A 127,621-nucleotide genomic window follows, 5' to 3' on the forward strand; every position below is an offset into this window, starting at 1 on the left:
ATTTATCTTAGGTTAAGAATCTAACAGAAAAGGGTTTTCCGTCAAGTTCACATTTCATCATCAATGATAATTGATAAATGAAAATGAGGTCATTGTCAGATGATACATGTCAAACAAATGTGTTTACATAAACAATCGTTCCATACACCAACTATAGTTATTTTATTGTTGATTATAAAGTTTAAAATGTTAGTACTAACAATGAACAATGCCCTGTCCTGGGTTTTAATATATATGTCTTTAATGGTAAGCTTAATACCAAAATAAATGATAAAAGAGATGATTCTTTATTTCCTCTAGTTCATTATTCACTTTTAGAAGGTTACATTTCCTTGTCACAATCTTATGTTGTTTGTTTATCTCAACTTGATCGATTCTTTCGTGTGTGTAACACTGTATCTGATTTTAAACATAAATCAACATCGTCATGCAGGCATCTTATATGTACAGGTATTTCACATAAATTCTTTTATGGTAATATTCTATACAAAATGTCGGCATTTATCTCAAAAATTACCAACCCTTTAAATCTACTTATTTAGAAGGGAAATAGCTACTGTACTGTTGGCATGTTATTAAAGACGGCCAATGTTGGTATTAATATCGATTCCCTCATAATGTGATTTTTAATCTTACTTCATTTTTATGGTTGAAGTTTAGTATGACGTTATACACAGTTTTGTTTAGGGGCCAGCTGATGCCGTTTCCGGTTGTGGAATTTTCGTACTGTGTTGAGGACACATTGGTAGCATTTTTCTGTTTTCTTTTTTTTATCAGGGTTTTGTCTCTTTGACATAGTCCTCATTCCATTCTCAATTTATTTGATAAACAACCCATGGCAATGAAAATGCAGTAGAGGAGATGATACCAGCCAGACAGAATGATTAAATTACAATCATTCCATTAACTATATATAGTTGACCTCTTACTAATAGTATTAGACTAAAGGATCTGAAGAGAGCTGGTGTTGATCACCTAGGTCTATTTGTATATACAACAATTGATTCTCTCGAACATTCAAATGGAAAGAGTTTTTGGACAAAAATTTATTAGTTTGTGGAGCTTGCTTCAACTATGACTATATATATATATTTGTTTTTTTCAAAGTTTCTATTTGTCTAAAATAAATGTAATCATATAAGGCAAAATGCAAAAAAGAATAGGAATTCTCTTTAAACGGCTATAAATCCAACCGATAAGGAGTTGTCGGGAAATTTCCACTTAATGTACATATTGTCTTGCTGATAATTTCGTATTTCAGTTTCTTCCTTTCTTTTATCATTTTGAGGCAAAAAGGGCAATAACTCTAATAAAAAGTGGATTGACGATTTCAACCATGCATACTTATTCGTAGATCTGATCGTGCTAATCTTTTTTGCAAATCAAAGTCTCTCTACATCTGCTATATTTTTCAAGATAAAAGTAAAAAAACAAAAAACAAGAATGTGTCCCCAGTACACGAATGCCCCACTCGCACTATCATTTTCTATGTTCAATGGACCGTGAAATTGGGATTCAAATTAGAAAGATCACATCATAAGGAACATGTGTACTAAGTTTAAAGTTGATGTGGACTTCAACTTTATCAAAAAGTACCTTGATCAAAAACTTTAACCTGATGCGGGACTGACAGACGAACGAACGAACGAATGGACGCACAGACCAGAAATCATAAAAATGGGGCATAAAAATGTACAAATTTGTCATCTAAGGGTTATATTTGCAATTTCTCACATATTATCCTATGTTCTATCATTTGATTTTAAACATATTTTATTCATTAAGATATGAAAAGGATTGAGCAACAGGCACAGCCTATAAAAGCTCTCTCCATATTACATGTTCAATCATTAGTGTTTGATGCACTAACTGATCCTAATGGCTATGTCTACGACGAGGTTTTTAACGACCTTGACTACCCTTGAGGGTCTAACACGGTAGGAGAATGTCTAGAACTCCTGTGAAAAGGGGATATATTTAGCACCTACATCAATAAAACCTAATGTGAATTGTCTAATAAAACATATGTTTTTTTCAAGTTGTGCCATCATTGTAGAAACATGTCTTTTTCTGGAGTTAAATGACTAAATAACATCAATAGTTTGGACACCTAACTGATGTAGCAACCTCTACTGAATAGCCTTCCACTGTTAAATAAAATGATAGCATGTAAACAGTCTAGATCTGTTACTTATGTTCTATCAATACACTTTTTATTTTGACTAGAACAATATTTGTTAAATTAAGAGTGTGTGATAACGATTTCTCAGTAAAGTATCTAGTCTGACAGAGCAAATGGTCATGACCTGTGCAACTACAAGCTTTAAGTAAGGCTAGTTCCAGTAAGATAATTGAATTACCAGTATTTGGTTAATATCAGTCAATCAAGTATATATTTTCTATGCCTTTTAATCTATAAGCTGATTGACTAAGATAACAAAATTTATATCTATTTCATTGACCTTCAGATTACTTTGACAAAATGGAAGTTATATAGAAAATCAAATTTAGATAATAATGAGACTGACTTAATCATGTTTAAATAATGTGATATATACACATTGGGTAAGCATGTATGAAATTGTTTCCTTTTCGTTTGTTAAGACAGTGATTTGGGAACTAATGAAACTTTAATAGATCTAGTAATATTATCAAGAAATGGAGCTAAATGTCAGTCAGAATATAAGTCTTAGATAATAAAATAACTGATATCAAAATTAAGTATTTGGCGTCAAGGCTAACACGGAGAAAATAGTTTTTCCTGAAACAACATTTTATTTTATTTATGGTATATTTGTTACAAGTTTTCTTTTTGTACCATATAACTGCAATTATAATCACTCCTCTCTATGGTGTAGATGGTTAACATTTCTATATCTTCCAATTATTAACCCAGTGATTATAAAGTATACTCACCAATATAATGGATACGATGTGTGTTAATATTATAACATATCTTTTTGTTAACGCTTCTCTTTACTTCATTATAACACAGGAAGACATTGTCCTGAACAAATTAGAATAAAGCTTAACTACATTTTTGGTTTGTTGTTTTTTCTTTCTAACTACTGTTAATTGATGAATTAAATATTTTCATTGGTATCAATTTTTTTAGTTGGTAAAAAGTTTGTTATTTGAGAGAACTATTTTGGGCAGTATTTAACTAATAGGTTTACCTGATTAAAACCCATTCAAATTGGTAACCCACTATATTTCATAGATTAAACCAGATGATAAAATTTAACAGAATTTGTTTGCACTCTCAGGCATGATGTATGAGAGAGTAAATTATTCTTCCGAAAAGGCTTGATAAGGTTATTAGCCTCCGGAGTTAAGAATATCCTTTTCCAATCTTATAATAAAAGCCTTCTTAGCTATCATAAATCTAACGTATATAAATAATTAAGTTATGATATGGTCTGATAGAGGAAGCTGTTGTTAGACATGTCATCATTTCCTCCTCAGCTTCAATCACTAAATCAAGTTACGTATTTTATTTGCAGATATTACCCTAACAGTTATTTATTTATATGGCAGAGTAATGATTTAATATGTTTTTACTAAAATGAGATTAACAATAGAACAAAAAAACCTAATCTGTTTTCTTTCCACGTTCAATGCAAAGATTTTCCCAGATGTATTTAGTGAAATGTAATTTGTTTGTGACATGAATTCATGTAAAACCAGTAGCTTTTGATATGTATCTGCATGATAAATTAACACAACAAATCAGGGCATCATCTGCGCAGGAAATATAAATTCATTATCTATAGCTCTTGGAAACATTATAAAACAATTACTATTACAGATCAGTGCACTAAAAGGTTTGAAGAACCCTATATTGTTCACTTGGCATATAGCATAATATTGATTGTTTCCGTTTTAAAAAGTCATAAGCTGCATGCTGTCAAATCAATGTTTACTGATTTGACTCGAATTCTCATACTTGATTTATAATATACTAAAATGTATATCCAAATTATAAAATGTCTAAAATCAACAATCTAAGAGGCACAGACGACTTGATAATATCTCATCTCTATCTAAAAGGTTCCTTTGAAGTTCACATGAAAAGTGATTTTATGAGGTATTATTCACTTGCAAGGGAATTCTTCATAAGATATGTTTCTCTGCTTATTCTGGCAAAACTGAACCAAGTGTGTTGCTAAAAGCGAATTATTATATCACTATCATTAATGATTGAACAAAAACAAATTCAATTTTTTTTTCTATATCTCGTAAACAATGGCCATTTAAAATTGACTTTCAACCAAAAACTGCTAAAAAAAACATGTTACTTAAATTCATTTCAAAAAAACATTTAGAATTCAATTCAGAAAAGATCTGCTTCCAACATATAATCTTGGTAAATATTCAAAGAATAACGATTCCCAACACCCATTCACAGCAATTGTAATAATCACTCACAGAATAACAATTCCCAATACCCAAGCTAAGTAATCACTCAGAGAATAACGATTCCCAATATTTGAGTTTAGTCATTACTCAGAAAATAACGATATCCAGTACCTAAGCTTTGTAATTATCGAGGTGCACATTTTATGATTCTTTAAAACAGTTAAATAATAGTATCAAAGATTAAAGGGCTCAGGAAGTGTCAGATTGACACATTGGTTAGTCCAGACAGAAAATCATACGTACAAGACGATCATATATGGATATGAAAAGATGTGGTATGAGTGCCAATGAGAAAATTTTCCATCAAAGTCACAATACGTAAATGTAAACCATTGTAGATCAAAGCACGGTCGTCAACTCGCATCATTAACTCACCTCGAACAGTGAGCAATAAAGAACTCTAAACTACACTAGTGTAAAACCATTAAACGAACAAAACAATAGTCAAATCTATATAAACAAGAGTGCACACACTAAAATGTCTCGCCTTCTTCACTAATCATTGATATTATGTTGATAGTCCTAAGTATAAAGCTTTATTACAATTGTCACATAAACTTAACATTAACCAAGATAGCTAAACAAAGACCGTTGAACCATGAAAATGAGGTCAAGGTCAGATGAACAATGCCAGGTAGAAATGTACAGCTAACAATGCTTCCATACAACAAATATAGTTGACCTATTACTTAAAGTTTTAGAAAAATAGACCAAAACACAAACACGTAACACTGTGCAATGAACCGTGAAATTGAGGTCATGGTCAAATAAAACCTGCGGGACTGACATTTAGATCATAATATATTTCAGTTCACCAAATATAGTTGACATTTGGCATATAATATTAGATAAAAAGACCAAAACTTGAAAAAATAACTTTGACCACTGAACCATGAAAATGAGGTCAAGGTCAGATGACATCTGCCCGGTAGACATGTACACCTTAAAATCATTCCATACAACAAATAAAGTAGACCTATTGCATAAAGTATGAGAAAAATATACAAAACACAAAACACCTAACTATAACCACTGAACCATGAAAATGAGGTCAAGGTCAGGTGACACCTGTCAATTGGACATGTACAACTTACAGTCCTTCCATACACCAAATATACTAGCCCTATTGCTTATAGTATCTGAGATATGGACTTGACCGCCAAAACTTAACCTTGTTCACTTATCCATGAAATGAGGTCGAGGTCAAGTGAAAACTATCTGACGGGCATGAGGACCTTGCAAGGTACACACATACCAAATATAGTTATCCTATTACTAATAATAAGAGAGAATTCAACATTACAAAATTCTGAACTTTTTTTCAAGTGGTCACTGAACCATGGAAATGAGGTCAAGGACATTGGACATGTGACTGACGGAAAGTTCGTAACATGAGGCATCTATATACAAAGTATGAAGCATCCAGGTCTTTCACCTTCTAAAATATAAACCTTTTAAGAAGTGAGCTAACACCGCCGCTGCCGCCGTAGCCGCCGCCGCCGGATCACTATCCCTTTGTCGAGCTTTCTGCAACAAAAGTTGCAGGCTCGACAAAAACGAGGAGCACTTATGAACTACATCAATAAACGACAACTGCTGAACGTCAGATTCCTGACTTGTAACAGGTGTAAACAAATGCAGCGGGTTTCAACATTATAATAGGTACCAACCTTTGCCCTTGTCTGAAGCAATAGTGTACCATTACAACACATTTTAAAAAGTCACACTATGAAATATCAATTGAAATCATTATGGCCTTACTCCATCAAAGGACCTTTTAAATAAAAATGAACACTGAACAATAAATTTGATACAACCTTTATACAAAATCAACAAAAAAAGTGGCGAAAAAAGAGAAGCAAAAGTATATCGCTGTGAGATATTTAACAATTTAATACAAATATCAATAACCTTCAAAAAACCACCACATACAAAAATATAGATAAATGAAAAAAGTTTTGTAGTAAGGTATACTGTTTAAATGGAGCCAGGAAATATGTTTTACTAAATTTATATTTTTTGTTTATAGTACGAAGAAGTTGAAATGCATTTCCTTATTTCTATAAATTTATAAATACAGAATGCAGGAAACATTTTACACCCCTCCTTCCGATTTCTTTCTAACAGCTATTGTGAAAAAATATTATTTCAATGGATTATGATTTTTTTTAAATCCTCATCAATCACATGCTACGTTTTAAGTAGAAACGCCCACATACATGTTATTAAATAGCAACTTCAGCAAATTGAACTTCCAAATTAAAAGTTTAAATTAACTGTACTGATTAGATCTTGTATTATATAACAATGACATCCTTTTATAACTAATACCATTACAAATCATAACATTTTAGTATTACGTCTTGTAGATTATTGAACTCATATATAAACTGACATGTTTTCATTAAGCAACGTCACCTGACACAAAAACTATGGAAACAAGGTGATTCCTGTATTACCATAGTGACCGTTTGTGACAATCAAACACAATAGATGGCGGCAACTCTTCAATTTTAGTTGTTATTCCTTGAATCCCTTAGAAAAGTCTCACTGTTTAGTTTCTCATTTTCATTTTAACTTCTCATTGCCTAATTTCATTTACAGGCTGATCCCACTAACATGTTTAAACCCGCCACATTATTTATGTTAGTGCCTGTCACAAGTCAGGAGCCTGTAATTCAGTGGTTGTCGTTTGTTTTTGTGTTACATATTTGTTTTTTGTTAATTTTTTATACAAATAAAGCCGTTCGTTTTCTCGTTATAATTGTTTTACATTGTTATATCGGGGCATTTTATAGCTGACTATGCGGTATGGGCTTTGCTCATTGTTGTAGGCCGTACTGTGACCTACCTACAGTTGTTAATTTCTGTGTCATTTTGGTCTCTTGTGTACAGTTAGTTCAAACAGAATTTATTAATGAAAAAGTACAAGATAAATATTACAATAGTACATAAAGTTCAAATACGGGATTCGGAAACAAGTTTGGAAAAACTTTTATAAATCCGTCTCCTTGTGGACAGTTGTCTCATTGGCAATTATACCACATTTTCTTTTTCATATCAATATATGTCTTGATAAACAGTTATATCAAAGGTAAAAATACGGAACATCAAATTTACCTTCAGGATAAAAAAAAAACACACCACAAAACAAAAATTGAAAGAATGTGCCAGTGTGGGATTGGGAAAATATAAACAATTTGCAAGGTGCTTCTTATTGTACAATTTATGGACAAGGTTTGCCTTATTCAGCTTTTGATTAGAAAAATGCACAAAATCACCCAAAAGAGGGACAGTTAGAAAGTTTGACCATACCATAAAAACTTGGTGATTTTGGAACCTATCAAAAATCATTATGAAGACATTTGTTTCATCTTGCATAAAGACTTTTGAAATAAATCCATTGAAGAAGAAGGTTGTTTCTTTTTTGATATTTTAGGATAAAGTTCAAAGACTTTTTCAGACTAAGTCTAACAAAAATGAAATTTCAATTCCATTTCATTTAATTTTAATAACTTAAACTTTAATTAAATTTAATGTTGAAACAAATTCACAAAAGTGCAATCAAACATGCATTTAAATTAACAATTTATTACTGCTTTTAAACCAGTTATGTCAAGGAAATGGTTTCTTAAAATGAATTTTGTAAATAAACAGAGAATTGTTTTAAAAATTAACTTTACTCTTTGAAAGATTTTACTTTCAAGTTTTCTTTATTTATTATTAATCATACGACTAAAAGAGGGACGAAAGATACCAAATGGACAGTCAAACTCATAAATCTAAAACAAACTGACAACGCCATGGCTAAAAATGAAAAAAACAAACAGAAAAACAATAGTACACATGACACAACATAGAAAACTAAGGAATAAACAACACGAACCCAACCAAAAACTAGGGGTGATCTCAGGTGCTCCGGAAGGGTTAGGGATTTGTTAAAAGACTTAACATTGAATTTGCCCAAGCTTAATTGTCTTTTCAAATTATAGAACCCTTTTTATTAGTTTTTTCCCCCTTTCCTAACACACAGATTTTTGCTTGAGGACTGAAGAACAGTTACATAATACATTTTAAAATGAATACAAGATACAAATATTAACAGTCAGTAAATAAGAGTCACTAACACAATTTTTTTTGTAACTTGAAAATTATAATAATGTTTACAAAGTTTGCTTATTTATAGAACCTTTCGCTATTATTTCATGTGAGAGTGTGTGTGCTTAAAATAAACAATTCTGAATTTACAGTATTTAAATTTAGCAAGCCCACTGTCAGAACCTTCTGTGAAATCTTGTATTTGAATTATAACATACACACACACTGATAGATCTTGCCTTTTAAATATAACACCCCAACCATCAGCCCTTACACTCCCATTGCCATATCTTGTATTTAATATACAACACATCAAATTACTAAAATGGAGAATGGGAATGAGAAATGTATCAAAGAGACAACTACCCGGCTAAAGAGCAGAAAACTGCCGAAGTCCACTAATGACTTTTCAATACAGCGAAACAATCCCGCTAAAAACTGTCTATTTTAAACGTCACATGCTTATTGAAAGCGAGTCAAATATACACGGTGTGTACTTGCTTTTAACCAAAGATATTTCTTGAAGTTGACAAAATGTAAGAAAATGAAAAAATCGCTGTAAAACTGTACACATTCATCTCAAAATCAAATTAGCCTAAAACTTTTCAAATGATTTGACACTAATTTGTCCCTACAAATTGGCTGGAAATAACTGAGTGATAATTTTATTGTAGACTTTTCTTTTCTTCTAAATGTAGCCCTTTATGAAAATGACAATATGAGGGTTGTTTTGATGACACAATTTAATTGCGATGGCAGTGTTCAAGTCACATTATTATGTAAATGTACTCTATGAAAGCAAAGAATAGGGTTATGTCAGCTAGTATTGAGCACAAGTGCATATAAAAAATCATAACAAGCTGAGTAACGTAAAACACATTTTCTGAGTTTATATCTTTTTTAGGCTGCCTTTTTTCTATATTACTTCTTAGCATCTGGTTGTTAAATTGTTACAATTTTTTGCAAGTCTTCTCAATTTATAGATCTTAATAGATTCAAATTAATTATAATTGTAAAAATAAATTGAGAATATTTGAATTGCAATTAATTTTTTAATTGATTTTGACAGTATTTATTTTACATAATCAGGAACAATTATTGAAAATTTCTGCTTGATATGTTACAACTACTAAATGTAAATTTTGCTTACAGGTGCAGCTGTTTTAACTTATTGATATGTTGTCTCGAACATATTAGACCTTGAATGGCATCTAAGCTTACAGTTACTACCAATGGCAGCATGATAGCCTTATCAATTTCTATAAACTAGCTATTCTCTAGGCTTGTTTAGAAATAACATGCACTGCACATAAATATTATGTGGTATAATGATGAATCATGAACGAATTGTTTTAAAAAAATATCAATTACTTTTGTTTCACATTTTTGTACTGATTCTAAAACGACACACCATATTAACATTAGGGTAATAACTTTGAACTTTATAAATCAAGAACGTTCTAAGCATTTTCCTTTGAGGATTTATTTGTTGGCTTGTATTTAAATTCTCCTTATTCTTAAGTTTCACTAGCTTGAACCAAGAAATGATTGGTTTTAACTTCATTAGGTTTTTGAAAGCCATGTTTTAATTTTTCTGTTTTTCCCCAATTTAGTTTTTGAATTAAGGATAGTCTAATTATAAAAGTAAGTGACATCTTAAAATCAATGTAATGAATATAACTCACGGAAAGATTGGAACAACAGTTTGAATAATTCTAAATCATGTTTTGGTATGGTGTGAATAAAACAAAAACATAATCATAGCACTATTGCAGCAATTATAGGTATTTAGAAGAAAATGCACTTTTCTACAGATAAAATGAGCTTAGTTTGCACAACAACATTATTCATACTGCAATTTCACATCTAAACCGAACAATAATCACTGTTACATGTTTCGCCTTTTATGTTTTAGCTTTTTAAACAGAAAATACTACAAATTACATATTCTTCTATAACTTTTTTCAATTTTCTTTAAAGACAAGGGACTAACAGATAGACTTTAAACTAAAATCTATTTTGTCTTATACATTTAATTTGAATAAGTATTAAGTGAGTATTTTGAAATTGAAAACATGAAATATATAGGTATTCTATTTTTCTCCCTTTAGAATTGGTTATTGACTTTGAAAACCAATTTCATCATTATATGAGATAATACAAACTCATCATAGATACCAGATTAAATTGTGTAGGAACGCCAGTCCCGCGTTTCGTCTTCAAAAGACCCATCAGTGACGCTTGAATCCCAAAAAATAAAAAGTCCAAATAAAGTACGTTAAAAATAAAATTAAAAAAATACTGAACTCCGAGAAAAATTCAATCGGAGGTCCCTAATCAAGAAGTTATCGAGTTTTGAGTACCAAAATTCCTCAAGTTTTTTAAAAATGAAAATATAATTTAATATTTTTTAGAAGAAGACAATGTCATTGTCGTTTGTTTATGTGTTACATATTTCATTTTCGTTCAATTTTTTATATATAAATAAGGCCGTTAGATTTCTCGTTTAAATTGATTTACATTGTCATAACTGATTATGCGGTATGGGCTTTGCTCATTGTTGAAGTTTGTACAGTGACATATAGTTGTTAATGTCTGTGTTATTTTGGTCTCTTGTGGACAGTTGTCTCATTGGCAATCATACCACATCTGGTTTTTTATATTGCTTTATTTTCAGTGCAAAAATTAAAATGACTAATATTGTTAAAAATATTTTATGTTTTTTTCTTTTCTTAATTAGTTTGCTTAAGTTTAGAGCTTTAAAATCTTAATTACTGTTTCTACCCAATCACTGATAAGAGTTACGTAGATTATTGATTGATATAGACCTCCCTTCAATATATTTTTTTTAAATCTATCCTTAATCTTATGCATATATTTCAAATATTGTCAGACCAAAAGTAATAAGCAATAAATAAATCTGATAATTTAATTCAATTAACATTTTATATAAACATTTGTATATTCAATAACAAGATCAAGTATCAGTGAATTGGATTTATTACGAAGGGTCTTCTTAGTTATCTAAGACTGAGTCTGATTAGAAATTTGTTCTATATGATTGGCGTTTAATGTAGCGGGACATTCTAATTAAGGCCCCATAGGTGTCATTGATTGTTGGTGAGCATGGCCATTGTTAATCTAATTAGTATTGTATCAATAATCTTAACTTAACTTCGACATACATACTTAATGAACTGCAATAAAGATATAACCTGATAGTTTCAGTGTCATATGTGTATATGAACACAGAAATGAGAGTTATATCTATGAGTTTTACTGTCACTATGGTATCTGTAGCCCATCTTTTTTAAAGAAACTATATTTTAGTGTGAATACATTTTGTAGATTAAAAAGTTAACCTGTGCTACTTTCTTTAAGGGATGTTGGTGCCTAAGAAAAGTATAGGATTCCAAATATTTACAATTCAAACAATAGGAAGAAAAAGGGGTGACTGCAATGAAGTGTACACAATTTGAAGTGGTACTGGATATCAACGGTTTCTTGGATAGGAACAGAAAGTCAGCTTACCAATAGGCCACCTATGTACTCCTCTGTGTACTCATACATTCTGTACATCGAAATGGACACCCTGGCAAGAGTGATACTTCTGGTTGGAAGAACATCACAAGTAGATATAGGAAGATGTGGTGTGAGTGCTGATGAGACAACTCTCCATCCAAATAACAATTTAAAGAAAAGTGAACCATTATGGTTAATATATGGCCTTCAACACGGAGCTTTGGCTCTCACCGAACAACAAGCTATAAAGGGCCCCAAAGTTACTAGTGTAAAACCATTCAAACGGGAAAACCAACGGTGTAATCTATATAAAAACGAGAAACGAGAAACACGTTTATATTTCATAAACAAACGACTGTACATCAGATTCCTGTGAACATATGTCGTTCCCCAGTAACCATTGGGGTCATTGATGGGGTTCGTGTTACTTAGTCTTCAGTTTTCTATGATGTGTCTTGTGTACTATTATTTCTCTGTTTGTCTTTTTCATGTTTAGCCATGGCGTTGTCAGTTTATTTTCGATCTCTGAGTTTGGCTGTCCCTCTGGTATCTCTCGCTTCTTTAACATGTTTGAAGGAACCAACCTCCACATCTTTCAAATCCAAAATGATTTGCATCCCCCCAAATCAGTTGATTGCTTACCATATACCTTTGATTTAAAAGATGTAATATACATTTAAACTCAATACTCAATCTTATTGGAATTAGTTCTTCGCACATGCTATTCCTTGTTTATACGTCGCACGTCCCAATATAAGATATCATGTGTGCACAACTACATAATAAATTAAAATATTTAGAAAAAAGATAATTTGCAATCATAAAACATTGTTAAAAAAAACAAAAAAACCAACAACAAAAAACCATGGATATGAACAAAGTGAAACTTATAGAATTCTTTTCTTTTGATAAGAAGCCTTAATCAGCATTTTAGTTTCCAATATCCTTAAAAAGTAACTGTTGGTTGGGACTAGACAAGGATTAAAGAAAAATCTTTCATTTAAAATAAATAGAAAATAAATTTCATATATTTGATGGACAAAATAGAGAGAGCAGTCTTTAAAAGTCTGTCAAATAATCCATCTTTGTTGTCAACTGACCTCATTTGTCTTATTTCTTTTCATTATTCATGAACATTTTATATTTTCCCACCTAAATTATTCATTGTCTGGCCTTTACGCACTCTCATTTGTAAAACAATAACAAATAGAGGAAATGTCTACAGTATAATGTGAGGTCAACTTCAATGAGACAACCCGGTTTTATTATGGAACAGATTGTGTTCAAATCGCTTGGCAAATGATAGAAACAGAATTCATTGCAAAATATTTACTACTAGTATTGGCGAGCAGAATAACAAATTATATTTACCCAACTAAGCACTCTGGTCCCCAATCTCTACCCTCACCTCAACCCCCTAATTGTATTTGCTTTATTGATATATGCTCATATTAATAATCATTTACAATTTGATTCTATAGAAATTTACATTATCAGAACATGAAAAATGTTGACAAAAGTTTAGGTATTTCCCACCAAATATTAGACCTATTATAAACAACAAATAAACTACTGACAACAACTCTAAAAATGGTACAAAGTAGGTTAATAACAAGCAGAAATAAACCCAAATATCATAAAAACTTTGAAAAAAGTTATGTTCTATTTTGAATATTGTAAAATATTGCAAGTGAGAATAATTATATTTATAGACAAAGTATTATTATGGTTACTACAGAGAAATTACAAGGACTATATACATTCATTTTTGAAGTATTTTAAAACCAGCTGTTTTCCAAAAAGTAAAATGGTCAGACTTTTTAAAATTTATCTGAAGAAAGACCTTTTGGACATCATTTAAGCAATTCATTGTTAGCAACAAATTGATTTTTTGTTCTTACTATCATTTCAGTGTCATCTAGAAGAAAAACGTTTATCAAGAAATTGATATAAAGTGACTACACCTAAAGAGTGCACCATAGCACTGTTTACCTGAACTACTGTTGGTGCCCTAAATCCTAAATTCTGTCAGATGTTATTTATTAAGGATGACCTTACCGCCTTCTGGTGCATAAAAAGTCCTAAATTATGCCCGTTTGTATTTATAAAGGATGACCTGACCTCAAGTGGGTGCCCAAAACGTCCTAAATTCTGTCAGATTGTATCCATCAAGCATGAACTGACCTCATGTGGATGCCAAACAAGTCCTAAATCCTGTCAGATCGTATTCATCCAGGATGACTTGACCTCCTGTGGGTGCCAAAAAAGTCCTTAATTCTATCAAATTGTATTCATCAAGGATAAATTTACCTCCTGTAGGTGCCCAAAAAGTCCTAAATTCTGTCAAATTGTATCCATCAAGAATGGCATGACCTCCTATTGGTGCCCAAAAAGTCCAGAATTCTGTCAGATTGTATCCATCAATGATGACCTGACCTCCTATGGGTTCCCAATAAGTCCTAAGTTCTGTCAGATTGTTTCCATCAAGAATGGCTTGACCTCATATGGGTGCCCAATAAGTCCTTAATAATTTGAATTATTCATACTTTTGCAAGGAGTTCATTTATAAAAATTACTTTATGATAGATATTCAATGTACACCAAAGTGATGACTAACTACAGGATAAAAACTAATACGTAGAACAACCTGAATCAGCACATTAAAATGGCACAGCCGAACAACGTATTCTATGTTAGCCAAAGAGATCAACGCACAAACGTGCCGTCACATTTAAATTTCTAATTTCCAAGCAATAGTATAGGATAGAGTTAATGATCGGTGTTGTGTCTCTGTTGTATCGTAGTTCTCTTTTATTTGATACGTTTCCCTCAGTTTTGGTTTGGAACCCGGATTTGTTTTTTCTTTATCGATTTATGAATTTTGAACAGCGGCATACTACTGTTGCCTTTATTTGTAATATTGATATAACATGTATCAATAACAATGATTACTATGATGACAATGATTACAATTATGTAATCGTTTTCTTAAAAAGCCATACAACAAATATTAATTTATATACACTGATACAATTATGTAATCATACAACTAATACTGATATATGCACTTTATTACAGACAGCATATAAATCTGATGAAGTAATTAATTGACAGGAAAAAATCTCTGGGAAATTTTAATCATTATTTATTTCACATATCAGTTCAAATGGCATAAAGACATATTCGTGATGTAATCAGATAATAAAAGAATCTTTTAAGTTTACAACCTGTACAATATCTACTGAGAATCAGAATTGTGTCAACATTAATGACTTTATCTAATCTTAATTTTGAATGAACACAATATTCATCTTAAATAATTGCTTAAATATGTCTTATGTTATTCGTTCAATCTAATAAATGTTTTAAGTTTCTTAAATACGTCTACGGTTATTCGTTCAATTTAATAAATGTTTTAATTTTCATCAGAAAGTAAGTTGTAATATTTATAGTTTGTTACAAGACTCTTCATAGCATGTATATTCTATAGTTTTTTTTCAAAATCCAAAGTTCATTATATAAAAAATCAATTCCCCCCATCACTTTATCAATACGTCATAATTCACAGTGTCAATTGATTATTTAAACATTATAAACAAGAGTACATATGATGAAATATGTCACATGTTTAACTGATCGTAATTGATTTTATGCTTGAAGTCTTTCAGAAAAAGGTTTTACTACATGCATTACATAAACTTAATACATGAGCTTGTTCACCTTACAAGCATTCCATACACCAAAAAGAGTTGACTATTTTCACGAATATGCCAAAACGGATTAGACTACATGTATTTACCTGGTTTGTAATAATATAAACACCAAGGATGCCACATGTGGAGTTAGAGCTGTTTACCCTTCCGAAGCACCTGATATCACCTGCCGTTTTTTTGTGGGGTTCATTTTGCTATGTCTTTTGTTTTCTTTATTGTGTCTTTTGTACTATCATTTGTCTGCTTGACGTTTTCTTTTTTACTCGTGGCGTTGTCAACTTGTTTTCGATCTATGAAATTGAATGTACCTTTGGTATCTTTTGTCCCCCTTTTAAAAACAGCCTTTACCCGAAAATTTTAACATTTACAAATGAACCATGAAAATCAATTCAAGGTCAATAATACCTGCCATATTGCAAGACATGTACTTCTTGCATTTATTGCATACACCAAATAAAGATGACCTATTACTTATAGTATCTGTGCTACCAAACCATTGGTCATATGAGGTTAATGTCACGTAAACTCTGTGTGAAGGACATCTATGAGTTGCTGAATAATGAAAAGGAGACCAGGGACATCAAAAAGATTATATTTTGAGTCTGATAGTTAATGTTTACTTCTGAATAAAAACACCAAGAAAGCCATATATTTGTGATCCAGGTAAACTGAATTATCTTTCTATATAATCATAAACTTAATTTCTAAATTGAATGGGTTTTTATCTATAATACTGTTCTATCATTACTCCAATTGAATATTATTCATCTAGTTGGATACTGGAAGTTAAGAGTATTGTCAAATTGATAGAAGATACATAATGTCAACAGTAAGAAAGTCATCATCCCTTACACGGTTTCTGTGTAAATAAAAATTGATAAAATATAATTATGTTATGTTTATAATGTATGTACATTTGAGGAACTTGGATTCAAAATATAACACCTCGATATCAGATCTTATTTTTAACAATATAACACGCCCACTGTGAGATCTTGCATCAACATTATGACACTGCCACTGTCAGATCTTTTATTAAGATTTAAGTTGCTATCTGTCAGATCTTTTACTCTAAATTCAGAAATTATTGCGAGTTTCTTTTATCATAACAATAATGCGAATTAATAAGTATCGTAATTACAAGAACTCACATTTTAATATATGTTACCGATATCTGAAAATAATCATCTGTTTCCAGATTTTCCTGAAATCGAACATATTAACATTTGTCTAGTATTCAATAGTAACAATGATATATGCATTTGAATGCTATAACTTCTGAATTTACAGTAATAAGAATATAACATGTCCACTGTCAGAATTTTTTTTAAATGAAACACACAACTGTCTTCTACACAGCCACTAATAGATATTGTGTTCTTTATAAAACTTGCCAGCTGTAAGACTTTGCATTCAAAATATAACACACCAACTGGCACACCTTGTTTTCAAAATATAAAAACCCGAATGACTGTGTTTTAAAATATAACATGCCAAATGACAGTGAATCAAATATACATGATGTCCATAAGCTTTTAACCAAAGATATTCCAAGACGTTCAAAGGCGGTAAGATTTTGGATTTTAGACATCCAGGATCATCAGAGAATCAAATCAGTCTAAAACTTTCCGTTTAAATTGGCTGGAAATAAAATGAATGAATGATACTTCTAGTGTTGGTTTTCCTTACCTTCTCATTGTAACCCTTTATGAAATTGCGTTACAAGCCTGAGTCTTGATAACACATGTTAATTGTGATGTCATTAGAGTGCCACCATAATGACGATTCAAAAAATTTAAAAGCAAAAATGTTGTAATTTTAGCTAAATGTTTCACACAAATGCATAAGAAAAAACTTTTGCAAGTTGATTTTGATATAAACGCATTACCTGCGTTAATATTGTTTGAGAGGGAGCTTGTGTCCTGTGTTATTTCGTAGGTTAAATTGCCAAGAATTTTGGCAAATTCACCATAAATAGAATCATACATATTATTTGGAAAAATTGACATATAATGCTATCAAGGGCCAACTTGTAGTGCTTTGTCCTTTAGTGGGTTCAATTGTTAGTGACAATATGGTAGTGACAATTTTTATTGATTTTGAAATTATATATCTATAACATATCAGGAACATTTCTTCATGTTACCCTACAAATCCTTACCTCAAAGTTTGCTTACGGGTACAGCTGTTTTAATTTAATGATAAGCTGTCTGGAAAATAAACCAAATGGGACCTTGAATGGCATTTTAACTTACAGTTACTGCCAATGGCAGCAGGACAGCCATATCAATTATCTGTTAATTTGTTATTCTTGTTCGAAAAAAACATGCACTGCACATTCTGTGGTCTAATGATGAATCATGAATAAATGGTTTCAAAAATATCAATTTCTTTTGTTTCACATTTTTGTACTGAATCTTCAAATACCCACCATACTACCACCAGGCTTATAACTTTGTACTTTGTAAATTAAGATACTTCTATGCATTTACATGTGAGAATAATTCTTAGGCTGGCATTTAAATTCCTCCATTTTCTTAAGTTTCAGAAATTAACTAGCTTGAACTAAGAAATGATTGGGCTTCATAAGGCTTTTGAAAGACACATTTTAATTTTTCTGTTTTTCACAATTTAGTTTTGAATCAAGGATAGTCTTGTTATAAAATCAATGGAAAGATTGGAACAGTAGAGTAAAAATTTATAAATCATATTTAGGTATGGTGCAGATAAAACAAGAACGTAATCATAGCATTATTGCAGAAAACTACATTAATAATAGGTCTTTAGAAGAATATGAACTTTTCTGTAGATATAATTAACTTAGTTTGCACAATAATCTTGTTTTAATAATATTGCAATTTCAAATCTAAAGAAAAATGTTCTTTTCAACATAAACACCTTGAACTATTCTTTTATTGAAATTGAGATTCATTCTTCATTGCAAAAATTCAAATTACTTACATTATTACAAAAATCTAAACGTGTGAATATTTTTTGAATAGTAGTTGCTTAGGTTAAGAAATCTTACTTACTGTTTCAAGCCAATCACTAATAAGTTATCAATAAATGCAGATGATTCTTGCACAGATTTAACAAATAAATTAAAGACCTACTTTGAATACCCTTTTTATGTTTATTTTTCATATTTTTTTTTCTATTGAAAAAAGATCTTGTTTGTCATTATAATCATTTATCTTAAAGACGTAATTTGCAGAATCATGTTCTGAGGTGTTTATAAAAAATAAGAGGCAATAAATAAATCTATCATTTTTATAGGACTATCTATACATAAGGGTATTCAATAATGCTGCATAGAAGACCTGTTTGTGACGTTCAGCTGTTGTTTTTCCTATGTCGGGTTGTTGTCTCTTTGATACATTCCCCATTTCCATTCTCAATTTTATAATGAAGGATCTGCTAAATCATGAATGAGTTTGATTAGTAATTTTGTCAATATCATTGGCATTTCATGAGGTAGGATATTCTATTTTAGTTCCAACCTGGTCTCCGCTTATTCGGTAATCATGACAGTTTTCCGTCATAATGATATTGTATCATATAGATTTATAGCATAAATGTATAGACGTAGTTTTGAGAATAGAAAATAGTTACAAAATATAGTTATTAAATAAATGATAAAACTAGACAGCAAATCAAACAAACTATAAAGATAAAACTGTTTTTAAGACATTACTAAAATAACTCATCGTTTCATAAGAACCCAGAAATGAAAATTAGAAGGAACTACAAAAAGAAATGTATACTTAGTATTTCAATGTGTATACATTAATAGATTAAGAATTTTTGTGTGCTACTTTCTGTTTGAAAGGCTAGTGCCTTAGTTAAGACTCAGAACAATAGTTCCAAACTTTCCAACAATTGACAAAACAACCAATAGGACGTTCATGTTAAAAGAGAGGCAAAAGATAGCAGAGGGACAGTCAAACTCATAGATCGAAAATAAACTGCCAACATCATGGCTAAAATGAAAAAGACAAACAGACAAAACATAGTACACAAGTCACAATATAGAAAATTAAAGACTAAGCAACACGAACCACGCCAAAAACTGGCGTTGATCGCAGGTGCTCTGGAAGGGTAAGCAGATATTGTTCCATATGTAGCACCCGTCGTGTTGCTTATGTTATTACAAACCCGGTAAATAGTCTAATTCGGTAGGTCACGTTCCAGAAAATAGTGACTGCAATGTAGTGCTGAGTGCAATTTGAAAAGGGACTGGATATTGTTGGTTACTTGGAGAGGGACAGAAATTAAGCCTTACAACAGGCCACATATGTACCAATCAAAACCGTTTCACTTATCTCTCCACAAGACATTGGATTTATCACATGTCCCTTTTCTGACCATAAATATCTGGGATCAATACGTCCTGCACCAACAAATGCGGGTTAAATATGTTTGAAGGCACCAATGCAACCCTCTCTCTACTTCATCTACCAGCATCAGTGGTTTTGTGACCAAGTCAAAATTTAAGGACTCCTTCTTTTTGATAAGTCGTATTCTCTATTTCAGTATACCATACTCTTCAAAAGTAACTTTTGATTAAGAAAAAAAAAGATTTAAGAAAAATCTTTCACCTGAGAAAAAAAAGTGAGAACGAATGTCATATTACTGTCCAGAAAAAAACAAAGAGAGGGCAGGCTTTAAAAGTCGGTCAATTAATCCATTTTTGTTATAAACTGAATTCATTTCTTTAATTTAATTATTCATGATTATTTTCGATATTTTCTCTTAAATTATTCATTGTCTGGCCTTTTCTTTTCTGTGCTTTGTAAATTAATAATAGCACACTTGAGGAAATGTTTACAGTTTAATTTGAAATCAACTTCGACAATCAGGGTTTGTTTGTAGGAACATAGTGTGTTCTCATCGTGTGACAAAGTGATGAAATGGAATTCATTCATTGCAAATTATTTTACTATCACCAGCTTGGTGAGCAGGATAATACAATTTGTTTACCGAACAAAAACAACAACACAATCCGGTCCCCTTACGCGACTGTAAAGTTTCCAACTCTCCCTTGCTAATGTTCCTACTGTTTCTTCAATGCTATCTATGTAGAAGAAAAAAATATCAAGACCTGCTTTAGAAAATAATAAAATATGCATTGACATCTTCCAAAGAAAGCCTAAGAACTATTTAGTCCTTAATTTCGATCTGTCAGATCGTATTCATCAAGGATGACATGACCTGGCCTCCTGTAGATGACTTATTAGTACTCAATCATGTCAGATCATATTGATAATCAAAGACGACCAGACCTCCTTTGGGTGCTAAAGTCCATCTTATATTTATAGTTTAAGACATTATAGTCTCTGAAGGTATCTATCAATGATAATGTCGAATCATCCTTCAGGAAAGACAGAAAGCTTATCAAAATAAAGCGTAGTGACGACGGGTTCCACATGTGGAGAAGCAGTGTATATAAAGTGCGAATCCAGCTAGTTCATTTTTACTGTTATATGCGGGTATGTCTATTGTAGAATAAAGGATCATGGGAAATCTGTATTTGTTAACGTTTTGAAAATATCAAGTTAAGTGATTTGAAGGAAAGTTTTAACATATTTTCATTGTGATATGTCTTTATAATATACAAACATAGCATTAAAGTTCAAATAAGTGTTATAAAAGCATCATAATATAGCATATCGATTATTGAAAGCGATCCATTTTAACTATAGATGCGATGAATTATCACTGTTAGTGCAGTCATTATTACTGTAGAATTTTCAAAGATGCGAGGAATTTTTATTGTAGAATTATGTGATAAATGCACTTGCAACAAATGAAAAAACTTAGTTGATGACTTTAGGATTTATGATAAATGTATTTTCAAATTGAAATACAAACTCCTCATTCATTCTTCATCAAATATATAGCTTTTCAAACTTGTAACAAAAGCGATTCTCAAAATGAAAAATTCTAGATCCGCGAATGGATACTACCGCAGAGGTAAAACCATACACATTTGGGTTATTGTGCACGAAATGCATGCTACAATTCATTTTTGTTGATTTAAGACCCTTTGGAACTCTATGTGGGCTATTTCAGCAAATAGGCAAAAAATCCCCAAACTAGATACACGGTTAGATTCAGCATGTCAACGAATCCCAAATATCTATATTAAAGGACTTTTGTCTATAAATTTGGACCCCACAAAATTGAAAAAGGGACCAAAAATATAAAAAAATGCATGCATCGGATACATTTGTTATTGAAGGCATGACTGTAACAATAGGATGAATACACAAAAATATCTTATTCTGGGGTCTCATTGGGGGGTTCTGATCCCGGATCCTGCTTTCTGTTTTGGCAGATTCCCGTGTTCCGCTTATTGTTTTGTCAGATTCCCGTATCCCGCTTATACTATGCAGTTCTCATTTTTTGTAATTATCCGTGTCCCGCTAGACTTCATTTCTCGTTTTTCACGACACAATCATTTGACTTTCACCTGTCACGCTTGCAAAAAATCGGCAATCCGGCGTCATGCTTATATCCAAATGAGACCCACTATTTTACTCTATTCTGACTCATATTAAGCCCATTATAAATATATTAAAAAAGTAGCGTGGATTTTTTTTATCCCTTTTTATCCAGTCTCGTTTAGTTTTTGAGCCATAAATAGATGTCGTATGTGACAATGAGACAACTCTCCATCCGAGTCACAATTTATAAAAGTAGACTATTATACGTCAAAATATGGTCTTCAACATGGAGTCTTGGAACCTTTTAAACGGTAAAACAAAGGTTCAATCTATATCAAGATGTACGTAATTAGTGGTGAAGTGTCATGGAAATGGATAAAAATAATAAGGATAAAGATCCCTATACGCTTTATAAGAAACTAAATGGAATACATTTGAAATAAATGTTATTTCTATTGAATTTATTAATGTGTTTTAAAACCAAACTTTCCTCCGTAAGTGAAATTTTATCGAATCTTTTGCTCTTACTTTATCTATTGTTTGAGCAAGTCGGCTAAATTAAGGCTTAACAGCTAATTTGCTTATGCATGTGAAGCAAAACTTTGGTTGGCTTGCTTGCTTTGTTTGTTTGTTTAATTGTTTATACAAACTTTGTAAATAAGATTGACATTTTTAAACAATATGAATAGGCATAGTTTAACCTGTATTTTTAATATTTGAATTAAATTGGGTGTTATCATAATGATTATCCAATAAAAGAAAAGCAAGCAAGTCAACTAAAGTCTTGCTCTACATGCTTAAAGAAATGAGCTGTAATAGATAAAAAAAAAAAATTAAAAAAAAATATACAGTGAAAATGCACCGCATATACAATACTAATTATTCGCTCCACAGTGAAAATGAAAGAATAGTATCATTATTCGACAGTAAACATGACTAGCATTACGAAATCATCATAGTGGAATTTAGTTAATTATGAAGAAACTGAATGACAAAACATATTCTACGTTCTACAACTTTATTAATTGTATTAAAATGAATATTTTTTACTGCAACAACATCTAACCTGTTAGTTATAAAGCACCTGCACGATCTGTTCGTGAAATGTCCTAAATATTCACCTATTTTGGTATATATTTCACATCTGGATGGCTTTAGGCGCGATAAAACCCCGCTCGCATCTCTTACTTTGTTTTATTAGTATTATGTATTTCTGAACATATACATTTTAACTCATTTTCTTCATTTTCGTCAAAAATTAAAAAAAGTTCGTCTGTTTATTTATCATTCTACATTAGACATTTATTGCATATACAGTAAAAATGATCTTTTAGGATCCGCACTTTACATACACTGGAGAAGGATCTGCTTTCCCCTTCGGAGCACCTGATATCACCCCCAAGTTTTGGTGGGGTTCGTGATGCTTATTGTTTAGTTTTCTATGTTGTGTCATGTGTACTATTGTTTGTCTTTTTGTCCTTTTTATTTTTAGCCCTGGCGTTTTCAATTTATTTTCGATTTATGAGTTTGACTCCCATATCTTTCGTCCCTCTTCTTTACAATTTCATCTGTAAATTCATCAAATTCCAGATTTAAGGTCCACATGAAATAAACATGCAAATACGTTGAAGAAAAACAAGCTAAACTGTAAGCTAGTGTCCACAAATGATACACCTTTGATACGTATTTCGTTAACAAAAAGATGAAAACTAAGCAATTATTTGCCTCTTTGTAGATCACTAAAGTTACTTAGAGGTGTTACGTTTAAAAAGTTAAAAATAAATAAGTAGACAGTATAAATAATCAAAGAGCTGAAAGCTCTGAAGAAAAATGACGCCACTGTCTCTAATATCGGGATAGTTTTTATGCAAGTCTTGATTTTCACATACCGTAATTAGTTTAACAATGCAACATGTATCGTGAGCATATAATTGATATTCATATATATGTGTGTGTGTGTGTGAAGTGAAGGTGACAACTGGCTGCTATTTTAAGACAAAGGAATAGGTCAAGACTAGCTGAATTGTACAAATAAATACCGTAGAAAGGCTTGTATATTTCTCACTGGTACATAGTCTGAATCCGGGTCCGTTCGCTTCCATTCATGTTTGCGCCCACTCATTTTCACCCCCTTTCACTTTCACACCCTACATGTTCGCACCCAATCTTAATTGGTTTTGTGTTTAATAACTCTGTAAGCAAGTGTTTTCTTATAAGTATAATTGTTGTCATTGTCTCAAAATAAAGTGAGACAGCAATTTTGTTTTTGTGTTGAATAAATCTTAATCATGTTTTGGATAGGGTATTGCTAAAAATAATAATAATCCTTTCTAAATAAAGTGGTATTTTCTGAACGTTTTATTTTGTGTTGAATAACTCTTAATCATGTTTTGGTCAGTTATTGCTATAACTTGTTTCATTGACTTGTTTCAAAATGAAGTGAGATTCTGACTATGTTTGTTTCTGTGTGTTGAATAAATTTTATCTTGTTTTGGTTATATTAGTGGATTGCTATATTTTGGTTTCTATGTTTTATTGTTTCGTTGTTTCAGATCAAAGGGACCAAGCTGTTAAAAACAATTATCTTTTGTGTTTTTTCCTTTAAAATCTTCAATGTTTTACTCATACCAAGCTATAAATACATTCAGTATTTACACCAAAGCAATTTAAAACAACAACCATGATTTTCCAATTATTCAACTTGAATTTGAATTAAAATTGTCAAAGATTTCTAGTCAAACCGGCACCTAGTTAAATTGGCACATGGACAAATCAGCACCTGGTTAAAATCGACACCTGATATAGTCAATTCGTCACCCATGTTAAATATTTATTTTTAACAGTATTTTAAGCAATAGGGTAAAAATAAGAAAGGGGTTGCCAGAATTTTTTTTCAGTATTTAAGCAAAAAGAGTTAAATACTAACTTTCACATTTTGGGGTGTTCATGTACATTTTGTATATATTTATTTTTCTCAACTAAATGACTTTTTTGGTGTATTTTTAATGATATATATATATATGAGTAGTCCAAATAATTATTACGTCTGGCAAGGCTTTTTTAATTTTTATTCTGGAACACCTTCCTATGACCGCAAGGCTATGCTAATTTTTTTCTAGGACGCCTTCCTACGAACGTCGTAGGAAGGCGTCCCAGAAAAATAATAAAATAGCCTTGACAGACGTCATAATTATTTGGACTAATAGATGAGATATTGGGTATTTTTCTGCATTATTTTAACCAGTTGAGCATTTTACAGATTGTTGGTTTAATGCTGTTTAAACTTTACTGAAAAAAAAACACCTTAAATTTGCTAATTATTTGGCATGAAAGTTTGATTTATTGAAAGGGACATATAGTTTTCCATTTTATTTTAATAATTGACTTGTTTTTACAATTAGACAAATTGTCTAATTGTTAAAACAACAGCTTTGGTAAGGGCTTCGTTGTTTACCTTTATACACTTAACATATTCACTTTCGTTTCGTTGTTTACCAAAATACACAACAACATATTCACTATGTACTTGGTAACAGTAATTAATTAATTGAATAGAAAATATTATAACAAATATTATTGGATGCCGAATTGACGTTGAATAGGTGCCGATTTGACTAGATGCCAATTTAACCAGGTGCCGACTTGACTTGTACGTTTCAATTCCTCTGCGATCGTTTGCGGTATTTTCTTGAGAAAACCTATTTTCCATCATCAAAGAGAAGAAGAAACTGCTTTAAAATGATTCTTGAACGCTTCATGATTGTTAAAATAAGTTTAATTCACTCAAAAACAATTTTACAACTTGCGATGTTTAAACAGGAAGTTTCAAAAGCACGTGTAAAAGAAGAAATTAACCGGTGAGAGTGGAAATCCGTATATGACAGATATCCCTATAGTACGACTTTGAAAGTAAAACAGTTCAATCCTTTTGTAAAACAGTCTTTAATATACCTATCACATTAATGTTTGAAGGGTCTTAAGCTTATTCAAACCATATAAGTCGGTATGAAACACCAAAACGGAATGAACAATAACCGATTACGTTTTGTAGTTTACAAATTCTAAAACTGGTTCCCGTCAAACTACAACACTTTGTTCGAGTGAAGTGGAATACAAGCAGAAACCAGTGTAAACTGGGTCCTGGCTGATTTAATACTACACAATGATGTATAATGATAACACAAGCAGATTCCAGTTTGTATGGAAAATAGTAAATACGAAACCAAGCGCGGTAGGCAGAGAAATGTAATGAATTCAGGTCGGCAGTTATGGAACAATGACTGCGTCATTTTCCAAAAACAGTAGTATACCAGTAGTTCAAAAGTCATAAATCTATTGAGAACAAAGCCGGGTTACAACATAAAACAGAGGGAAAAACATCAACTATAATAGAAATAGTTATCAAAGGTACCAGGATTATAATTTAATACGCCAGACGCGCGTTTCGTCTACATAAGACTCATCAGTGACGAAAAACATAGGATCAACAGGAACAAAAGAAACACTGAAATGCAATAAAAACAAAGGCCAACATACATAGAACGAACTATTTGAACACAACTACCATATTTCTGTCTCAAGCCATTGGATTGTGAATAGACATTTATTGCTGTAATGTCCGACTCTTGGAGACAAACTAGTACCATAAGTGTTTTAGAACTTCTACAGCTTTTTATTGATTATAAAGTTCATCTACCGGTTATAAAGAACGAAAAAAGAAACAATTATGTAATCATTGTCCTTAAACGGCCATACAACTTATATTAATTTATATTCACTAATACAGCCATCATATATTCTGATAGTCTTCAACTGACGGGAAATAAAAAAAACAACTACTGGGAACATATTTAATGATTACATAACAGTACAAATGACATCTTGGTGATGTAATCAGATTATAAAGGAATCTTTACAGTTTACCACATGATAGAAATATCTACTGAGTACAAGAACGTCAATATTAATAGTCTCGATAACCCAGACGCATATTTAAATATAGCGTCTGGGGTGATTAACCGGACTGGTCAGATATTTATAGGGGGCGTAACAAATAATTAAATATAGAACATATCTATAAATAGCACTTCCGGTATCCCCATTCTATTTAAAAACAATTAATGCAAACAGTAAACAGTGTAACGTTACATGTATAAAAGTTATGTGATTATTAAAACTGACATTTTGTAGTTGACCCTATTTTGCCCAACTTGCAGATGGGCAAATTTAAAAGAACGATCGAAAACTGTAATTTATAGCGGTGGTCATTTTTCCTGAATTTTGTGTCACATGTAAAAAAAAATAATTAAGAATTAAGACAGAATTTTTTTTCGTGGGAAAAATTTGGTTGATTATATAAAGAAACAATGTAGCATGACTGTAGAGTGCCCTCATTATAACAAGGTCTGGATCAGCCACTGTTTGTGTATAGGGGGTATCACGCTCCGCTATGCGCTAAGAGAGCCCAGGTATCCGTATAGGTGGACCGTTGTACATAAAGCCATACAATATACCCTAATTTTCTGGTGAATTATAGTTTCTCCGACATGTATCCCGAACGGCCTATAATCTAGGACCTCATCTTTATATTTATTGCCATTTTTTCAGTCCTGAACATTTAATACCAATATTTACCACAAGACGATAACCAAGCAACCCAAAATCAATCTATTTTTATATTATAAAACACCACGTTTAATATTCTCTTATCTTCATACTATAAAATGCTCGATAAAATGTCATTTTTCTATATTTGTATTATATAGCATACACTCTCTATTCTATGAAATATTTTCCACTTGACGTTATAAGCAACCAACAATTTATATTGTATCCACATTAGTTTGTATTCTTTATTTTCCCCCCTTTTTTCTTAGTTTTGTCTCGTTATTCTTATTTCTGTAAATCCTTGTTATAATTTATGCTTTCCTTTTTATATAATCTTTCAGATATCTGACGCACTTACCTAACTCGAAAAGCACACATCAAGTTACGTTTATGGAAAGAAAAACAACTCATACAAATACTGAGATTTCAATGTAGAAAATCCTCCATAACAACTTATTACTGGCAGATTAGTGAGATCATACAATGAGCCAACTTTTTATTTACAAAATTAACTGATCTTAAAATTGCAAACGACAGAATAGTCTGAATGTTTCACAATAATCTATATCGCCTAATCCTTTTGGGAAGAAAACATTTAGGGACCAATGTTCACACAATACCACTTTGTCAGTCTCCGTGTCCATGAGGAAATACATAAGTTAACCAGTCATTCATGAAACCCAATTTAATACTCTCTGAATACATGTATAAATCAATCACATGGAAAAGATGGAATGGGATTTGTCCCATACTGCATAACTTGTAAAAAAAATAACTGAAAAGTGTATTCTCCTACTACAAACTATTATGCTGAGTTCACACGTAATATATTATATACGAATTTGATTCCAATATCCATCATGTATTTAAGGGCAGCTTCACAGAAATTCTCCTGTACATGCGAACCTTTACATAAAATAAGTAGATTGGTATGATTGCTGATGAGAACAACCTAGCAAAGTTCAAATGACATGGATGTTCGCAAATATAATCACTGCTGGGCCTTCAATATTAAGAAAACTCCATACCATATAAATAACTGAGAAGGGCCAGACATGTAAATGAGATAAATTCAAACGTGAAAACTGTTAAATTTCTTATATGATTGTTGATTTTCTAAATTTCTCTGACATATCTGACAACAATGTGATTCTTGATTTTTGTTTTATTTACTTAATGACTGTCTGTGTACCTTTTTTTCGCTTTATGGTTGCTGTCAGTATAATGTTTATACTGTGATTATAATGATTGCTGGCAGCTTCAGTATTTCAAAACAAATCTTTGAATATTTTTTTCTTATAAAATTGGAGCTGTTTATGATACAATGAAAATTCAAGTATTATAGATTTTTTTTTAATTCTTCACATTTTACACATAATATCTGTGTCCAGAAATCTTCATTGGTTTGTCTACAAAAGAAAGTAAATGTTAAAATCATATTAATTTTTGGTCACCAGCATAGCATATATGAAAAACAAAATGTTTGGAAAAAACATCATATATAAATAAACATTTTAAAATGTCTTGGTGCAAGCTGAATCCCGCTACGGCATGCAAGATTATCTCGCTGTGTTGATGACACAACCCATTGGTAGCATTGGGTTGTTTCCTGTTCTTTTGTCGGGTTGATGTCTCTTTGACACATTCCCTGTTTGTAATCTCTATCAAAATCATGCATGAACTGTTATCATTATTGAAGGCCATACCGTTGCCTATAAGTGCTCACATCCACCTTGTTTGAACTTGGGGTGGATAACTGTTTCATTGGTATTCAAACCACATCTTCTTATTTTTATAATGTTGACCTTTTGGTACTTTTATTCTCAACTTTTGTTTAAGTCAACAGTATGTCCTCTTAATTATGTTGATGTCTACTTTTGGTAATGTATATCACTGGGATCAGTCATCGGTTGTTGCCTCATTGAGACCTCCTTTCATTGATGCTGGATCTATTGTTTTGCATAAAATCGAATTTTCAGTGTTTTCCTCATGCCATGTTTTTATTTTAAGGTTTAGAAAGCCAATTGGTATATATTCACCGACAACATTGTATGATTTCTTTTATGATTTTTTTTTAGTATGGAAAAAATGCCTTTTAAAAGTGCAAAAAAAGTATTGTCCAGTTGACCAGTCCAGACTTTGTTTACTAACAGTATATTTAAACTACTTTTTATAACAACGTGTCCCACTTCTTCTATGTTTGTTAAAGCTAAATGCATTTGTTTAAAAAAAATCGAGCACAAATCATTTACACCGTTTGGTATATGTTCAAATTGGCATCTTCTAGATATACTTTGTTTGGTTTTCTTCTGCTAATGGTTTTGGATTGCTTTCCCTCTTTTAAATGTGTACAACATTGCGCATCATTCCTCCCCCTTTTTTTTTACACATATCAAAATGCGTACTCCATTATACATTGCAGACAGATACAACAAACTTATCCTGGATGAAGTTCATATTTCATAGCACTTTCAATAAAATTTATAAAGTTAAAGATAATACAAATCAACCACAAAATGTATTTATAGCGTACACACGACTGTTCGAGTGGTCCCAGTCAATACAAAAATTGCCATTTATTATATTATTAACTGCTTGCGTAGCACGGACATACATGAAAGAATATAACTACTCAGTGTTTCAGGTTGTATTAAAATTTATGTAACAGTTTGTGTTGTTATATTATGATTATATCTTACCAAAGTTTGATGTGCTGTTATTTTCCTATGCGGTGATGGAAGCCATGCTGTCTGGTGTTTTCCACGACTTGTATGTCGTCACAGAAAAATATAAATAGCTTTAAACAACAATCGGTACACTCGGGCTTTTCAATAGTATTATCGTAATATAATTTCTTCCGAAGTCAATAACCAACTTCTTGGTTATTCGTCTTGGACATTATCTTTAAATACAAGCTAAAAAATCCGATACTATTCCGAATGTCATAAATTACCATTTTTATATCACTTGTCATCCAGACGCTCTACTTTGAAAAATAAAGCGGCTGGATGATCGAGACTACAATATTAATGACTTTATTTAATCTTAATTTTCAATTTATGCAATCTTCATCTTAAATGATTGCTTAAATATGACTTGTGTTACTAGTATTCGTTCAATTTAAAGAATGTTTTAATTTTCTATCAGAAAGTAAATTGTTGTCTTTATATTCTACTAAAAGACTGTTATGCTAAAAGTCCTTCAGAAAAAAGGTTTTCTTACAAGCATAAAATAAACTAAATAATGAAGTATCAACTATCTTTGCAAATGAAATCAAGGTCAGATAATACCTGCTTGTTCATCTTAGTCACCTTACAATCATTCAATATTATTATTCAAAGTTGACCGTCTAAGAAACAAACAAAACCAGAAAAATTTAACATTGACAAATTAAAACCATGAAAATGAGGTCACGGCCAGATGATAACTGCCATATTGGCACACAAGGACATCTTGCATTTCATACAACAAATATAGTTGACCTATTGCTTAAAGTATCTGATATAAAAATAAAACTTGGGAATCATCAACTAATGAACTGTGGTCATATGGAACCAGTCAGTCGGACATATACACCTTACAATACTGCAATACTTGTACACCAAATAAAGTAGACCTAATGCTTATAGAATCCGAGAAGCTTTAACATTGATCACTGATCCTTGAACTGAGGTTAAGGTTAGGTCAACCCTGTCTGAAGGACATATAGCAGCAGCTAAATCATTAGGAAGAGACCAAAAAAAACTTGTATATTTTATTTTTAGTCTGATAGTGTTTAAAAGAGGGACGAACGATACCAGAGGGACACTCACACTCATAAATCGAAAATGAACAGACAACGCCATGGCTAAAAATGAAAAAGACAAACAGACAAACAATAGTTCACATGACACAATATAGAAAACTAAAGAATAAACAACACAAACCCAACCAAAAACTACGGGTGATCTCAGATGCTCCGGAAGGGTAAGCAGATCCTGCTCCACATGTGGCACTCGTCATGTTGCTTAGGTAGCACTCCACAGTAAGAAAATAAAATAAAAAATGAGCCACAAAATGTTTTATCATCTCCTATTCCTGGATTTCTAATACATTAACCTTACTGTTTGTGTTGTACAGGTGCATATGTATGTAATCAGTATCCTCCATAGATTTCATTTTTCAAAGTTGAAAGGGTGAAAAATAATTCCTTTTATGTGTATCCATGGCAACATTCTGAATTTATTTACAATAAAATATTGCAAAAGGGGGGTAAACATGTCACATATCCCCCAAAAATTTGGATCAAACTAGAATGTCAATGCTTTTGAGTGATACTTTTTTAGAAACTGTTTGCATAGATCTTCCTAATGATCAAATAAAAAATGGGTGTCTTTCGCCTAATTTTTTCGTAAAATCTTATCACAAAGTTCGTGCGACTAAAAGTTGGAAAAAAACATTACAATAATTGCCGGACCAATGTATGGTATGGGCATGCAAATACGGACTGTCATACAGAAAATAGCCTATATTACATGCATTAAATAATCTTGATGTTCATATAAACCCAATACGAAGGCTATTTTAGTACTCAGCTATCCCACACTAGCTCTCATATTTAAAATATCCACAGGGGCCAAAATGCGAAACTACATACCTAACTGTGGAGTGCTACCTTATGTGATAACAAATCCGGTAGGTCATTTTCATGAAAAAAGAAGGGAATTGTAGTTATGACGTAAAGAACATATCCAATATCATTTGTGAAACGATTATTCCATAACGGTCAACCAACTCGTGATGGCGTCCGTAAAATTTACGAAAGGGTGATTTCAACTTCACCATTTTGAACTCTTGATTTAATAGTTTCAACCCTCTATCAAGAAAATCATGATAGGAAATGCAAGCACGGGAATATAGTATCAGTTGGTAGATATATACACCGTGCTGGAATTTTGCTACTTAGAAATGGAAAGTTCACAATTGGAAAGCTGAAATCATCTCTTGTGTCGTTAAGTTTTGTTTTCAATCGACACTCATTGTCAATTTCTAGATGTAAGTCAAGATATGAGGTCGACTTAACTGTATCTGTTGTATCCTTTATGGTTGGACCTTAAATAGAAAGATAGACCATTGCACCTTTTACTTTGGTATCTTTTGACTCTCTTTTTTGTATTTACCACATCTTCTTATTTTTATATAGATACCTAAAGTTAGGAAGTTTTTGTCTGTCATATCATCGTATTAGTGTTGTTGTAACTCCTAACTTTCTAACTGTTAGGAATGGAATATGAGGTTTAGATATGCAACAGCAGGTGCAATGTTCTATCTATCTATTTTAGGTGCAATGGTCTATCTTTTATATTTAATGTTCATTCTTTATCAAAATGAAGATTTGTAATCCAGGTCCAATGGTCAATCTTTCTATATAACTGTGATATTATTTTTACATTGTATGAGTTTTTGTCAGAACTATACTGATCTATCTCAATATTCCCATTGAATTGTTATACCTTATAAATCTGTTTGGCTACTTAAAGTTTAGAGAAAACAGTTTTACAGGAGCCTGTAATTCAGTGGAAGTCGTTTGATTTTGTGTTACATATTTGTGTTTCGTTCATTAAATTTTATATAGATAATGCCCTTAGTTATTTTCGTTTGAATTGTTTTACATTGTTATTTCGGGGCCTTTTATATCTGACTATGCGGTGTAGACTTTGTTCATTATTGAAGGCCGTACAGTGACCTATAGTTGTTAATTTCTCTGTCATTTGGTCTCTTGTGGAGAGTTTTCTCATTGGCAATCAATCATACCACATCTAATTTTTTTTTATATTACAGTTTTGTATTTCCATATATAAAACAATTTTGTCTGTTATATCATTGTATTATTGTTGTTGTAACTCCTAATTTTCTAACTGTTAGGAATTGAATGTGAGGTTTAAATATGCAACATCATATATATTTTCGAAACCCCAGTCAAATATATATTATGTTGCATATTTAAACCTCATATTCAACTCCTAACAGTTAGAAAATTAGGAGTTAAAACAACACTAACACAATGATAAAACAGACAAAAAATGTGGTTAATACAAAAAGAGAGTCAAAAGATACCAGAGGGGATATTATCCAACTAAGTTGAAAAAAAAGCTGATGCCAATAGTACACGGATGCCCCACCTGCACTTTGATATCCTATGTTCAATAAACCGTGAATTTGTGATCAAAACTCTAATTGGCATTATAAATATAAAGACAGCTAGACATGTTCACCTTACAATCATTCGATACGCCAAATATAGTAGACCTATGGCATACAATATGAGAAAAACAGACCAAAACACAAAAGCTTTACAATAATCATTGAACCATGAAATTAAAGTCAAGGTCACATGACACCTGCCAGTTGGAAATATCGACTAAGAGTCCTTCCATACACCAAATATACTAGACCTATTGCTTATAGTATCTGAGATATGGGCTTGACCACCAAAACTTAACCTTCTTCACTGATCCATGAAATGATGTCAAGGTCAAGTTAAAAATTCTAACAGTCATGTGGACTTTGCAAGGTACGTACATACCAAATATAGTTACCATATTACTCATAATAAGAGAGAATTTAAAATTACAAAAAATCTTAACTTTTTTTTCAAGTAGTCACTGAACCATGAAAATGAGGTCAAGAAATTTGGACATGTGACTGACAGAAACCTCGTAACATAAGGCATCTATATACACAGTATGAATCACCTGGGTCCTCTGCCTTCTAAAATATAAAGCTTTTAAGAAGTTAGCTTTCTGCGCAGGCTCGACAAAGAATAACTTTGACCACTTCAAATCAGGACAAGGTCAGAGGACACCTGTAAGTTGGACATGTACACCTTAAAGTCCATTTTGCTCATAGTATTTTAATTATGGACTCAAAACAAAACCTTGCTCACTGATCCATGAAATGATGTCGAAGTCAAGTGAAACTGTCTGATGGGGATGAAGACATGGCACGGTACGCACATACCAAATATAGTTATCGTTTTATTTATAATAAGAAAGAAATTAACATTACAAAAAATGTTAACTATTTTTTTAAGTATTCACTGAACTATGAACATGAGATCAAGGACAATGAACAGACAGAAACTTAATAACAAAAGGCATTTTTATACAAAATATGAAGCATCCAGGTTTTACACCTTTTTAGATATCAAGGTTTTAAGAAGTAAACTAACACCACTGCCGGATCACTATTCATATGTCAAACTTTCTCCGGCAAAAGTAGCAGGCTCGACATAAATTACCTTAACCAAATACTTGAACCTGAAGCAGAACAGACAAACGAACGGACAAGCGGACGTACAAACGGACGCGCATAATGAACCTAAAGGAGCTACAAATTCATTTTTATGGTTGGGGTGGGAGTAAAATGAAATTTAAAAAGAAAGACAGGACAGGAGTTTTGAGCCAAAAAAAAAGGCACGATGAGACAATTTGCAGGAAAAAGGAAAGATGACAGTTAAGTTTAAAAAAGGAAGCATAAACTAATAAAATTAATAGGCAGAAAGAACATATTGAAAAAGCAAATAATGCTGGACAATTTTCTTCATCTTAGACCCCCCCCCCCCCCAACCCCCACCCTCCCAATAAAAAACAAATGGTAGTGGGGCATACAAAAAATAAAAAGACAGTGTAACATTTCTCCACAATGTGAACGAACACTTATTGTTGTAAAGTGCATCTGATACAGATAAATTGGTACCAGTAGTGTATTAGAACTTCTACAGAGATAAATTAGTACCATCAGTGTAATATAACTTCTACAGATTATTAAGGATTATTTAAGTTTATCTACCAGTAAGCAAGAATGAAATGAGCAACACTTATGTTATCATTGCCCTTAAACAGCCATACAACTAATATTAATTCATTTACAGCGATACGATTATGTAACCATTGTATTTAAACAGCCATACAATAAAGATTAATTTATTTTCACTGATACGGTAGGCATATAATCTGAAAAAGTAATCGACTTCCAGGAAATAATCAAAAAAAATCTGGGAACATATAATGTTGGATAAAGAAGTCAAATCAATCGTTTTATATATAAAGGTTTCAAGTTGAACAGAGATCTATCTGATAGAAATATATGCCGAGTACCAGAACGTCAAAATTAACAACTTTATCTTATACAATTTGTGAATGAATACAATCTTCTTCTTAAACGAATGCTTTTATATGTCTTCTGTTATTTGTTGAATTAATGTTTTAATTTCATCATAATTAAATTACTATATATTTATATATTCTGTTCTACGGCTTTTTATAGTTTGCATGTTCTTTAATTTTTCTAAATCTGAAGTTCATTAAATTAAATAAATAAAAAATTCCTCCCACGACACATTATCAATATTTTATAAATCACAATTTCAATAGATTAGGTTGACAATTATATAAACATCAGTGCATATGATTAAATGTGTTACCAGTTTTACCGATAATAATTGGTTTTATGTTTCAAGTTATTCAGAAAATGGTTCTACTGACGCATCACACAAACTTAATACATGCAGATATATGTAATACCAACGATATATACAAATGAAGTCAAGATCAATTGATGTCAAATAATATATGCTTGTTCACCTTACAAACATCCATATACCAAAGTTGACCGTCTTAGAAACAGCCTTAAACAGAAAAATGACATATTGAAATATGAACCATGAAAATGATTTCAAGTTCAGATGATTTCTGCCATATTGGCATACATTTGCATAAAAAAAAAGATGTGGTATGATCGCAAACGAGACAACTCTCCACAAGAGACCAAATGACACAGAAATTAACAACTATAGGTCACTGTACGGCCTTCAATGATGAGCAACGCCCATACCGCATAGTCAGCCAACGCCATGGCAAACATTAAGACAAAGACCAACAAACAACACTACAAGGTCCCACAAAATGTGAAGCATTTGGTTTCCCTACCTATAAAACACAAAGCCTTATACAACAAGTTTATGCCGCATACAGTGGATTACGGAGATATTGTATGTATGCTATTGAAAACCTATCCATGACAAACCAAAGGAAGAAATCTGTCAATAAATAATATGTTTTTAAGAGCTTAGGGTTAGTATCGTATTATATCATGCATTGTTAAAAGTACTGCATAAAATTACATGATCAAAATTTACATGAAACATAAGAAATATTCTGTCAATGATAACGACGTTCATATAGTACAGTTTTGTAATTATATCTTCCTAAAATAAGATATCTATATTTGCATTGACCTTTTTTCTACAGGAAACAAAAATTGATTTGCTCATTAAATCTGTCTTTTGTTTTAGTACAAGGAATAATTGTGTGAATGGAAGAACAAATCTTATAATTGGATTTTTTTAAAATTATATAAATTTGATTGTCAAACCCCTACAGTAGCTGGATTCAGAGTGACTGAAAACCCGATTTCGAATTGTGATAGAATTGGGTTTTTTTCTTCTAAAGATGTAAAAGGTTTTATACAGTATATGTATGATCTTGTTTGTGAGGAAGATGTTATTATAGTTGACATTTCTAAGAAACTTTTGTCTTTTCCATTGCTTTAAGTTCAATTCAGACTCATTGTTCTTTAATCAAATTGCAAAGGAGTAGGACCGATAAGGGCCGATTTTGGCGTCAAATTTCAGGTTCATCTAACGAAAAATTTTGGACACTTTTTAAATATCAATTATTTGGTCATTTTCATAAATTTCCTGTCACAAAACTTGTGAATTTTTGAAAAACGTAGGATTTTCTTATCCCAGAAATATATTACCTTAGCTGTATTTGGCATAACTTTTTTGGAATTTTGGGTCCTCAATGCTCTTCAACTTTGTATTTATTTGGCTTTACAACTATTTGATCTGAGTGTCACTGATGGGTCTTATGTAGACGAAACGCGCGTCTGGTGTATAAAATTATAATCTTGGTACCGTTGATAACTACCGTATAGAGGGTTATTTTCGCGTGTGTAAAATTTCGCGATTTTCATTGAATAAGGTATACGAAAATTTTTGGCGGTTATTATTTTGGCGGATTCAACATTTTTAACATTACCTTTGCATGCACACTTTTAAATTGGCGGAATTTATTTTGGCGATTTTGTTCTATCCGCGAAAAAAAGCGAAAATTTACACCCCGCGAAAATAACCCGCTATACGGTATTTACACCACTGGGCCGATGCCACTGCTGGTGGATGTTTCGTCCCCGAGGTTATCACCAGCCAAGTAGTCAGCACTTCGGTATTGACATGAATATCAATTATGTAGTAATTTTCATAAATTTCCTGTCACAAAACTTGTGAATTTTTGAAAAACTTAGGATTTTCTTATCCCAGGAATAGGATACCATAGCTATATTTGGCACAATTTTTTTGGAATTTTGGGTCCTCCATGTTCTTCAACTTTGTATTTATTTGGCTTTACAAGTTGTCAACTTTTTTTATCTGAGCGTCACTGATGAGTCTTATGTAGACGAAACGCGCGTCTGGCGTATAAAATTATAATCCTGGTACCGTTGATAACTAATTAAACACTTAAGTGTCTATTTCAATTGATTTAATAAACTCTGTGAAAGATTTTAACTGATTTAGTCATTAAAAATGCTCCGATTCAGGCATAAATATAACAAATCTATCAAATATGCAAAAAACGTCACTTTTCAGATGGTTTTTGTCAAAAATGAAAGTGGCCGCATATTGAAAAAAATAATAGGATCTTACATGTGGATCAACTTTGGGAGAATTTGTATAGCTGATAATTTTTGCCACTTTAGAAGAACTTTTATAGCTGATAATTTTTGCCACTTTAGTAGAACTTTTATAGCTGATAATTTTTGCCACTTTAGTAGAACTTTTATAGCTGATAATTTTTGCCACTTTAGTAGAACTTTTATAGCTGATAGTTTTTGCCACTTCAGTAGATCTTTTATAGCTGATCATTTTTGCCACTTTAGTAGAACTTTTATAGCTGATAGTTTTTGCCACTTTAGTAGAACTTTTATAGCTGATAATTTTTGCCACTTTAGTAGAATTTTTATAGCTGATAGTTTTTGCCACTTCAGTAGATCTTTTAGAGCTGATAATTTTTGCCACTTTAGTAGAACTTGTATGTCTAACTCCCACACGAAATGTTACAGACTAGACAAAAATGATACAGTAAGGTCTAATTAGAATAATTTCATTGTATATTCATCTAAATTTGTAATCAGATTGCAACTGCAACCAATGTATGACATGAAATTTGTACATTAGATCTAAAATGTATCACGACTTTAAGCTCCTGTATTAATTTGTCCTTCACAACATATATTTTCATATTTTATTTTTGTGTCAAGAAGGAGAACTCCATTTTGCACTAAATATTTTTTACGAATTATTTCTCAATATTTAAATCTTGCTTGATATTTTTATCAGATTGTCGTAAGTTTTATATATGATCCACAACATGTTCAATGAAATAAGTCTTTTCACATATTTTATCTATAAGTTTTGGATCTGTACCCGTACAGGAAGGTGAACGCAGAGATTGTACTATTACTCCTACAATATTCATTAAGCAAACACGATTGAATTTTAAACTTAATTTACAAACTATGTGAATGTCTGTCATTTGATAACAATAAGGCATGATAATGCAATCAGATTTTGTAATCAAAGCACAGCATATAAATTTGATGTATTTTCAACATCTATTGAAGTGGTTGAATGTAATAAAAGTCTTGGTCATATGACATTTTGCTACCAACATTTGAAGGGTATGTTGCAGCATATATGTTAATATGACTAAAACGAGAGTGAATTAAAACTTTAATGTTGATTAAACGAGATGTATATGCACATTAAAATCGAAAATCCAACTGTTCTATATAAATAAAAAAAATATATACAGAATTTTTGACATTATAGACAAATTACTCATTAACCAAGAGTTGGATATTAGGAAAGAACTTTTATTTCTTGAGCATCTTTCATAAAAATTAGTGCATTTGGTATAATTAGTTATCAAAGGTACCATATAATAAAAAACGCCAGACGCGCGTTTCGTCTACACAAGACTCATCAGTGACGATCAGATAAAAAAAATCAGAAAACCAAACAAGTACAAAGTTGAAGAGCATTGATGACCGAAAAATCCAAAATGTTGTGATCTATGTTAAGACACTGCGTTACTGTTAACCAATCTGTCTCAATTAACATATGATATGGATATCATGCCCATCAAGCTCAACTTACCTTATTGTTAAACTATCGGTATTCAAATCAGTTATTAAAACGTTATTCATCATCTACTTGTATGACATTATTCTGACTGTCATAAAGGTTAGCATACACAGACTCACTTTGAGTATCGTCACTTTCAACACCCCAATCTCCCCCAAATTTAATCTGGTACCATTCCCTCACTTTCACTTGTTACCCCTGAGGTAATGTCCCCCTCCTAATCTTCTACCTCTTGTACTTGTAAATGTGGAGATAGTCTCACAATTCTAAATGATTTAGGTAATTATGTCTCAAAAGTCTCGTAAATGCTCTGTTGAACATACTGTATGAAGCCTTATTACTAATTGATCACAGGTCACATTCTAAAAAAGATCTATATACCTTTAATAATATATTAATTAAAAATTAACCGTATCTACCTATATCTATATAGGGGGGATTCTGGGATAAGTGCCTGTGCCAAAGATATACGGAGTTTGATTGGTACAAATCCCTCAAGACGTATGGACAGCTTTAGTTTGTAATTGTTTCCGTCTAGGACTTGAACTTCTTAATTATTCTCCAGAATTGATGACACCTTTCTAACAGGTGATGTGAATGAAGTTAGTGCGATAGGTTTATGAGCAACATGTCTATAAAGACTAGATAATGTCGAGTATGAAGACAATTTGGCCGTTGGTGTTCTCTCTTGTGTATCCTTTGCTCAGACATTTATATTTAATGAGGTTTGGGGAAAAGATAATATGGCGCGAAAGAAAATATTAAAACCCTGCTGCACTTTTTGTTATTTTTTGGGGAGTAAATTCATTTTGCACTTCATCAATTTCATCGAAAAGTTTTATATTAACGATTCGCTCGTGTATGTAACAACGTATTAGATTTTAGCGAGAGAAATTTATGTATTACTGAAAAATTATTACACCAGTGTTTCGATATCACAAACTAGTTTAAACATTTACTAAATTTTATCATCGGGATAAGGAAATAATTCGTAAATTTAACTCAACATGCAGACATCTTCGGGGAGGTTTGAGATCTCATAAACATATTTTACCCCCGCCGCAATTCTGCGCCTGTCCCAAGTCAGGAGCCTCTGGCCTTTGTTAGTCTTGTATGACGTCCATTATCACTGTACTAGTATACATATTTTTATTATTACGGAGGGCAGCAAACAATTTGAAGTGGCTTAGAAAAACCCAAATTACATCTGCTTACATTCCCTCTTTCTTAATTGAAAAGATCCAGTGTGAATGAGAATCAGAACATGAATTTTTATTTCTCTAATTTTTGTGCTATTTTCTTGACCAGCGTGAAAAACATATTTATCCTCACAAGTGAAATATCTCTCCTCAGCAAATGATTGGTTGTTACGTAGTTAAAACGTGAAATGTTCTTGGTTTCTTCTGCATTTTCCTAATGTGTCGTCATGAAAAAAGGCGACCATGATATGACTGAGGACGTCACAAATATAGAAAACAACTTTCTGCAATTCTTTTCAAAGGGAAGATTAAATCATTAGAGAAACAGATTCCACATCTAAAACGCATGTGTTACGATATTTCTCCACTCTCCACAGTTAAATTTTAATTATTTAAAATGCATAGCAAGCCTCACTCTCGAAAATATTACATGTTATTGTCCCGAATGGAGAATGTCTTAAGAAACTTGTTGCAGTGGTTGAATCTTTATTTATATATAAATATATGTATATACCAAAAATATCACTGCATATAATTCCATCCTTTTTCAATCCATTTTGGATATTAAGTATCCCTGCATATGATTCCATACTTATTCAATCCATTTTGAATATAAAATATCACTGCATATGATTTTATCCCTTCTCAAGCTTTAGGCTAAGATAAAGAGTAACTGTATAACGATCATTCAAGGTATAAATATTATTTTTATTATCAGATATTTATTTATACTGTACATTCATTCACTCAATAATTTCTCATCTTACAGCATTTCACAAAAGAGCTAGAAATTCAGCATCTTTAATGGGTAAGGCGAAATCCCACAAAATTGAAGCAATGAAAGACAAAATTACAAATGATGAAAAATGAGACTCCTCATGAGTTTTTTGATCATGTGATTACTTGAAGTTTTTATAGTGATTATTCTATTACCAGACTAAATATTTCATGACTATATGATAATCTAAAAGACTATTTTTTATCATTTGATTACCATACTGTTTTTAAACATACAGTTTTAAACTACTGAATATGTGATATTGGCCAAACATTTGTGATTATCATAATCACACTACTTCAGAATTATAGGGAGAAGTGACTTCTCTTTTTGAAACTGATAGGGAGAAGTGGTGAGATTTGAAAGAGAAGTGCTCATTCGTGCGGTGCGCTACAATGTTTGGCTTTTACTGTAGTATAAACAGTCATTTGCAAATAATGTTCTTTTTATATTGTTCAATTCATATCTGAGTATTCAATTAAAGTAACATTTCAAATTAAAAATTGTTTAATTTTACTAAGGTCCTTGTGAGAAACTACCAACTAAATGTCTTATTTTTTTTTTAAAAGGTAAAGAATTTATAATATATCAAATACAATTTAATTAAAAACTATCTTGTGTATGAAATCAGTTTTTCTCATCAAAAGATATATAAAGGTAAGCTGGGCCATAATTTATTGATATTAGTGTAATAGTGCAACTTTACAATAGTTTACAACAATCCATATAAATTATAGGGAATTATATACACAAATCAATGATGAGTTTATTTAGATGTAACCAGTCTTTTAATGCGTGTGGAATGCGTAATTTTTCCTTTTGGGATCAGTCACTATTCTTCTTTCAGCTGTTCCATCCGTGCGTCCGTAGTAATTTTTGTAAAAATACGGATTTTGGTCATAGTTGGTCCGTTTCCGACCCGTAGTTTAGAAATCGAACAATGGCGGACGATTGCAAGAAAATTTACAAAAATAAACGATGTTTGACAAGTTATTTTGGAAAGGATCATGACGTTTTTAATGCAATAAATGGATTGAACATTTACTGGGGGCAACTTTTATCAAGTTTAAATGAAGTAACAAACTTATTTTGCAGCCGAAAGTTAGGTTGATGTACGTTTTCGAGTAACAAGCACCGGAACTTTCGAAAGTGCACGAAGTGATAAAAAGTTGTATTTTTATCATACAACTTGCTACACACTGCAAGAACGATGCTTTAACCTCATTTCTTAAGATAATTAATCGTTTATGTCTTAATTTCTTTAATTATCAAGATAAAGTTGATGTTTCATCAACTTTGTAAAAATTGAAAATGTCCGATGACGGAAGCGACTGAAAGCGAGTATCGTAAACATTACTTGGATACCCCCATCCTCATGAGGGGCCTAATGAATGGTATTTCAGTAACATATGTATTATTCAATATTCCACGCTCCCTACAAAGATACTGCAGACAGCATAATGTCAGATCCCATTCAAAATCTATTTGGGGATTCAACAGAAATTACAACGCAGTTTAAGTCAAGAAATTAAATTTAACACTTTTTCCAAAGCTTATGACTTCTTTACATTTAGAGAAATGTTTTTCTATAATTTCTATAAAGTATATCGGTGATAGAGGCATACATCACCCTGTTTAGTAGTGATGGATTCCCAGAATCTGATTAAAAAACTGTATTCTTGTTTTCATGCTCTTTTACAACAAGAAATACCACTATTTAACATATTGATCAAGGCCATAAGCATTCTCTTCTATAAAAATGGCTACCTCATCAGAGCCTGCAGCTTGAAAAATTATTGTAAATTAACATGTGATAAAAAGGTTTCCAAAATATATTGTATAGAAAAATTGAGGTTGTAATCAAGCACATCTTCATTCCTCATCAACTTTACAAAATGAACTGTTTATAATTATCATGAATGGCTCCTTTTGCGTTGTGACAAATTTTACCTCCTAAACTATAAGTTGGAGATGACTTTGAAGAAAAATATTTTGTCTAAACATGTGTATTTCATTTTACTAACTCAGGGGCAGCAACCCAACAACAGGTTGTCCGATTGGTCTAAAAATTTCAGGGCAGACAAATCTAAATCTGATGAACATTTTTGCCACATGTGCTATTTGCTCTAAATGCTAATTAAGTTTCAGAGATATAAGCCAAAAACTGCATGTTACCCTTATGTTGTAATTTAAGCCATGTTGTCCATTTTGGTTGAAGGGCAGGGTCATCAGACACATTTTAAAAACTAGATACCCTAGTGATGATTTTTTAAATTATTTTTAGTTTACAATGTACATTTTCAGTCTTTTAATTCAATTAACTGGACCATCTTATTATGAAGCTCCATTCTTGAGACTTTCCTGCTGAGACTTTCTCTTTAGTTCCTTAATTTCTAATGACATTGACTTTATTTCATCTCGTTGCTGGTTGATTTTTTCAATTAGGTTTGATCTAGTCATGCTTTCATGTTTTATTGTCTTGTGAACAAAATCTGTTAGAGGCGATTTCTGACGCTCTACAGCTCTTTGATGTCTCTTTCTTAACATGAGACGGTCATCCATACATTGTGAACAGCGGTTTCCTTTGACTAACAATGAACAATGAACAGATCTTATTGATGATGTGTATTCACCAGAGCCAGCTGATGTGGCACTGAAGTTACCTTCCCTGAAGCTGCGAATCGTACTGGAGTACTGGGTACTGATTCCACATCCAACTGGCGTAATGTATTGATATTTCTCATCAGGATTTCCAACACAGACAGAAAACCAACTAAGACGTGATAATAACTTTGTTACAGATTCTATGCTATCATATATATTTGGCAGTCCTGTCCAAAAAGAATTGTCTCTTGGAACTTCCTTCCTATGTACATATATATTGGCACAAAATCTACTGTCAATGATAACTGTGAGTTTTATACTAAGGTTCTTGCTACTGATCTGGTACAGTTCAACTATACGAATTTCATTATCTGTACAGGTAAAAATATATGGATCACTAATTCTAATTTGTAGCAAACAGCACAAAGTCTTAAAGGGAGATAGAGAAGGTTCTGCAAGTTCATTCGGTGACTGATACACTGAAAATATCTCTATTTCTTGGATGATCTGTTGCTCTGTGCCTTCCACAGGTGCTACAAAAAAGTCCTCCTGACAATCAAAGTCCTGATTACCTGTATATTCCATCTCAAGTGGCTGTTCTTTTGATGTATATGTGTGGTCTTTATGTTCACCTAATAAAAGTTCCCTTTGGTCTTCATCTGATGCAATAGAAATGTCCTCATTGAGTTCAATCTTGACAATTGCATCATCAGTCTGGTTTGAAACTAAAAAAGAAATCTCCTCCATGATAGGATCAACAGCTGGCAATGGCTTCTTTTTCTTTTTAACCTGTTTTTTTAAGTTACTTCCCTTCTTCCTCTTTGGCATTCTGAAAGAAAAAGAAAAAACAAATAGATTTGAAGAATAATATTGAACTTAAATTGGAGAACCTATAATTATACAACATCGATTCTACTTTTGAACTTTACTTGCTATGTTATCATGATTATATAACATACATGAAATGCTTTAGGTTTAATTTAAATCTCACCAGACACCAAAATCGCCTGCATTGCAGCCCTCCCGCTAGACATATATATATAACATCTTCATGCCTTATATATCATGTACTGTAGTACGCCACTAGATTAAAACTGAAGTGGAAAGGTAACACATGGCCAGCGAAAGCTCTATTATTGTAGAGCCCAGGTGGTCATGTGGTCTAGCGGGACAGCTGCAGTGCAGGCTGCAGTGCAGGCTGTTTGGTGTCACGATATCACAGTAGCATGGGTTCGAATCCCGGCGAGGGAAGAACCAAAAATTTGCGAAAGCAAATTTACAGATCTAACACTGTTGGGTTGAATATAGATATACAACTCCTCTAAACATCAACGTCAGTGACCATTAGTTGGTTAAAAACAGTATAGTGACCACTAGTTGGTTGAAGACAGTATAATGACCATTAGTTGGTTGAAGACAGTATAGTGACTACTAGTTGGTTGAAGACAGTATAGTGACCACTAGTTGGTTGAAGACAGTATAGTGACCACTTGTTGGTTGAAGACAGTGTAGTGACCATTAGTTGGTTGAGACTTTATGACCATTAGTGGGTTGAAGACAGTATAGTAACACTTTTTTGGTTGAAGACAGTATAGTGACCACTAGTTGGTTGATGACAGTAAAGTGAACATTAGTTGGTTAAAAACAGTATAGTGATCACTAGTTGGCTGAAGACAGTATAGTGACCATTAGTTGGTTGAAGACAGTATAGTGACCACTAGTTGGCTGAAGACAGTATAGTGATCATAAGTTGGCTGAAGACAGTATAGTGACCATGAGTTGGTTGAACACAGTATAGTGACCACTAGTTGGTTGAAGACAGTATAGTAACCATGAGTTGGTTGAAGACAGTATAGTGACCACTAGTTGGTTGAAGACAGTATAGTAACCATGAGTTGGTTGAAGACAGTATAGTGACCACTAGTTGGTATAAGACAATACAGTGACCATAGGTTGGTTGAAGACAGTATAGTGACCACTAGTTGGTTTAATAAAGTATCGTGACCATAAGTTGGTTGAAGACAGTATAGTAACCATGAGTTGGTTGAAGACAGTATAGTGACCATAAGTTGGTTGAAGACAGTATAGTAACCATGAGTTGGTTGAAGACAGTATAGTGACCACTAGTTGGTATAAGACAATACAGTGACCATAGGTTGGTTGAAGACAGTATAGTGACCACTAGTTGGTTTAATAAAGTATCGTGACCATAAGTTGGTTGAAGACAGTGTAGCGACCATTAGTTGGTTGAAGACAGTATAGTGACCATTAGTTGGTTAAAGACAGTATAGTGACCACTTGTTGGTTGAAGACAGTGTAGTGACCATAAGTTGGTTTAAGAAAGTATAGTGACTATAAGTTGGTTGAAGACAGTATAGTGACTATAAGTTGGTTTAAGAAAGTATAGTGACTATAAGTTGGTTGAAGACAGTATAGTGACCATAAGTTGGTTGAAGACAGTATAGTAACCATGAGTTGGTTGAAGACAGTATAGTGACCACTAGTTGGTATAAGACAATACAGTGACCATAGGTTGGTTGAAGACAGTATAGTGACAACTAGTTGGTTGATGACAGTATGGTGACCACTAGTTGGTTGAAGACAGTATAGTGACCATAAGTTGGTTTAAGAAAGTATAGTGACTATAAGTTGGTTGAAGACAGTATAGTGACTATAAGTTGGTTTAAGACAGTAAAGTGACTATAAGTTGGTTGATGACAGTATGGTGACCATTAGTTGGTTGATGACAGTATAGTGACCACTAGTTGGTTGATGACAGTATGGTGACCACTAGTTGGTTGAAGACAGTATAGTGACCATCAGTTGGTTTAAGAAAGTATAGTGACTATAAGTTGGTTGAAGACAGTATAGTGACTATAAGTTGGTTTAAGACAATACAGTGACCACTAGTTGGTTGATTACAGTATAGTGACCACTAGTTGGTTGATGACAGTATGGTGACCACTAGTTGGTTGAAGACAGTATAGTGACCATAAGTTGGTTTAAGAAAGTATAGTGACTATAAGTTGGTTGAAGACAGTATAGTGACTATAAGTTGGTTTAAGACAGTATAGTGACTATAAGTTGGTTGATGACAGTATGGTGACCATTAGTTGGTTGAAGAAAGTATAGTGACCACTAGTTGGTATAAGACAATACAGTGACCATAGGTTGGTTGAAGACAGTATAGTGACCACTAGTTGGTTGATGACAGTATGGTGATCACTAGTTGGTTGATTACAGTATAGTGACCACTAGCTGGTTGATGACAGTATGGTGACCACTAGTTGGTTGAAGACAGTATAGTGACCATAAGTTGGTTTAAGACAGTATAGTGACCACTAGTTGGTTAAGACAGTAATGTGACCACTTTTTGGTTGAAGACAGTGTAGTGACCATTAGTTGGTTGAGACATTTTGTGACCATTAGTTGGTTGAAGACAGTATAGTTTCAATTTTTTGGTTGAAGACAGTATAATGACCACTGGTTGGTTGAAGACAGTAAAGTGACCACTAGTTGGTTGATGACAGTATAGTGACCACTAATTGGTTGAAGACAGTGTAGTGACCACTAGTTGGTTAAAAACAGTATAGTGATCACTAGTTGGCTGAAGGCAGTACAGTGACCATTAGTTGGTTAAAAACAGTATAGTGACCACTAGTTGGTTGAAGACATTATAGTGACCACTAATTGGTTGAAGACAGTAGTTACCATTAGTTGGTTGTAGACAGTAAAGTGACCACTAGTTGGTTGAGGACAGTATAGTGACCACTAGTCGGTTGAAGACAGTATAGTGACCACTTGTTGGTTGAAGACAGTGTAGTGACCATTAGTTGGCTGAGACATTTTGTGACCATTAGTGAGTTGAAAACAGTATAGTTACAATTTTTTAGTTGAAGACAGTATAGTGACCACTAGTTGGTTGAAGACAGTAAAGTGACCACTAGTTGGTTGAAGACAGTGTAGTGACCATTAGTTGGTTAAAAACAGTATAGTGACCACTAGTTGGTTGAAGACAGTATAGTGACCATTAGTTGGTTGAAGACAGTATAGTGACTACTAGTTGGTTGAAGACAGTATAGTGACCACTAGTTGGTTGAAGACAGTGTGGTGACCACTTGTTGGTTGAAGACAGTGTGGTGACCACTAGTTGGTTGAAGATAGTGTGGTGACCACTAGTTGGTTGAAGACAGTATAGTGACCACTTGTTGGTTGAAGACAGTGTAGTGACCATTATTTGTTTGAGACATTTTGTGACTATTAGTGGGTTGAAGACAGTATAGTAACAATTTTTTGGTTGAAGACAGTATAGTGACCACTAGTTGGTTGATGACAGTATTGTGACCACTAGTTGGTTGAAGACAGTGTAGCAACCATTAGTTGGTTAAAAACAGTATAGTGACCACTAGTTGGTTGAAGACAGTATAGTGACCATTAGTTGGTTAAAAACAGTATAGTGACCACTAGTTGGTTGAAGACAGTATAGTGACCACTAGTTGGTTGAAGACAGTATAGTGACCACTAGTTGGTTGAAGACAGTATAGTGACTACTAGTTGGTTGAAGACAGTATAGTGACCACTAGTTGGTTGAAGACAGTGTGGTGACCACTTGTTGGTTGAAGACAGTGTGGTGACCACTAGTTGGTTGAAGATAGTGTGGTGACCACTAGTTGGTTGAAGACAGTATAGTGACCACTTGTTGGTTGAAGACAGTGTAGTGACCATTATTTGTTTGAGACATTTTGTGACTATAAGTGGGTTGAAGACAGTATAGTAACAATTTTTTGGTTGAAGACAGTATAGTGACCACTAGTTGGTTGATGACAGTATTGTGACCCCTAGTTGGTTGAAGACAGTGTAGCGACCATTAGTTGGTTAAAAACAGTATAGTGACCACTAGTTGGTTGAAGACAGTATAGTGACCATTAGTTGGTTAAAAACAGTATAGTGACCACTAGTTGGTTGAAGACAGTATAGTGACCATTAGTTGGTTAAAAACAGTATAGTGACCACTAGTTGGTTGAAGACAGTATAGTGACCATTAGTTGGTTAAAAACAGTATAGTGACCACTAGTTGGTTGAAGACAGTATAGTGACCATTAGTTGGTTAAAAACAGTATAGTGACCACTAGTTGGTTGAAGACAGTATAGTGACCATTAGTTGGTTAAAAACAGTATAGTGACCACTAGTTGGTTGAAGACAGTATAGTGACCATTAGTTGGTTAAAAACAGTATAGTGACCACTAGTTGGTTGAAGACAGTATAGTGACCATTAGTTGGTTAAAAACAGTATAGTGACCACTAGTTGGTTGAAGACAGTATAGTGGCCATCAGTTAGTTAAAGACATTACAGAGACCACTAGTTGCTTTCATTCACTTTATCAGTCATTACCAATCATACAACATCCCTTCACATGGGTGTTGGTAAATTAATGTCTAATTGCCAGGGCGTACACGTTGTAACCATAACGCTATACTGTGTGATGTTATTTTATATGCATTAGCTATCATGACGATTAAACATATAGAAAAAACAATGTATTTATCAAGATTCTTCAACAGGCCCCTCTTATTCATTACCAACAGGTACTTTGGCCTGGACCTGCTTGGGCCTTCAGGCCCCTCATCAATGGGTTCAGGTAGTCCAAATAATTATGAGGTCTTCTTCTTCTTTAGGTTTTTAGTAGTCCTTCAATGATCTGAAGATTATTTACTGTTTGTGCGCGCAGCATGGCCTATATATATATTAATTTACAAAATCAAAAAACTAAAATATTTGGAAATAAGGTGCGCAATTTAAATTATTAAAATTGTGATTAAAACTATGTACATAGGCTAATATGAGTTAGATGAATTTGTGGAAAACAGCTAGTGTGAGCTGTTCACCGAAAGTGTCGACTGTGGCAACAGCGACTGTTTGCATCGGCAATAAGTTCCACTGAGTTATGGTATATGGAAAAAATGAGTATTTATATGTATCTTTTTAGGTTGAAAAGTGTCTAACAGTATAATTATGGTTTTTGCGGGTTCTACTGTCTGATGGTATGAGAATAGCAGATGGTATAGTTACAATTTGATGTTCTATTTTGTAGAACATTATTAATCTTGTGCGTGTTCTTCTTGCCTGTAGAGTTGGCCAGTTTAGGGTGTTTATCATATCTGTCGGGCTACTGATGTTATGGTATCTGTTACAGACATATCTGGGAGCTCACCTTTGGACCATCTCGATTTTGGAGGTTTGTTCAACTGTGTGAGGGTCCCATACTGAACATGAATATTCAAGTTTAGGATGGACTAGTGCCAGATATGCCTGAGTTTTGATGTTCTGATATGATGTTTTTAAGTTTCTTTTTAAGTAGCCCAGGGATTTCTTGTCATTAGCTATAATGTTGTCTGTATGTTTTGACCATTTTAAGTTTGCTTGAAGTGTAATGCCCATATATTTAGCTAAAGAGACAGTTCCAGTTTGTGATTGAGGAGGATATAGTCGTTTTTCTTCTGTGAGACTGTAAGGACTGTGCATTTGTCTGAACGGAAAGCCATCAACCAGTCTTGCTCCCACCTAGCAGCTGCATCTAAATCTTACTGTAGAGCATCACAGTCACTTTGAGATTTTATGGTTTTGTAGATGATACTGTAATCGGTAAACAGTCTGAGCTTACTGGATGATAGGTATTCTGGTATGTCATTAATGTAATTACCAAGAATAATACTGGGCCCAGACCTGTGCCTTGAGGGACACCTGATGTGACTGGGGCTAGGTCAGATGCTCTCCATCCAGGACAACTATTTGTGTTCTGTCATTTAAGAAGGCAGAGACCCAGTTTAAAGTTTTATTTTGGATACCGTAATAGTGTAATTTATAGAGTAATCTTTTAAGAGGGACTTTATCAAAGGCTTTGGAAAAGTCCATAAAAATTAAATCTACTAAAATATTTGAGTGTTGTTGTTATTATTTGCTGCAGGTTCTTGGATGAATGAAATGAGTTGCGTTTCACAAGATCTAGACTGACGGAAGCCATGCTGGAGGTCATACAGTATATTGTTCTTTTCAAGATGGTTGATGATGTGTTTAGTGAAGATATGCTCCATAAGTTTACAGGAAATACATGTCAATAATATAGGATGGTAATTTTTTGGTTTATATTTTTCCCCTTTTTTGAATGATGGTGATACATTGGTGTGTTTCCAGTCTGATGGTGTAATGCCAGTTTCAAGTGATGTTTTTTATAAGTGTAAGAATTGGAGCTGTTTGGTCCTTGAGTTCTTTAAGTATTCTGCTGCTGATGTTGTCTGGGCAAGTTTTCTTTTGTGGGTTTATATTGTGTAGGAGTTTATTGACACCAGGTAAAGATATTTCAAGTGGTGTTATCACAGGGTGTGAGCTAGGACCTTTGTCTGGAATGGTGTTATTTGATTCAGTTGTAAACAATGATTGAAATTGTGTATTGAGGATGTCTGCCTTTTGCTTTGTATCAGCTATTAAAACTGTCCTTCTTTTTTCGTGCAGTGGTGCAACAATGGTGTTATCTGTGCACAGTGATTAAATAAAGGAAAATAGCTTTTTAGGTTAAGATTGATTGTTGCACTGTTGGTCGGGTTCAATTATGGGTAGGTCTAATATCATTTTTTTAATATAATATAAAAAAGAAGATGTGGTATGATTGCCAATGAGACAACTACCCATAAAAAGACCAAAATGACACAAACATTAACAACTATAGGTCATCGTACAGCCTTCAACAATGAGCAAGGCCCATACCGCATAGTCAGCTATAAAAGGCCCTGATAAGACAATGTAAAACAATTCAAACAAGAAAACTAATGGCCTTATTTATGTAAAAAAAAAATGAACGAAAAACAAATATGTAACACATAAACTAACGACAACCACTGAATTACAGGCTCCTGACTTGGGACAGGCACATACATAAATGATGTGGCGGGGTTAAACATGTTAGCAGGATCCCAACCCTCCCCTAACCTGGGACAGTGGTATAACAGTACAACATAAGAACGAACTACAAAAATCAGTTGAAAAAGGCTGAACTCATCAGATAGACATAACATACAAGTGGACATGGCAGGGTACTAACCCCAGTATGCTGTTCTTTGTTCTTTTTGTACTTGTTTTTTTCAGATGTCAGTACTTTTCAGCATACTTGATGTCTTGTTTCATTTTATTATATAGCTTGTTTTTTGTATTTAAATTTTCCTTAGATTGTTGTGAATCGAAGGAAGTCTTTTTTTGTATGTTAGGAACTTATGAGGAATGTTGTTTTCCACTTGATTCTGTAAGATTTGTTTTAAATGTGTTCCACATATCATTTACATTTGTTTTGTCCTCTAGGTTTAGGTCTTGAAAGGCTATTATATTTTTTCTTTGATGCCTTACATCAGCCACTGCTTTATATATACATAATATATTAGATAGAATATGATAAGTCAGAGAAATACATACACATGATCTACTGGTGTACAGGTCAAGCCAGAAGGCTGGTTAGTGTTTACAATATCGATATCCAGTTTTGGTTTCCTCAAATTATCATAATGGTACTTTCTTCTTTGGCAAACTGATGGCTTTCTTCTTTTTTTGGGCATTCTGAAAGAATTTAATTAACATCAACAATTGCCTTCAAGACTTTATACTAATAATTGTCTGCACAGAAAACTTTTTTATTTACTCAGGGGTGTGGAAATATTTGTTGTGAGCACTTGTCCCTGGGCAAGTAAAATTAAAAATTTCACTTGTTCGGAAAAAAATTACTTGCCCTGATTAGCTAATATATGATTCTTACTTAGCACTGTTGTGCATTACAAACAAATGAAATCCATTTGTTTATATGTGCCTATTGCGTACAGTATCTAAGAATCTGGCACCAAATCTACAAGTCCTAAATAATGACATTCATTCGACAAACACTAATATAAATAATAACATCCAATTGTAAATTAGCAAAGTGGTTGAAAATATGAAGAAAAAACATCTCTATACACAAATCCAGTATGTCATGATAGGAAAGTAATGCATGTCCTGGGTACAATAATTCTCTGAAGATGGAAAAGTGTTTTAAGTGTAAACGGACAAGGGTCTGTCTTGATATTGAAACAAAACACCATGTCCGACAGCTATAAAAGTATAATACTGATTTTTATTGTAAATTGCATCAAACTGGTTGAGAATATGAAAAAAAAACCTCTATACACAAATCCAGTATGTCATAGGAAGGTATATGTCAACAATCTCCTTGAAGATCTCAAATCACACAGCTTAGGATTTAAAATAGGCACAACATATGTGGGCTGTCCAACATGTGCAGACGATGTAGCCTTCATAATTAGCAACTGTGAACAGGAACTTCAATGTATGCTCTCTGTAACGAATAACCATGCTAACCAATCTAGAGTAACCATAATCCTTCAAAAACAAAGGCAGTCATTTTAATTAAACCTAAAAACATTAACAGATCTGATCTACAATGGAACTTAGGCAAAAACTTAATATATCCATCAGAGGATACTAGTACTACACATCTTGGTCTAATAAGGGTAGAATTAAAGGAAAATGATGTAAACATCGAAGCATGTATCAGTATTGCAAGAAGAACGTTGTACTCCCTGATGAACACTGGCCTGCATGGCACAAATGGCCTCAATCCACAAACTTCTTATAAAATATATCAGAGCTACATCATTCCAAGGCTGTTGTATGGCATGGAGATTCTACCACTTAATCAGAAGCAAATGGACATCTTGTCACGCTTTCATAAGAAAAACTTGAGCAGTTAATGCCCACAAGAATAGCTACTGGTGCTGTATATCTCATCTTCTGCACTCTTACAATTGAGGCTGAAATCCATAAAAGACAACTATCTTTCCTTTATAACATTGTCTCTTACCACAACTCAACATTACTGGATCTGGTAGACAGACTACTAATTATGAATATGGACAATCAACAAAGCTTCCTCTGTAAGGTCCAAGTCGCAGGTACGTTAGCTATGTATGATTTGCCAAGCATTGATTCAGTTTTCAAATGGATCAGTACTCCCTGTTTTGACCAGCCTTTCATCAACAATTTCAGATGTTAAGAAAGAAGCAGTAAAAATTCGTCTCTTAACTGGAACTTACCCTCTTTGAGTCAAATAAACATAAATTTAGTGGTGGAAAAGAGTCTTCCTTGTGCAGATAGTGTGGAACATTAAATGAGGACATAACACACTTCTTACTACTCTGTCCTGCATTACATCAGCAGAGAAAAACATTATTTTATAATCTAAAGGCCTTAGTCATCTCTTTTATTGGCACGTCAGGATGGACTGAAAGATTTAAAAATCTAGTAGATATCGTTAAATTGATTATTGATAGTACACTTATATTACCTGATATTAACAGTCGTACCGAGTGAGACAAAATTCAAAAAATGTCTACCGATATGTGCTATAGGCTGCATACTGAGAGAACTTGTATTCTGCAGAAATTGTGAAAGTCCGATGAACTGTATAGAAAAGTAAAACCATAAATACTGAACATTTGTGATATGAGCTGTTTGTACATATGTGATAAGGTAGAGGCAGGGGTGTCCCCCTTATTTTTACTGTATAAAGCTTAAGTGATTTTGTCCAGTTTTTTAATTTTGTTTTTTATTTACATTTATATTCCAAACCGTAAACTTTGGATTTTTGCGCTCTCCATTGTATAAAGCACCCTTTATTTTTAGATTTTAGTTGTGTACAGTAAATATTAAATATAAATTTTGATAAGGCCTAGATATTTTACCTCTTAACTGCGTAAATTATTTTATCAGTCCTTAAATAGATTTGATTTTATCCGTGTACAGTGATTCTAAAAAAAAATTATGTTATATGTGGAAACTTTTAGTCAATACATTATAAGTTTTAATTAGCTCCCTTCTGAATAATATCTGATGCGGAGGTGTTTCATAATTGGAATTCTAATATGACGTCCTTATTACGCTTTGTAAACAAAGCCGTGTTCTAATGAGAACAAACTAGAGGCTCTTTAGAGCCTGTGTCGGTCACCTTGGTCTATGTGCATATTAAACAAAGGACACAAACGGATTCATGACAAAATTGTATTTTGGTGATGGTGATGTGTTTGAAGTTCTTACTTTACTGAACGTTCTTGCTTCTTACAATTATATCTATAATGAACCTTGCCCATTAGTAACAGAGAAAAATATTTGGTAAAAATTTACATAAATTTACCGAATTAATGAAAATTGTTAAAAATTGACTATAAAGGGCAATAACTCCTTAAGGGGTCAATTGACCATTTAGGTCCTGTTGACTTATTTGTAGATCTTACTTTGCTGAACATTATTGCTGTTTACAGTTTATCTCTATCTATAATAGTATTCAAGATAATAACCAAAAACGGCAAAATTTCTTTAATAATTACCAATTGGAGGGCAGCAAGCCAACAACCGATTGTCCAATTCATCTGAAAATTTCAGGGCAGATAGATATTGACCTGATTAACATTTTATCCCATGTCAAATTTCCTCAAAATGCTTTGGTTTTTGAGTTATAAGCCAAAAACTGCATTTTACCCCTATGTTCTATTTTTAGCCGTGGCGGCCATCTTGGTTGGTTGACCGGGTCACGCCACACATTTTTTAAACTAGATACCCCAAAGATGATTTTGGCCAAGTTTGGATTAATTTGGCTCAGTAGTTTCAGAGGAGAAGATTTTTGTAAAAGATTACTTAGATTTATGAAAAATGGTTAAAAATTGACTATAAAGGGCAATAACTCCTAAAGGGGGTCACATGACCATTTCGGTCATGTTGACTTATTTGTAAATCTAACTTTGCTGAACATTATTACTGTTTACAGTTTATCTCTATCTATAATAATATTCAAGATAATAACCAAAAACAGCAAAATTTCCTCAAAATTACCAATTCAGGGGCAGCAACCCAACAACAGGTTAACCGATTCATCTGAAAATTTCAGGGCAGATAGATCTAGACCTGATAAACATTTTTACCCCATGTCAGATTTCCTCTAAATGCTTTGGTTTTTGAGTTATAAGCCAAAAACTGCATTTTACCCCTATGTTCTATTTTTAGCCGTGGCGGCCATCTTGGTTGGATGACTGGGTCACGCCACACATTTTTTAAACTAGATACCCTAATGATGATTGTAGCCAAGTTTGGTTTGATTTGGCCCAGTAGTTTCAGAGGAGAAGATTTTTGTAAAAAAGCTAACACCGGACGACGACGGACGACGGACGCAGGACGCCAAGTGATGAGAAAAGCTCACTTGGCCCTTTGGGCCAGGTGAGCTAAAAATATGTTTGACACATGCACACAAAGGAATAGGTCCCGTAAGACCCCTTTTTGGCCCCAAAATATGGCAGTTTTACAAAATTGTTAAAATGTAAACTTTAATATATTTATTGGACAGTTGAATGCTTCTGCTACATAAATATGGGCTGTTTTTGATAATACAATGCACATATATCGGGTTGTAGCACCATTAAGTCATGCTAAATTACTGAAATCTTCAAAATTCTATCATTTTGATTAAATTTTAGGCGGTTTCCATGTAAAACGAAAGTGGCCACATTCGTGTTCATCCATAAAATTCAAATGTAAGTTGTATTCTATAATAATACATAACATATATAAAGATTGTGGATGAACACGGATGCGGCCACTTTCATTTTTGACAAATACCATCTGAAAAGTGACATTTTTTGGCATATTTGAGAGATTTTTCATATTTGAGCTTGAATCGGATTCTTTTTAATGACTAAATTAGTTAAAATCTTTCACAAAAACTAATTGAATCAAGTGAAATAGACACTTAAGTGTGATTAAAAAGATGTCAAAATCTTTCGTCAGATGAAACTGAAATTTGAGGCCAAAATGAGTCCTTACCGGACCTACTCCTTTACTGTTTATATTAAAGTTTCCATCGTTATCCTATAAAATTTACACATTCAAGTAGCTTACATAAACTTTTATAATATATATTATATCGAACAACATATATTTCCCCTGCTCGTATTTTTTTTAAACTAAAAAATATGAAATGTAATGTACAGAATCCTCAGGGAGGACAAGGGAACAGCTAAACATTTTTACTGTATTTTCATATGCTTCGACCTATAAAAATACTGTATTTGTCCTATTAGAATCGAAATAATTCCATCTTGTCATGCTCTATGCTCATTTTAACATGGGTAGGTATTATGTTTGACCACATTTTACACCTCGCTAACGCTCAGTGTAAAATATCGACAAATATAATGTCTACCCATGTTAAAATGAGCATAGAGCATGACATGAAGAATTATTTCTTAAGTTTACACAAATAGAAGAAGAAGAAGAAGAAGCTGCACATTTTGGTTTAGATTTCACTGACCACTGTTTCAGTTGCCAATCTCTGTTTATATTTGTCTCTGGATAAGTGTATAGAACATGTGAACCTACTTTATTATAAAATCTAATCAGCTGCTAATAAATCTATGCAGGAGGTTTCTCCATAGACATGATAGAAGAGGGTGGTAAAGGGGGGTACTGAACACGGAAACACGTAAAATAAAAATCGCAAAAACGTAGCACGAAAAATAAAAATCGGGAAAAACGAAGCACGAGAAATAAAATCGTGAATATTAAGAAAATAGCACCAGCAGTTATTACTCAGCCGTTCTTGGAGATCATGTATAGACATTGTTAATGTACATACAGACCTTGTGGTCACCTTTTAGCGTATTCTTCTTACATATATGATTTGAAAAAAATATATAATTTTGATGGCCTTTATTACATGTATAGCATACATAAACTTATACAATAGTAAGTAGAACGGAAACAATATACATCAATTTCTATTATATTACACAAGTTTCAAAAGGTACTATAACGCACTGACTTTGAGTTAGTTCCAATTTACTTTTAATGAAATGCGGAACAATGCAAGAACGAGAAATTAAGAGCACCGACACGGAACACGGAAAATAAATAAGGGGAAATACGAAGCACGCACATCGAACAAAACATGAGAAAACGAGAAATAAAACACCAAAACACGAACACACGTGAAAAAAAAAGGCCGAAAACGTTGCACGAAAATAACCCTTTACCACCCTCATAGAAGGACTAAATCCGCCTGTTCAGGTTTTATTGTCATGTATTGTAATATCAAATAGTTCATCATGTTTAATTTATTACTTTAATGGAAAAATCATCACAATTATTTGTACTTTAATTTAATTTTAATTTAACTGTACTGCTCTCAGTACTGTAGAGCTGCTTTAGTCGAATGTATTATTACAGAATTATATTGATAACAATTTGAATTTCCGATTTCTGTGGTAAAATTCCCAACCTGGGTAAATATATAAATGAATGTATATATATATATATAGGGATACCTTAATTATTGTTGGGAGTAACAAAATATCAAGGACGTAGCCTCAGTCTAAGGTTATCAAGTTGCAGCAGACTCAAACTGACATTAGGTGTTGAAAATGAAAGTTCGTTGTTTCAGGGAAATGCAGGTAAAGGGGAAGGAAACCAATGTTATAATGCTGGGAAGATAAATTGAAGGGTCCTACTAAAATGCGCCCGGGAGCGCCCGGGTGAGGAAAAAGCGCCTGGGGAAAACAAAAAGCGCCCGGGAAATATATAAAATACATTTTGTTGGCAAGAGACAACTTTGTGTCGATGAAATCAGTTATGAACATTGATTTTTTTTTTAATTTTAGACAAGTTATTTGCAAATTCAGATAAAATTAATTCAGAAGAAAATACCGTTTAAATAAAAATAACTTAGCATCTATATTAAATACATCATTTGTACCAACATGTACAATTATATTATTAAAATGGTACCAGGTGAATACCCTGTTTTTTAATTTCCTTAAAAGCATTTCACAACTCAGACCCCCAAAGGCCTGAAGTTGCGTATTCCTCATCTCTGGAAGATACTTTAAAATTGAATCTGATATAACTAAACTGGGTTTACCCCATGCCTTCAAACCTACAATATAATTTAAATTATTAACTAATAAAATTATAACACCAAATAAAAAACAAATATCACAGTCGACACATCATTTTTGACGAGACTTGCAGCTTATCATTTAAACCATATCTAAGATACAATTTATAGGCGTCACTCTTCCAATCCCCTTGTAATTGAATGAGTTCAGAAGATACACCACATTGGAATGCCCAAGTTGCACCTCCTCTTCTGAAGCTATGAGAAGAATATTTTGTTGTATCTAACCCAATTTTCTCCACAATGTTTTTCAAAAAATTCTGTAACATATTGTAGGACACTGGCTTAGTTTTTCTACCAGATAAAACAAGAAAAGCTGGGGAAGATGCTAAAGCAGGAAATTTTGCGCACATGGCCTTAAATGCACTAAAAGCACACAACGGCGAGGATAAATTTTTAACAATTGGTATTTCTAAAACTCTCTCCCCAAATTGTATAGTCTTAGACCAACGAAACTGAACTAGTAAATAATCTTCCAAAACTGAAATATTTTCTCTATGCAAACATTTAGAGCTATCATCTACTGTCCCAACCAAATTGGATTTTCTACAAATCAAATAGAAAGCAAAAAGAAAAATGCACCAATATGTGTAACTATTGATATCATCAAAATTTAATTCCTCCCTTATTTTTAATAAAATACTAGGTGTGATTGGAAGAGCTGCCCGAACTGTGTGAGGATTGCATCGTTTTAATCCCTTCATAAACAATCTAAAATAGAATGACTCAAAATGAATAAAAGGTAAATCAAAAAGTAAATGTAACACCTTAACTCCATTCAGATAATTTCTGATTGAGTCTACACTTTTGAATGATCTACTTAAAAATTGTGCAAACAAGCAAAGTGTATTTAACTCGCAAGGCAATGTCTTTAAATTATAAAAATGACAAAACAGGAAAAAGGCTTTCCACTGTATCTTTAAATTTTTTCTAGTTCCTGAAGCGTGTGCAGATTTCAAAGATTCTTGTGCTTGTGTTTTAAGCATGTGAAGGTCTACAGATAAACTATGTTCACCAATTGTGACAGAATCTGAAAAAATTTGAATCTACATTAACATGTTGAAAATTTCTACCTTCTATTGCTTCATAAAACTGCACAGAGTAACTATCTGACAAACTCCATCTGGACAACATATCTGGTAACCTATTCTCAATACCGTCTATATGAATAGCTCTTAATTCACATTCTTTAATTGCACAAATAAAACATATTTCTCTAAGACAAGCTTGTAAAAAACGACTCCTCGATTTCCCTTGATTGATAACTTGAACTGAAACCATATTGTCACACTGAATACAATCTTTCTGCCTCTTTGTCCCCACAATTTCAAACACACAATAACGGACAATAATTCCAAAGCATTTATATGTAAGCTTTGCTGTACAATGAAATCTGGAAACACACAGTGAAAAAACTGTCCATTTGAAACTCCTCCACAACCTACCAAACATGCATCTGAAGCCATATACTCGTCTGGTTCTGTCCACTCTTGAAGATTTAACAGTGAAACACCATTATATATCTCCAAGAATTCTGACCACCAGAGAAGATCCTGCTTCAATTCCTCGTAAACCTCTAAAATACAATTCTCATTTTTAAACTCCCTAAGAAAATTTAAAATTCTTGATATAAAAATACGACCTGGTCGAACACAACTAGCAATAAAATTCAGTTTTCCTATTAAGGACTGTACTTCTTTTAAAGATGCTGTGTCTTTGTTTAACCAAAATGAAACTAAGTCAAAAATCTCCAATAATCTATCAGGAGTAACTTCCATAGTCATTTTCTCCGTATCAAACCAGACACCTAAAAAACTCATTCTGTAGGAAGGACTACTCGCTTTCTCTACAGATTCTTCCAAACCACAGCTATCTAAAACCCATTTCAATTTTGTATATGAAATATCTGCTTTTTCACTAATTTCAGCACCAGCAAAATCATCTAAATAATTTATCAAAGATATATCATGCTTTTTGGCTATAAATCTGACAGCATTAGTCACTGACTGACAAATAAAAGCACTAGATTTTAAACCCATAGGTAAAACTCTATCAATAAAAAAATGACCTTTCCAGGTAAAACCAATTAAATTATAATCTTTTGGATCTACTGGAATTTGTCTATACGCTCTGCGCAAGTCCCTTTTAAAAATTTTACAGAATTTCCCTTTTTCTTTAATAATTTCAATAAAATTATCCACATTAGGATAATGTAGTTCTATATGTTTACCTAAATAAACATTTTTATCAATTCCATCATTGACAGATTTGCCCTTCGGAAAACTCAAATCCATGATAACTCTCCTTTCTTCCGAGTTTGCCTTTGGCACAGAATTCAAAGGAGATATTACCAAAAGATCATTAAACGGGTTTGATGCAAAAGGACCTAGTACGGCACCATAGCCTACCTCCTTTTTAATATATTTATCAATCTCTTTGGCAAAATTTCTTGCCCCAGTATGATTTTTGACAATTTTACTGTTTCCAAATTCTTCAAATTTTCTATCAAAACCTAAAGGCCAACCAAATTCTAACATATCACAGATTTCTTGATCGTTATAATCAAATAATTCTTGTCTCCAAAACTTAATGCATAATTTAGAATAAACTGGAACTTTAAATAAATCAAAATTATATCCTGGAACGCCAATGAAGGAATTGTGCAAATTCAAAAGAAAATTTTGTTCTGGTAAAATAACTTCAAAAACTGCAATACACAATTTACAATGATCTTTCTTATGTAAACATGCATTTAGTAGTCAGGCTTTTTTATTTGGGCAATTGTCTGAACACTCCGGGTGTGTTTTTTGGATATGTTCTTTTTGCCAACATGAAGCACATATGTGATGCACAGTTCTAGTTATACCTCTAATAACTGTAGTGTGAGTTGAGTTGCTGTGCTCACATTTATTGCGTTGATACTTAACACAAAACCAAATTTGCTCTTTACCATTCTGGTTTTTGGACACTGATCTAAAATTGGCTTGCCGCACTTCTTTTGGCAAACTTTGTCCACTTAACATAACATTTTCCAAAATCTGTGAGTCATCAGACCAAGTTTTTCTACCTAATTCAATTAATCTTAACCAAGCGGCGTAAAATTCTAAAACCGATGCCCAGTTATAAATGGAGCTAAAGTATGCGATTTTCTGTAATAATTTTAAACGTCCTTCTTTTTCCAATTTATTTTTGCAGAAATTATTTATAATTTCAAGTTCACCTGCAACAAGCATTTTAAAATTCAATTGCTTAAACTCCAAATCTTTACTCACATACTCATATTGTAAAAAATTATGTGGAAAAGACTGTGGATTTATAACTTTATCTGCAGATTTTATTTTAAGTCCTGACTTTAACTTTTTACTCTTTTTCCTTGATGATAATTTTGCTGACAATTCATAATCAGATGAATCCTCAGAGCTGGAATTTGAACTTGTTTCAGATTCAGACTCGGTACTACTGTTCCCTCTCAATACAGATTCAGGCAACTGTACTACCTTCTGAGATTTAGAATCCAAATGTTTTTTCTTATGTTGAGTAGTTTTAGAAATAGAACCCTTAGCTAAATTCATTTTTTTTAATTGCTGCAATAACTCTTGTTCATTTGTTACTTTTTCGCTTTTAAATTTCACGTTTTTCTCTTTTGAAGTTTCAGCGAGCTCGGACTTTCCACTAAATTTAGTGTCAAAATCCAAACCTAACCTCTTCAATTCATCATTAACCTCTTTATTTAATTTATCATTAGCTCTTAAATTTGTTAAAGTGATCTCACCCTTTGATTTCTTTGATTTCTTTTTGGGCTTTTCTTCTGATTTTGATAGCCCATCCACTTCCGCCTCTAATTCTTTGATACGTTGGTTGAGCTGCTCCCTCTTGAGTCTTTGTTTCTTTTCTTCTAATAGCTTAACTCTTAATTCCAGCTCTTCATCGGACTCCCGAGGTTTCAACTCTTCACACTCTTTGCTATTTTTCTTGAGGGGCGTGGTGAATATCAATGCTGCGGCCTCATTTATCTTATTATTCTCATCATCTGACATTAGATCAAGCATGTCATCTTCCTCTGCATGCAGTTCTAATTCATCCCGATCTGAGTTATTATCGGCCATTTTCTGAAATACATACTCATATGCCATGTCATCTATACCAGACGTTCCAAAATTATTAAATTTTTTATAGTCTATTATCGCGACTTTTCTCTTAGGACGATTCATAACTAACGAAAAATTAAATACAAATTAAGTAACAAAAGCTGTACAAATCTCAACGACGACAACAAGCGTTGATAAAAATTGAACAAACGACGAAATGCTCAAGTTGAATAAATACTATATATAATTCGCTACATAAACGATGATTCTTTCTGAAGAAATGAACAAACGACGAAAAGCTCAAATCAAATCAAGAATAACTTTTGAAAAAAGAACAAACGACGAAACACAATGTTCTTTAACAAATTGGCTACGCTGATAGAAGTTTCAACGACAAACTAAGACATATTTAAACATAAAAATTCTAAATTATTAAAATGTTGACTACCTGTTTTCTGGTGTTTCTGAAAAGTGAAATTCAAAAGTGAGTTCTACTTTTAAATTGAATTTTTTATCCAATATAAATTACTGTACTGCGTGACCAATAAAAAACGAGTTTAATTTAATTTAGAAAGCAGAGCAACTAAACCTTGACAAGATATGTGCTCACTGTTAAATGAAGTGAGACCAATTGTCCATTTACCAGTTCACTAAATTGTTTTTCTGATTCTTCATTAATTAATCATTTTTAATCAAAAATTTACATAGACATTTGTTATAAAGCACAAAAACAAGTATGAATGTTTCAATTTTAACAATTACATTAAAAGAGTTACACATAATAAATCAGCAAATAACGTAGTACTATACATGTACCGTAGTTAAAACACGGGGATAAAGAGCAGGAGTTTGGTCTGTTGGTGTAAATTTAAAACTTTGCATTTTAAAAAACCCTGATAAGCATAGCCATTGGAACAGTTTAAGCTTGAAAAAAAAGATATAATAAATCTGTATCAGTATAGGAATAAGAAAGTGTTCACCATGCAGTTGCGAAAAAAATATTGTTAAAAATTTTATTCTAATTTTATATTTTTTTCTCTGGGCGCTAATTTCCCTTCTCCGGGCGCTTTTTCTGTTCCCGGGCGCTCTTGGACGCTCCCGGGCGCTTTTAAGTAGGACCGAAATTGAATAATCTATAATTGAGAAAATATAAAACTGAGCTGTTCGAAAATGCCGTTGGTTTCTAGATATTATAGTCATTAACGGCAGTGTTACTTTTTTGTTTAAATTAAGATGTAATCTTGATTTGTTTTAAATTATTTTTTTGTCGTGTTTTATGACTCTTTTTTTTTTTGTGAACGAATTATGATAGTGCGATAGTTTTTCGTGGCATTACTCAGTCTACACGTTTTTCTTGATCGCCAATGTAGCTATGCGAACTGTTTCCCGCACAATTGTATTATTTTTCCAAATGCTTTCTTGTTACACTAGTCCAAAAACTTCCGGCCCAGTTTCTCATAGCCATTCTTCCTCAATGCCAATTTTTCCGGGGGGGGGGGGATTGGATCGATCTAATTACTGTTCCCCCGGAAAAATTGACATGATCCACCTTTTCCCCCTAATAGCACGAAAAGCTAATGTTTCCCATTGATTTATAACGTCGCCGACGTCGGCTCCTAATATCATGGCTAACTGAAAGAAAATAGCAACATTTTTTTTTATTATTTTAGCGGTACGAAACCTTCATTGTATTAATATACAAGTGTTATATAATAATAAATTATTAATTATTTAATACCAAACAGACAACAAAAATAATAATATAAACATGTATATATACAGCATTGAAAGCACACCATAAGAAAAAAGGCAGTGGCTATTTGACCGGCACCGGCAAAATACAGCAAATTTGCTATTTGACCGTCACCGACTCTGATTGAATTATATCTAACTAAAATAAAAATTTAAAAATAATAATTAAATATCAAAATTTTCTATTTTAAAACTTTTGTTTCTGTTGCTCATATAAACACTTAAACTTCTTATCTAAAAAAAACTTTAAAAAAAACTGTGTACACATCGAAAATTTGACAAAAATAAAAATATGGCGAATCTATTATGAATAAAAGCAGAGACATATCAATTATATATCTCTGATAGAAGTGAAATAATAAGATAAATTAAAAAGTAAAATACAAATATGATAATAGTCACTTTGTAGCTATACTACATTCCGGAAACTAGTATACTCTTTTCATTTACGGAACACGCATTGTGATTGTGTTGCCGATGCAATCGCAGAATGGTCTTTCAGTACCATAAGAAGACTTGAGAAATACAATTATAATCAAGCGATTATCTGGCTTGGTGCTTTAAACAAAAACCGTGGAAAAATAAAAATTATTTCATCAGACACACTTTTTTTCTGTATAAGAAGGAAATGTTCCTTGATTTTTAGAATTATATTTGAGAATGAAAAGGTGAAAAAAAGACTAAAACAAAGAGAAATGTAATTGTATTTATTTATGTATTTTCTCGTTTTGAAAAATAGCATGTAAGTTGCACAGACGCTGCTCCTTATTATCCAAGCTAGCTCAACCCAATACACATTAGCAGTTTGTTTATCTCTGATTATTTTTTTCTTCAAATTATTATATGATTTTTATGAGGTCATGTTAAGTTCCAGGAAATTGCGAGAATGCAGAATTCTCTATTAATCACTATTGACACCAGAGCTTTGAGGGACCCCATATATACCCCTCGCCATATGACTTACCCCCGGCTTTGAGTACACATCATTTTGGCCTAGCTACACCCCTGGCTGTTTAGAGCGTATATAAAGAGGAGAAAAAGAACCATATCTACATATATGTTTGTAACATATGCACACGAGATGTAGATTCAAAGGAGGCCAGTGTAATGTGTAGTTCCTGTTTTGAGTGGTAACATTTATCTTGTGCTCGACTAAACAACTTCCAAAGGCAAAGAATTGGTTTGTAACAAATGCAAATGTTAAATCATGTGTCCATTTAAAATTCATAGCAAACAACTGTTATTATTGTTTTTCATATCTGTTTTATGACGTAGTTTTGCATAACACTATTTTTATCACTGGCAGAATATTTAAACCATAGATTTTACACAGATTTGAATTTGAAAATCAGCATTTTGCTACAAATATTTGATGATTGGGTTGGGATTTATCATAAACAAAGAAACATTTTTAATATGTATTGCCACAACAAGTTACAATAGATCAATATTTTAATTAGATTGATGGTTTTTGTGCATCCTATAAAAGTACGTAGATATCAGACTAGATTAGCAAATTTGGAAATAGACAGAATCCATGACATGTTCTATGTACCTAATGGTATTACTTTATTTAGAAAAGGTGGTCGTATTATACAGGAGTGAGCAGAAAATATTGACTTCAATGCTGAAACAATCGATGGTAAAAATACATTTCACCCCATGGCTAGAGTTGTATGATCATGGTTGCCCAAATGTAAAATGGTCTATTCCAGACGTGTTCGAGGATGAATTTTAGTATATGATGCTAACTCTCATGGATCTTTTAGTTAATTTAAAAAAAAAGCATTCTTCAATTGATTTTAAGACGAAAATCGTTATTTAATATTGACCCTAATGTATGTCACAGTTCATATGCTGTCTCTGCTGAAACACCCAAAAGCGCTGAAGGTATCGCATTCCCCCCCCCCCCTCTTATTTTAAACGAACATATGTTGCCATTGTTTGAAGAATTTAGAATACACTCTTGTAAACTATCACCAGCCTTCGCATTTGGATATATGTTTCTTCGTGCAGTTGAGATATTGTTACAGAACATAAGGGCTGAGCGGTATGGGTAGTGGTTTTCACATTTGAAAATGGTAGCTGAAATGTTGCGATGCCTTTTTCATTACCAATCGGACGAACTATGCGAGGTGGACACAAGCCTATATATTGGATATGTTACGGTAAAATCTGTCTTTATGTCAGGTGAGTTGGCAATCAGATATACACATGGAACTTTAAATAGCTATGATATCTGGTGTGATATTGCTACAGTCAGAGAAAACTATTATTAAAGATTCTAAAGGTTGTAGAGGCGTCATATATATATAAATATATATATCCCTTTACTATAGATAATTTAGCTGATCTGTAACAATAACATCTTCATGCCTTATATATCATGTACTGTAGTACGCCGCTAGATTAAAACTGACGTGGAAAGGTAACATATGGCCACCGAAAGCTCTTTTTTTGAGAGCCCAGGTGGTCGTGTGGTCTAGCGGGACGGCTGCAGTGCAGGCGATTTGGTGTCACGATATCACAGTAGCAAGGGTTCGAATCCCGGCGAGGGAAGAACCAAAAATTTGCGAAAGCAAATTTACAGATCTAACATTGTTGGGTTGATGTTTAGACGAGTTGTATATACATTATGTACACAGCTATGTATCACCATCATTGATGGCGATCCGATGGATACATCTGTTGTAGGGTTGTCACTGACTTAGACGTACTTATAAATATAATTATTTTCTGTGACTGTATCTTACATTAATTTGTAGGATCCTTTACTATAGATAATTTAGCTGATCTGTAACAATAACATCTTCATGCCTTATATATCATGTACTGTAGTACGCCGCTAGATTAAAACTGACGTGGAAAGGTAACATATGGCCACCGAAAGCTCTTTTTTTGAGAGCCCAGGTGGTCGTGTGGTCTAGCGGGACGGCTGCAGTGCAGGCGATTTGGTGTCACGATATCACAGTAGCATGGGTTTGAATCCCGGCGAGGGAAGAACCAAAAATTTGCGAAAGCAAATTTACAGATCTAACATTGTTGGGTTGATGTTTAGACGAGTTGTATATTGAGAGCCCAGGTGGTCGTGTGGTCTAGCGGGACGGCTGCAGTGCAGGCGATTTGGTGTCACGATATCACAGTAGCATGGGTTCGAATCCCGGCGAGGGAAGAACCAAAAATTTGCGAAAGCAAATTTACAGATCTAACATTGTTGGGTTGATGTTTAGACGAGTTGTATATATATATTAAAAGTCTATAAAAAGGACCAACCAGCAAATTTACTATGTACCGGATCGTCTAGAATAGGCGATACTATGCAGATAAGGAAAAAATTATATCAGTCTAAAGATTTGCACAACGGTACTGATATAAGGTGTTATTAAACGAAAATGTTGTTATAAAATCGTGTTGACACCTTATATCAGTACCGTTGTGCAAATCTTTAGACTGATATATATATATATATAGGACCGATAAGAAAACAAACTCGTTGTACTTCGATGGATGCTTACAAGACACATCCTTGTGCATTTTAGTTCTGAAATCAGATCAAGATCGGGATTGCCACAGATGCAGAAATTAAACACGAAGAAAACAAGCAAACGGCAATGACATGAGACAAGAAAAATGTCTCTAATTGGATAGGGTATATGCATTCAAATATGACCTATTCAATTAACGTTGCTGATAATCCTTAGCCAATGCTAAATGTTTGTATTTCTACAGAAATGAAAGCCTCAATAAATATTCATGATTCTCTTCATAAATCTCTTGAACGTGACAACCAGATGGTTTTAATCTTTTGTGGACAGCTGATCTAATGAGTCTGAAACCCATTTCTTCTACAGTCCTATGCCGTAGTCTCCTCTCAATAATTTCAATGATACGAACAGGACCTCAAAACTCAAGTGTAAATCAGGTCCAGTAAAAATAGTTTGTCGTGCTTTAGTTCTTGCTAATGTTCGTGAGAATGAGACTGTAGTCAGGATATTGGCATATTCCATTGGACCCATACCTTCAGCTCTGTTCATGATGATGGTACCATGTGGAAATGTTGCAAATGTGATATCGACCTAACCTAGAAAACTAAGCATTGACCAATTAACCAATACAATTATCTCAAGGTCAGATGAAACCTGCAAGTTGGACATATACACCTTACCATCAATCCATACACCAAATATAGTAGACCTATTGCTTATATTATCTGAGATATGGCCTTGACCACCAAAACTTTACCTTGTTCACTGATCCATGAAATGAGGTCGAAGTCGACTGAAAACGGTCTGAAGGGCACGAGGAACTTGCAAGGTATGCACATACCAAATATAGTTATCCTATTTCACATTATTACAAAGAAAATAACGTTACACAAAATGTTAACTTTTTTCAAGTAGTCATTGAAATGTTGAACCATGAAAATGAGGTCAAGGACAATGGACATGTGAAAAACAGAAACTTCGTAACATAAGACATCTATATATATACAAAGTACAAAGCATCCAGGTCTCCCCATTTCTAAAATATTGAGCTTTTTAGAAGTTAGCTAACATCGCCGCCACCAGATTACTATCCTTATGTTGAGCTTTATGTGACAAAAGACACAGGCTTGACAAAATCAGTTTTTTTTTATGTCTACAGATGCATTTAGATATTGATGGAATATGAGTTTTGACATTAAATGGTTGTGAACAATAACAAACACAGATAATGTTTAAGGTCTACCACAATTTAAACTTTTTGCTAACACAAGAAAAGATAATGCTTATTTGAAATGTCTACAGAGAGCTAAAATAACAACCACCAATGCATATGTATATTTGCATTGACTTAAGTGATATAATTTACAAAACAAGAATGTGTCACAAGTACATGGATGCCCCATCAACACTATCATTTTCTATGTTCAGTGGACCTTGAAAATGGAATCAAATCTCTTATTTTGCATTAAATTAGAAAGATTATATCATGGGGGAACATGTTTACTAAGTTTCAATTTGATTGGACTGCAACTTCATCAAAAACTACCACAACCAAAAACTTTAACCTGAAGCGGGACAGACAGACGGACAAACGAAAGAACAGACAGACAAAACAGTTAAAACATAATGCTCAAAAATCGCATTTTAGTCTAAAACAACAAAATCACAATAATAAAGGCATGCAATAATTTTCTTATAAATACCAAATGTGTTCAGAAGAGATAAATAAGCTTGTGACACTCGTGTTACACCTTAATATTTGGATTCAAACCGTCTCTGTTCAAGACAGAATCAGTGATTAGCAAAATTGAAATAATAAAAAAACAGACAGTCAACAATTTTTTAAGACTTTATTTTCATATAAATATACACATAGTTCTAATAAATAAATTTGGAAATGGTTTTCAATAAATCTGTAACAAAGCTAAATTACTACATAAAAGCTCTTTTTTATTTTAAACACAACAGTTACAAGTACACCTGTAGTATCTTTACACATAGAAATAAATCATTGATCTGTAATAGAACATGTACACACATAATAACACTCCACCTAAAGCTCTGTGGAGTGTTACAATGAGTTGAATGGTACTGTTTTAAGAAATTTTTCTTTGTTCTAACTGACTGATAATTTTCTTTCTCAGCACAGTATAGTGATATGCAAAATTATTGATAGAAACTAAGATCACATGTGTCTATTGTCAATGAAACTAACAACGTCATCATAGGTAAAATAGGGATTAACAGATTATCATTTGTCATCTCAACTTTATTGCTTTTCTCAATTTCGCCGTCCTGGCTGAAGCAAGAAAATCAATCTGTTTAGATGATCAACAATAATCTATTAGTAAGGTACTGCTTTCTTTGTCATTTATATTGAATGTGAAACAAGTTATGAGGTAAAATCAGGTTAACAAATGTATGAGCATTATTATCTTTATAATGGGAAGTAAAATCCCTCCAAATATATGATATTGCTCTGAGGTACAATGGTAATTTTTATCAGTTAAAATGTTTAAACATTGAGAAAATTGTATGATTCTCTTAGTATAAATGCCCATATCAACCTTGAACACAAAAATAATCTCATTGCGCTCTGCTCTAGGGATTAAATTGGTTGAGGGTTGATAGTGTGTGTGTGTGATATTGAAAAAGTTATAATATGTACATGTTGTACCAGGGAAAACTTTATTATTGATTTAAACAAATGTTTTTTTTTAAGTAGCCTATGAAACAGTGAGTTATTTTGATTTGATCAGAGACGACTAATACTTATCAATGGTATTGAACATACAATTTAATAGTATTCTATACTAAGCATACTATTAAGGATATTACATTAGGTTAGCTAGTACAAGAATGTCTCGCACTTTAGATTATACTCATTTTGTTTACTAAATCATAATCACAAACACGAATTAATTTGGTTGCATGCTCTAACCATAATTATATATTCAAGCAGAAACAATATATTATCTTCAAAAGTGAGGAAAAATATCATCTAAAAACACTCTCTCTATCTCTCTCTCTCTCTCTCCATATATATAGAACGGATTTCATTTTCTTTGAAAGCAGATAATGAAGTACATTCAAAGCAATAGCTAAGTTCTGTCAGAGAACTAAAATAAGAAAAAGAAAACATTATTAAATATACCAATAAGAGGCTCTCACACCTCATGAATAGGTTAATTAACCATAAATTGAAACTTTTACAAATTCATGTGCATGGAATAAATATTTCCACTGAATAATCATTGAAAAACAAAAATATCCAGAGAAATTAAAGAAAAAAGATTGTTCTAATAATCCTGAGTGAAGGTAGACAAATACATTTTTTGTAAAATATGATACAAACATAACATATAAATAAATGGGGAATGTATACATGGGACACAGATGATGCCCTTGCTTAAATATCACATGAAGTTCTAAAGCGAAATCACAGAAGAACGTAAATGTGACGTTACCCAAATTTGTACTTGATCTGAGTATTGTGGTAATAAGTATCGGTAGTATGTTTAAGTTTCATTATGTTTGATTGAGGCAAAGTTAAGTTAGAAAACAGAATTGAAACTTTAACCTTAGACTATATCTTAAAGGTTTACTACAAAAATAACAAAATTAAGCCCATTTATCAGTAAAAAATGAAAAAAATATACAAAAAATCAAAATTCTAATGCAATTTGTATGTAACAATTTTTTTCATTGGCTAAAAGTTGCTGTCAAATCCACAGTTGACCAGGCGTAACTAAGGATGGACCCGCCATTTTGAATTGTTGAATCAACAAATGTTCGATTACTACTATATGATCGAAAATAAAACAACACCTACCTCGAATTCGCCGTTTTAATGTAATTTTATCCGAATTTGAATCGTTCAGGTAACGCAATAATCTCCAGTTTGTAAGTTTTCATTTGTATGACGTCACGTTTAGCAATGACGTCTTTGCGCAAAAATCTTAGAATTGGAATAACAGTACTGTAGTTGAAGAGTTGCCACCGTCAATTTTGATTTGACTGTCGCAAATCTCCGTTTTACTGTCTCCGCTACGCGTCACCAGTAAAACTGCCTTTGCGACCGTCAAATCTACAATTGATGGTGGCAACTCTTCAACTACAGTACTGTTATTCCTTAATTTTACCTCACATATTTCCTCTAAATATTAAAAATTCTTCTCCCAAAGAATTAACAAATCATCCTGGTAATATAAACACATCGTAAAAAATTAACAGACAACATTTAAATATTCTCTAGAATAGCAAAACAAACATTATATGGCAACAATGTGCTTTATACAACCAAAATACAATAGTAAAAAAAATAAAGTATCATTGATGAGCATCCATCTGATTCAACAAGGACAAGCATCATAAACAAACATGCATGTAAAATTATAAAATTCAATTAATAAAGTAAAAACAAATTATAAAAATTTACTTGATTATAAATTATAAATAAATCTACAATTATGATACAGAGTTTCTTCTGACCATCTAGTGGCAGTAAATAACTGTTTTTTTTCTAATTTCATTTGTGTAAAATTGTTGTTTACAATGAAATGTAATATAATAGTGGTTTAAAATGGGGGACTCTTGCACATATGCGTAATTTTTTGTTTTGTAAATTATAAATATAAAATAACATCACATTTCACTTTTTTCTAATTTGATGAATAAAAAAAATCTTATTTTATAATCAAAATTGTAGTTCCTCAAAAGTCTTGTAGTTAACGGTCTGAACTGATTATTGTTGTATTGTGTGAGGAAGTGACACAGGTAAGAAACAATAGACCATGAACATGATACCCCTCTGGACTATTAAAACAGTGCAAACACAACTCTAAGGTATAATGTATAATCTAATGTGATTTGTGTGGTTTTCTCATATATTCTATCAAAATAAGTCATGACCTTGTGGTCATAAAACCTTCGAGTATGGTACTCAGGTTCAGAAATCAACCAATCAAAATACTGGATTTGTTATTTCGAGTACAAATTTTATACTTTTAAGTACTGCCAAAACCTTTTTGATCGAGACCTTTGATCTTTACAGCTGTTTTATATCAAAAGTAATTAAAACAAAATATCTATCATAAATTCTTTGTCTTTGCTCTAATATCTGCCACTGTATCCTTCCCTCTGATCATATCTGATGCCTTCTCCCCAATCATAATGGATGGAGCATTGGTATTGCCTGATGGAATATTCCTCATGACAGATGCATCTACCACTCTCAGGCCTGCTATTCCTTTTACCCTGCAAATGTTCAGAATATCAAATTAAGTTGTACAAAAAGAAAAATTAGCCTATTAATATATCAGGAAATGTTGGTTATATGTCAATGAAACAGTTTGACAAAGTTATTGATGTCTTAAAAATTTTAACCACAGACCAAACCTAAACATTGACTATATCAATTGCAAATAAAATGCTCCACAGGGCGCAGCTTGATACCACCCCCATAATCAATCTCAACCTTCCTTTTTTGGTATTGAACCTTGAGGTACAATTTCAGAAAGATCCATAGACATACACACAAGTTATTGTCTGGAAACTAGAAAATACTTATTTTGACCCATGTTGGCCCAATTGCTCCTCAATTATTGAGATCATAACCCCCAAAAGCAATCCCAACCTTCCTTTTGTGGAATAAACCTTGTGATTAAATTTCATAGAGATCCATTCAATTAAACTAAAGTTATTGTCAGGAAACTAAGTGTCTTCGGACTACACTGAGGACGGCAACTACACCGGATGACAAGAACAATATGATACCAATATAAAAATCTAGGACTGATATGTTTTGTTTAGTGACATAAACATTAAAGGCTCAAAAACTCAGATATAGGTCATAATGAAACAGACGCAACAATTTAAGTAGGAAATATATATTTCATTTTACCCTTCCATATATACTCATGTGATTTATGTCAAAATGTTTGTGGATGAGGAGAAATATTATTTAAGGTGGTACCTAACACTACAAGGAGATAACTCGGTTAAATCAGCTACACATTTTAATTATGTTGTGTTTTAAGGGAATATTAAGCTTCTCAATGTTCAAAATAAGTATGGGTCAAACTGCTATATACATGTATCAGTGTAATTTTTCTGATAAAACGATTGGTTCAATTTTTTTTTATGTTTTTGTCAAATGGTCAAAGTAACTACTTTGTTAAAATTTTATAAAAATTAAACCAGTCAAATTAATTTTAGTGAAGGTGTTGGGTACCACCTTAATCGTGAATATGATTTGGTGAATTTGCTAAAATCTGCATACAAGCCTAGAGAAAAATTAAATTTTGTTGAACATTTAAATTTGTGTATAGCTTTAAAAAAATGTTATCCAACAAATGATAATGAATCTACAGTAATAAATACCTCAACTGAGAGTCAACTACTGCAGTAGGATCATTGGTAGCACCCATACGACATGTACTTGTGGGGTGATAAACAGTTTGACCTGCATTACGTATACCACACTCCCAGAATGCATCAGAATCATATTCTGTATGTGAACATTTAGGATTTAGGACAACAAGATTCGATTCTTTTGCTCCAAATTTCTGGAGTTCCTTTGTTTTGATTAATTTTTGTGTAACCCTGATACCTGTTAAAATAAACAAAAAACCTCAGGAAAAGTAAAGCAGCATCCCTTAGATCTATAATTAATATTATTTAAATATCAATTCTCAATTATATAAGGAATTCAATAAGAGATGTTTTTAACAAAACTTCTAAATCCTGTTATTATTCAAGTTGTGTCTGTAACATCTGAAAGTAAACTCATTGTAGATACAAGGATTGAAATTTTGTATGCCAGATGCACATTTTGTCTACAAAAGAATCATTTTAAGTGACATTCAAATAAAAAAATTTAGAAGGGAAAAGTTGACAAAAACCCATTATTTCTTATGCGATGTCATCAGGCATGGTACATTTTTTCATGACGTCACAATTTCTTGAGGAAAGCAAGAAAATTTGATGTCATTATTGAATTTTGACCAAAGAAGAACTTAGATCAAACAAATTACACATTAATTAAATAAAAATAATCAGCAAGTCAGAAAAAGGATGAATGGTGTAGGAATATGAGAAATTTAATTACCAATATCAAGATATTTCAAAAGAATACATTTCTAAATAGGTATCAAGTACAAAACGACCTGCTTAACACTAAGTAACCAAACTTAACTACACAAACCTTCTATCAAAACATTCACATCCTCCTCCTGTTCTAGGTAGTGAGGATCTATAGCAGGGTGATCAAATGGGTCGGTACTTTTAAGACGAATTTCTCCACGACTTTTTGGATGAATTAATGTGGGCATTATCACCATTGATGCATCAATATTAGCATTAATCATGTTTTCAATTGACTGAAATAATAATATATGCATATAATAAGATTGTTTAGTCATGAATACTGGTATAAAGTTAAAGGGGCATAAGTTGTTGCATTCATTTTCATTGATTTGATTAAATTTTTATATTCTATTCATAACATCCTAAAACATACATCAAAATTATGAAAAGTCTTAAATAAACAATTTACAATGATATGAGGGAATAATATACGTTAATTTACCGTGCCTGAGGGAGATATGAAGATTTTTTCACCCAAGAATATTCATAATTTACAAGGGCTCTGCCCGAGGGAAATATGATATTTTGAGGGTGAACAAATCTTCATATCTACCGAGGCCAAGAAAAGTGACTGTTTTATTTCATTGCCTAAGATTTGTATACAATCTTAACTTCAAATATTTGTTTGCATACAGGCATGTTTTCTTATCTGCTTGTTTTCATTACTAAACACAACATGTACATATTGATAAACAGTATGGATAAGCATTTTAAAATTATTTAATTAGTTTTTTTGATTTAACGTCTGAAAAAAATTTGAACACGATAATGATATTTGCTAAAGCTTTTTAGATGATAAGAAGTTCAAGACGCTAATAATGTACATAAATCATGCGTAATGTCGCACAATTTAGTCTCGACGTTTCAATGGGGAATATGATACTCAGAGGTGAATATGAAGATTTGTTCGACGTCACATGTGAAAGTATCAACCAATCAAATGGTGATTTCGCTATCAAAATCAACATGCAGTGGAATAATATATATCAGCAATTCATGTTTTTTAGATAGATTTGAAGGAGACTGTACATGGGTTTTTTTTAGATCAGAAATTTTAATAAAGATTTTATCTAGATAGGAAGTCAACAAAATTAATATAAACCAGATGTATTAAAGTTATTTCAAACTGTTACTGTTACTGTTACTGGTATGTTCCTCCTATCTAAGGAGCACTCCCGAAGGATAAGAATATGAATATTTACATGTATATGAATATTTACAGGGACCTGTTAGTAGCACCATTACCCATATATAAAAGTCATCACTCTATACACAAGTTTTATGCCCTGATTACTAACGACACATTCTCAATATATACAATGTCTTTCACTTTAAATTTTCATTCTGATGTTAAGCATAATGCTCTTGTATATTTGATAAATTTGCAATCCAATCAAGCCTTGGTCTGATTTAATAAAGTTCGTTTTATATGAAGACTGTAACATAATGTTCTTGTAATAGCTTCAATATCTTTACAGATTGATTTCTTCAGTTTGAATAGTTCTTTAAACTTTGTTGCTGATGGATTAAGAATAAATAGTACAAGCAATCCTTGTTCCTCTACTCTGTTGAATGTTCCAACTGGTGTGTTGTTCTTCATGTAGGATTTAAGAACCGACAAATGTTTATCTCTCTCTATCTTTAATGCAGAACATGTTATCAGAAAGTGGTGGGTATCTTCACGGCTAGTTTCACATAGCAGGCACTTGTCACTTTCTCGACCTCTTGTGAATTTTTCTCTGTCTGATTGTAATGTGTAAGTTCTTGTGATTAACCTTGCTTTAATTTCGGCTTTTTTCACTTCGATAGTTGTATTTGGTACTAGCTGCCAGATTTGATGAGGCTTTCCAATAGGCTGTTGATTTATTTCAAGATATTGCATAGTGGTTTTATTTTCTTTCTCTACTAACCACTGTTTTTCCCAATGCATGTTTATTGCCTTTTTTACAGTCCTTTTCCAAATCTCTTTTGTTGGTTTATTGTTCATTATTTCTTGTGCCTTTGGTAGGCCATATTTATCCAAAATTTCTTTTAATCTATTTATAAAGTTGTTACTGTTTGGTGGTGACATGCATAGTTGCCTTTCTATGATCATAAATTCGATGCTAGCACTATCCTGAATAATGCCTCCGAAAAAAGTAAGGACAAGACGATCGATAGTTGACTGTATTGGCTCCACCCCAAGCATAACATATGTGGCGGCGTTTGCTGTTCTGTTTGGCAATCCCTGAATTTGTCTACAGACCTGTTGTTGGAGTCTTTCAAGCTTTAAAATGTCAGTTTTTGTATAATTCATGATCTCTATACCATACAAGCATCTCGGAATTGCATATGTTTGCCATACTTTCAGTGCTACTATAGGTGACATTCCTTTTCGTGCGTGAAGGCCTGGACCTAACATTGCATATACAGTTTTCCTTGCGGTTTTCAACCTATCCTCGATATTCAGCTTATTTTTGGAGTCTCTGACTAGTCCTAGATGTTTTGTTTCTGTCTTTTGATCTATAATGTCATTTCCAAGTTGAACAGAGAAGTTTTCACATTTTGTTGTTAATGGTACTAAATCAGACTTATTTGGATTTATTGTCACAAGATCTCTCTTTGTGCTATCATGTACAATATCTAATAGTGCTTGAATCTCATGTTGATTACTAGCTAACAGCGCTATATCGTCTGCGCAAGTTGGGGCTACGACGCTTATGTTGCCTATTTTTGCTCCTATATCAGCCCGATCCAAAGCATCTAATATGTTGTTGTTGTATCTTTTGTAGAGTATCGTGGAAAGTTTGGCTCCTTGTCTTACCCCTTGTCTCTGAATAAATTGATCTGACAGAGTATTATCCCATTTCACTTTAACTGCTACGTTTTTGTACATATTTCTAAGCAAAATCCAAATGTTGCCAGTTATGCCGTCATGGTAGAGTTTATTGAAGAGAATCTCATGGTCTAATTTGTCAAATGCTTTCTGAGCATCTAATGTCAGGAGGACAAGTTGTGCAAGTATTTCTTTGTAGAAATCTGCACTTTGGGTAACAATAAAGGCTGCATTGAGTGACGATGATTTTTCAGTAAATCCACGTTGAAGTTTACTTTGTTGTGGTAGAAGCTTGGGTTCTATTCTGTCCTTAAGTATACTTTCAATCAATGTGGAAAAGCAATTAGTCACTGTTATGCCTCTGTAGTTTTCAGGATATATCTTATCTTTTCCACTCTTCAGTACAGGCGTAACGACCCCTTCTTTCACTTTTGAAGGTACATCCTTTTCTTTGAATATAAGGTTAATAATGTTAATGATATATTGTAGAAGTTCAGTTGGCATATTCTTAAGGTGTTCAGCTGAGATTCCATCTGCACCTGGACTCTTTCCAGTTTTAAGCTTTTGGATAGATACTGTAACTTCCTCTTCGTTTGCTTGTTTTATCTCTTCATTCCTATTAGTTTCTAATTGTTCAATAATCTCATTTTGCATAGTGGCAAGAATAAGTCTCTCGGTGTTGTATTCTGATTCGTTGTCAGTGTTGTGGCTTCTGTACAGATCTTCAAAGTAGTTTTTCCAACCTTCCAGTATATCTTCAGGTTCTGCCTGTTCTTTTGCATTAAAAATCATCACATCTGTATTCACTTTCTTGACACCCCTTTGATTTTGTATAAGCTGATGAAATAGCTTGTTGTCGTTTTGGGAAGCCATCATAATCTGCTCTATGAAGGTGTTTTTCCTAGATGCATTAGCCCTTCGTTGTGCACTTCTTAATAGACGTTTGGCTTTTGTCATTTCCTGCTTTTTCTCGATGTTTTGTCCATCCAACTTCCATTCATAAAAAACTTTTTTGGAGTGTTTTGAAGCCTGACTAATTTCTTCATTCCAAATACCATTTCCGATTGCTTTTGATGTTACTTGTTTCCTGTAGTTTGGTATTGAATCTTTTCCTGCCGTATGCAATATGTTTGTTAATTTTTCTATTTCTTCAGCTGATGAACTAAGATTTTGAATATTAATTTCATCAAGGTTTTTTAGAATAGAGGCCTGATAAATGTTTTTGTCACACCTTTTCCAGTTTGGCCTTTTAATCACTTTAGTTGTTTTTCTCTTTGTTCTTACTACTTCTGCTTGTATAGTTGCATATACGATTGTATGGTCTGAGACATTAAGCGGTTCCATATCTAAGATTTCCACTTTATATTCTAGCGTTTGGAAGTTGCTCTTGTGCATAAAATAGTCTATCTGTGATTTGTACAGGCCATTATGATGGTAGAAAGTGTTTTTGTTTGGAAAATTTTCTACTAGTAGCAATTGGTTCTCATCTTTAAATTTTCTGAAGGTTGAATCTCTTGCTCCGTTATTCCTAACAAGGGAAGCATTCATATCTCCACATATTAAGATATCATAGTCTTTCTGGTATTTGTCTATTATTTCTTCAAGTTGACATAAGTTGTCTTTATATTGTTCATCACTATTTTTGTTCTCTGACGGCATATAGTTATTGATTATACATAAGGGTCTCTCCTTAATATTAAAAAGTAAAACTGCTGTCCTTTCATTTCCATCTGGCATAAATTTAATAGCATGATCCAGATCATTTCTCCAAAACACTGCGACTCCCCCATAACCTCTATTTTTGATAAAAATTTCTGTGTCTGCTCTGTCGTCTACAGACTTTGCCTCTACGTTATGAAAAGATGAGAAATCTTTTAATTTATCCTTTTCGAAAGTATATAGCCAGTGCTCCTGTATGCATAAAATGTCACATCTTTTTAGCACTTGATTCACGTAAAGCTGATTTGAGATTGCATTTTGTACGTTAAGTGTTCCTATAACGATCTCCTTTTCGTCCCTTTGTTTGTGGAGGCTCGGCCGTGTTCTAAAAAATGCTCCCTGTTATTTTGACTGTTTCCTGCATTTGATTTACTGTTTTCAGGAGATTTCTTGGTCTCTTCATGTTTATGTTGAGTTGTGTTTTTGTCTATCCTAGCTGAAAGTGTTTGCCTTGTTTCATTGTGTACATCAGTAGTTGGTGCTCTCTGTTTACTATTTTTGTTAGCTTTTTCTCTAGGAACCTTCTGGTTAATCTCTTTAGACAAACTATTGTGGTCATCACTTTTATTTTGTTGAATGTTATAGCATGGTTGAAGCATTTTGTCATTGGTGCTATTTCTTGCTATTTGGGTGGGGTGCCCTAAATGGTTTACATGATGCTTTGCTATGGATGCAGGATTTTGTACCTGTTGTCTGGTATAGTAGGCATATTGTTGTTCGTTGCTTTTCTCATGCGTTCGTCGGTTTATATTGTGTTGGGGTAACACAGGTGTGATTGTCTGATGTGTTGTTACTGGAGCCGATGGTCTGATGAATCCAGGCTGTACGTATGGTGGAGGCCTTATGACTTGGTTATACAATGCTTGTGGTAGTATGTTGGTATATCCTGGTGTCCTCAGATTTTGCCAGTAGCCGTGCATATTTTGCATAGTAGGTGGTGCATTTGCATAGTTCAGTGTTTGTTGTACTGGAGGTGCCCAGGGGGCATTTGTATAGTTCGGTGTTTGTTGAACTGGAGGATGTTGTCCATATCCTTGAGAAAGTGTACTAATTTTTGTTTTAAGTTCATTTATCTCTATAAGGTGTTTCATGTTGAGCTCGTTGACGTGAAGTCTATGTTGCATCTCTATGTCCATGATATTTAATTTATTAGAGACAGTATCTTCCAGCTTTTGCATTCTATAGTTCATGCTATGCATTTGTTCGTCGTTGTATGGTTGAATCAGATTTGTCCTTTCCTCAGCTGTGGAGATGCACCTTTTCTTATGGAGTATATTTATAGTATTTGAAAAGTCTTTATTTTGTTCTTCAAGTATAATTATTCTTGCCTTAAATGCTGCAATCTGTTCGTCTTGTTGATTGGCATCCTTTTTCTTGGCCTTTTTTGCTCTTACTTTCTGTGAAGCTTGTGCATTTGGACTTTGTTGTAAGTCACCTATAATTCTAGGTTCTTGTACTGTTGGTGTGTGCTGCACGAGAACAGTTTTAACAATTTCTTCATCACTTTTCTTGCTATTTACTTTTGGAGTTTCAGTAATAGTTGATTTTGCAGATGTTTCATCATTCAATATGCTTATATCTTTTTGACGCTCATGAGTTGTCTTTAAGTCCTTTACGCATGTATGATCTGCGTCATCTTGTTCTTGAATATTATCTGAACTGACGGGATTTGTTTCTATGTTGGTATCCTCTTCATAATTGTCAATTGAGAGATCTAGTGGTGTATATGTTCCTTCTCTGTCCATATCCATATCAGGCATAAACATACTATTTTCTTTGCAGTCCAGATCCAGATTGTCACATAATACACATTTGTATACCATGTTTTCGTTGCTTGTTTGTTTCAAAAATTGCTTATTTGATAGGTTTGAGCATTCTTTATGGATCCACATATTACATGTACTACATTCTATGGAGTCACCGTCGATTACATTCTTTTCACAAATAGGACAGAGAATATGCGATGTATTTGCATTGATACTGTTGTTTGGTGATTCATCATGTATGGCTACAATGTAACCATCTGTTGTCTGAGGAGTATTGATTTCCTTTCGGCTCTCTTTTTTGGTCTTCTTATTTGGACTCATTGACATATTGGGCCTTTCATTCTTACTGCAGATTTCTACTTTAGATCTACATGTATCTATGTTCTCAATGACAGACTCACATAACTCCATAATTTTAGAGTTCATTTCATCTACCCCATCCATTTTGATTGTTTTGATAATTTGTGGGAGATCATGTTCTATAAATGCTTGGTAAGATCGGCCATTAATGTCCATCTTGCTTGTGGTGTTGAACATGTTAATTCTATATTGCTGTCTTCTGTCTCCACTATTTTTACATTTTATAGACAGAGATTCTTCAACAATAGCTTTTCTCAGAGCTTTACTATCTGTAGTGCTAGTTTTATCTGTCCTCGTATATGATTTTGTTGTACTACTATCATAATATTCATATATTGCTTGTTTGTATATTTCATAAGCAGCTGGACTATACGTCATAACAAGTGTGCCTCGTTTTAATTGAATTTCGACGTTATAGTGTCTTTTGGTTGCTTCCACTTTTTTAAACAATGCTTTTCTTTCATTTAATCTATAGTTCATATTCATTTCAGACTTGCTTGGTGTATAAACCTCTCTTGGAGTGACTCTCCTAGCTGGTTTCGTCAAGGCGATGGAGGCCGCCATCTTTATTTCTATCACTTCCGGTGGTAAAAACTCAAAATTATCTTTTTTGGATAAATACAAATCACTAGAGTCTCACCTGGCACCACCACAATTCACCCTGCTATTAGTAACAATCTGTGTTAAGTGTTTGGTATAGCGCGGAAAAACCACACTGACCAATGAGGGTATACTCTAAAGCGGAAAACTGGCAGTATAGTATAGCGCGGAAAAACCACACTGACTAAGGCTGCGAGTAGACTGAAGCCCAACTGAACCAGTATAGCGCGGAAAAACCACACTGACCAGTCAGAGGGGTGGAGGAGTAACTGGTAATAACCTGGTGAATTATGTTTGTGCCAGATAGATGACCAGAGCTGATGATTCGATATTAATATATATAGCTGTACTACTGTATATCAGTACGCAATAATACAATTAGAAATAAAAAGACAAGGTACGGAGCCGGTTAAGATACAAAATGAGTTTTATGTAAATCCCCTTGTAGATATTTAAGTTATGGTTATTAAGTATAGGACAGATTACAGATCTAGAATTAAATGACTCTGTCAAGAAAGTTACAATGTACTTCTTTTAGAATTTTTATCTACTTACTAAAAATTTCTTTTAACTGAGGAAAAAAACTTTTAAAATAAAATGAAATCTTTCTCTAGTTTTAACAAGTGGATCTGATTAAAATTAATAGTGAATATAAATACACTGCACCAAATTAAAAGACAAGCAATAACAGAATTAAAGGACAAACAGTATCAAAATACAAGTACTTTAAGAAGGTTACTATGTACTTCTTTTATATTTATTATGTACTTAAAACAAAATAAAAAACAAATAAATGAGAGCTGTCTCTAGATCTAAAATTTGGGTATATCTAAAAATAACAATGGAGATAAAATACAATGCAGCAAATTAAAAGACAACCAAGATGACAGTTAAAATGACAAACAATATGAGAATACAGAGAAAAATAAAAGTATAAAATTGGTATAACCTTACACTGAAGTTATAACACAGACACTGCAGATGTATCGTAGTCAAATATTGTGATTAAAATCTAAAATAATACTAAATGTCAGATTACAACATGTGATATATTGCAACAAAACCTATTGATTAAAATCTAAAAATGAGAAAAAGTCGTCTATAACCTGTATATGTATTGATTTATATCTCTCTACAACTGTATTGGGTTATCTTTTATTTAGTCCAGCAGTCACGGAAGATTTGCACAACAAGCTTTTTTAACCAGACTTTGGCCAGAACTGGGTCAGGGTGTATTCCGTCTGGATAAAGAGCAACGTTGAAGTATTTTCGTTGTTTCTTTCCCTTGTGGTTTGCTGTTTTACAGTTTGAGGTTCTATACAAGTCGTAGGAGAAATCCGGGGAGTGTGTGCCAAGAGAGGAATTGATGTTTTTGACTTCTTTGTTTAATAAAATAACTTGCTGTTCGAGTAGATGATCTTGTTCCAGAAATGTTGAAGGGTTTTTGTGATTTTGTTTTGAATTCCAGTTGACAATCGAATAAAATGGTGTTTCCAGAAAGGTGAGTTTACAATTTGGGTATTTAGCAAATAATTGAATTATCTCTTTGTATGTTGTCGTGACTTGGTCTACTGTTTCTTGAGATTTTGTAGATGATAGGCAGATGTATCTCGTACTGCGATCAAATGACGTAAGATTGCAAGTGCCGACCCAAATGTACAGCCAAATATCTCCAATGAGTTGAATTTCTGTTTCCAGATTTGTTTTTAACCAGTCAATAGCCTCATGTACTTTCCTACCTCTCTTGCACCACCAGATGATGTTACTCTGGTCTTTGTGAATGAACTGTTGTTGAAGTCTGACGCCTTTACTATCTGCTAGTATAACGGGTCTAAGAGTCCTTTTTCCTGTAGGTCCCTCAATATGCTTATTTCCAAACTTGGTTAATTTTATCAACGACATAAACCCAACAATAGTTTTAATACAGATAATACACACAGAGAGGAAAAAGATTTCAAATGTTTCAAAAAATGTACAGATTTATGCCTCACTTAAAATGCACAGGATAATATATACCTATAGTCGGTGTAGCGCGGGAAAACCACACTGACCAACTGAGGAATTAAACAATGACTGGGGGAAAAAAAATAATTTAAGATTACAAGATGGTAATTATATTAAATAACTTTTAAGAAGTTGACAAGAATGCAAGGCTACACACCTGTACTAATAGACAAACTACACCCTAGTTAAAATGAGAATACAGTTTCTCTTAATTCAATTCAAAGTACAATGGCAGTATAAATAACAGATGAGAGTGTTAATGTCAAGTTAAAACGCCGGTATTATCTATTTTTTAATAACCTTCAATAAATTTAACAAATTTACCAGTAAAAATGTAAAATCCTGTCTAAGCCAATTTAGTTAAGTGAAAAGGACAAAAGAAAAATAAAAAGAAACAAAAACAAAGACAAGATGTCTTCCCCTTATCAAACAAAGATGGCTACTTCAAAGAGTATGTATCAGATTATCTCCCTTGTGAAATAAACTTACATCTTTCGACTTTAACATTGATAATGTATAAGATTGTCTCCCTTGTGAAATAAACTTGCATCTGTCAACTTTAACATTGACAATGTATCAGATTATCTTCGTTTGAAATAAACTTGCATCTGTTGACTTTTTCATTTATAATGTTTTAGATTATCTCCCTTTTGAAATAAACAATCCTTTGAAGGACGCCTCCTGGTGCGGGAATTTCTCGCTACATTGAAGACCTGTTGGTGACCTTCTGCTGTTGTGTTTTTTTATTTTGGTCGGGTTGTTGTCTCTTTGACACATTCCCCATTTCCATTCTCAATTTTATTTTTTACAGAGTTTGTCTTTAGTGCCGTGTGGAGGCAGTAGAGTGCCTCCCCGTGCTTCAGGTTTATGCTCTTATAATATACTAGATTATGGAGTGTGTGTCCGAGCGAGAACTGCTCTAGTTCATTACTTTAGGAATGTTTATCAAAAAGTAGTATTTCAATATTCAGCCCCATTCTACTAATTGGTCAGCCATCAGTCATACCCTGATATACACTATCTTTTTCGGGTAATTTATACTGATAGCGTTCGACATTTTCAGCCGAACAAATTTATCACTTTTACTTAACTTAATTATTGTATGCTGGTTCATATTCTGGACGCCAATCTTTGCTCCTTTATTATGTAATTCACTAACAAAACAATTATGAAACTAAGAAACGGAAAAATACTAAATACTAAACTTGTTCAAAGGGTATCTACACGTCTCAATTTTCAAAATCGGTTATCTAAAAATACTACCATCGCTAACATTTTTAACAATAAAAATCGTGGTTACCCTTCTATCGATAAGTGTCATGCCAAAAAATGACTTACATGTCCCCGTCTTTCCACCAACAATACGGTAAGGTCCATGTTTAATGGTCGCACATTTTCTTTAAATTTTGAAACTGATATTACTTGAAAAACAAACAGTATTATTTATTTACTCACATGACACAAACCGGGATGTGGTATTCAGTACGTAGGAGAAACTGGAAGATATTTATCAAAACGCACTCAAGAACATCTGTATCGTTTTAAAAGACCTAATAAATTCAAAAGTATCATTTACCAACACCTTAAGAAGCACTACCATCCTTTTAACTATTTAGCAGTTCAACCTTTAGAAGTAGTAAATAAGCAGCCTGGTGAATCGCATTCAAAGTTTGTACGATCACGGAAAATAATTGAATTAAATTGGATTAAAAAATTACAGACAGTTTACCCTCTCGGTCTAAATGATAATATCATGGGAATTGGTAATATATCTAGAACCAATTCCGTTAACATTTTGGATATTGTTTCTAAAACTGTTCGTAAAAACCGTTCTCACGGTTGTAGAACAAATCGCAATCAAAGAAAATTTCGGGCCAATCATACCAATATTTCGGACCTAATTTCTATTTCAAAAAACAACGGCAGACATTATCTGTTAACAAAACTCTGTTCGTTACCGGTTAATAAGTTAAATAAAATTTTGGAGGATTGCAACACAATTTCATATAGCAGTCCTAAGTATGAAATTGTTCAAATTATTATGGCATATTGTTATTCTAAATTATTTCCCAAAATTGATTGCCCTGAAGATCATAAAAAACATTTTATTAAAATTAAGTATGTCAATAAAGGCTTTGATTTTGTAAATATGGCCGGTATATTTAACGACCATTCTGTTAAAGAACAAATTCCTGGATATTTTGACAATACTGAGCTACCTCTTATTTGTTATATTTACAAGAAATCTACCCGGAAATTTGTGTTTAATTATAGTCAATTGTGTAAAGATGTTAATATCAGTGAAAATACACCTACTTCATGTAATTGCAGTAATTCCGAATATATTTATGGACCTATTTCCCATGTTATAACAGGAGATCTTAACATCGTTCAAGACCGAGAGTTAAAATCATTTCTCAGTAAAGGACCTAAATATCGTCCCCCGTCAATTATTAATTGGAATGAGTGTCGTAATATCATCCACGAATCACTCCATACTTACTGTATGAAATGGATAAAACGGGAAAAAGCTGACAAAAAATCTTTGGACTCTTTTTTTAATTCAGTAATGAAGATAGTTGATATACGTATTCAACATTTTGAAGAACATTTTACTATTAACAATAACCACAATAAACCTATTTCTCGTATCAAACATAAACTAAAAGAACTAGCCAAGGAATTTGTTTTTGTCCCGGCCGATAAAGCTGCTAATAATATTATTATTGTTTGACGTAAATTTTACATCGAGGTTCTGAAAAAGGAAATCACCAATTCACCAACATTCCAACTGACTCCATTTTCTGAAAACGAAATCTGTAACAAACATAAACTTTTAGCCACCGCTTTACAAGCAGAGCCAAATACAATGAAAGTTCCAACTATGTATTGGCTTCCGAAGCTACACAAAACCCCTTACAAATATAGATTTATTTCGTCTTCAAGCCATTGTTCAACTACTAAATTGTCTATTATTCTTACCAGCACACTTGGTACAATTAAAAACCTTATAATAAATTGTTCAAATAAGGCCTTCGAAAATAGTGGAATAAATTACTTTTGGAGTGTCAAGAACTCGTTGGAAGTACTTGATAAATTGCATGCTTATATTGGTGATTTTGAATCTGTTCAAAGTTTTGATTTTTCTACCCTGTATACCACATTGCCTCACATTCTCATTAAGAAAAAATTCACACACCTAATTAAATGGGCATTCAAAAAATCAGAATGTGAATATATATGTTCAAACTCTTTTAGGTCATTTTTTAGTAGCAATAAACAAAAAAACTATGTTAATTGGACATGCTTTGATACTATATATGCCCTTGAATTTTTACTAGATAACATTTTTGTTCGCTTTGGGGATTCCGTATATCGTCAGATTATCGGAATTCCAATGGGGACTAACTGTGCACCACTTATTGCGGACCTCTTTTTGTATTGTTACGAGTTACAATTTATGACAAAAATAAGCAAAGACCCATCAAAACAACATCTGATAAACAAATTTAATAATACTTTTAGATATTTGGATGATATTTTGGCTCTCAATAATGACGACTTCAGTATGTATATTAATGAAATTTATCCTGGTGAACTCACTTTAAATAAAGCTAATACTAACAATGACCACTGCCCTTTCCTCGATCTTGATATCTATATCACTAACGGAAAGCTGAATACTAAAATTTATGATAAAAGGGATGATTTTTCATTTCCTATCGTTAATTATCCGTTTTTAGATGGTGACGTTCCCTTGTCACCATCTTACGGTGTTTATATATCTCAACTTGTACGATTCGCTCGTGTATGTAACAATGTTTTAGATTTTAACGAGAGAAATTTATGTATTACTGAAAAATTATTACACCAGGGTTTTCGATATCACAAACTAGTCAAAACATTTACTAAATTTTATCATCGGTATAAAGACATCATTCGTAAATATAGCTCAACATGCAGACTTTTTATACGTTCAGGTATTTCACATCCAATTTTTTATGGAAATATTCTTTATAAAGCACAAAGGTGTCAGTATTCACCTCATAAACTTACAAAACCTTTGAATAGACTTATTAAGAAGGGATATAATTACGATACTGTTGTCAAGTCATTAAAGATTGCATATTTTGGCGTTAATATTGAGTCACTGATAAGGTCTTTGCGTCGGAACTAAACACATTTATTCTAATCAAAGCGCGAAAGCGCTGTAAAGGCAGTTAATTACAGGTTGTGTGTATTTCTAGTCCAGTTATACCATTATCTTCCATAGAACAGAGGTGGTTTGTAGAATTTAAGATTCAGAGTTCTTTTGTACCTAGTTCACCTATATCTATAGTCTATGTTTACAGTATATTTTATGTGCCTCCCATGAAATGCATTTTTAGCTAGAGCTTCAAAACTTAGTTATTCTTTAACAATCAGGGTTTTTTTAGAATTATAATTTCAGTATATATCAATAATAGTAAGTAAATTAATTTTCGGTTTGTTTGTATTCTGTGTACATTAGTTTTCATTAAAGTGGTGCGAGTTTTTATTTTTAATTATATATATATTATTAATCTAAATATTACCGTTTTTTTATAAGTAGGGCAAGTTGGCAGGAGTAATATTAAACATGATTTAACCAATTTCACATGTGGGGCGATTTGATAAATCAGTTTGTGGCGGTTTTTTTAAAAAGTGGGGCGACTTGTCCTGCTTCCATTTGAAGGCCCCCTTGAAGGTTATGTATGACTATATGAACCATCTTTCATGTAAAACCCCCATGTGCATTTTGAAAAGTTGGCAGATATGTTTCTAACTCCAGGCAAAATCTACTGGTATGAATGAAAAAGAAGTTTTCAATTAAGGCTCTGTGGCCATAACAGCTGTCTCATTAGCATTTTAACCACTTCCAATATTTGCAATTAAAACAATAGAAGAAAATTATTCAACGCAAAAACAAAACTTACTTGTAAGTAAATATGAAATTCTCTTTACGGTATGAGTTTTTCTCATTGTTTGAGATTGTACAGTAGTACATGTACCTGTAACTGCTTATACCAATTTCTTATTCACTTTTGCTTGATTAACTCACTAAATATCATATACATTGTACCACATCTCCTTATTTTTATAAGCATTCCAATAACATGAACAATTGTAATTCAATTCTATATACCAAAGCAAAATGATCTGCACCACTTTCATTCACTAAGTATGCATCTTTTGGCAAAATACAAGTTCTTAAATGACACAATATATATTTATTGATAAAAAAAATAAAATTTAGTATACAACTCTATAAACAGGTATAAAAAAACACAGCTGTGTCATAACTTGTGAAATCTGTGCTGAAAACACAAACATTGATGGTATTTGATTAATTCCATATGTGAAGCTCAACATTAGCTCGTCAGTTGGTGGTGGACTGTTATAGTTCCTTTCTGCAGCCTAGGATGAATGACTTTTCAGGAAAACCAATTTCACAAATCAAAACTTTCCTCTAGATTTCTCCTACAATATTCATCCAGTTTAGTTCTTTTGTTTTAATTGGACACCGTCCTGATTTTTAATTTTGCAAACCATTCAGTCTCTTGCTTGCAAATGGTGCATGAAATTAGGATGGGTATGGCAGTAGACAAGTGTCTTTAAAGTGGGTTTGTGCCCTGAAAAAAAGTTTTATAACTTAATTTTTTTGAAACTTGTGCAACACACATACCTAAATAACTATAACATAGAAGAGAGCAGCATTCGTGTCAATGTTTTGTTCCTGTTTACATTGTCATTGATATTTTTTTCAGAAAGCCTGAGGCATAGCTCATGAATTCCTGTCATTACATCCTAAATTAACATAATTACTGCTAGCTAGCTAGAATAATTATCAGTATGATATACGTACACTATCATTGTACAGCCCAAGTCTTCAGTATATATAATTGTTGCATTCATTCACTCCTGTGTTCAGTCGTTCAAAAATATTTAAACATCAACAAATGAACTTTAATAACGACAAGAAAACACTAGAAAAGATACGTACATACAACCCGTGTTTAAGTGTATTTGAGAGAAATTTATCGGGTTAAACGATTTATAAAGGAGAAATATATCTGGTTAAACGATGTATAAAGGAGGAAAAATTGTAGATATTGCATTACGATGCTTTCTACCTAATAGCACGTGGATATGTTTACATATTTAGACTTGACCCAGTATGACCCGTACCTTGTAGGTCACCGCCGTCGACTAGACTACAGTCGTGTATAAGACAACAAAAAGCTTAAGCCTGTACTATTTGTGTGAAGTAAATGTGCTTGTTCTGTACATTTAATTTGTTTTACCTGATAGCAAGGACGTAAATCTATCCGTTTCCTTCTCAATTCACTTTGTCAAATTCTTCGAGCTTCTTCGAAACATACGTATTACTGCGCCGGAAGTGAGAAAAATATGAGAAATCCTCGTAAAATAATGCTATTTTCAATTTTGTGGAATCCATTTTGTTATATTTATTATACAAAGATAAAAAAAAGTTACGATTAATTATGAATTTGATATCATTATACGGAACGTTTGTGGACTATTTTTTCCATAGCTATAAAACGGTCATTTTGGCGGGAAATCATGTACACATACACACGTAGATTGGCTGGTACCCGATCGTAATGTTACACATCACATACACAAAAAGCTAATACCCGGAACGTAGTATCGGGAACCAGGATAATACGTAGACAACATACATAACTAATACCGAAATTGAAAACGCTTTACAGTTTCTCGTTCATAAACCGAATTCCGCTTTGAATTATAGAAGATGCAATATTAATCATGTTCAGTCGACTTTTCATTGTTATATCAACGTCTGAACTAATTAAAGAATCTTTAGATGTCAGATAACACTCGAAATTGACCCGACCTCTTTCCGCACGGAATACACATAATGATAGTTTGTAGTCAGGTTGACTGCTTATAATGCAAAATACACACTCATAACAAGTTCTATAAAACAAACAAAACACACTGATCGTTTCTTTAGTCCCCAATGTAAATGAAAGAAATAAAAACCATATCATACCATAAAAAGAAGAGGAGAAATTCGAACATTTCCGGATCTATTTCTGGCCAAAAGACCCCCTGCAAAGATTGCGTATGAAAAGATGAACCTCATGACTTAAAAGTCAGGCCTTAAAGCACTGCCTTTAAAAACTGTTGTTGGCATGACACGGGTTATGTTCTTCTCATATATGTTATGATGGTATGATACTAAACCCCTTACGGGAAGGATTGTGCCTGATGTTCATATGATGAAATCATAATCTTTCAGTCAGTTTAATTGAAGTCTGGAGCTGGCATGTCAGTTAACTGCTAGTAGTCTGTTGTTATTTATGTATTATTGTCATTTTGTTTATTTTCTTTGGTTACATCTTCTGACATCAGACTCGGACTTCTCTTGAACTGAATTTTAATGTGCGTATTGTTATGCTTTTACTTTTCTACACTGGTTAGAGGTATAGGGGGAGGGTTGAGATCTCACAAACATGTTTAACCCCGCCGCATTTTTGCGCCTGTCCCAAGTCAGGAGCCTCTGGCCTTTGTTAGTCTTGTATTATTTAAATTTTAGTTTCTTGTGTACAATTTGGAAATTAGTATGGCGTTCATTATCACTGAACTAGTATATAATTGTTTAGGGGCCAGCTGAAGGACGCCTCCTGGTGCGGGAATTTCTCGCTACATTGAAGACCTGTTGGTGACCTTCTGCTGTTGTGTTTTTTTATTTTGGTCGGGTTGTTGTCTCTTTGACACGTACATTCCCCATTTCCATTCTCAATTTTATTTGAACTTACTTCGTCATCCATGTTGTTTGGATTATATTTCTTTGCCATATTTGGATCAAAGTTTATACTGAGAAAATGCAGCTGTATGTCTGGATAGAAAGATTTATCTCCCTTGGATGAATGTGTGTACAAAGTGGCTTCTAAAGCTGAGGAGGTCAAATAACCTATTTTGGAAAAAAAATATTCAAAACTTTAAATAAAATATTATGAAAGTAAATTTCTCTTTAAAAAGTCTATGACATAATTTTTAACTTTCAAAATAATCAAATTAATCTTCCTTAAAAGGAATAAAATCACTAATTCATTGTTCCATTGCTTTCTATGTTTAAATCAGGGATTTAAAGCAACAAAGCTGCATGGTCTTAAGTTAAACTAGAGGGTCTAAAAAACCTGTGTTGAGTACTTCCATCTTCAAAAATGGCCCCTTTTAGGTAAAAATTATCATAAAATAGTCACAACTCTTTAAATTTAGACTTAAGTGACAATGGTGTATTTGTAGATCTTGACTTGCTGATGATTTTTGCTTTTAAAGTTTTATTTGTTATGCCTTTCAAGGTAATAGGCTGTACCCACGAAAGGCAGAAAAATTGGTATCAAACGAATAATAATTAATGAATCCTCAGTTTAGGCTTACAATGTTTAAAATCAAACAGGTGATAACATTTACATATGATTGTCTGAAAGTCTGAAAATTAGGGATTGCACTGAAAAATTCAATGATGCTTAAGATAAAATTATAGTTATTTGCTTTTCTCTATTTATACACACCTTTTCCAAAAATAAAATATTGTAGGAGTGTTTTGATGCTGGTAGCTTTGTCAATGTCTATACCATAAGTTACATTAGCTTCTATAGGTACACCAACGAACATGTGATCTTGTAAGTTAGAACCTACAGGAAGGTCAGCATGCACTGGGATCTGTAAGAAATATGTGTACACAAAAAAATAAGGAAATACTAAAATATAGACTACCATGTGATCACAGATAATATGGTCAGCACCATAATACAAGAACAGTTTATGTCAACCGTAAAATTCAAACTGAACTTGTATATACATGTAATGATAAAAAACATTGTGTTTCAATTGAAATTTGAGATTATGCCATTAGGGAACAGTCGTTTTCATCCAGAAACATGCAAAACCACAATTTTTTAACTTAAATAAAGAAGCATAACTCTTGATCAGTAGATGTCAAATTTATCAAAACCAAACATTTAGTTAATGGTCTAGGGCATATATTTTTTTCAATCAATTCTTTCAAGTGGAATATCTAAAATCATCAGAATTTAAAAAAAAACATTGAAAATCTATTTGATAGTCGCATACCAACAAACCCTCCCATTTATAACTATATATAATTTAGTATTAAAATTCCAGAAAGCATCATAATAAATGGGAGCCAACAGGGTTATGTCTCACCTTGAACTGTTGTAAGTGTTGTTTAGGACCTATTCCAGAAAGCATCAGTAACTGAGGAGAATTGACACTTCCTGCTGATACAATCACTTCCTTTTTCACCATAATTCTTTTTTTCCTGCCATCTTTTATCATTTCAATACCAACAGCCTTTTTATTCTCTATTATTATCTGTAATATCAATGTCATTTTGTCTTCAAACTTATGAAATCTTTATATCTTTTATGTGTATTATCAGTTCAGTGTTTTAGTAAAAAGATTCAACTAAATAACTGTTTATAAATCAAAGTGAGGATCATGTACTGTAGTCAATACTGCATTTGTCAGTTTGTACTCGATTTTCTTCTGTTAACCTAATTGACCCAAAAATAATTCTGGTACTTTCCAGTAACTCTAGTGTAAGAGCTCTAAATTACATCACACATTTTACCTTAGTTACGATAGAATTAACACTAATATGTAAATTCTCTCTTTCCATGACCGGTCTGAGATAGGCCTTAGCTGTACTCCATCTCTGTCCATTCTTAATTGATGACTGCATCTTGCAAAATCCTAAAAAAGAATGATATTTTAGAATAAATAACCATAAAAAAGTTTGACTTTTCATAAATTAAATGGTCCATGGTTAGATACAACTGATGCCTCAAGATCCATAATAAATCTGCCTCATTTCAAAATTGCCAAAATTTTTAAACAAAAATTATCAGTTTAAATCTCACTTTAATTATCAGTGATCTATTTTTCTACATAACCGAGTTTGAGACAAGGTTTAACTGTGTAGTGATGTGACTAACAAAAATGAAATCTTTCACAGATTAGTTTACAAAGATTTTACTGTATTTGCTAAAATAAGAATCTAAAATTTCATATTTAAAAAAAAAATGCTTACCAATCATATCTTTGCCATTACAATCAACTGTTTTATATCCTGCTTCTTCTGATGCTGCCATGTAAATATCTCTTAACTCTGTCACATGACTTTCTGATACAGTCTGGTAGCCTCCTTTACCATGGTAACCTGTAGTACACATCATTATATCATTCATTGATAGAGTCTTATACCCGTAAGACCTGTCATATTACATTCCTATCAATTTAGGTACCTTCTATCGTGCAAATGGGTAACTCAGAAATTTTTTTTAACTAATTGTTTAAATTTGAATATCAATATCACTGAAGAACCCTTAATGAAAGTTTCTCTTAAATAGTTTAAATTTGTATGAAATAAAAATAGGGCAAATTTGCACTGTTGCTAAGATCAGAAGTAAATGTACTATTGTACTTCCCAACTACGAAACAAGTGTGCTCTTACAAACAATAAAAGATATTCTGAATATTTCAGCAAAAGTCCGGATAAGTTAATGGTTCACTTTTATAAATTGTTACTTGGATGGAGAGTTGTCCCATTGGCACTCAATACCACATCTTCCTATATCATTATAAATCCTTGAAATTGCATAATTTATTTTAAAAGCATAATGAGACTATGAAATTGTGTTTTATTCCTTGGACCAATCCTACAAAATTATTGAGAAACAATAATAAGGGGAACAGAATACACACAAATTCATTTTGTTTTATTCACCTGAATCAGCATATTCCTCCATTTTGAAGTCCTCTGCTTTTATAAAATAGGGCAAAACATCTTTATAACTCCATCCAGTACAGCCTTCTGTTTCCCACTGATCAAAGTCATGGCGACTACCTCTGACATAGACCATGTTGTTAAGGTTACTAGTTCCTCCAAGAACTTTCCCTCTTGGCCAGTATGACCTCTGACATTATATATTAATCATTATGTTAATTTATTTTTCCTCTTGGCCAAATGACCTCTGACATTGTATATTAATTATAATGTTAATTTATTCATACCGAATTAAACTTTGAATAATATGAAAATCTTAATTTCTAGCAGCCACTGATAAAATATGTTGTCCCTTTCACGTTTGCACCAATTCCAGTATTATTTGTAACTTATCATAATGCTGCTACTATTAAGGTGCTAGGGGAATATTTTTGATGATTTAGAATAAAATCCAGTATCAGATTTACTTCCCTTAATCATTTCTATATATATGATATTTAGATTACTTCCCTTAACCATTTCTATATACATGTATATGATATTTAGATTTTGGTTTTAGAGCAAAGTTTTTAGGTTAGATAAGAAGAGAACATGCGTCTCTCTGGTAGAGAGTTGTCTTATAGGTGATTATATTACATCTTCTTATTCTTATATCAGGTGGACTGAATAAATCTTAATGCATCTTTGGACTGACCTGACTGAGTGGTGATATTTTGAGTCAAGATATTTCATATGAGTTCAGGATTGACTTGTTTTAGTGAGAACACTGTTGGTATAAATATCCTTGTCAATCAATCTAACCATTTTTGTGAAGAACTTTTTGTATTTTTACCGTTGATACTTGTCAAGACAGTTTTGCTCATATTTTGCCTCCTTTTGATTTATCTAAGAGTTTGCATGCCATGTGCTACATCTCTTTGTGCTTATAAGTAAGATTCCTGCAGACTTTCCTCCAGAAATATTATATTAAGATCAAAACTATAATCCACAGTAAAAGTTATGTTTTGCAAAAATATTTTATGACTTTTTTCATTCGAGCAAATAATGTAATATTTCTTCCAGTGGCAGTAATATTTCAGTTTTGAGTTTTCCTTTGAGTTCTGTATTCTTTTATTTTGATTTTCACATAAAAAACTTTAAATGGATTTAATATTATAATGATGTGCTTATGCTTAGTTTGTGAAGCATACTTTTGTCTTTAAGTAATCATACTCCAAGTCAGGTTACCTTTTCTCTCATGCTCTGTGAAGCATATTTTTGAGGTTCTGTATAATACTCCCAATCACGTTCACTCCTCTGGAGGGCGATAAATCCTGCTGGGATTTCAAACTCTAGGATTCCTAATTCAGAACCACCTGCTTCTATTAATAGAACCGATTTATCTTTGTCTTCTGACAGGCGATTGGCTACCACTGCTCCTGCAGAACCGGCTCCAACTGAAACAAAATGATCAGGAAACTCAGAAATGCACCACATTCCCTAGTGAAGGGTCACAGTCTGGCACTCTCCTCTCCGTATTTGAGGAAACCAGATCATATACTTCAGGGAAGATATCAGTATGCTCATACACTCATCCTATAATTTCTTGATTATAATATATATTCATTCATGATAGTTCAACTTATTAAAAAAATTATTGAGAGGATAAAATTTACATAATGAATAAAGTTAACACTAGTTAAGTGGTAGAAACTGTTTTTCAAAATATTTAATGAAAAAATCACAGAAAAATATTTAAAATATATTAAACAGACAGCTATGCTACAAGAAATAACATAAAATATTATATACCTGTGTTTTAACAAAAATTTAGGTTACTGTTTAAAATTGATTATTTTTACTGGGGTACATGAACAATACGAGAAATGTCAACCGATCTCAGTTAATTGACAGAGGTGGATTTAAAGGGGGCACAGGGGGTCCCCTTTTGTGGGAAAAATTTGGTTGATTATATTGGGAATCACTGAAGCATTACTGGTGCCGGCCCCCTCCTTATAAAATTTTCTGGATCCGCCACTGATGAACCTTATCAATAGTTTGTTTGCTTTGTTTTGCTATATAAACATGATAAAAGAACCTCACCAATAATATAGTCATATGTTGAGTTGAGAGGTCGACTGAGGTAGATATCTGACGGCTTGTTGAAGTAGAAATAACCGGCAATGACAGCTATAACCAACACAGCTATAGGCATCCATGTAAAACACATGTTGAACACTGCCTCTCTGAAATACACTTAGGTAGAAATCTACAATAGAAGATAAGTGTTTCATCATGTTCATTGGCAGTTGAAATGGTAGCAATTACAGTTAAAAAACTTGGCAAAGTTTATATGTTGTTCCTGCAATTAAGAATAAAAAAGTAATAAAGATGTGCAATATTTCCTGATCGATATAGCCATTGCTTTTTTGGCAAATACACCTTGTAAGCATGATATGATTGTTAAATTCCATCGAATGTACTTTGTTTACATCTTGACCTCAGGAATTTCATTATAATGATGTATATGGATCTTTTGCTTGACTGTATGATTTTTGGATATACTCCATTGGCTGTATAATCATTTCTAATGAACAGTCACTGACCCTGTATATCTCCATATTTATGACGTTGACAATGCATTTCTCAGAATTTTTATGTCATTCACTCCAATTCAAAAAATGATGTCTTTTTATCCTAAATATTTCATTGGAATAGTTGTTACGAGTTGCGGTATATTAGAATAACCATAAACTTGTTCTTATAGAATAGAAATAATTCATTGGGTTATTTTTTAGACTGGGTATGCCCCATCTGCAATGGTTTTTGCTAGCTTGAAAAAATTAAAATGCCTTTTGGTCATTTCATGTTAAGGAGTTAATTCTTTCATGCCATGCTCTATGCTCATTTTAACATGGGTAGGCATTATATTTGTCCATATCTTAAAATGTTTTTAAAAATATTTTTAAAATATAACAGCTTTGATAATTGTTTGGTTTGACTTTTAAGTTTTCACTCCTGTCCTCTTACTATGAAAACAAAATAATTTCTGTTCTCCATTAGTGTACATTTCATTTACCTGTGTACATTATTCTATTTGGTGGCATTTTGTTCAAGGTTTAAACCAAAACATGGAAGCATTTTGTTCAAAGTTATAGTCATCAATGGTTGTCTTTCTGAATTTGGTTATTATCTCACCCCCTTATTTTATTTATTTTATATCTATATTGTGTCATAGATCAAATTTATTCATTCAGTGTATATTCACTTGTTTGTGTTCATATGTCTTTTGATTGAGTTCAGCCATTTCAATTGATATTTTATAGTGTGTCTTTCTGTGTTGTGATGTTACACTATTGCTTCAGGTACATGTAAGGGTGAAAGTTGTTTTATATAGATTAGACCATTGATTTCCCATTTGAATGGTTTTACACGTCATTTTTGGAATTTGTTGATGCTTTGATCAATATAATTTTCTGCTGACAACTTGTCCATGAGTCCAAACAATGTAACAATAATATGGGGACGAAGTCCCCAATTACGGTAGAAAAATCAATAAAAAAAAAAAAAAAAAAATCGGGAAAATTTCCCGAAGTTTTCATTGTACTAATGAACTCAAAATCCTTAACTTTTTTTTTCAGATCTACTTCCTGCTCCGGTTTTCCCCGCATTTGCGCAGATAACTGTCTTGTTTGCATGAGACTTTGATTTTTTTTTTATTTATCAGTCTAGTTAAATATAACATTGGATCTCAATACAAATTCAATTTTAATAATTGTTTGATATGAAAAAAACGTTACCTGATGAAAGCGTTTCTTTTGTTTACATCGAATATGACGTCATAACTTAAAGAACGTCACAGCTAATTCCCTAACAACAGAACCAAAATCGGGAACGTTACGCACGGTATTTCGTTTTCTTTTATCAACATTTTGAATGAAAAAAATAATACATACAGACTTCGTCCCCATTCACAGGTTACGCCTGCCTCATATTAGAAATGACCAAGCATACATTGAAGTGCATTAATGTAACAATATACCTTATCGCTATTTGTCAGCCATTACTGGATATCACACAGGTTCCCCGTAAAATTTTGACGTCATTAAACAAAATATCTGATCAAAATGGAAAATAGATTGTTATATGCGTCAAAAGTTCAAGCGGCTGCATCAGCAGGGATTAGCGATAAGGTGTATAATGTACACAATGTAACCGTAGACACAAATATTATTGTTAATTTTGTAATTAATGGGATCCTTACCCAACAATATATTCCGACAATTTGTCTCAAACGAACTTTAAATTTTTTTGTTATTTTTTACATATTCATGTAACTGTAGCCAGTGTTATAATGTTTATATTTCTAATTCTAGCCAAAATTTAAACAGCTCTACCATATTATGAAAATGTTGTGTTAACCAACACTGGCAACACCAAAAGACGACGGACGCCAAGTGATGGCAATGTCTTACACAGCTTTATGGACCAGGTGAACTCGGAATATGAAAAATCGGTACCTTATTAACGTACAATTTACAACCTTTGATCAAGTCTTCGGCTTCGGTCTAGTTCTTGACCTCGGTTTTTTCGCAAAAAGGGAGATAATTTGTGTACATTACCAACATTCGGAAGTATCCATCGAACAACAGTTCCGAATGCAAAGGCAGCATGGATCACAGAAGTTTGACCACTGCATTGAAAGAGTTTTCATCATTGACTTCTAAACCCGAGGACTTTTTAAGGTAATATTCCTGGGTTCTTCAATATATCAATTTAAAGTGTTCTGTTAAATTAAAATGGGGCATGTGTGACCTGTGAAAGAGGACGAAATGAAAATGAAAACACCATGATTTGGTAGTCTAAAAATGATAAATACTCTGACGTCAAATTATTATTCACCAAGCTGTTGTTTAATCATGAGAAATTTCCCAAGAAAATTTTATTAGCATTAAACCAACAATCTTGCAAAGTACTTAAGGGCATACGATACAGTTTTGGTCCTGTATTAACAAGTTCATGAAAATTTGCATGTATGCTATTTTTTACCTGAGTAAATCAAATATGTAATATATACCTTCATGTGCTACTTTTTGAGTAAAATGAGGTCGAAATTTTGTATATTTGATCGAAATTCAGATTTGTGGCCGTAATTTCTTTTTCGAAAGAAAGACATAACTTTTTTGTGATAAAGATAAACACAAATTGTTTTTTTGTTAAATAATCGGTAATTTCTGTATTTTATAAATATCTTTAAAAAATATGCAATTTTTTATTCAGAAATAACTCATATTTATCAAATGTTCATGAATTGAGGAAAGCACGTCATTTTTAATGCATGTTTATCATGTTTATCAAAATTTTAAAAAATCCTCTATTTACAGTTTTATAAAATTTGGGTCACATAATCTCCCGGCAAAATGAAACAAAATGCTGTTTTGAAAAATAGGGGTCCATGAACTCGTTTTCAAATTAAATCAGTTTAAATGATAAAAATCAGTCGAAAAATGCAACTTTTCCCGATATGTCACCGTTTGACGTCGCGAAAATAACAGATTATGTTAGCAACGATATTACCTTCCCTGTAACTGTATCGTATGCCCTTAACTGGTTATGAAAAGCGTATGAAACAAATAGTAATACCTTGAATACACTGTTGAAAATGTGGGGAAAATACATATATATATATATTCACCATGGGTGTCAAAATGACTTCATCAGTTAGGGTTTAACCAGGTGCCTATTTGACTAGCAGCCTATTTGACTATTTCAGCTGCTGATTTGACCAGGTGCTGATTTAATAACTAGGTGATGATTTGACTTGAATCCATCTTTTGCCTGTCATTGTGTAAATTCTGACTTTGTGAGTTAAATCATTTATGTGGCAGGTGCACTTGACTCCAATCTTAATTGACTATTTAATTGTCAGTTTTCTTTAATGTACGGCAGGTTAGTCCTTTTCTCTGGGCATCTACCTCCACCGATAAAAACCAACCACCAAGATTGAAGAAATAGCCCAAGTCATGATTTTGTTGAAATTGCCTTTTAGAAAACACCAATCTGACAACCATTAATTATGTGTATTTAAAATTATAAATAAATGCTATAATATGACTTTAAGGATTGTCTTCATCTTTAAATTGAGAATGGAAATGGGGAATGTGTCAAAGAGACAACAACCTGACCAAAGAGCAGACAACAGGGGAATGTTTATTGACATTGTTTGATCAACAGTTTTTTAAACTCAACTTCAATAAAAAATATTATCAGATATCTATTGTCAGAACTGTATAAAATCGTCGGACCCAAAAGCCAAAAATTGTGAGGTCCAAGAGAAATGACTATCATATCAGGTCCTATATCATGTATATTAATGATATTCAGTAACCAATTCAAATCTGTTAGGTCTGAGAAAAGGTATTTTTAGAGTCCTATTAGATAGTTCATATTGCTCTGACGTCCAACAGCTGTTTTGCCAGACATGCTGGGGTTTGTCTGGTAAAACAACCAATGAACTTCAGAGAAATCTCTGACTACCTATTTAAGTTTCAATAAAATGTTAACTAGTCTTGTAGTCACTTCCTAATTATACAGATAAGTTTATAGGGACAGTGCATGATCAATAGATGTGTACACTCTAGGAGACTACAATCACAGTTTTTACCTACATGTATGTACTTGTTAATCTCTTTTACCCTGGTTATATACACAGTGTTCCAGCTAGGATTACAAAAGGGCAGGGTGCCAATCCTGAAAAAGGGCATTTAACGCGCGATATGCTGATATGAAAAGGGCATATTTTAATAAAAGATAATAATCAAACATTGTGTTTATTTGTTGAATCACAGGTTATACAAGAACAACATCATTAGCCCATATAGAACTCTATCTTTCTACTTTTTAGGCTGAAAAACTTATCAAGCAGCTTGTCAAACAAGTTTTTTTATCATTGCTTGGCACAGTTGAACTTTATATGCAGTATGTTTTGAAAGGTGACCTGTTTCATTCTGTTTCTATGGTCTGCCACATTTTACAAGTTTCACCTTTCTGCCCCTGCTGTGCTTAATGGCAATACAGTCAGCACAAAACAGCTGTGCTCAGTAAATGCACAATTTTAGGATACATGTATATAGCAACAGTGAAAAATTGTATCAAAAATAAAGAATACAGAAAAAGATGACCAAGGCACCCTACCAACACTGCTACTAAGACCAGCTATAACTTTTCCCATAACTCAAAATAAATACCTAAACATATATATATATATATATTCTTAAGCAAGAAGTATGTAGACATATTTTAGAATATGTGAATAGGTTACTCAATGCTAGGAAAAAAATCAGATTGAGTTATCTTTCTTTATTCGGGTGTGCTCCTTCTTTGGAGGATTATAAACAGTAAGTAAATAGGATGTAAATAGGATCACAATATGGCGGCCGATTTTGTTATTTTCGTATCAAAAATCAAGGCAGTCAATGACAAATACGTCTGAATTTTCTTTTTATTTCACGGAAAACAAGTAAAACAATGTCTTCAACGAGTTTACTATGGTTTTGAACTTTCTGTCATTACGTTTCCTCCATGAAACTACGGTAAACATCGCAAATTGTGCCCAAGTTGTTGTATGCACATTTCTTCAAAGATAATTGCCGACTGACCGATTCTATTTGAATGAATTAATGTTGATGATCATTAATGACCCATCCGATAAACGGATTACCTATAAAAACAGATTATGACACCAGTTGTAACCGTTGATTAGCTTGGGGTCGTAAACAAAGTCATAAATTTTTCCCCAGGTAAAATTTAGTAATTAGCGTACCATATCAATACGAACAAATTAATATATCGATCTTCAAAAAAGGCAGGGCGCCCTGGAAACTGTAAAAAGGGCACAGGGCGCCACTCGGGAAAGGGCAGGCGCCGCGCCCTCTGAAAACGGCCTAGCTGGAACACTGATACATGTACATTGCATATAATATATTGATTTTTCTTTCCATATTTGATGAAAGCATGCACAAACTAGTTTACACATTTAAATAGTACATTTTTATTTCAGTTGCAACAATAAGAGTCATGACAGATTTAAGACTTCAACAAAACTTATCTATGATTTTTGTAAGAATTGTGAAAATAATCGTTTACAAGACTTAGCGTTACCAGAACTGATTATCAAACATTTTGACAATGAACAGATTTGGCAAGAGCTGGAGTTACAGAATAATTCCTTAGTTGACAATCTGTTAGGTAATGTAGCTGGACTTTTGACCGGGAAACAGTCAGTCAATTTTCTGACAAAAGATAATGAAGTCAGAAAAGAAAATGAAAAACCAAAAAAAAAAGTCAAAAGTTTAGTGAATGATGTCGAGGAAGATGAATCTGATGATACAGATGAAGAAATCGGTAAAATAAAATCCAGATTAGAAGATTCTGAAGATGAAATTGATGAGGGAGATGAATCAGATGAGGATTTTGATTTTGATGCTATTAACCCTCTTCAAAATGATGAAGATGAAAGTGTTGATAAAAAAGATGCACATATTGACACAGACTCTGATAGCGATAAAAAGAAGAAAAAGAAAAGTTTTGGTAAAAAATCTGGTAAGGGAAGTATTGTCGATGATCAGTTTTTCAAGTTGGCAGAAATGGAGGAGTTCCTGGAACAAGAAGATGCAAAGGAAATTAGACGACAGAAAAGAGAGGAAAAGGGAGATGATAAGGATGAAGACAATTCATCAGAAGACGAAGACATTGACATGTTTGCCAATCTATCTTCAGATGATCAGGTGAGATATAAACTTAACACTATAGACGCAAATCCTTGTTATAATCCAGATTAGTTACTGTTCATTGTCACATTATACTTGAATTGTTCTTTTCTGGGCAGTAAGAGTTATCCTTTGTTCCATATACATGTATACAATGTAGGCAACTGACTCTTCTCATAAAAAAAAAAAAAATACATTCGTATCTGTATTTTTATCTGTATTTTATTTTTTCATTTACAAGTTGTACTGTTAAATCAATCATCCTTAACATGCTTAATCAGAATGATAGTTGTATGTGTGAGTGTATGCAAGTTGGAGAGAAAGGCTTTTTATTTTTACTTTATGTGATTACATGCTTGTTATGAGCCCTATGATTAGGAAATAAAATATCTTTATCTATTATCTAATCTTTATAATAGACTTGAGATATGTATTTTTTTTTAAGTATTGCAGATAGTTATGAATAAGTTGAGAGACAATAAAAGGAGATCTAGAGAATGATGCATCAACCAGGGCTTCCAAAATTTTTCTGAGCCAGCCGGACATTTTATATCTGATCCGAATTTTAATCCCCAAGACTAAGTCACAAAAGGCAATTATGGTAATCAGATGGCCATCCCAATGAATGACATACATGACATAAATTTAGATTAAAAAACGATATTGAAATTTACTTTGATATGAATTTGATGTTCTGACATAAACTGTTAAAATTGGCATTGCATCATTCAAAGTGTGCACATCAGTGTTCATATCTGCATTACTCTTTATTTGTGCAAATTGACGTTGTCTAGAACTTTATTTTCGTTTTTAAAGTCACATTTTTCAAAACCGGATGTTGACTTGACAATGGTAAAACATGGACCATAAACGGATACGTAAAATCCGTGTACGTTTACATAGCACGACTTAGCGAAGAAGCTCTTTCCACGTTATTTCTTCAACAAAATACTTGAAATGAACGTTAGGTACAGGTATCAATGATAGTTTTAGAATTTTGAAGAAATGTAGGATGCATAATTGAATTTCCCACCTGTGCACATGCGCACACGTGTTCTTGCTCATACAACGTAGTTCTGACGATTTTTTCATGTAAAACCTTTTTAAATGTTTCATCAAATCAAGTTTATAAATGTATTTATTATAAATTTGATCTTTTGGACTAAATCAATTAGATACAAACCGCTGAAATGTACGAAAGTAATTGTGAATGGACCGATTAATTTATACGATGTCCGGTACTGAAATTAGTTTACCTGTCACCTGAACAGGTATAGTTTTCAGCTGTCCAACAACTAATTAGCCTTGATTAAAATTAGAAAGTATTGAAGTAAGGGTTGTTTTGATAGTAATTAATCAACATGTCACTTTTATGACCGGAAATGTATGGCTGTTAAAGGCAAAATGTTGGGTCAAAAAGATCGTGAATTATATTAAAATGACCGAAAATGCCTTGAAAACTAAAAAGTATATGACTGTTTCATGCTTTTCCCAGCCGGTCTTTTACCGGACATTATACAAATGACCGGAATATATGACCGTTTTGGAAGCCCTGGCATCAACCCTATAACACAATGCCATTTTACATTTGCTAAGGTACTTCTATTGTTATATTTTCAGGAGGGAGAAGTTAAATACAAGGACTTTTTTGATCCACCAGATGGTGTAAAATCAGAGAAAAAGGTCAAATTCCAGAAGATTAAAAGGTAGGGGTACTTGAAGGATAGAGAGATGGATTTATCAGAATATTTACAATTAGACTACAAGAAAAGTTTGCAGATATTTATTCTTTACAAAACTTGCATACAAATTTATTCTTTGCAAAACTTGCATACATATTTATTCTTTATAAGACTTGCATACAAAATGTTTTGAAATTGTTTAAGTAGCCTGCTTTTGACCTTTGAAGAAGATTGATATACATGTAGAGAATAATTAGACAAAGAAGAAACATTGGTCAATTTGCAGTTACCATGCCAAATATACAAAACAGAATAATTTCAGGTTGACATTTGGTTTTATTTTTTTGTCAGATGGTCAGAAGGCTCCAAGGATAGAATAATGCAATTTAAGGAAATTTTGTTTTCCCTTCTTCATGTTCTAATTCATAAGAAGAAAAAATAGATTTGTTGTTTGATTTTAAATCACCTTTATATCATTCTCAAATAATGTTTGAAAATTTAAATTTCTCTATTTACTGTTACATAGATGATGACTCATGATCCAATCATGCTCTAGTTATTTATAAAAAGATAACATGTATTGTTACTGTAAGGTTTCCTACTAACTCAGTTAGTATACTTTCTGTCATAGCAAAACAACTGATGATGAAAATGTTGAGGGAGATGAAGAAGAAGAGGAAAGTGATGAAAACAGCAATGAAGATGATGAGCAGACGACACATAAATCAGGATTGTTTGACAGTGATAGTGAAGGGGAAGATGTCAATGATGTGTTAGGTAGAGCCAAACCTCAAGATAAATCATCTTACGAGAAACGACAAGAAAAGGTCAGTATTATTCATAGAATAAATCTCATACTGTGGATTCATACCAATTATCATGAATTGAGAACAATTTGTATTTTTTCTCCTAACAGTAGGAGAACACCCTTCTATTTTGACAGGTATGAGGACAACTGGAAAAGATCAATATAACATGACAATTTCTACTTGAAGATTGAATTGTAGACCTGTAATACATATTGATTTATAGAATCAATAAGGGAGTTATGCTTAGTTTTCCTACAAGGATTGCTAATTATGAAAAATTTTTTATTTGATGCATTTTGCTTGATCTCTTGAATTTAAAAGATACTTCATTTGTTTTTATCCATAAAACAGGTAAGAGTTTGTGCAATATTTCCATTATTTATGGATCCTTTGTTTTATATTTTGAAAAGAAAAATTGATAAACAAAATGTTCTTCCAGCTTAAAGAAAAGATAAAGAAGATGGAGGAAGCCAGTTTAGGAGATAAAACATGGCAGCTGAAAGGGGAGACTACTGGTACTGCACGACCAGAAAACAGTTTGTTAGAGGAACACTTGATGTTTGATCATATAGCAAAAATACGTAAGTTGTCTCATATGTAAAGAATCTTGAAAACTTTCTTTACTTTTAAACTCTTTCAAAAGTTAAAGACGTTGATTTGTATGCACCTAATGTTAATGTTTTCTACTAATTTTACACCATACCGTATATATATCAGATACAATTGAAAAGAAGTGTAACAAGTGAATCTCCTGAAATTGTCTATTTTTTTTTACCCAAAGGTTTGACTATGGCATAGAAATAGAGATAACTTGGACTTCTGTTAGGCAGTAAGACCCATGCTGTGGGTATATCTGCTTAGCAGTACATGATTGATGATGTAGTTAGCATTAGCGCTATTATGTGCATTTTTCTTTTGATCTTTTTTTGCGATAAGTTTCATATCATGCTTCTCGCTTGAGATGGAAAAATTATCGCCAGAAAGTAAGGAGGCCATGTGGCGTTGCTAACGAAATTGACATGAAATTGACGTCGTCATAGGTAAAGTAGCGATAAATAGATTATCATTGGTCATCTCAACTCAATTGCTTTTCTCACTTTCGCTGGACCAGCTCAAGCGAGAAAATCAATCTCGTTGAGATGATCAACCATAATCTATAAGTAACTTTTGGTCAGAATGGGGATGGTAAATCCAATACATCAATTTGGGAAGGTGGCACACCCTCTATACATAAAAAAAATCCTTTCAATAACAGAGAGGTCCCTATTTGACCTTTACTCTAACGCATCATACTCTCTTTTTGCCAATGGCATCCTAACATCCAGAACCTATCTGATTGATAGTTTAATTTGTTGTTGGCATTAACATATAATAAAATATTTGAATAACAGTGAACGATAGTCAGTCTATCTTTTCATTTGTATGTGTTTTAATTTTAGCTAAAGTAATCACAGAAGAAATCACAGAAACATTGGAAAGTTTGATAAAAAGGAGAATAAAGGACAAGGTTAGATTATTATTCAATGTTTAACAAATATGGAGACATCTTAGAATTTTAATAATATCTTTTAGAGATCAACAAAATAAGATAAATACTATATAGGAGAATTAAGAAGTCAGAATTACTGTATTTTTATCATATATGTCATTTTATTGAATATTTTAGAGAGACATGTACAAACATGCTCAATGGAACCATAAATTCAGAAAGATTTATTTTGTTGTTCATCTCAAAAGATGAGACCTGAAAGAAAAGTATAAGTTAAGGTGGTGCCTTTTTCCAGGTATTCTATCTACATGCATTAAGGTGGTACCCAACACTTTCACTAAAATTAATTTGGCTCATTTAATTTTCATAAAATGTTGTCAAAGTATTTACTTTGAGCCTTTAACAAAAATTTCAAAAATTTTGAAAATTTTGAACCAAAGGTTTTGTCAGAAAAATTACACTGGTTATATAGCAGTTTGACAAACACCAATTTAGATCATTGAGAAACTTAATATTCCTTTTACAACACAACTTAATTAAAACGTTTAGCTGACTTTACAAAGTTATCTCCCTGTAGTGTTAGGTACCACCTTAATTTAATAGAATTTAATAATGTTTTTAATAGAATTATGTCTTTACAATTAAATTATACAGGCATGGGATGATGTTGAAAGGAAAATAAAACCTAAAGAGAATCCATTTGAATACAAGAAAAGGATAACATTGGACCAAGAAAAAAGTAAACAAAGTCTGGGAGAGATTTATGAACAGGAATATCTAAAGCAACAACAGGTAAACAACAATAATGAACATTACAATTAAAATACAGATCCATTGTCCATGCTTACAAGGAAAAACCTCCTTTCTACTTTCTGTTTGAAGGAAATTTTAGGATCTTTTGGTCTTTTCATAGTAATACACACCTCAAAAGTTTGAAGGCTGGAATTTCATTGGTTGATGCACTAATGATCAGAAGAGAAAGTAAATTGAAGTGTTGCCAGGTAATTGTAGGCAAAGCTCTGACACATAGGCTGTATTTTAATCAGAGTGAACAATTCATTAATCAAGTAGCATAAATAAATAAATGACAACATCAAATTGCAACCACAAATTTTAGATGCACATTTAACATAATGCAACAAACAGAATGATAAATACTCTTTTTGGTCATCAAGTACTAGAACCTACCATACAAGGGCTTTAATTTAAAGCCAGTCAAGGTTGTTAAAAACTTCCAGCATCAAGTACAGGAAATAGTTACATCCTCAGCAGAAAGGTGACAATTTGACAAAGAGAAAAATTCAAAAACAAACATGTTCAAAACCATGACTAAACTTGGTAAATCAAAATTGGAAATGCTTAAACTATATACTTGAGGAACAGTAAAAGAAAACTGCACCAGATCAAGAATAACCAAAACAATGAAGAAAATACAGTACTTGTAACTTAGTTTGGTTTAAAGGGCTGAGGAACAGTAAAACAAAGCTGCACCAGATCATAAATGATTAAAAAAATGAAGAAAATTTTAAATGTGGAAAAGATGAAGAACATACCATGCCTTGATTTTTGGTGCAATTAGTTGTATTTCTTTCAGAAGCAAGATAAAGTAAACCTTTACACATGAACAAAAAGATTAGCATTATAAGACAAACAAAATAATTTATTTTTCTGTGTTAGCAAAAAGTAAAAACACAAAAATACTGAACTCCAAGGAAAATTCAAAAAGGAAAGTCCTATATCAAATGACAAAATCAAAACTTCAAACACTTCAAACATCTTCATTTTGCTTATATAATACAATTTTTTTTATCAATGTAACATCCACCCATAAAGTATGGAAGGTTTTAAGTACTGGTGTAAAATTTCGCGTTTGAAATCGCACAGGTAGACATAAAATAATTTTGTTGTTCAAAGTATGACGAGATAACAAAATGTGCTTCATACAATAAATAATTTATCCTTTCATATAATTCATATTGTATTATAGAAAGAAGAAGAAGAAAAAACAGATCAGGATCATGAGGCTATAAAAAAGATGATGCAGTCCTTATTTATCAAATTGGATGCCTTGTCAAACTTCCACTACACACCTAAACCTGTATGTATAATAGTAGATAATGAGGCTTGATCTGGAACTTGACACATTATTTATCTTACATTATTATTTATGTATAAGAAGGAAATTATCATAGTTGTTCAACTGGACAACTTTTATTAATTCTGACTTGTTATCTCAAATGAATGCCTCAAACTATAATGTCTTTTTACATCACAGTGTTAAAATTTAGACTTGTGAGGTTAGTCTCTAAATCAATTAGTTTTTATACATAGACAATAATGAACTGCTTGTCTAGTTTAACCTCAAAATCATAAGTTGTTGTCATTATAGAACTTGTTATGAAAATAATTGTTTGTATCAATTGTGATTTCTATCAATCTTTTGTATTAATGTAATTATTTATTGCGAATCCTATCATAGTTTTCCACAGATTCACCTGCAAGTTACCTGTCGATTTAAACTTTCGTAAGTTCTATTGTCCCATTGAACAAATACAACAGGTATTGTTCTCTGTGTAGTTTATTCACTAGAACCTTTAAATTTCTTCCAAGAGAAATATATCACTCACTGATTAATTTACCTGAACAAAAAATAGAACTGTCAATGATGGAAATACATGTACAAATAAGTAATTATTAAACTGCATGTGATGTTGTATTTATTCAATCAATAATAAATTTTCAATTTGTTTGAATTAAACACTGATTTAAAAATTAAAAGTTGATTTCTGATCAAATTTCAACATTTTACCTATTAAAATTTGCTATTTTTTAGTCTGTTCACAAATAAAAACTAAAAATGATAATGTTTAAATAAAGGTCTTCATAAATGTATTCTTTATAACTGAAGAACCATGAAAAACATGCAGATTCTTTGAAACATAAATGCATGCAGTACTTAAAAAAAATCAGGAATAAACTTTTTATAATTTTAAAAAATCAGTGCTTATATTGAACAGATTGAATATATATTATTGATTTTGAATAAATAATGTATCACATGCAGTTTAAGTGAGTTTATACATGTATTTCAATAAACAAAGAAGATATTTTTTTGGTCAGGCAAATTAATCAATGAGTGATAGATTTCTCCTAGAAGAAATTTAAAGGTCCTGGTGAATAAACTAAATAGAACAATAGCTATTGTATTGATTCAATGGTACAGGTAAACTTGCAAAAGTTTAAATACCTTGGTAAAAAGCAGACAACTCTGTGGAAAACTTTCATTTGGTTCGCTATAAAAAGAATTACTTAATGCAGTCTTTTGTTAACTTAAAATCAAGTCCAAAATTTTATTAGGTATAGTCACAACATCAATGGTCCTATATGGAAAATTATTTTTATTTCTTGACCTTTATATTGTAAAACATTGAAATTTACAGTTTGGTGAAAATTGTTTTTATACGACCGCAAATTTTGAAAATTTTTTCGTCGTATATTGTTATCAAGTTGGGGTCGTCGTCGTCGTCCGAATACTTTTAGTTTTCGCACTCTAACTTTAGTAAAAGTGAATAGAAATCTATGAAATTTTAACACAAGGTTTATGACCACAAAAGGAAGGTTGGTATTGATTTTGGGAGTTTTGGTCCTAACATTTTAGGAATAAGGGGCCAAAAAGGGCCCAAATAAGCATTTTCTTGGTTTTCGCGCTATAACTTTAGTTTAAGTTAATAGAAATCTATGAAATTTTGACACAAGGTTTATGACCACAAAAGAAAGGTTGGGATTGATTTTGGGAGTTTTGGTTTCAACAGTTTAGGAATTACGGGCCAAAAAAGGGCCCAAAAAGCATTTCTTCTTGGTTTTCGCACAATAACTTTAGTTTAAGTTAATAGAAATCAATGAAATTTAAACACAATGTTTATGACCACAATAGGAAGGTTGGTATTGATTTTGGGAGTTGAGGTCCCAACAGTTAAGGAATTAGGGGCCAAAAAGGGACCCAAATAAGCATTTTTCTTGGTTTTCGCACCATAACTTTAGTATAAGTAAATAGAAATCTATGAAATTTAAACACAAGGTTTATGACCACAAAAGGAAGGTTGGTATTGATTTTGGGAGTTTTGGTCCTAACAGTTTAGGAAAAAGGGGCCCAAAGGGTCCAAAATTAAACTTTGTTTGATTTCATCAAGAATTGAATAATTGGGGTTCTTTGATATGTGGAATCTAACTGTGTATGTAGATTCTTAATTTTTGGTCCCATTTTCAAATTGGTCTACATTAAGGTCCAAAGGATCCAAAATTAAACTTAGTTTGATTTTGTCAAATAATTAATCGGTTGGGTTCTTTGATATGCTGAATCTAAAAATGTATTTAGATTCTTGATTATTGGCCCAGTTTTCAAGTTGGTCCAAATCGGGTCCAAAATTAAACTTTGTTTGATTTCATTAAAAATTGAATAAATGGGGTTCTTTGATATGCCAAATCTAACTGTGTATGTAGATTCTTCATTTTTGGTCCTGTTTTCAAATTGGTCTACATTAAAGTCCAAAGGGTCCCAAATTAAACTTTTGATATGCTGAATCCAAACATGTACTTAGATTTTTGATTATGGGCCCAGTTTTCAAGTTGGTCCAAATCAGGATCTAAAATATTATATTAAGTATTGTGCAATAGCAAGTCTTTTCAATTGCACAGTATTGCACAATGGCAAGAAATACCTAATTGCACAATATTGTGAAATAGCAATATTTTTTTTTAATTAGAGTTATCTTTCTTTGTCCAGAATAGTAAGCAAGAAATATCTAATTGCACAATATTGTGAAATAGCAATATTTTTTTTTAATTGGAGTTATCTTTCTTTGTCCAGAATCAACTCAAATCTTTGTTATATACAATGTATATTCACTTTTTACTACCAACTGATAAATTAAAATAATCTTTACCATTCAGTGATAACAAGCAGTTTTTTTTACATCTTAATATCTTATGATGTATTTAAATGAGTAGTTATTGTTGCAAACTCCATTAGAAATTTAATTGAGATTAATTTGGAATAAGGGAAAGGGGGATGTGATTAAAAAAAATTGGGTTCAATTTTCTCATTTGAAATGAAATTTCATAAATAAAATGAAAATTTCTTCAAACATTTTTTTGAGAGGACTAATATTCAACAGCATAGTGAATTGCTCTAAGAGAAAACAAAAATTTTAAGTTCATTCGAACACATTCATTCTGTGTCAGAAACCTATGCTGTGTCAACTGTTTAATCACAATCCAAATTTAGAACTGAATCCAGCTTGAATGTTGTGTCCATACTAGCCCCAACCGTTCAGGGTTCAAACTCTGCGGTCGTATAAAGCTACGCCCTGCGGAGCATCTGGTTGTCAATTGCAAACATTAAATCAAATTACTAACAGACTTATAAATGAGAGATGTTAAAAGTTAGGAATATAAGGAATAATGAAAATTTTGATAGCAGAAAACGATGACATCATTCTACTTTTCTTTGGCTTTTCCTGTTTTTGTAGGCAGCACCTGAAATAAAGATAGTGTCCAATATGCCAACCATTTCCATGGAAGAGGTAGCTCCTGTCAGTGTCAGTGAGAATGTTATATTAGCTCCAGAGGAAATCAAGGTATATAACTCCTGTAATCAATTAGGAACGACATCAAAAGTTCAATGAAGGATAAAAAACTTAATTCACATAGTTTTTTTCAATGACCCCCCCTCTTAACTTAATTTGGGAAATATTGATTGACCAATTGGGATATAGGTAAAATCGATTTTAGATTAACAAAACTTACAGCAATATTTGAATTTTCTAAACTCTATCAATGTCTTATACATGTACATGTATACATGATCTTGCATCAGGTCTATTTATAGCCAACACATTTCATATATAGTTAATAGAACATTAACTGTGTGACAATTAAATGAATACAATCCAATACCTTATGGTGGGATTTTTCACAGAGTGTAAAGGAGTAGGTCTGGTAAGGGTCGATTTTGGCCTCAAATTTCAAGTTCTTCTGACGAAAGATTTTAGACACTTTTTAAACACTATAATTATATAAGTGTCTGTTTCAGTTGATTCAATTAGTGTATGTGAAAGATATTAACTGATTTACTCATTTAAATAGGAAAAAGGAGTAGATCCAGTAAGGGCAGATAATAGCCTCAAATTTCATGTTCATCTGATGAAAGATTTTGGACACTTTTTAAAAACACTTAGTGTTTATTTCAAATGATTCAATCAGTTAATGTGAAAGATTTTTACTGATTTAGTTATTAAAAACCGCTCCAATTCAAGCTTAAATATGAAAAATCTATCAAATATGCATAAAAAGGTCATTTTTCAGATAGTTTTTGTCAAAAATGAATGTGGCCACATCTGTGTTCATCCTCAACCTTTATATATGTTGTGTATTATCATTTTATACATCTTACATTTCTATTTTAAGAATGAACACAAATGGGCACTTTCATTTAAGACAGAATCTGTCAAAAATTTAACCAAAATGTGAAAATTGTAAAGATTTCAGCAATTTAGCATGACTTAGTGATGCTAGTATCTGATAAATGTGCATTGTATTGTCAAAAACACCCCATTTGTATGAAGCAGAAGCATTCTTCTTTCCAATAAATAACTTACAGTTTACATTTTAGCAATTTTGTAAAACTGCTTTATTTTGGGGCCAAAAAGGGGTCTTACTGAACCTACTCTTTTATCAAATGTGCCAAAAAATGTCACTTTTCAGATGTTTTTTGTCAAAAATGAAAGTGACCGCATCAGTTTTCATCCTCAACCTTTATATATGTTATGTATTATCATCAAAACAACTTACATTTCAATATTAAGAATGAGCACAAATGCTGCCACTTTCATTTAAGACGGAAACTGTCTAAAATTTAACTAAAATGCTAAAATTGTGAAGATTTCAGTAATTTAGCATGACTTAATGATACTAGTACCCAATATATGTGCATTGTATTGTAAAAAACAGCCCATATTTATGTAGCAGAAGCATTCTACATTCCAATAAATAACTAAAGGTTACATGTTAACAATTTTGTAGAACTGCTATATTTTGGGGCCAAAAAGGGGTCTTACTGAACCTACCCCTTTTTGTTTATTTAGAAGTGCAAATGTTATTGTATAAATTTTTGAATTCGCCAAAATAATAAACACCAAAAAATTTTGCATACCTTCTTCAATGAAAATAGCAAAATGTTTTCACCTGCCAAAATACCCCTCACACAGTATAACCAAACAATATTGAACAAACTGTTCTCTTTCTGTTTACTATCTCTTTTGACTTTTGTGATTGTTGAATTGAAAAGTGCAGTTTAAAAACCATGATTACCTTTCATCCAAATTCTAGTTGCAAAGATGACTGGGCGCTATGAAATTATAAAGCAAATTAAAGGATTTTTATGCCCCACCTATGATAGTAGAGGGGCATTATGTTTTCTGGTCTGTGCCTCCGTTCGTTCGTCCTGCTTCAGGTTAAAGTTTTTTGTCGATGTAGTTTTTGATGAAGTTGAAGTCCAATCAATTTGAAACTTAGTACCGTGTTCCCTATGATATGATCTTTCTAATTTTAATGTCAAATTAAAGTATTGACCCCAATTTCATGGTCCACTGAACAAAGAAAAAGATAGTGTAAAGCTCAGGTTAAAGTTGTTGGTCAAGATAGTTTTTGATGAAGTTGAAGTCAAATCAACTTGAAACTTAGTACACATGTTAACTATGATATGATCTTTCTAATTTTAATGCCAAATTAAATTATTGAACCCAATTTCACGTTCCAGTGAACATGTAAAATGATAGTGTGAGTGGGGCATCCATGTACTATATATGGACACATTCTTGTTTTATGTATTATTATATTTGTGTTATAATTCTAGGAAAAGATGAAGGGAGAGTTGAAAGCTACAACAGAAAAATCAGAGACAGACAAAAAGAGAGAAAGAAGGACAAAGAAAAACATGAAAAAGAAGAAACGAAAAGAGAAAAATCAAAGGGAAAAATTGATAGAGAAATTAAATCCAGGTCTTGGAAATAGATATAGCAAAGAAAAAGCTCAGAAAGAATTAGAGAAACAGAGCAAATCTGGGAAAGGTGTAACAATGATTAAGGTAAGTTAATGTTTGTAATATTGATTTTCACATAATTTCTTAAATTTATAATATAACAAATTAGTTAAAATCAAAACAGTTGAAAAATACATCTTGCGATATGTCACAGTTTGATGTCGTGAAAATAACATTTAATGTTAGCAATGTTAATACCTTCCATGAAAATAACATTTAATGTTAGCAATGTCATTACCTTCCATTAAAATAACATTTAATGTTAGCAATGTCATTACCTTCCATGAAAATAACATTTAATGTTAGCAATGTCATTACCTTCCATGAAAATAACATTTAATGTTAGCAATGTCATTACCTTCCATGAAAATAACATTTAATGTTAGCAATGTCATTACCTTCCATGAAAATAACATTTAATGTTAGCAATGTCATTACCTTCCATGTAAATAACATTTAATGTTAGCAATGTCATTAATTACCTTCCATGAAAATAACATTTAATGTTAGCAATGTCATTACCTTCCATGAAAATAACATTTAATGTTAGCAATGTCATTACCTTCCATGAAAATAACATTTAATGTTAGCAATGTCATTACCTTCCATGAAAATAACATTTAATGTTAGCAATGTCATTACCTTCCATGTAAAGGTATTGTATGCCCTAAAGAATGAAATACAAAATTGCATTTGTGAATGAAAATGATAATCTTTTAATTGATAGGATGAAAATATATGAAAACAGGTTTTGATTTTATTCAAATTAAAATCATGAGTTGAAGTCTTTTAAAATCCTTCAGAAATTTTCTAAGGGGGATACTTCTGGTAAAAATATTACACAAATGATATTCCATTTTGCAATGCTTTTGGTTTAGCTTCATACTGGCATTCTCTGTAGAACTATGGATAATGATTGATTTTAGTTTCTTTTTAAACAATATAAAAAGAAGATGTAGTAAGATTGCCAATAAGACAATGATAACAGCTATAAGTCACTGTATGGCCTTCAACAATGAGCAGAGCCCATACTGTATAGTCAGCTATAAAAGGCACTGAAATCAGAAATGTAAAACAGTTCTAAATTGTAATGCGAAAATGTACGGCCTAATTAATGTTGATCTATAAAGGCTACAAATTATCCTTGACCTCAAATTATGACCTTATGATGTTTTTGTATATTGACATTCAAGACATAAGAAATTATGTCATTTTGTATTGTAACATTACAAATCTAATTCAAAAAACTGAAAAAAATAAAAACGTTATTAAAAGATATTTTTTCTTTCAGAACCATGATAAAAGTAAGAAGAAGTCATCATTGACCTCATCCAAGTCCTTCTTTACCCAACTGCAGGAGGAAGTTACCACACAGATTAAATCTAAAAAGGCAGAAAAGAGAAGGAATGAAAATTCTGGCACTATAGCATCTAAAAAATTAAAATTGTAAACATAAAATTGTAAACATTTTATATCATGGTGTCTCTTTTACTTATTTGATAGTTAAAACATTGGGTTATTAATCAAAATGTCATGCACTGTGGGTAATTTCAACAATATGAAAATAGTGGATTATTCATTGTTTAGCATTTTATTAACCAATCATAATGTATGTGTTTGCGTCAGCAAATATTACCCAAGATGCATTAGGTACTGTAACAGTGATTTAGCCATGTTTGACAAAGATCTTTTAATCATACTCAAGGAGAAAACATATCTATAATACTAAAATAACGAGGTCCAATTTGTCAGCCGTCATGGGGTAAAAACGACAAATCAAAGAATTCAACTTTTTATATAGCTAATATATGACAATGGTGTTGATTAAAAAATGACACCACTACAGACCCTTTTGTTTTCCACATAATTAATATTGCCAATAATTAACAAGTTCCAGGTCAAATCTGATACCGATATCAATAGTATATTTACCTCTTACCTTATCTGTATGTTCTACATCTGACAGGTGCACCACCAAATGATGTATTTAGGATTTTCACGATCATGATCACAGGGTTGACACTTCTAAGTTCAATCATTGTCACATTGTTCCCTATTGTAGTATTTTAATCACTATGCCTTTCTAAGATGACAATACAGTTACTAAAAAATCTGGACTTAATATAAGGCGTATAGGTACAGTTTTCAATTTGTTAGCCGGCAAATTGGGCATGACGTAAAACAGTGAATCAAAATTCAACTTTATATATAACTAATATAGAACAATGCTGTTGATTAAATTACTCCATTCCATGCCCTTTTGTTTTCCAAATAATTTTAAATATAACCAACAATTGATAGGTTCCAGGTCAACAGATTCAACCAGAAAGATTTTGAAAGCAGAGAAAACTGTGCATCTTATAATCGGCATGACTTTATCAGATGACAAAACCAATACTAAAATAAGGCTTACACATAGTTATATACTTTAATTCAGTCATTGACCTGCAATATCACGGGTGTGTTCCAGTCAGTATATACAGATAGTTATTCTCATTTAAACAAAGCCAGCTTTAACACTGTTGACACTACAATATTTTGTACAACCTGTTGTAATGATTTCAACCATCGTATACATCATGATGATATATTTATGATCAAATGTGAACCAAAACTTGTTTCAGAATGCATGCACCTGCAGATATGATGAGAAAGGTCAGATAAGTAATAGTTCTAAGATATAAACTGCATATGACTTTGATGGTAGAATTGTGTCATAATGTAGAGTTGAATAGGTTAATATTTTCTCTAAAAAAATGATAAGGAGATGTGGTATGATTGCCAATGAGACAACTATTCAACATTCTTGTAGTCTTGGAACTTATGTTTGTTGATGCATAACTTCCTATAATCCTGGAATCCTATACTAAGTACTGCAAATTGATTCTTTACGTTTACTGTCTACATTAGCAGATCTGCTTCCATCTGCTATTCTGTTCATTTGTCATGTTTGATTACAGTAGTTTACCAGAGGTGAAGGTCACATTAACTTGAGGCTTAGTACACATGTTCATTTTAATACCAGTATATATTTTATAAATACATGTTACATGGATGGAGAGTTGTCTCATTGGCACTCATACCACATCTTCCAATATCTATGTGCAAGAAATAAGTACTACAAAAAAACTAGAGGTTCCAAGATAATTGTATCACATGGTATTTGTACACAATATTGACAAATGTTTCCTACTAATTTTAAAAAGAAGATTAGTAGGTTTGTCAGTGGAAAGAGGACTTGGATTATATGAAGATATAAAAAGACCACATGAAATGGCATATATAACAGCAGTCAATATGCATCAAATCCCCAGGTCAATGGATTTATATCAGTTCTTGTTTCTGAATCCCAGTATTTCTATTGTATAATTGTATTTTGTATACTTTTGAAAAAATGAAATATTGGTTAAACAAAAACTCTTTTGAAATCTGATGCTGATAAAAATAGTACTAGAAAGCCAAATATTTTTAGGGTGAGTCTTCAGCCAAATATATAATCAAAGAAACAGTCTTTTTCTAAGAGTTTCAATGATTCCACTAAAATATTAGGAGTAAATTTTGTTCCTGGTTACAAAATGTTCCAAGCATATTAAAATAATATGCAGCTTCATACTTCACAGCTGATCCATGGTAAACAAATTTCTCTTTAAGAATGCTGTTGAAATAAACCATGTTATATGCATTCTACCCGCATGTTATTTGGGCATTGGTCCTGGTCTCTGAAAAAAAATGTAAGGGGGAAATATTTTTTGGACATATGCCTGTGTATATGCTGCCATTTGAGCTCACTGTAATTAAAATAAAATAAAGAGTTGACACTGAAATGACTAGCCTGCTTTACCAGCTACTGATTTTATTTTGATCATCCTAAATTTAAAACTTTAATACAAGTATTACATGAACATTACATGATCCAAGAAAATGAGGTTAAGGTCAGTTAAACCAGAAATACATGGGCACCTTACAATTATTCCATTCACAAAAAAGACTAATTGTTTATAGTATTAGAAATGAACTTAACCAGGAAAACATAACATTGACCAATGAACCATGAAATGAGGTCAGGGTCAGATGAATCATGCCAGTCAGACATGTACGTCTTACAATCGATATATAGATATAGGAAGATGTGGTATGAGTGCCAATGAGACAACTCTCCATCCAAATAAAAATTTATAAAAGTAAACCATTATAGGTCAATGTACAGACTTCAATACAGAGTCTTGGGCTCACACCTATAACAGGCTATAAAGGTTCCCTTTTGTTTATTGTTTAAGAAAGATAATCCTGGTATCTTTGATAACTAACAAAACACAATAACTGAACAAAAACATAAAAAACTTAGCAGTGTGCTATAAACCGTAAAAATATGTCCACACTCAAAATATAGTTGAGTTTGCATACAGTTATAAGAAAAAGACCATATAACACAAAAACTTAACTAAACACTCAACCATGGACATACGGTCAATATCGGATGAAACATGTCAATTGTACATGTACACCTTACAATCATTTCATACACCAAATATAGTATACATATTGCGTATTGTATCTAAATATGGACTTGATCAGGAAAACTTCACCTTCACTGATCATGAATGAGGTCAACGTCAGATGAATACTGTCAGGACAGGAACAAGTACCTTGCAAGCGGCAGTGGACATATGACAAACGGAAACTTTGTAACATAAGGTATATATTTATATATACAAAGTATGAAGCACCCAGGTCTTCAACCTTCAAAATATATACAGCTTTTTAGAAGTTAGTTAATGCCACCACCGGATATAGCTTTATGCAGCAAAAGTCGCAGACTCGACAATACTGGTAAGTGGTGGGTCATCTGTACTTTAACTTATCGGGTCCTACTAAAATGCGCCCAGGAGCGCCCGGGTGAAGAAAAAGCGCCCGGGGAAGAATAAATAGCGCCCGGGGGGAAAGAAAATGCGCCCGGGGAAAATGTATAGATATTTTATTGGCCAGAGACAACTGTGTCGATGAAATAAGTTATGTACATCGATTTTTTTTAAATTTTAGACAATTAATTTGCAAATTCAGATAATAGACATTTATAATAAAGCACTATTAAAACAAGTATGAATTTTTCAAAGTTTACAATAATATATGAATACTATTTCGAAAGACAGATAATAATAGATCACAGTTTATGCGGAAGATTTATAAAATGTGAAACTTCAAAAGACATGTTTTTCAAAAACAATATTAAAATGAAAAATGTAAAAAAACAACTTAAATTTCACAGATAAATATTTATCTAATCAAAATTAAAAGAGTTACACATAATAAATCAGCAAATAAAGCAGTACTATACATGAACAGTAGTTAAATGAAGGGGGTAAAAAGCAGGAGTTTGGTTTAATTCAAAACTATGCATTAAATTCCTGATAAGCATATATATAGACATTAAAACAGTCAAAGTTTTAGTTTTAAATTATAAAAAGATTTAAACAACACTTTCGATGTAGCATCGTACATATCCGAATTTATATTAAGGACAAAACAAGCAATGATTTTTTTTAAGGAAAAAAAATATTGTTATAAAATATTATTATTTTATTCCCCCGGGCGCTAATTTTCCTTCTCCGGGCGCTTTTTCTTTTCCCCGGGCGCTTTTTCTTTTCCCGGGCGCTTTTTAGTAGGACCGAGCAAATCTACTATGGTCTATAAGACAAAATTATGGACCTTTTGGCATGGACTTTCTATACTAACAGACTGTCCCTGCAGTAGGTTAACCTGAAAATATCCGTAGATAATTTTCAAATGTTAAAATTGAGAATGGAAATGGGGAATGTGTCAAAGAGACAACAACCCGACCAAATAAAAAAAACAACAGCAGAAGGTCACCAACAGGTCTCCAATGTAGCGAGAAATTCCTGCACCCGGAGGCGTCCTTCAGCTGGCCCCTAAACAAATATATACTAGTTCAGTGATAATGAACGCCATACTAATTTCCAAATTGTACACAAGAAACTAAAATTTAAATAATACAAGACTAACAAAGGCCAGAGGCTCCTGACTTGGGACAGGCGCAAAAATGCGGCGGGGTTAAACATGTTTGTGAGATCTCAACCCCCCCCCCCCCCCCTATACCTCTAACTAATGTAGAAAAGTAAAAGCATAACAATACGCACATTAAAATTCAGTTCAAGAGAAGTCCGAGTCTGATGTCAGAAGATGTAACCAAAGAAAATAAACAAAATGACAATAATACATAAATAACAACAGACTACTAGCAGTTAACTGACATGCCAGCTCCAGACTTCAATTAAACTGACTGAAAGATTATGATTGATCACATATTTATAGATGACAAAAGCTAGTGGACGAGCTTACAATGATTGCTGACGAACCAATTGCTGTTGAAGTGCAGTCTAGAATCTTTAATAATACAGGTGTAACCACAACATAACAGTGTAAAACATGTAAAAGTTGTGCAATAGTTAAATACAACCCAACACCACAGTTCAATGACATAACATCTTCAGTAGTCTTTTGTATAGTATAATATTAATGGCTCTAAACTCAGTTGTTTCTAGCTTGAGAGATGTGAATGAATCAAACAAAAACCCAAAACATCTGCAATTGTCGCCAGTGACAAAATGACACAAATTAAACAGCAACCAAAAACACCCTAATATTGGTTACTGAACTTTGAATATTGACAAAATATGTACATTATCCCTTATCCCTTATAACATTTATTTGTACAAGCTTTAGAAACAGGAAAAACACCATAGGCAGATCCAGGGGAGGGGGGATTCGTTGATTATATGGGGAATTACTGGAGCATGACTGGAGTGCCACTCCCCCTTTTTAGGTCAATCAGCCCCTCTTTTTTTAAAAGTTTTGGATCCGCCACTGAACCTGTATATATGTTGTTTGTCCTGCTATTTAATCCGGATACTTTCAGGCTTAGTTGATAAATTTAAATTTAAAATGTCAAAGAAATCGAAACAGTTGCAGTCAATATACAGTACCTCAAAAAGAAATATCAGCATTACCGTTTGCTCAATATGGAAGCTGAGTAAGCTGACACTTTATATGTACCAATGCAAATAAAGCAAAATGTATTTGTGTACCTGTTATCTTTTTTGTACAATAGTTGGCTGATTGGAAGTTAGGGCCTTGATTTCAGTATAGTATGCGGCGCAATGGTACTTTATTAATTAAGTACAGCTTTTACATATCTCTGTGTGTTTGTGTGTTTTATTTCATTTCACAAGAGTATACCATGTTTTACCTTGAAATGGAACTATCCAAATCCAAGTCTGTGAAGCGTTACAAGTTAATTCTTAGACGCAACACACAAATAGCAATTGGAAACTGGGCACTGCCATTGCGTGAGAGGTGCAGAAAGCAAACAAACGAATTGAATTAAAGAGCTGAGTATGATTGACTATGAGACAACTATCCATTGGCCTATATTGACCAAAGAAAATGACTTGAACAATTGCAGGACATCCTTTACCGATTCGTCTGCCTGGTTCAGAATGAAAAATAAACATTTATATAAAAAGAAGGATAAGGAACTATTACCGACCGTGCAAGGACTGTATAGCCAGTAAAGGTTGTTAAAAACTTCCATTTGTTGTGGTACTATTGGCAGTGGATCAACCACCCAACAGAGACCAATACAAATGACGTGGATGTTAGCGATGACGTTACGCACGTTATTGCGTCAATACCGTGTAACCAACCAGTCCACACTAATAAACAGCTTTTCTATAAAATCATAACAGTTAAGTTATATAAAACTTATATCCATAGACTAGACAGGTAAATACTATTCCGAAAAAAAAGTACAAATTGTTTTATTCGATTTTACTTTAGTCTAAAATAAGGACAACATATTGACAAAACGTCAAAATTATGCGTGTCAGACGTAACAAACTATACGCATATTCACTTTAGCAGGGGTGTTTTTATTCTTTAAAATAGTGTTACATTCACGAAAATTCGAATGAATGATATTCTTCATATATAAAGCATAAAAATATTACTGGATATGTGTTTCTGATACGACCAGCGCTATTTTTTGGCAAAAACAAATAGTGTTCCTATTGGTCAGGTTTTGGAAGATGTTAAGTTATCAAAATTTATAGGTTTTAAAATATAAGATTATATGATATTTCGTTTGTGTAAATTCGGCTCACATATGTGCATACAAAGACCATATCAAAATCGAATTTTTGGAGCATACACACTACATATAAAAATGCAACGGCTTCTGGCAAATGTCTTGCAAGATGTCCAATGTCGGATTTCGCCGTTTTTTACAAATAAATTGTCATTTGCGACGTTATTTATTAAAAATTTAAATTAGTTGCATGCTAAATAGTCCATTTCCGTAATTGTGCTTTAACTTTACAAAACAGCTACATACTTTTTAATAACTTGCGTAGTCAAAACGACTTCGTTTTCAAAGAACTGAAATGTCTTGACGCAACGTCAGATATTGCTACCATTTAGTGTAACAGAAAAATGACGTTAAATTGAAAACGTGCTTTATCTCATTCTTCCTGCTTTCCTTTTTGGGTAAATGCAAAGTATAACACACAAGTATAAATGCCGTGAGGATCCCATCCAATATGATTTCATAATTAAAATAAGATATTCAATTTTACTGCTAGTAATTACGTGTTTTTGGAGGAATTTTGCTGCATTATACATATTTTCAACCCGAGTATGATTTTATTCAAGCAGTGACATACAATAGCTTATACTTATGGTACTGAAGTTTTCTTACTTTTTTGATCATCTAATATATGTGTATTTTTGTAATGTGTGCATCATTTCGTTTTGTTGAAAGCAAGACATTTATACTTAGTGGAGGAAGGAACACGCGAATGCAGTTCATGCCGTCCCTAGCAGATTACGCTTCTGGCGACGTCAAATTATGATAAAGGACAAACTTGCAAGACATTTTCATTAATCTTTATTTTTTATAAATAACTCTGTAATCTTAATGCTATTTGCTGTACTAGCTTCAACTTTAAAAGTACTTTTTAGTGGCGTAGTTATCAAAGCCAAAAAATAATCTTCACGAAATCAAATCTGTGTTTGTTTGGCCGTAAAAATTTTGTGAAGGCATGCAAGTTTAAATCGGACATTTCCGCAAGACATTGCAAATCTATAGTTTTGAATTGAATATCCAGCTCAATTTATTTTCCAATTCGAATTTTGGAAGCTAACACTTAGTACAAAACGATCGTGCTTAAAATTTAATGAACTATCTGTCAAAATTTTATTTTTGAACTGAAATGTTTCAAGTTTCCAAATTAAATTTCCGATGGGACATTTCCGTACATCATAATCTTTTGAAAATATGTATGCAAATTTAAAATGGAGACAGCCATGCTTACCAATACTGAAAAATATCATGTCATAGAATGTTCATTCAAAATTTCGAAGAGTTGCGTAAACATTTCGCGAATTGTTCGAGTTTTATGTTTCTAGCTTGTTACATGGGACAACGCTAAAACGTTTTTCGGATAATCTGTGTCTTCCTAAGCCTATGAATATTATATTTTTATTCTTTCTCTATCATAATGTGAAAATTTAAGAATCAATCTTTATTTTCATGTATAATTTGAAATATTTATTTTACGATTCTATAAAAAAAAATCCCTTCAAATATTTACTTAACGCTATTTTTCGTGGTGGTAGCAATATCTAACGTTGCGTCCCAGGTGTGAATTATCTCCTAGAATTGACTCAATTGAAGTCCAAGTTTGTCCACCGGACGATTTTCGTACGTTTTCAACGTTGCCGATTCGGGGTACGCTATTTATGGTGGATCATCTGTATATAGTTTCTCAGATATAATTTTCTTGGTATTCAGAAACTATCAACAAGACCACAAAGTATTATAAAAAAAAATCCGATTACTGGGTTTGTTCGTTTAGATAAGGTTCTTAAGTTGTGAAAAAGTTTTGTATCACAAGAGGATAACAAATCATCTTTATCAAATTTTCGAATTTGGGAAGCGTAAACTAATTGCGATTTTTTTTTTTTCTCTGCAATAAGATTCATGTGTATAGAATTGGAAGTAAAAATAAAATTGGGCCTAAATCGTGGTTATATACCTCTCCACATCATACAAAGCTTGTAAACATATGAGATGAATTGTAATTAACCCTTTTTTCTGACAATCGTTTCAGTTCATAAATTAATGGTACCGCTATTAAAGAAAGTATAGTGAATTTTATAAGCAAGACCCGTTTAACTTGTAATGCTCGACAAACTTTTTATATTAAAGCAAAATATATATCCTTCTCCTTTTCGGATCTAAATTGGAAAACATTGCACTATAATATGTTTTATGTCAATTGATCTCTGGTAGAGAGTTGTCTCATTGGCACCCATCATACCGTATATATCTTCTCATTTCACAAAGCTTATGCATTACCCAAATACGATATATTTTGTTGTTTGTTGCTTACGTTACTTTCATTGGGAAATATTCAATGCATATTCAGTACAACAAAACATTATAAGAAGTATCCCTATTGATGTGCAAAACAAAAATTGCAAGCGAAATACAAAA

At 32.5% G+C, this 127,621-nt stretch overlaps 4 protein-coding genes across 10 annotated transcripts; 1 reads left to right on the plus strand and 3 right to left on the minus strand.

Moving 5' to 3' along the window:
• Nucleotides 1–44,050: 44,050 nt before the first annotated feature.
• On the minus strand, nucleotides 44,051–59,169 carry LOC134714774 (uncharacterized). 3 transcript variants are annotated; one of them, XM_063576324.1, is made up of 4 exons: nucleotides 59,120–59,166; nucleotides 58,097–58,151; nucleotides 53,096–53,236; nucleotides 44,051–45,462 (listed from the first exon to the last, which is right to left on the minus strand). In XM_063576324.1, exons 3-4 carry the CDS (start codon nucleotides 53,233–53,235, stop codon nucleotides 44,364–44,366), a joined length of 1,239 nt encoding a protein of 412 aa, XP_063432394.1. In that variant the 5' UTR covers nucleotide 53,236; nucleotides 58,097–58,151; nucleotides 59,120–59,166; the 3' UTR covers nucleotides 44,051–44,363. The 3 variants fall into 3 exon arrangements, with proteins under 3 accessions (XP_063432394.1, XP_063432393.1, XP_063432395.1); XM_063576323.1 differs by lacking the exon at nucleotides 58,097–58,151 and having other exon boundaries at nucleotides 59,041–59,169; XM_063576325.1 differs by lacking the exons at nucleotides 53,096–53,236; nucleotides 58,097–58,151 and having other exon boundaries at nucleotides 59,041–59,169.
• Nucleotides 59,170–62,960: 3,791 nt separating this feature from the next.
• LOC134716454 (protein hook-like) lies at nucleotides 62,961–63,802 on the minus strand. Its single transcript, XM_063579454.1, has 2 exons — nucleotides 63,034–63,802; nucleotides 62,961–62,974 (listed from the first exon to the last, which is right to left on the minus strand). The coding sequence occupies exons 1-2, from the start codon at nucleotides 63,800–63,802 to the stop codon at nucleotides 62,961–62,963; spliced, it is 783 nt and encodes a 260-aa protein (XP_063435524.1).
• A 7,027-nt stretch (nucleotides 63,803–70,829) lies between these two features.
• Nucleotides 70,830–100,795, minus strand: LOC134714776 (glucose dehydrogenase [FAD, quinone]-like). 5 transcript variants are annotated; one of them, XM_063576329.1, is made up of 12 exons: nucleotides 100,749–100,795; nucleotides 98,309–98,474; nucleotides 97,454–97,662; nucleotides 96,227–96,416; nucleotides 95,531–95,659; nucleotides 95,072–95,193; nucleotides 94,645–94,812; nucleotides 93,990–94,140; nucleotides 93,231–93,385; nucleotides 76,199–76,373; nucleotides 75,376–75,604; nucleotides 70,830–74,250 (listed from the first exon to the last, which is right to left on the minus strand). In XM_063576329.1, exons 2-12 carry the CDS (start codon nucleotides 98,433–98,435, stop codon nucleotides 74,085–74,087), a joined length of 1,821 nt encoding a protein of 606 aa, XP_063432399.1. In that variant the 5' UTR covers nucleotides 98,436–98,474; nucleotides 100,749–100,795; the 3' UTR covers nucleotides 70,830–74,084. The 5 variants fall into 5 exon arrangements, with proteins under 5 accessions (XP_063432399.1, XP_063432397.1, XP_063432398.1 ...); XM_063576327.1 differs by having other exon boundaries at nucleotides 100,726–100,792; XM_063576328.1 differs by having other exon boundaries at nucleotides 100,739–100,790.
• Nucleotides 100,796–100,810: 15 nt separating this feature from the next.
• LOC134714775 (U3 small nucleolar ribonucleoprotein protein MPP10-like) lies at nucleotides 100,811–118,626 on the plus strand. The gene is made up of 11 exons (XM_063576326.1): nucleotides 100,811–100,950; nucleotides 104,265–104,991; nucleotides 106,594–106,679; nucleotides 107,287–107,482; nucleotides 107,904–108,045; nucleotides 108,904–108,971; nucleotides 109,608–109,745; nucleotides 110,941–111,051; nucleotides 114,482–114,589; nucleotides 116,866–117,096; nucleotides 118,343–118,626. Exons 1-11 carry the CDS (start codon nucleotides 100,877–100,879, stop codon nucleotides 118,499–118,501), a joined length of 2,040 nt encoding a protein of 679 aa, XP_063432396.1. The 5' UTR covers nucleotides 100,811–100,876; the 3' UTR covers nucleotides 118,502–118,626.
• Nucleotides 118,627–127,621: the final 8,995 nt, after the last annotated feature.

This window comes from Mytilus trossulus, chromosome 4 (genome assembly GCF_036588685.1).
Source record: "Mytilus trossulus isolate FHL-02 chromosome 4, PNRI_Mtr1.1.1.hap1, whole genome shotgun sequence".
Lineage (NCBI taxonomy): Eukaryota > Metazoa > Mollusca > Bivalvia > Mytilida > Mytilidae > Mytilus > Mytilus trossulus.

Bases quoted from the DNA above. Each gene is read 5' to 3' on its own strand.
- LOC134714774 (XM_063576323.1), bottom strand. From the start codon at position 53,235: ATGCCCAAAAAAAGAAGAAAGCCATCAGTTTGCCAAAGAAGAAAGTAC. The intron at 45,463-53,095 runs GTATGTATTTCT...TTTTTCTTTCAG, and splicing joins TGTACACCAGTAGATCATGT to AATGCCAAAGAGGAAGAAGG.
- LOC134716454 (XM_063579454.1), bottom strand. From the start codon at position 63,802: ATGGCATATGAGTATGTATTTCAGAAAATGGCCGATAATAACTCAGAT.
- LOC134714776 (XM_063576329.1), bottom strand. From the start codon at position 98,435: ATGTGTTTTACATGGATGCCTATAGCTGTGTTGGTTATAGCTGTCATT. The intron at 97,663-98,308 runs GTGAGGTTCTTT...ATTTTGTTTCAG, and splicing joins AACATATGACTATATTATTG to TTGGAGCCGGTTCTGCAGGA. The intron at 95,194-95,530 runs GTAAGCATTTTT...ATTCTTTTTTAG, and splicing joins TAATGGCAAAGATATGATTG to GATTTTGCAAGATGCAGTCA.
- LOC134714775 (XM_063576326.1), top strand. From the start codon at position 100,877: ATGGATCACAGAAGTTTGACCACTGCATTGAAAGAGTTTTCATCATTG. The intron at 106,680-107,286 runs GTAGGGGTACTT...TTTCTGTCATAG, and splicing joins AAATTCCAGAAGATTAAAAG to CAAAACAACTGATGATGAAA. The intron at 111,052-114,481 runs GTATGTATAATA...CTGTTTTTGTAG, and splicing joins TCCACTACACACCTAAACCT to GCAGCACCTGAAATAAAGAT.